The 144,179-nt window shown below is 42.0% G+C and overlaps 2 protein-coding genes and 1 long non-coding RNA gene across 10 annotated transcripts in view; all 3 read left to right on the top strand.

Annotated features, from left to right (window-relative positions):
* GEM (GTP binding protein overexpressed in skeletal muscle) overlaps positions 1-11,430 on the top strand; it is a 13,314-nt gene extending 1,884 nt beyond the window's left edge. For 3 of the 7 annotated variants that reach the window (XM_008001102.3, XM_073018209.1, XM_073018208.1), the window contains exons 2-5: positions 1-281; positions 7,252-7,328; positions 8,450-8,654; positions 10,096-11,430. The exon at positions 1-281 is cut by the window's left edge and continues 56 nt beyond it. In XM_008001102.3, coding sequence (XP_007999293.1) covers positions 1-281; positions 7,252-7,328; positions 8,450-8,654; positions 10,096-10,373 — 841 coding nt within the window. In that variant the 3' untranslated portion in view covers positions 10,374-11,430. Of the gene's footprint in view, positions 345-7,251; positions 7,329-8,449; positions 8,655-10,095 lie in introns of all 7 variants that reach the window. The other 4 variants (XM_038000282.2, XM_038000283.2, XM_038000281.2 and 1 more) reach the window with 2 other exon arrangements.
* A 14,439-nt stretch (positions 11,431-25,869) lies between these two features.
* LOC140712226 (uncharacterized) lies at positions 25,870-35,852 on the top strand. 2 transcript variants are annotated; one of them, XR_012093730.1, is made up of 3 exons: positions 25,870-26,188; positions 27,369-27,479; positions 28,980-35,852. It is a non-coding gene; the product is annotated as an uncharacterized lncRNA (long non-coding RNA). The 2 variants fall into 2 exon arrangements; XR_012093729.1 differs by having other exon boundaries at positions 27,369-28,809.
* Positions 35,853-51,644: 15,792 nt separating this feature from the next.
* Positions 51,645-129,764, top strand: CDH17 (cadherin 17). The gene is made up of 18 exons (XM_008001100.3): positions 51,645-51,774; positions 65,623-65,693; positions 71,095-71,193; positions 82,587-82,721; positions 83,629-83,767; positions 86,048-86,206; positions 86,312-86,511; positions 89,293-89,424; positions 89,733-89,883; positions 94,243-94,458; positions 98,025-98,101; positions 100,022-100,213; positions 112,139-112,383; positions 115,335-115,465; positions 118,038-118,277; positions 125,963-126,079; positions 126,216-126,329; positions 128,584-129,764. Exons 2-18 carry the CDS (start codon positions 65,643-65,645, stop codon positions 128,682-128,684), a joined length of 2,499 nt encoding a protein of 832 aa, XP_007999291.3. The 5' UTR covers positions 51,645-51,774; positions 65,623-65,642; the 3' UTR covers positions 128,685-129,764.
* Positions 129,765-144,179: the final 14,415 nt, after the last annotated feature.

The following is a 144,179-nucleotide window of genomic DNA, read 5'->3' as shown; positions in this document are numbered from 1 at the left end:
GCAGCAGCAGCGCTGGAGCATCCCAGCCGATGGCAGGCATCTGATGGTCCAGAAAGAGCCCCACCAGTACAGCCACCGCAACCGCCATTCTGCTGCCCCTGAGGACCACTGCCGCCGAAGCTGGTCCTCTGACTCCACAGACTCAGTCATCTCCTCTGAGTCAGGGAACACCTACTACCGAGTGGTGCTCATAGGGGAGCAGGGGGTGGGCAAGTCCACTCTGGCCAACATCTTTGCAGGTGTGCATGACAGCATGGACAGCGACTGCGAGGTGCTGGGAGGTAGGTGTCCCAGCCCCAGTGGGCTTCTTTCCATCAGGCGTGGCCCAGGAAGAAAGAGCGAAGGTGGGTGGCTTATTTACCTGCAGAGTTGGGAGCTAAGGTTTATGCATTTTGGACAATTGATGGGGGAGCTGAGTCTCCAGAAAAGCCCAAGCACAGGCTCTCAGGGCAATAAAATGAAAAAGCTTGTAGACAGGACCAAAATCTATTGAACCTGGGCCAGAAAGGGAATTTTTCAGATTTCAATTCTAAATGGGTGGGGGAAGGCTGATTAGAGAGGGCATAGCCAGAGGGTCAGCGCCCCACCTCTGACTTCTGCTGACTCTGACTTGAACATTCTTCCCGGAACTCAGTATAGGCACAGCCTTTTTCCATGGTTATACCTAAAACAAGCCAGTTGGAAAAGCTGTTAGGATGGCTTGATCAGTTTGCTTCTACCAATATTAGAAACTTTTGTGGGTATAAAATAGTTCAAAATCTGTATTTGAAATAGTATAATAATTTTTTAAAATGTGAAGTATAACAATGATACTTTGTATAGAGTCTGACAGCTTTTCAAGACAATTTTCCCTGTACAATTTCATTTCATCTATTTATTGATTGGAACCTGGCCTATTTCCAAAACTGTTTTGAGGTGACATTATCTCAAAATGCATGTATTCTTCAGCTAGGGGTAAAGTACAGCCCTATGTTCTGCTAAGTAATATGAAGATCCTGATAGCCAATGCCGTCCATAAAGTGTCTTTCAGCCACGGCTTTAGTCTGAGTGTATGTGACCAGGGTAGTTACGTGTCCCTATTCACCGCTACAGAAATAAAGGAAGCACTGCTCAGTGTTTCCCCAAGTCACATGGTCTGTGTTCTGTCGCGACTCACAACTGAATCACAGAGTAGGGAGGTGTCTCAGCGATGACTCAGTTCTCCCCTGCATTGATGCATATTAATACTATTCCTCACTACCCACAGCCCATCTCATCTGGAGGTTTTATTCTTCTTGACTGTCTCAGTGTCAAGGAGTTCACTGCTTCATGAGGCAGCTCAGGAACTGGGCTATAAATGATGACTCATTGATGTAACATCGATTTCTCTCCTGGCTCCTGGAATCTCACAAGAGTAAAGGGAGAAATAGGGCCAGTGTTGTACAATTGATTCCCTCTTTCTTTGTAAAGGCTGCCAGGTGACTTGCTAGGAAAGAGAAATGGGAGGAAGGGACTGACATTTAGAGTGAATGTTTGCAATGGGAGAGGCACTTTGTTAAGTGCCTTATATCTGCTCATGTTTATTTTGGTCTTCACAAAGTTCTTGTACTCATGAGCAAACTAAGTCTCAGGGACACCAAGAGCCTTATCCAGAATCACCCAATAAGGAAGGTGGATTTAGAATTGGGGATTTTATAATCTTAGTTCAGTTCACTTTACCATTTCTGGGGAACCTGCTATGTGCCAGGCACTGTGTTAAGTACTTCCCACACATGTTTTTGATAATACTTGAATCAATCTGGCATTAATATACCTATTTTATGGGTGAAGAAATGGAGGCTTACAAAGTCAAGTGACTTTCCCGGGGTGAAAAAACTAGTACATGGCATGACCAGGATTCAAATCTAGTTGTGACTGAACCCAAATCCTGTGTCTTTTCATGGCCCCCTGCAGCCCCAGGATTTAGCTTCCAAATACTAAGTATGACAGCGCACTGGGCATCAGCCACACAGCTGGCTCTGTCTTAAGCTCCGGGGTACATGGTGATGGATGAGGTATACCATGCTCCCTAATAATGAGCTAAGTGTCAGTGGCTATGTTGCAGAGCAGGGTCACATTAACTAATACTTTAAGCAGTAACAATACAGTGCTTTGGGCGTTGACATAAGGAAGAGATCGACTGGGAGGTTTTTTTTGGTTTGTTTTTAAGAGGGAAGAATTGAAAAAAGTTAGTGGATAGTAGACTTTAAAAAATGTTTGTCCATTAGAATGGAGTGGTATATAGCCAGAGGGTACTATTCCCATAGGCATAAAATGTTAAGAAGACTGACTCATCCCTGGAATTTGGAAAGGTAGGCTTCCCAGATATTTTGGGAACTTCTTTGTTGAGAGAGACAGAGATGCCCAATATGACAGCAGATTGGGCATCAGGCACATGGCTGATCCTGGGGCTTCAGGGGACCATGAAAAGACACAGCATTTGAGTTCAATCACAAGAGAGAAAGGGAATCCTTTCCCTAGCTTCTTACACAGAGAATCTGTAGGACCTGCTGGAATCACTAGTTGGCTTTGCTTCCCAAGAGGAAGGTTTTCTAAGGCACACCCTTACATTTTTTTTTAAAAATCAGCATCTACTATAAGAAAAAAATTGACATAATATTCTCATAATTATTTCTCCTAATAAAGATGGATATTGTTATAATTATACTGCAGTAATCTTATGACTCTCTGTACACACTGAATGCCATTCATTCATTCATTCCTAAGAAGTTACTGAATGTATAGCAGAGAGCTTGGCGAGGCACTCCGGGGACATGCGAAGAGTCATAGTCATGGGGCTTCTTCTGCGGAGATGCTCACAGTATGCAATGGAGCGTAATGTATACACCAAGTAGAAATTGAGATAGGATGTGGTGTCTTGAAAGTGGTGTAAGGAGAGTGCTGTGGGAATTCAGAGGTGAAAACATTACCTCTGACTGTGGATTTAAGAGCTTCGTGGTTGGCCGGGCACGGTGGCTCACACCTGTAATCCCAACACTTTGGGAGACTGAGGCAGGTGGATCACCTGAGGTCAGGAGTTCAAGACCAGCCTGGCCAACATGGTAAAACCCTATCTCTACTAAAAATACAAAAAAATTAGCCGGGCATGGTGGCAGGTGCCTGTAATCCGCAGGTGCCTGTAATCCCAGCTACTCAGGAGGCTGAGACAGGCGAGTCGCTTAAACCCAGGAGGTGGAGGTTGCAGTAAGCTGAGATCTTGCCATTGCACTCCAGCCTGGGCAACAAAAGTGAAACTCCATCTCAATAAAATAAATAAAATAAAATAAAATAAGGTTCATGGAAGAGATGGTCTCTGAGCTGAACCCTAGGAACAACTAGGATTTGGAAGCCCTGAGCTAGGTGGGAAGGCACACCACATATATACAGCAAAGTGTGGAAGTCTTATTGGGCTTGGGGTCTGATGAATGGGTTTAGACACAGCTCTGACACTGACTTAGCTGGGTGCTCTTGGAGAAGCCACTTAGCCTCCTCAAGCTGCCTCATTAGTGTAATTGGGGTAATACCTCCTTCATAGGGTGTTACGAGGATTAAAGGAGATAACATGTTGAGCGTGGAACATGGTGCCTGACACATAATAAGTACAAAATGAGCATTAGTTAGAGCTGATTCTGAATCTACCATTTCCTTTTGATGTGTTTATCTTTCAAAAGTGGCGGTTTCCTTGCTTGTGGCCCCTGTCCACTTTGGTCACTGTTGGCTGGGGCCCTTGGAGCTGTGCAGAGGGGACTAGGCCAGTAAAGGAGAAGATAGTATTTGTAGAGCAAGCATTTCTTCCGAGGTTCCTTGGGATCCCCTGAGCTATGAAAGCTGGAAGCAGTTGAAAGTTTTCAGGGAGAGGGATGCTGGAGTCTCGGAACTTTAGAGGTGCTGCAGGAGTCGGTGCTGGCAGTGAGAGAACACTTGGGCGGGTTTCACACACAGCACTAGAGCCAGTCTCGGGCAGAAGGGGCCTCACCTCCAAGCACAAGAGGCACTAACAAAAAAATTATTAACATGGTAAGGAAGACCTTATTCAGGACCATTGCAATAGGCATCCCAATAGCGGGGAGAGATGGGGCTCAACTCCAAATACAAGAAGAACAACTGGGCACTTGGCCAAGGAGCAGGTGGGAGGGGGTCAGAGGATGGAAAATTACTAAGAGGAGAAGTCAAGGTTAGGGGGGATTCTTGCTGAAGTCCGGCCAAGGACTTAGACATCAGAGGTGGTGGGTGAGGAATTTGATCAGATATTGAAGGTGGGGGATTCTCACTAAACTGACTTAGCAGGATTCTTGCTAAAGCTGGATTCTGCCAGGATGGAAATGGAAGCCCAGGGTGGAGGCCCGGTAGAGAAGAGGATTCAGAGGAGTCTGACTAAAGTTTGGTTAAGGAGAGAGTCTGTCAGGGGGATCAAATGAGGAAAGACACACTGGTTTAGAGAAAGTGGCTACTGACCACCATCACCCTTTGTAGAACCTCTGTCCGTCCCCATCAGCATGAGTTCTCTTGCTACATAGAGAGTGCACAGACACCCCAGCTTTCTTCCAGTGCACCGGAGAAGTGGGGGTGTCCCCAGACCCAGATTACTGAAGAGCCTCACAGAGGCTAATCAGTATCCAAACCTTTCTCCACACCTTTACCGGAAGCAAATTTCAAAGAGCTCTCCTAGAGCCTGGTATTCCTTTCCTTCCCTTCTCACCTGATTAGCACTTGAAAAGGATAAAAGATGAGCTGAGCAACTTAGATGAAGAAGAGAAACCTGGAGCTCTGGTTACTCCCAGGCTTGCACCTGGTTAGGGGAGAGCCTTCAGTTGGGATGCCATGTGTGCTGGAAGGGTCCTGGCACACATAGCCAGAGGCCATATCTAAACTCATGTACTGGGGTGGGGGATAAAAAGGGGAGCACACGTGCTGAGCAGGGAGGAGATGGATTGTTTTAGCCTCCCAGGCCTCCAACACAGTAATTTTCAGGCAAAGGTAAGATCCAGAGCCTGCCAGGAAACTAGAGGCTCTCAGGAAGCTTCTAGAACGGCAAAGCATCGTGTTTCTACTTTCATGGCTGTGATCCTTAGTCCACTTTTTCTCTAGACTTGTTCTGATATCTCTTAAGCCAGGAGAAAGTTGGGTTTTCTTTTCCCATCAGCAATTGGAACACAGTATGTTTCTATTTGAATGACCGGGCACTCAAGCAAGTTCCCTGTACCTGAGTGGTGAGCTGGGAAAGTTCCTCCATCATTGAAGGAGTTGTCTGAGTGCAGGGAGGGGTTTTAGAGAAAAGCTAAGAACCCTGTGGTGGGAAGGGAAGCAGCGGTCAGGCCATCCCCGCTCTGTGCTGCCCAGGCTCTGATGGTCTCCATTGCATTGTCTGATTTGCATGTTGAGGTTGTAAGGCTCTACCCCCCGTAATCCAAATAGTCCCACTGTGATCTCATTCCTTCTGTGTATTGTGAGAAGGCACACGATAGGCATGACAGAGTTTTAATTCCCCAGGGGCAAACACTTACTGATTAGAAGAATGACGCTGTGGGAGGTGGGGAAACTCACAGAAAGACAGGGACATCCCTGGTTAACTCTCTTCTTATTTGTCCAAGTTTTCCTTCCGTAAGGAAGGGAAACCTCTCTTGATTCCAGTTCTTAGATGATGAAGCATTAAACCAGGAGCAGTGTTTTTCATAAACCCCTCGCTATTGTAAAACAAGAAGTGCCCTGGTTCCAATGTAGCTCTCTTAAGCTAGGATTTATCTGTAGTGAGGAAGTGCTGAGTATGGTAAGAACCAGCTTCCTTCACCTGAAGAAGTGATAATGACTAACACTGATTGAGTTTCTACTTTGTGCCCAGACTTAATATAGGTAATTGTCACATAGCCCTAAGGTGTGAGTACTATTATCAATCCCATTGCACAGATGAGGAAAACTGAGGCTCAGAGAGCCTAAGTGGCGCAGACCCCCAGAGTTCATAAGTGATGGCACCTGGATTCCAATTCAGGTTTGCTTGTTTTTGCAGCCACAATGCTATATTTACCATTCGTTCACTGCACAGACTTTATTGTGCACCAGCGATGTACCAGTGTGCTGGGGGACACAGTAAACAGCACAAATGCAAATGTCTGCCCTAACATTACAAGGAGGGGCAGGAGGGACAGAAAATAATAGAATAAGTAAGTTAAATGTGTTGTATGTTAGGTGGCAATAGGTGAGATGGAGAAATATAAATCAGGGAAGGAATACTGTGGGAGAGAAGTGTTGCAATTTTAAATGGATGGCCAGGAAGCACCTCTCCCAGAGGGAGGTAAGGGAACAGGCCTTGTGGATATTTGAGGGAAAAAATCCTAGACAAAAAGAACCAGAAGAAAAATGATAAATCATTATGAAAGTCATAATTTTCAAAAGATGAAATTCAAAACAGGAAACCTCATTGTGAAAATAGAGTGGGGATGGGCTCAATGGTATTGGGATGAGTGAAATCCCACTTGCAGAAATCCCACTGCGCCCCTTTCTATGCCTGCTCCCCATGGATTTTCCAGGCTGGAACTGTTTTGGCCCATTGCACTGTACTGTGTTTGCCCTTCACCTACACATGATCTGGGCTCAAGTGCAGGGAGGAAAGTTTCCATTACCATGTAGAGCTGGAGGCTGCATTTCTGTTATACTCAAGATGGGAAAACAAGCCCTAGGGAACAGCATTTTTTTAAGAAAAGGAAGAAAACTACAGCCAAAACAGGGAGAGTCTCAAGATTCTTTCTTGCACTTGTCCAGAGAGGAGCAATGTCTCTGAGCTCAGAGCTCCTGAAATTGCTAGTGAGTGTTCAGTAACTACCCACTGAAAGGTACAATGGACTCAGGAAAATGCAGCTTACAGTTTCACTGGGTGGTTAATGTTTCCCCATGGCATTAACCATTGAATCTGAGTCAAAAGCTCTTAAGTAAGTTTATCCTCATAAATGATTTTCCCATACAAAAGGTCCAGGAATGATGCAAACAAATGTCTTTTACTCCATGTGGTTTAGTGATACGTGTTCGAGAGAGATGTTCTGCTGGATGAGGACTGGAGGAATTATATGTAGAATGTTGTTGAAGGTGACAAAAAATAGTAATTTGCCTTTGAAAATATTTCTATACTTACATAATTAATTGCATATTTAGTAAGTTTATGTTCTAGCATAATTTTCTACCTGACCCTCTTATGGAGAAGTGTTGCATATTCGCCTGATATCTTTGTTCTTTCTTTTCTAGAAGATACATATGAACGAACCCTGATGGTTGATGGGGAAAGTGCAACAATTATACTCCTGGATATGTGGGAAAATAAGGTATGCAGAGCCTGTAGCTCTCCAAATTCCTTCAGGGCTTTCCTTTCAACAAACTGTTTGGTGCGAGGGTGACCTTGTCCTATATAGTGGGTGTTCCAGATGAGGTGGGCTCATTATCTTGATTAAAAGCATACTTCTGAAGGATGAGACTGTTCTAAGGAACAGGTCATTAACAAATGAGTTCTGAATAACAAGCAAGTTGTAGTGACTTGCCTTTAGTTCTATTAAAAAACACACCCAAAAAGTTTGTTTGTTTTAGGGAAAATACAAACAGGCATGGACAGTTACTTTAAATAACATAAATCCATTTTATATGAAGATATTGAGATTCTCAATACTAGTCTTCAACATTGGCTTTTTAAAGATTTAAAAAACTTCAGAACCTGGCTGGGCGCGGTGGCTCAAGCCTGTAATCCCAGCACTTTGGGAGGCCGAGACGGGCGGATCACGAGGTCAGGAGATTGAGACCATCCTGGCGAACACGGTGAAACCCCGTCTCTACGAAAAAATACAAGAAAAACTAGCTGGGCGAGGTGGCGGGCGCCTGTAGTCCCAGCTACTCAGGAGGCTGAGGCAGGAGAATGGGGTAAACCCGGGAGGCGGAGCTTGCAGTGAGCTGAGATCCGGCCACTGCACTCCAGCCTGGGCGACAGAGCGAGACTCCGTCTCAAAAAACAAACAAACAAACAAAACTTCAGAACCTATGTGCTAGACTTCTGTTTATTGAAAACCCTCCTAGTCCCACAAAACTGTTCTTAATCTCATCACTTGGAAAAGGCAAAAGGGAGTTTTTGGGAAGTCAGAAAATGCTCATTATGGTAGATTAAATAGAAGTTGGAAATGCTGTTTGGCAGAGTAGTTGTGTAATTTATCAAATCAAGCTGTAGAAGATATTGAAAAGTAAAAACTTTTTGGCATAAATAGTGGACAGGCTAGCAATTTTTACAGCCACCAGACATCTTATAGGCATGGAAGACCAATGCTTTTGGGGAGTCAGAAGCGATTTTCTTCCTTTCTCCTGTCAGCAAGGGTACTTTAGGACACACATAGTGTTATTTTGCAAACTGACGCTTCATTCCCTGGTGTAACTGAACTCACAGAAGATCTTATTGTTTCATTAGGGGGAAAATGAATGGCTCCACGACCACTGCATGCAGGTTGGGGACGCATACCTGATTGTCTACTCAATCACAGACCGAGCGAGCTTCGAGAAGGCATCTGAGCTGCGAATTCAGCTTCGCAGGGCCCGGCAGACAGAGGACATTCCCATAATTTTGGTTGGCAACAAAAGTGACTTAGTGCGGTGCCGGGAAGTGTCTGTATCAGGTAAGAGGAGCAGAGCCAATACTGTAGAAACAGTCACTGGATCACATGCATTTTCCTTCAGATACAGGTTCTTCCCTCCTTCCATGAGGCTGGATCTAGGAACTCATAAAGATGCTATGTGAAATTTTAGGTGTGTTTCTCAGACTCCTACAGTCCCAGTCAGTCTCTTCCACACTAGTTACTCTCCTTTGTCCATCTGGTCTACCTGCAGGATGCTAATCTTCCCGCTTTTAAGGAGTTTCCTGGAATTCCCAAGAGTACAGGATAAACAAAGTAGCATCTTCATGCAAGAAGGATAGGGAACTCTGATTTAGGGGAACTGTGAGAAAGCGTTTCATTGAGGAAAAAGAATTCTACTCTGGCTGACTCTGGTTCCTGTAAGCCCTAGAAACACTGTCCTACTCTCCTACTCCCCATCCCTGGCTTCTGAAATTTCATTTAAGGCATCAGTCTGATGGGGTCACATATTCTTCTTCATACTTAGTTTAGGGAAAATCTCTGTCTTCTGAGTGGGCACCCAAGTGCTTTTACAACCCTTGAGATTTTACTGGCCTAATTCAGATTTGATCCCTTATACAATTATAAAACTAAAATACTGCATTGCCAGGCCCTGCTCAGGAGGAAAGACACCTGATAAAGACAATGTACATGCTGGTTTGGGAATGTCTTCCTACTAGGACACAACTGTCTACAGTAATCATTTTTTTTCCAAACCAAAACTTGATGCATGGTCATTGAACACAATGAGATACTTGCAATTGAGACTGTCGCAGAAAAACTTGTATAATTTAACTGTATTACACATTTGTACAATTCTCAATTTTTTCCCAAGATATCTCATTATTGCTTTATTTTCATTTTTATTTTTATTTTCTTTTAAAGAGAGGAAAGCTAAGTAGTAGAATTCTTATTCCCAATTCTGGAAACTGGGTCAGGAGAAAGAGTTGAGTGTGGGCTTGAGAACTGAGCAGACCTGGATTCACTACCACTTATAGGCTGTGTGAACTTCACCTGCAGAGGAGACTCCCCTCAGTTTCTTCATGTATTCGACAGGGATAACAATGTATTTTCCAAGATTGTTGTGGACATTGAAAATAGTGTTTATAAACAACTTAGCCTTGGTCTTGGCACATTGTAAGTCTGCAGTAAACTAAGGATATGGCTTTTACTGTTATAACAAATATCACTGTATTTGATGAAATGGACCTTCGGACAGTGAATATATGGTGGGCCAGGTCTAAAGCCCGTCTCCCTTACTTCCAAGGATCCTCCAGTGAGACATTTTCTATTCATGCCCTGGGAGGGCCCGTGCTGCAGCAGCATCCTCTATCCACTGCATATACAGCTGACTTAGTGTTACCTCGAAGAACCATCCAGCTTGACTGTGTGCTGTGCGGGACTGTGCTCTGCAGCCCCTCTCACCTCTTTCTTTCCTTCCCAGAAGGGAGAGCCTGTGCAGTGGTGTTTGACTGCAAGTTCATCGAGACCTCCGCAGCTGTCCAGCACAACGTGAAGGAGCTGTTTGAGGGCATTGTGCGGCAGGTGCGCCTCCGGCGGGACAGCAAGGAGAAGAATGAGCGGCGACTGGCCTATCAGAAAAGGAAGGAGAGCATGCCCAGGAAAGCCAGGCGCTTCTGGGGCAAGATCGTGGCCAAAAACAACAAGAATATGGCCTTCAAGCTCAAGTCCAAATCCTGCCATGACCTCTCTGTACTCTAGGAACCCAGAGTCACCCAGATGTCCCTTCGATGGACATTGTTGAAGGCCATTGGGACCAATAATCTATATTAGATTGGATACTTTAGTATTGTTAGATGTGGTTTCCCCCATTGTAGCAGGGAGCTGACGTATTAGCCTTGTGGGCAACATGATGCATGGGAAATGGAAGATTTTTGTAAAAAGTCAGTATCTATTTCCAGGAAGAGCCTGACCTTGCTATTTGAACACCCAAGACTTGTTAGAGGATGTGTTTGGTGTTCACATGTGTTTCTTCTCTTCTGGATAGTAGAGAAGTAAAGCTTACAAAGAATGCCTAGAACAAGAAATTTTCGCATTAAAAATTTTGCCCAGTGTTCTGATATGTGACTTTGAGGCCAATGGGTCATAAACAAATGTAAGAAAGCTGTTAATGAGTTTCTTCAAAGGAGGGAAAACTTTCTATGAATCTAAGATCGATGGAGCTAGAATTGTAGGACTAGGCTCATCAGAATCGTGACTATTATTGTTCCATCAAACTGTGAAAAGAAATAATGTGGACCTTGCTGGAAACAAAGGCTTGGCAAACAATTTTTGTTCAGTGCCCACTGAGATGTGTAGAATTGGGAACTGATACATGTATCCCTTATAGGCTCAAAAATTATATCTTACAATTTCTTATTTAAGGGAAAATTACTTGAATCAGATTCTATTTAGTCAAACCACCTTTTATGTTTTATTAGTTTTGAATTCATGGAGTCATCATAAAAATATTTTTAAAATCAAAATTATTGATACCCTGTAGTGCAAAATGTCAATTTTTAATGTATAATCAGAAGTCTGAATTTTTATAAAACATATAGCATAAAAACTTCCAGTACTTTGGTTGACCCTTGTATGTCACAGCTCTGCTCTATTTATTATTATTTTGCAAAATAACCATTTTAACATTTGATAAAGCATATTTATGAACATATTTCTTAATAAGAAAAATATCCATTTTATTACCATTTTCTATCTTTTACAAAATATGCAAGTTTTTACCTATATGTCTTATAATAAAAGAAAATATTTGAAAAAAGGCATTCTTGATTGGTTTTCCTCCCCAAGCAAGATGATTAGGATTATTTTTATACAGCCTTTAGAGCAAGCACATTCCAAAGAGACATATGCCTGTTGTTTTCTTTCTTTTTTCTCACCAGCAATAGCCCAGTCATTATCTGTTTTAAAGGGTATCCCTGACATCTCTGCTTTGGAATCACGATTCACGGTAATGCAAAGTTATTTTTGGCTGATACCGTTGGGAAGTATTTGGGGTCATCTCAATGCTGTTATAGGAAAAGCCAGATTGACATTTTTGGTCTGGCAAATGCCTGACTGAACAGATGGGCCTCGCTTTGCTCCCTGGAGGCTCATGGTCTTAAGCTTGACTAAGGCATTAGAGGAAGTTATAAAGGATTAGGGGGAAATAAAATAAAGGAAACTAGTGATTTCCAACCCGAGATCTAGCCAGGCAAAGCTTTCACCAAATTCTCCTCTCTGACATTAATACGGCTTGACATTAATCACTTGGCATCTATCCAGTGGCTGTATGCAGCCCTTTTGCTGGAATGGAACTTCCTGGTGTTCCGCCTTCACATCTTCTCTGGCCCTATATGTACCCTATTTCACTCTCTTCTCCCTAGCTTTCTGAGTTTGTAGTCAGACACACACCGATGGTGACAATCATGGGACTTCAGACATTCCGTAAAGTGACACATTTTTTTTTTTGAGATGGAGTCTTGCTCTGTCACCCAGGCTGAAGTGCAGTGGCGTGATCTTGGCTCACTGCAACCTCCGCCTTCTGGGTTCAAGCGATTCTCCTGCCATAGCCTCCCAAGTAGCTGGGACTACAGCATGCACCACCATGCCAGGCTAATTTTTGTATTTTTAGTAGAGACAGGGTTTCAGCATATTGGCCAGACTGGTCTCAAACTCTTGACCTCAGGTGATCTGCCTGCCTTGGCCTCCCAAAGTGCTGGGATTACAGCCATAAGCCATCACGCCTGGCCTTAAAGTGACACAGTTTTAAAGGGGGTCTCTGCTCTGTTTTTGTTGCCCTTTCTCCTCCTTTTTCCAAGTTGAGCACAAAGGTTCCCATCTCAATGTGCTTTGCATCTTAGAATTGCATGGGGAGATGGATGATACAAGTAAAGATTCAGGTTACATAGATGTGGGGTGAATTTTGGCTGTGGAATTTAGCATCGTGGCTTTTGGAGTAAAGGTTAAAGGTTTCTAGCTATCAGTTTTCTCATCTGCAAAATGGGATTGCTAATAATACCCACTTTGTAAGTCTATTGTGAAATTAACATCTTTTAACCCACCATACAGTAAAGAGCTCAAGAGATGTTCCTTTCCATGGTTGTACATTTTCCATTCTGTATCATTTAGAGTTAGTTTTACACATCTGTTTCCCCTAATTTGAATGGAAACTCCTTCAAATCAGGGACCACCACTCTGTTCCTCCTTACTCTTCTACTCATCAGTGCAGTGCACTGCATATACTGGGATTCTACAAACTTTCTTCTTGAACTTCATAGATCCTTCCAATGCCTTTGTGAGGTCAACAGGCCATCTCACAGCAAACTAATTCAGGTGGATAAATGACTGGTCCAGGTTTGTTCAGATGCTAAGTGTCTGAGCTAGGACTGAGGTCCACCTGTGACTCCTGGTCATTTGTATATTCTTATCTCCAAAACTTTCCTATAAACACAGCCTGTTTCATCCCCATGTATCATCATATACACAGAATACACACACACACACACACGCAATGCATATATATTCTTTACACTACTTTTCTCTTCTCTCAATCTCAAGTTTCCTCATCACTTCTTTTAGACCTTCCCAACCAAATGGCCAATAGATGCCAAGGCTCCCAGGTTTAACGGTGTGTTCAAGGTTGTCATGACCACATTCCTTTGGCTTGAAGCAGGGCAGGATATTGCCGACTGCAATCCAATCTGAGAGGATTTTTGGTTAAGAGTTTTAGTTCCGGGGTCAGAGAAACCTGGGTTTCAATCTGGTTTCATCACTTACTGGATGTGTGGCCAAGAGTCAAGTTCTTCACTATCTCACAGCCTCAGTTTTCCCATCTGTAACGTGGGAAGAATGCCCACCTCATAGGGTTGTGGTAAGGATTATGTGAGACCTGCGAAAGTTAAGTCATCATCTCAGGGACAGCTCTGACTCTGCCTGCTTTAGTGCAGCGTCCACACCTTCACACACTCGTGCAGTCTTCAAATATTATTGGACACCCAGGTGCTAATAGCTGCTAGGAATATAACGATGGCTAAGATGTTATCCTCGTCCTGAGAGATCTCAAGAGTAATAAATTTGTCCTGAAAAGCCAAAGGAGGTAGCACTGGTGATAGGAAGAAAATAAAGAAATTGTGAGAGAATTATACCAGGAAGGGACTTGATTTTTATCCATTCGATAAAATTCAAATGATGAAAAAAATTGTTAAGATGATTGAGTTAGATGTGGAAAAGAAAATGAGGCCATTAGAAAAATTCCATTTGGAGAAAGTGGGAGCACTGGGGAAAGGTGAGTTTTTTAAGCATCCTACGTTTTTGCTTACAAACACATGAACTATTCAATGCAGAGAAAGATGCAGATGATTCTAAATTCACTTGGGCAAATTTGTGGAGCTCCGGCTTCTGAAAAGTACTGTGGAGAACACATGGTGGGAGGAGGCAGTTTTGCCTTTAAGGTGCTTGTAATGTGGTTAACAGTGGCAGGAAGCAGATGTTGTCAGGAATGGAGACAACCGCACAGAAACCTACAACATGAGGTTGAAGATAATATGGGCCATCGGAGACATGTGCAGTAAGGCAGTTTAGCTCAGGTGGGAGAAAAATCCTTTGCTTGGCTGTTGTAGTAATGAATGTCTATTTATTTATTTATTTATTTATTTTTGAGACAGAATTGTGCTCTGTTGCCCAGACTGGAGTTCAGTAGCACAATCTCAGCTCACTCCAACCTCCACCTCCTGGGTTCAAGCAATTCTCCTGCCTCAGCCTCTGAGTAGTTGGGATTACAGGTGGGTTCCACCATGCCCGGCTAATTTTTGTGTTTTTTGGTAGAAATGGGGTTTCACTGTGTTGGCCAGGCTGGTCTGGAACCCCTGGCCCCAAGTGATCTGCCCGCCTTGGCCTCCCAAAGTGCTGGAATTACAGGCGTGAGCCACTGCACCAGCCCATGGATGTCTTCTTAGAGGAAGTGATGTTGAGCTTCATCTTGAAGACTACACAAGATTTCCACAGGTAGGATTGGTTGAAAGGAAGACAAAGGGAAAAATTGGCCTATGTAAAGAAAACAGCATGAGCAATGCCAGAGAGGCAGGAAAGGGAAAAATCTATATAGAAAAATGAGAGAATTCCAATTTGGCCAGGAGCTTTCTGGGGGGCGTTAAGTTAAGCTATTAATGTATGATGCTTGATAGCCTGAGAGATTCAGTTTCAAATTCTTACTTGTTGGGTATAGTGGGTTAAACAGTCTTCCTCCAAAATTTGTGTCCACTTGAACCTCAGAATATGACTTTATTGGGAAATAGGGTCTATGCAGATGTACTAGTTAAGGATCTCAGGACGAAATCATCCTGGATTAAGGGTGAACCCTAATTCCAATATGTGGTGCCTTATAAGAGAAAGAAGAGAGATTTTGACACAGAGGGGACAGAGAGGGAAGAAGGTCGTGCAGAGATTGGGGTTGCAATGCCAAGGAATGTTTACAAGCACCAGAGCTGAAGAGACAAGGAAGGATCTTTCTCTAACTCCTTCAGAGGACATGTGGCCCTGCCAACATCATGATTTTTGGATTTCTATACTCCAGAACTGGAAACGGATACATTTCTGTTATTTTAAGCCATCAAGTTTATGGTAATATCAGCAGCCCCAGGAAACTAAATACACTGGGTTACTTAGGGCAAGTTAATCTTAATATGCCTCAATTTCTTCATCTGAAAAACAGGGATAATAACATACACCTTATAGGAATATCATTAGGATGAAATGTAAAGCACTTAACTTACCAACTTATTGTTTGCCCAGGAGGTGGAGAGAGAGTGAACTGGAAAGGTAAGTTGGGAAGCAATTGTAGAATACATTGAGCTCCAAACTGAGAAATGTGGAAGGTAATGCAGATACTTGAATATTTCTAAACAGGGGTGTGACAGATCGGAGTGGTGCTGCTTCAGTACATCGCCCAGAAGAGCTGAGCCTGGCAGGAACTGAGTCATGAGACCCATCCAAGGAGACCAATGAGGAAGCCACTGCAACACTGGGACGAGAGTCGTGAGTAAGGCATTTCAGGCAGAAGGAAGGAGGTCCTTCATCAGGGGCATTTGCTGTGCTTATTGGACTTAGAGAGCACATGTGTCCGGCAGCATTCAACGTTTTCTGTGAGAAGTACACATAAAGTGTTGAGGCCTGATGCCCACAACAGCCAGACAGACAGCAGCACAAAATGACAGCAGTAGAGAAAGGGAGCCATTCTGGCCAGACACAAGCCCTGGCCAAGGCCCTGGTGACAAGATTGCGCTGGAGTAAGATGTGGAGTCCCGTCATGTGACTTGACGGGAGACAGCCACAAAACAACAGACTCTACCTAAACCATCAGTAATTCATCCAGTCCAACCCCAGGGAAATGAGGAAGTAAATATTATCCACCTGTTTTTCTTGTCATGCAGCTAGGGAAAAAATTAATCTATGCAAACCAAGGACATGAGATTTTTAGCAAAGGAACATACAGGTGATCCTGTGTCTGCATGCGTGTATGCTGGTGTGTGTGTGTGTGTGCATGCACGTGCATGTGTTGGGGAATAGGGTAGAGGTGGGAGAGAGGGGACTCACAGCTGAAGGAAGAGTACAGTACTACAATTAGTAAAACATATCAATGAGACTCTTGTCTTGCTCCACTTTTCAATACGTATATTCCAAAAATGGGGATGCTGTCAGTCTTATTTATTTATTCCAGCATCTACCAAGGAAGGTAAGTATCCCAGAGCATGCCCTTTCTGGTACTCAGGACAAGTAATTGTTATTTCAGTTTTGCTGGGATCGTGCTCAAATAAATCAAAACAAAAATGTTCTTATATCTTCTGTTGTATTAATGTTTTAAACCACTTCATTGTAAGTAGAGAAGCTATCCCCTTACTGTCAGGCTTCTAAAAAAGTCAAAATACAGGAGAATTGAGAAGTACTCTTGCTAGTATCACTCAGCGGCCCCAAGGCAGTTGCTTGATTTGGAGAAAGTACCTCATGGATAATTTGAGATAGCTTTGGAGGACACTTTCTTGAAAGGTATTGCAATTTTATTTGCATATACGTACATACCTATTGTGCATGTGTGTGTGTATGCACTCAGATATATGTATACACACATTACATACACTTCTTTTTTTTTTTTTTTTTTTTTTGAGACAGAGTCTCGCTCTGTCGCCCAGGCTGGAATGCAGTTGCGCAATCTTGGCTCACTGCAAGCTGCTCCTCCTGGCTCACACCATTCTCCTGCCTCAGACTCCCGAGTAGCTGGGACTACAGGCGCTTGCCACCATGTCCCGCTAATTTGTTTTTGTATTTTTAGTACAGACAGGGTTTCACCGTGTTAGCCAGGATGGTCTCAATGTCCTGACCTTGTGATCCGCCTGTCTCGGCCTCCCAAAGTGCTAGGATTATAGGCATGAGCCACTGCGCCCAGCCAACATACACATTTAAACCAGTCTTGATTAAAGGTAGGGAATAATTGCAGGACAGATGGCAGATATTTTATTGATTGATTAATTTTTATTTGTATAAGTTTATGAAGTACATGTGTAATTTTGTGACATGACTATATTGCAGAGTGCTATGAAGTCAGGGTTTTTAGGGTATCCCTCACCCAAATAAAGTACATTGTACCCACTAAGTAATTTCTCATTCCTCACCTTCCTCCCACTTCCTCATCCTTCCAAGTCTCCATGGTCTATAATTCCACACTCTACGTCCATGTGTACACATTATTTAGCTCCCATTTATAAGTGAGACCATGCAGTATTTGTCTCTCTGTTTCTGAGTTGTTTCACTTCAAAGAATGGCTGCTAGTTCTACCCATCTTGCTGCTAAATACATGATTGTGTTCTTTTTGTTGACTGAATAGTATTCCATTGTGCAATACACCACATTTTCTTCATCCCATCCACATGGCAGATATTCTAAAATAAGTATCTAAGGGGGAACTCCTACTTCTCAGGCTTACCCGCAGACACAGAGGAAGGGCAAATGTGTGACATCAGGAAATGGGCAAGGAACAGTGTTGGAGGTGTGCAGCTCAAGCAGTCAGGATTTATTTGACTAAAACACACATATATTTGAAAGTAGTGACCTCTCTCTTTGCAGACATCAGGCCAGACAAGACAATGAGGTAGAAGTGGAAATCTTACTTAAAAATCCAAAGGAAATGGCCCTGTGACTCATCTGTTTGCTAATAAGATGGAGCTGGTGGCCTGCCATAATGTGTTTCAAAACTTGGAAACAGCAGTGTGAGGAGCTTGGATTATTTGAGGAGTGATTGGGCAAAAGTACCTCTGAGCTGGGTAGGGGAAAAATAGGTAGAGCCAGGGCCTCCTGATGTCTTTTGGACAAGGACTGCCACGCCATAGGGCAGTAGCCCAGGGAGGCAGGCAGGCAGGCAGCCTTGACTGTGACCCCCCCACGCTCAGCTCCACGCAGGACGGTGCGAAGGGCACGGTTTACTCATCATGTGTGGATGATCTGAGTCACAGCCAAGATGGTGATGTTGATGAGGCTGGAAGGAGCTGACATATATTTAGCTCTCATTGTCACACGGAAGCACATGCAGACCTACTGACCCCCGAAGATGACTCAAGCTTATTAGAGCTTTAGAGGACCTTAGATGTCAGATCCCCCAAATCCTTTTCATACAGAGAGAAAATGATGCCCTGACAAGCGTGATGTGCTCTAGGTGACTCAGTAGCCCAGCTGGCCTGAACCCTGGCCTGAACCCTGGGGCTCCAGATCCCAGCTCAAGGGCTTTCCCACAAGCGTGTAGTGCGGCCACTTGGCTCCACATCAGGATTAGGCAAGTGACCCCTTCCCAGCTCTGCAGAGACAGGCTCTTTGGTCTCCTTGCTTGGCCCTTCCTTCTTGTCCTTATGCCACACGCCAGACGTGGCTTTTCTTAGGACACCAACCAAAATTTACTTGTCCCAGTTTCAGACTTCTGCCAGGTGAAAGAATTGTGTAAGAGATGTCGATGAGTGCTAAAATTCTACATCTGGAGAACACTGGACTTGGGTGAAAGCCTTAGATGAGTGAACTTTAACATCCTCCTATATAAAGTAAGAATAATGATACCTGCCTTGGAGGGTTTTTAAGACTGAGATAAGTACAAATGATTCGTAATCTCTAAAGAGCATTCGAATCTCTGCAGGGTTATTAAAGTGCTATGCACATGTGAGGTGGCATAAGGATTTGTTTGCACTTCAATTCATTCACCATTGTTTGAGGGAGAATGACAGGCATTGCATGTATTTGGCTGGCACAGGAAAGAGATCTTTGGGAGTAGTGGGTCTCTCAATGCCCACCCCCACACTGGGCCCTGTCTCCAGCACGCAGACAGACTCTCACCTAGTTTGCTGACCTATTGGACTGGGCTTGACTGTTGTCCCTGGGAACACATAAAGCCAGTTTAGAAACATTAGCGGTTGGGAAAACGCCAACTCTATCTCTTCTGGCAGCAAGAGAAGGAAACTCTTCATTTGATTTCCTTTAACTCTATCTCTTCTGGCAGCAAGAGAAGGAAAGTCTTCATTTGATTTCCTTTACTATGTCTTTGAGACTCTCTGCAGACTGGGCAATGAGAAATGCTATTTTACACGCTGAAGAGGAAGATGTTTGGCTCATAAAAAACTCTGGTTGAAGGTGACATGGTCCATTTCCCAGCTTAAAAGCAGAACATCACCAACAGATAAATGGGCCACCAGGGTTTCAAAGGTGCTCCCAGTTAAAATTCTGAGTACAGGAAAAAAAAAAGACAGAAGTGGACGAGAAGAATCCACCTGCTTTGCTACTAAGAAGGAAGAAGCAGACCGTAGAGGTGTGTGGAGGGTGGCTGAAAAGATGGGGTAAAGTGGCAATGAACAGGGTGGGTTCTGGAATCCAGTTGCCAAGGTTTGAATCCTGGCTCCACTGGTTCCCATCTGGGTAACTTGGGCAAGTAAATTCATCTTTCTAAAGCTCATCTTTTTCATCTGAATGGAGAATTTGAGTAAATGAATTAAAAAGTAATCCACTTCTTAGGGTTTTTTTTCAGGGAAATAAATGGAAAATGCCTACTAAGTGCTTGGCGCTTTCCCTGGCACATAATGAAAACTCAAAAACTTTTAGCTATATTGTATTATTTTCTTTATTCCAATGAAAACCAAGAGCCTTCAGAGATTCGTCCTGGGAGGAATTCTGGAAGTAGGGACTGGCTGTCTAACCAGAGACTCTCCTACTCTATTTTCCCAAATTTTCGTCCTCCCATTGGGCAGCCTTAGTACTGTTCTCATGGGTAATCCAGCCGTAATGCCCTGGTCAAAGGACGAACCAAACTCCCTGGCCAAAGGAGTTCCCCTTAGCAGCTGAGAACAGGCTAAAATTTTCAAAAAGCCTTTATTCAGTTCTGAGGTTGCTAAGCAACCTGTATTCGACATGTAAACAAAACAATCTACAGTATCAGAGGTACTTAGCCCCCTACCTCTTGGGGCATATGTTGAGAGGCATGTTATCTCAGGCCTCCTGCCTGGATTTGTTTGCAAGCTTCCAATCCTGCCTCCAATAGGGTACTCCCCTTAAGAACCCCCACTCAGAAGCTACCTCATAGATATCATATGTCAAAATGCAGAGAAGAAGATGCCTTCCCTGCCCTCTGCAATTCTAGTGCTCTTCCCCGAATGCTAATTTACCAAGTGAGATACAAGCATCTTCCTTCCCTAATGACTGGTCCAACATGTTTCTCCTCCACCTGCGGTGAGTGCCTCACCCTGCGCCACCATAGGGTTTCTATCCTTGAAGGTCCCATCATAATGCCACAGGCCAGCCTTTCCCAAGTGTGTTCTCTGGGACCCTTGCTCTCTGTTGTATTATATTAATGTGAATTCTGATGAAAACGGGGATTTCCATGGTCAAATAATTCAGGGAAAGTTCAGTTAAAGAAAGCAAAATGGTTTTCTTATTTTTATTGTGGTAAAATACACATAACATAAAATTTACCATTTTAATCATTAAACAAAATTTTTTTAGAGACAGATTTTCACCTGTCACCCAGGCTGGAGTGCAGTGGCACAGTCATAGCTCACTGTAGCTTTGAACTCATGGATCCCACCTCAGGCTTCTCTGTAGCTGGGACTTTAGGTGCACACTGCCATGCCTGGCTAATTTTAAAATTTTTCTGTAGAGACAGGGTCTCACTATGTTGCACAGGCTGGTCTCCAACTCTCGACCTTAAATGATCCTCTGCCTTGGCCTCCCAAAGTGTGGGGATTACTGGCATGAGCCACTGTGCCCAGCCCATGTTAACAATTTTTAAGTGTACAGTTTTGTGCGTTAAAGTATATTCACATTGTTGTGTAATCATCACCACCTTCCATACTCAGAAATTTTTCATCATCTCAAACTGAAACTCTATACCCATTATAAAATAACACTCCATTTTGCCCTCTCCCCAGCCCCTGGCAACCATCATTCTACTTTCTGTTTGTAAGAATCTGACTACTCCACGTACCTATACAATATTTGTCTTTTTGTGACTGGCTTCTTTCACTTAGCATAATGTATTCAAGGTTCATCCAAGTTGGAGAATGAGTCAGAATGTCCCTTATTTTAAAAACTAAATATTATTCCAGCTGGGAGCAGTGGCACAAGCCTGTAGTTTCAGCTACTGGGGAGGCTGAGGTGAGAGGATTCCTTGAGCTCTGGAGTTAGAGACCAGCCTGAACAACATAGCGAGACTCCTTCTCAATCTTAAAAAAAAAAAACTTATTCCATTGTATATGCCACATTTTGCTTATCCCATTGGCGATAGATAATTGGATTGCTTCCATCTTTTGGCTACTGTGAGTAATGCTGCTATGAACATTGTATAAGTATCTGTTTGAGTTCCTGCTTTCAATTCCTTTGGGCCCAGAAGTGGAATTCCTGGATCCTATGGTAATTCCATTTTAAATTTCTTTTAGGAACTGTCAATACTGTTTTCCACAGAGGGTGCAGCATTTTCTGCTCCTACCAGCAATGTATGTACGTTCCAATTCCTACACATCATTACCAACACTTTCTATTTTCTGTGTTTTTGTTTAAAAATACATAATAATCATTCCCATTGGATGTGAACTTGTATCTCATTGTAGTTTTGATTTGCATTTCCCTAATGATTAGCAATGTTGAACACCTCTTCATGTGCATACTGGCCATTTGCATCTCTTCTTTGGAGAAATGTCTATTCAAATCATTTGCTCATTTTTAAACTGGGTCATTTGTTTTTTGTTGCTATTGTTGAGTTGTAGGAGTTCATTATATGCTCTGAATATTAATTACTTATTAGACATGATTTGCAAATATTTTCTCCCATTCTGTGGATTTCTTTTTCAATTTGTTGATAGTGTCCTTTGAGCCACAAAAGTTTAATTTCAATGAAGTCCAATTGATCTATTTTTTCTTTTGTTGCTTGTGTCTTTGGTGTCATATTCAAGAAACCACTGCCAAAGACTTTCTTTGTGTTTTCTTCTAAGATGTTATGGCTTTAGCTCTTATGTTTAGGTCTTTGATCCATTTTGAGTTAATTCTTGCATATAGAATAAGGGTCCAATTTCATTATCTTTTGCTTGTGGGAAACTGGTTTCTTTCATCAACTAGAGTTCATTGTTGCAAGCAATAGCAATTGAGATAGACAAACTTAAGGAAAAAAGGAAAATTATTGGAATAATTTTAGATAGTTCACAGGAATTAAAGGAAATGATGAATGATCAAATCACTGGATGTACAGGATCTGGGAAAGATTTAAGAGTCTTAGTAACAGGAAGTTATGGACAGCTTCTAAGAGTGCTATGATCTGAGCGATTCAGTTCCAGTAATCATTTTGAGCATGTAATTCTGCACTGGTTACCACATTTGGCTAGGGGCCTGCAGGTGGGAGAGTGTGTGTGTGTGTGTGTGTGCTGAGGATGAGGCAGCATTGTCACTGAATGGTCTCAACAAATAGGACCACATGAAATGCAGGGTCATGGTGGCTGGGAGGGAGGGAGTTGTTCCCCAAAGGAAAACCTGAATGCTGTTACCAAAGGAGGAAGAAAGGAGTGCTGGGCAGGCCAAGCAATAGACACCCACTACTTTTCTTCGCTGAAAATGTTCTCAGAGCTATTGATACTGCTTTGTGAATTTCAGGCCGGGAGAAATAGTGTGTAGAATTTCTCATACCTATTTGTCCATAAAACCCTCAGCTGCGTCTCACAGGATTCATGTTCCACGGAACGTGTTTTGGGAAATGCTCCTCTATGCTAATAAAAAGAACAATGTTCTTGTAGAGACTTAATGGGAGATTTTGATAGAACAGGTCTTCAATGAACACTGTCCTAAACCTTGGGACAAAGGCTGATAAGGTTCCTGAAGGTAGAAAGAACTCTGTTTTTCAAAATGCAAGCCACATGCCATGGCTCATGCCTATAATCCCAACATTTGGGGAGGCTGATGCAGGAGGATCGCTTGAGCCCAGGAGTTCAAGACTAGTCTGAGCAACATAGTGAGACCTATCTCTACTAAAAATAAAAAGAACTAAAAAAAAAAAAAAACAACTAACAAAACCCAAAATGCTATAGCTGGTCTTCCAAGAATGAATAATGAACTTGTTCTGAAGGAGCATACATACAACCAACACGGTTCAGTTTCCTCATCCTGTTACACTAAATTCGCCGTGACTACCCACTTAGAGCTGTGCTTTGGAAGTCCCTGTAGACACCCAGGAGAGGGTCTGGCTATGTGGCCAGGCAGGTATCAGCATGACCTTGGCCAGGTGCCTGCTTTGCTAACTCTTGAGTGTCTGACAGCTGCTGGCTTGGGGTGACTGGGGATGGAAAGATGTGGGGGCTGCGGCTTCCTAATCCTCTGATCTCAAAGACTAACCTTGCTTTGCAGAAGGCCAGGTTTGGGGATTAATAATCTGAAAACTGAATGCAAAAAAAGCTGGGACTGATGCGATGGGTAGTGGGAGTGCTCCTGCTACCGAAGGAGGTATTTTCTAGAATGTGAACCAGGAAGCCAGAAACTGGGGATCTGGGGTGCAGCCTCAGCTCTTCCATAAATATTTTGGCCTCCTCTATCCTTCAGAATTTATTTTTCCTCTATAAAGTGAGAAGAGTTGGGCTAAATCAACTAATTTAAAAACGAACATTTACCAAGCTTTGATGGGGCTCTGTGCTAGAGGGACGTGGCATTATTATCATTATTATGATTTTTTGAGACAGGGTCTTGCTCTGTTGCCCAGGCTGGAGTGCAGTGATGCGATCTTGGCTCATGACGACCTCTGCCTCTGGTGTTCGAGTGATTCAGGGACGTGACATTAAATCAGGCATGCTACATGCCCTTGTGAAGATGTGTGCAGGGCCTCCTGCTGCTCTCACATTCTGAGTCTGTGAAACAATGCCTGATGATGGCAGCCCTTGGACACTGTGTGCTTCCACAGGCATTGTCACAACTGTGCTGAGAGACGCGTTGTTCTTCTCATTGGTTGGAGGTCAAGGGACTTGTCTAACGACACACGGCTATTAAGCAGCAGAAATGGACTTGAATTCAGATCTGCTTCTCAGTCCAGTGTGCTCTGCTCTGCAGCTGACTGTGACTCTTCTCGCTCCTCCCAGATGTCCCCACGCAATGAAATAACAGCTATCATTTGCCAACCACTTACTTTGGGTCCTGACACAGATACCATTTCATGGAAATCTCATGGGGTCTATGATTGTCATTTTACAGAGGAGGAAACAGGCTCAGAGAGACTGAGTACTTTGCCCAGAATCCCACAGCTTGTCAGCAGCCTTTGATCCTGGGTCTGCCTGCCTCTGGAATCACCAGAGGGGATGGGGAGGACAATGGACTCTGTCCCTTGCCAGAAAGCAGGAGCCTGTCCCTTTGGCAGATTCCTCCTGGAGGAAGGGGGCAACGCAGAGGAGCCCAGGGAGCTGCTGCAAAGAGACCTTGGTGGATTCCCGGCCTGAAGGCCCAAGGCTGGGGCTTGATGGGGAAACATCACAGACATTAAGGCCCCAAAGCCATCCCAGGTGCCACAGACTCAGAGGCCCCTAATAAGAGCCAGCGGAGAGGCTGGAGCACCCGGTCACTTTCCAAAAGGGATCTAGGAAAGGCACTGCTAAGGGTTGAGGCCCTCCCCTCCCCCAGTGCCTGCCATCTGGGCTCCTGCTACCCTCAGGCCCGAAAGGCCTTTCTTCTTCCTGAAGCCTGCCTTCTCTCTAGCGCTTGGGGGGTAGAGCGAGTACCACATTCACCTGGGCCACGCGGTGTCCTCACCTCAGGGCTGCTGTGTGACCTCCTGCCATTGTGGAAAGGCTGAAAAATCACGAGGTGCACCCCAACCCACAGATGGGGAGTGGAGGCTTAAAGGGGATAGAAATAGCTCACCTCACCCTCCACTGACAGAAAGGGTTGGGCTGAAGCCCTGACCTCAGTTTCTAGAGACATGGGCAGAGCTGACCTGCCACATGGTTGGATTGAGCTCACACCTACTCTCTGTGGCCCCTTTATCTTGACACAACCCCGCGAGGCAAGCAGTAGAATCTCCCTTCTACCAAGAGGCTGGGAGACGTTCAATAACTTAGCCCAGGACACTCGGTGAAAGCACAGGATTCTAACTCCAGCCCTTCTGAATTCCAAGCCAGGGCTCCCCAACTACAGCGCCTGGGCTCCTCTCCCTCCACTCCTGTGATTTTCCAGACTTGGAGGGCTGGAAGTGGGGCTGGCAGTTCACTGGATGTGAGGGAACCCAGGCGGTCCCTTAAGGTGACTGTAAGTGGGGTCCTCATTGCCTGCTGAAAGCTGGCCCCGCAGGCCCTGGTGTTTATCCTGCAAGCAGCCATGCTAAGCTCGGCCTCAGCTATTAGCAACAGGAAGTGTGTGGGAAGCGCAGAAGCTCCAAGGGGACATTTTAAGGTAGCCAGCAGCTCAGGCACAGGCCTAGGAGGAGTAAACAGAGCGCCCCGAGAGATGAAGCTGGAAGTGCCGGGTGGGGGTGGGGGGGTGACCCCAGTCCTGAGCCCCAGGAGAGTGGCTCTGACAACTGCGAGGTCACCCCCCCAGTGACAGACATCCAGTGAATGAAGGTCACGGCCTCCACAGAGATGGTGCGAGATGGTGTGAGGCAGCATTTCTGAGTCACCGCGGGAGACGCCCACGGTCATGCCCCGGAACCCAGGGACTCGGCCCGCGCTGTCTCCACACCGCCCTCCCATAAAACACAGGATTCATTGTCATAAAAGCTCCTCACCCACGGGAGGCTGCACACTGGCTTTGCCCTCAGCGCGAGGAGAAGGCGCTTCAGTTTCCTCTAATTCTCATCTGACCTGCCCGAGTCCTCAGGGATGGGCTCCCCCGCGCGGGGAGGCGAATTCTCTGCCGGGGATGAAGGGAGAGGGAGGTGCCGCTCGGGATTCCTCCAGACTCTGAAGCGCCAGCGGGCAGATACGCAAGACAAAACCCGAGCAGATGGGGAAGAAATGGGCTTCCTTGTCCGCGTTCCCACCTCCCGGCGACCTGGGGAGGTATAATCAAGCCTATTCTCTTGGAAGTTGAAAGAGAAATCAAGCGGCAGTTGTTTTTGTTTTTCTCTTTTCTCCTCAAGAAACATTTTTTTCTTTTGGACGCAGTCTTGCTCTGTCGCCCAGGCTGGAGTGCAATGACGCGATCTCGGTTCACTATTACCTCCGCCTCCCGGGTTCAAGCAATTCTCCTGCCTCAGCCTCCCAAATAGCTGGGATAACAGACATGTGCCACCACACCTGGCCAATTTTTTTTTTTTTTTTTTTTTCCAGTAGAGACGGGGTTTCACCACGTTGGTCAGGCTGGTCTCGAACTCCTGACCTCAGGTGATCCACCCGCCTCGGCCTCCCAAAGTGCTGGGATTACAGGCGTGAGCCACCTCGCCCGGCCACAGTTTTTTAGGGGGGAAATTCTCAGGGTACACACATGACTGACTGTGTCCTCAGAGAGAGAGGTGGGGGTGGGAATAGGAGCTGTCGGGCAGGCTCTTCTCGGTTCAGATGTTCCCTGTGACCCCGAGCGTGTCTTGGTTTTCCCTACCGTACCACGTGAGGAGCAGCAAACACTCGTGTGTGTACGTGTGTGTACGAGTGTATGTATGTGTGTGCGCAAGTGTGTGTGCAAGTGTGTGGTGTGTGTGGTATGTATGTGGGTGGCGTGTGTGCAAATGTGTGGTGAGTGTATGTGTGTGGTGTGTGTATGTTTGTGGTGTGTGTACGTGTGTGTGAGTGTGTGTACGTGTGTGTGAGTGTGTGCGCGCGTGGCTTGCTCTGAGCTTTGGAGCGGAGCGCAAACTCTGGGGAGGAGGAATTGGGTGACTGGAGTGAGCGGAAAGTGTTCATGCGACACCAGGCTGCTTCTCAGCTCCTGATGGAGGACCAGTCCCTCCGCGGGGGAAGGACGTTGTGAGCACAGGAGCTGACACACTGACTTCTGTGAAAACAGTGGAGGGGAAATCAAGGAAGCCAACAGGAGTGCTCATTGGAGTGAAAAGTCTCAGGCGGCTGATTGGGATGGGAGAATCTGGATCTGAGGATTTGGGATCACTTTATTCACGCTTCAGATAAGAATTTGGAGGGCTCCACATTCATGTACAACATTTATTTTTCTTTGTTGACAATTTTTTCCTTTATTTTTCCTGTTATTCCCTGCCCCGCCCCTCTGCGCTATTCACCAGTGCAGTGAGGACCTGGGAGTTTGGAGTTTCGGGAAAAGACGTTCAGAATTCTGACTTGCTCATTAGATCTACTCGGAGAGGTTGAGTCAGGCACACCTGGTTCCACCACTTCCCGGGTGAGTCATCCTGGGGAGGTTACTTAACCTCTCCAATCCTTGGATTTCTCACTGATAAAATGAGGGTGATAAATCTCTCCCTGTCAGGGTGGGTGTGAGAATTGGACGGGGGTCTGCTGCAGGTGTGTTTCCAGCTCTCCAGCCTGACAGTGTCACCCGTTTCTTTAATATTCCAACAGACTCACCCAAGGCCCATTCCACATGCTCTGGCTTGTCCAATCTCCCTTCCCTCACTGCTCTGGGGATTCTTTGGGGGATTTGCTTTTCTTCCTGATGACCTCCCACTCTGGTTTCCTACCTCTGTGGAGCTGTGAAGCCCCCTCTGCATCTTTCCTGCCACGACTTCGCTCCTGTTATTACCTTCTCCACCCCTCCCACTATGCACTAGGAAAGGCATCATTCACCAGGGTTGTGTGTTTATGGAAGATTTGGGCCTAGTTGGGGTGGTTTAAGGGGGTTTACAGCCCAGACCAGATAACAACTTAAAACTGACTGCCTCTCATGTCTCTCCCCCGTCTCACTGACTATTTAGCTAATTCAACACAACTGTCCTCAAATCATCCCCAGACTCAGTGATCATAAGCCTGTGTATTAGCAATTTAGGATCAGCTGGGTGGCTCTTCCAGCTTCTGCCGGATTTTCATATGGGTATTCGAGAAACTGCGGGTCCATTTGCTCATCTTGCTGGGACCCTCTCACATTTCTGGAGACTTGTCTGGGACACTTGGGCTCTGGTCCACGTGGTCTGTCAGCTTGAAGCAGATGAGCCTTAGGCTTGTTTGTGGACATGGTGAGTGCGTGGGATGCAAGGTTTCCGAGACCTGGGCTTGAACTGGGACTCCACTGCATTCTGCTGATCAGAGCAAGTCACAGGGTCAGCCCATATTCAAGGGGAGGAGAAGTAGATGCCACGTTTGAATGGGAGAAGCTCCAAAGCCGTATTGCAAAGGGCACGGATACAGAAGGAATGAAGTGTTGTATCCACTTTTTGCAGCCTCCCATGCCGTCTTTCCCCTCAGGGTCTCGCCTATTGTCCTGTTGTTGGATCTTCAGGGTCTCCACCTGGGCTAGAGCTCTTTCCAGCTATTCTCTTCTCCTGATTCTATGGGCCCTGACTCTTCTTTCTTTTTGAAGAAGTCTCCAAATTCTTGTATAATATTTATTTTTCTTTGTTGACATTTTTTTTTCTTTCCGATCATGTTCACAACAGAAAAATATCCTAAGTGTGTTTGAATGAAGTAAACCAGTGGTTCTCAACATGCTGGGCACAAGAGTGATCCACAAAGTTTTAAAAAATTACTGATATCTGGATTCCACACCCAGATCTGGGGTAGGTTTTAGATACTGCTATTGCTTAAAAGGTCCCCAGGTTGTTCTAAAGCATAGCTAGGGTTGAAGACTACTGGAATACATTAAAAACACCGTGAACCTCTGAGATGAATTTCTTACCTAAAATATGGACATCTACAAGCTGTTTTTATTTTTTGTTTTTCTTTACAGGAACCGTTTCCTTTTTCCTGTTCCATTGATAAAGCACCCCGTGCATTGCAGATGCTCACTACATGTAAGCTATCATCACTGTTACTCTTGTATCATAGGCAGTATAATGTGGTGGTGAAGAAGGGTACTGAAGATGGGCCACCTCACCTCTCTCTGCCTCAGTTCCCTCATCTGAAAATGAGGATAATTAAAATTCCTACTTCATAAATAGGTACCTACATCATAGGATTGTTGTGAAGATTAAATATCTACATGGTTGTACTTAGATGCACAGTAAGTGTTCGGTAAGCAGTGGCTAGTGTGTAATTACTGTTTTATTCCTTCAGCATCCTATGGTTTACTAAGCTTATCCTTGGTTTGCTTCACTCTTTGGTCCAGTTTCCAAGCAAATGTGATGACAATGGGTAGAGAGGTGCTGCTGCCGTTATTCTGGGCTGGGGCATGCTAGTGTTGGAAGAATGCTAAAGAGACACTTCCACTGCTTGGGGGAACCATTAGCTCTGCCAACTGTAGATTATTAAGAACATTAGAAAATTCTTTGGCAAACTTGGGTCTCCCCTTTCTTTTCCATGTTGAGTTTCCCTCAGCCCAACATTCGTTTTATGTACCTCACACTTGTGCAAGTGCTTGAGTAGTGTATAACGGGCACACTTAGCTCAGTGCAGACATCTTGGAGACAGTAGATGTGGGCGGAGATGTGAAAATCTGCTAATAGGAGCCTGGGCGAGGTCTGAGTACCAGCCCAGTGGGGGCAGTCAGCAGCATGCTGGGCGGCAGGGGGACAGAGGACATCATGGAATTACAGGGAGTCCCAGTCAGCAGGACCCTTTGACATTTAAATACACATACAAGGAAACCGAATCTAGAAGAGTTACAGCTGGTGACTGGTAGAGCTCTGACTAGGGAAATCGTGGAAATTGCAGCTGTTATTCTTTGCATCCTTGTGTCAGGCATTGTGTTAGGTCTTTTTTGTTTGTGATAAGGTCTCACTCTGGCACCCAGGCTGGAGTGCAATGGCGTGATCATGGCTTACTGCAGCCTCAACCTCCTGGGCTCAGGTGATCCTCCCACCTCAGCCTCCCAAGTAGCTGGACTGCAGGTGCATGCCACCACGCCTGTCTTATATTTTTTGTATTTTTTATAGAGAAGAAGTTTCACCATGTTGCCCAGGCTGGTCTTGAACTCCTGGACTCAAGTGATCTGCCTGACTTGGCCTCCCAGCATGCTGGTATTACAGGCATGAACCACCGTGCCTGGCCGTCTTTAGTATTTTAGTAATATCTTACTAAACCCAAGAAGTAGATATTACTGGCTCAATTTTGTAGTTGAGGAAACTGAGGCTTAAAGATGTTATGACAGGCTGGGTGTGGTGGCTCACACCTGTAATCCCAGCACTTTGGGAGGCCAAGGCAGGCGGTTCACCTGAGGTCAGGAGTTTGAGATCAGCCTGGCCAACATGGTGAAATCCCGTCTCTACTAAAAGTACAAAAATTATTCAAGTGTGGTGGCAGGTGCCTGTAATCCCAGCTGTTCGGGAGGCTGAGGCAGGATAATTGCTTGAACCCGGGAGGCGGAGTTTTCACTGAGCCAAGATTATGCCATTGCACTCCAGCCTGGGGGACAAGAGTGAGACTTCATCTCAAAAAAACAAAGATGTTATGATGTCACAGCAACTATGTGAAGAGTCAGGTCATAGTATTGCCTGTAACACTATCAGGACTGTTTAAGGCATTGGAATGACATCTTTTAAAACCCTATAAAATTTCTTTTCATCTTGAAACAGGTTGCTCACCTACCTACAGACCCCAAATGAGATTATCTCCATGGTATGACTTCAGGAAGACCCCGTGTTAAAAAAAAAAAAATCTCTCCCCAAAAGTGAAAACCAAAAAACTCAAATCTCACTTCAGTTTCCTTTCATCTCATTCACTGAGATGTGAAAATGAATTAGTACTTAATTCAAGGTCTTAATTTCTGATAAAATAGAAACAGTCTTGAAAGAAACTAAACCTTACTGTGACCTGAAAGAAGCAACATGGTGTAAGGAAAGGAGTACCCACTTCCCTTGTGAGTATGTGATCTCATGTTTTCAACAGCCTCCTTGGGGTAAAATTGGTTAGCCCAGTAAAAGTCATGTATTTGGAAAATTGTGGAGAAACGGCACAGATAGGATCTTATTTAGTGGGAAAAAATTTAAATTATAAAATATTTGGAAAACTTTTTTTTTTTTTTTAAGAAATGGGGTCTTTCTCTGTTGCCCAGGCTGGAGTACAGTGGCACGATCCTAGTTCACTGCAGCCTCAAACTCCTGGGCTCCAGCAATCTTCCCACCTCGGCCTCCCATGTAGCTGGGACTACAGGTGTGCACCACCATGCCCAGCTTTTTAAAAAAATTTTTAGTGGAGACGGGGTCTTGCTTTGTTGCCCAGGCTAGACTGCAGGTGCACACCACTGTGCCCAGCTTTTTTTTTTTTTTTTTTTTTAAATTTTTAGTAGAGATGGATCTTGCCTTGTTGCCCAGGCTGGACTTGAACTCCTTGCTTCAAGTGATTCTCCTACCTCAGCCTCCCAAAGCGCTGAGATTACAGGTGTGAGCCACTATGCCTGGCCAGAAAACATACAATTTTATTATAGTCTTTATTATAAACCAATAGATGTGATACTATTATGCAAAATAAGATGGAGGAATTTAAAAAAATGATAAATCTCAACAGACAACAGGCCTGACAACGCCTCATAAGCACAAAAATGTTATACAATCAGTATACAAACATTATACAGCAGTATAATAGAGTGGTTACGTTTTTAGACTTGGGAATCAGACTTCCTGGCTTCCAATCCTGGTGGTACCAATTCACTAGCTGAGTTACTTTGTGCAAGTTTACTTAAGCTCCATGAATCAGAGTTTCCTCACTAGAAAATAGTGATAATAATAGTAAGTACATCATAGCTAGTGTTTTCAGATACGAATGAGTGAATGTTGTCTTTTTCCTGGTGCAGGACCCTCTGCACAGGAATCCTGTCATGGTTATCACTTTATTGCTAGCAATGTGGCTTTTGAATTAAAGCAACCATTTTCCTGGTTTCTGATTGTTATCTTTGTCCTAAACAGCCTGAGATTACCCCTCTGCAACTATAATTTGGACATGCCCATAGCTGCCTTGTCTTAGATAGATGGATCTTGCATTGGTTTTCAGCTTGGCTCTGACATTCAGAGCTTTGGCAAATGTGCACTGGCCAAGTGTTTGCAGCAAGAGGCACTGCAGAGGGGAAGGCAGGCCCTCCTGTGTCGCTTTCACTAGGAGACGGCCGTGGCGGAACTAGCTTCCTCCGAAGTCCCAGGTGGGTGGCATGCCATGGACTGGGGTGTGATTCTCAGGCATGCCTGCATCTGGAATGCCTGTGGTTCTACCACACACTCGGCTTCTCCCCCATTTTCCAGGCCTCTGGTCCTACTGTAGGTCAGATAATGAACTAAGGCAGGAATAGGATACTTTTTGCCATTTGATGTACAAAGTTGTGCGGAGGGTCGAAAGAGGGCACAGGAGGAAGAAAGAAGGTAAACCATGTTCCCAGAACTAATCCGAACCCAAACTTTAAAAGCACACAGCACAAGTGCTTCTATAACAACCACCTTCTCCATGTTTCCACCCTCTGAACATCCAGCCATGAATAAGGGCAGTTCTTTTTTTTCCGTTTTTTCGAGATGGAGTCTCACTCTTTTGCCCAGGCTGGAGTGCAGTGGTGCGATCTCAGCTCACTGCATCCTCTACCTCCCGGGTTCAAGTGATTCTCCTGCCTCAGCCTCCTGAGTAGCTGGAATTACAGTGGCGTGCCACCACGCCCGGCTAGAAGAAGGGCAGTGCTAAGCATGATCCAAGGACGTGGTTTCTCAAGAGGAGCCCTGGAGTGGGTTGCTCAGGGTGCTGTGTGGGGCCAGCTAGAGACAAAAGAGCAGCCTTGTCATCAGCTGCCTATATCTCAGTAGTTCTCTGGAACAGCTCTGCCACCAACTACAAGCAACCGTTAGCCTAAGCTTGGCAGTTGGCCGACATCAGAGGCCTGGCAGATGGCCCATGTGGGAGCCTTTCCAGGGCCTCAGTCGGAATCTCCAACAGATGATGTTTGCCTAGAGAGTGTGGTAGGTTGGGCAATTCTTGCTCCCATAAGCATCTACAAATCTCTTTAGAAGGAGAGGTTCTGGTTTGCAGGCCATGGGCTTGGATGTATATCTATCTGTGAGTGCTCCTTCCCACACATCCCCTAAACGGAGATGGAATCCTGGAACAAAGTGTACTACTCCACACTCAACATTGCAGGTTTCTTCTGTTAGAGACGTTTGCTGACATTGTTGTTTTCCTTATCTGTGGGGCAGCATGGAGAGATATTTGAGGACCTGGGTTGAAATTTAGATTCTTCCATCTTTTAACAATGGATGCTGGGGCCTGTCACCTAACTGAAAAGAGTTTCTTTATCTGTGAGATGGGGATAGAAAAATATTTACCTGAGAAGTTTCAAAAATGGCATCGTAGGTAGATAATGAATGCTGTTTTTCAGAATCAATGAATTATTTTTCTCATGAAAGAAGAGATTTGGAATTGATGCAATAATGCTCGGTGCTCTTGTCCTCAGGTATGGCCTTCGCAGAGGGTCTCAAGATAGCTTTGGTGGTTGGCATCACACCTTGATGCTTCCTTCCTCACTTTGTTTTTTTGTTTGTTTTTTGAGATGGAGTCTCACTCTGTTGCCCAGGCTGGAGTGCAACGGCGCGATCTCGGCTCACTGCAACCTCCGCCTCCTGGGTTCAAGTGATTCTCCTGCCTCAGCTCCCAAGTAGCTGAGACTACAGGCATGTGCCACCATGCCTGGCTAATTTTTGTATTTTTAGTAGAGATGGGGTTTTGATATGTTGGCCAGGCTGGTCTCAAACTCCTGACCTCAGGTCATCTGCCCACCTTGGCCTCCCAAAGTGCTGGGATTACAGGCGTGAGCAACTGCACCCAGCATTTCTTCCTTACTTTGTGATAAACTTTGCTCGCGTGTGTGTGTGTGTGTGAGAGAGAGAGAGACAGAGAGAGAGAGAGACAGAGAGAGAGAGAGAGAGAGAGAGAGAGATGGAGACAGAGACAGAGGGAAAGAGGGAGAGATTAGAGATTATGATGGTTAATTTTCTGTATCAACTTGGCTGGGCCATGGTGTCCAGGTAGGTAGTCAAACACAATTCTAGATATTTCTGTGAGGGTGTTTTGGATATAATTACCATTTTAATCTGTGCACCTTGAGTAAAGCAGGTTGCCCTCCCTAGTACCGGTGGGCCTCATCTGATCTGTCAAAGGCCTGAAAAGAACAGAAGACTGACCTCCCTCAACAAGATGGAATTCTGCGGCAGACAGCTGGCCTTCGGGGTCCAGCCACAACGCTGGCTTTTCCTGGGTCTTCAGTCAACCAGCCCACCCTGTGGATTTTAGATTTGCCAACCTTTAATTGCATGGGCCAATTCCTTAAAAGAAATCTTTCTGTACAGAGATACATATCCTATTGGCTCTGTTTCTCTGGAGAGCACTGACTCAGAGAGAGACAGAGAGACAATGACGACATTGGCATTCTCTCTCTTTTTTTCCTGAGACAGGGTCTCACTCTGTCACCCGGGCTGGCATGCAGTGGCACGATCTCGACTCCACTTCTCAGGCTCAAATGATTCTCCAACCTCAGCCTCCTGAGTAGCTGGGACTACAGGCACATGGTGGCCACGCCCCACTAATTTTTTGTATTTTTTGTAGAGATGCAGTTTTGCCATGTTGCCCAAAGTGGTCTTGAACTCCTAAGCTGAAAGCAATTTGCCCACCTTGGCCTTCCAAGCTGGAATGACAGGCGTGAGCCACTGCACCCCGCCAACACTGGCCTTCTGTGCTGCCTTCTCTGGACTGAGGAACTTTACACAACAACTGGGCTCACAGCCCTTTTTCCACAGAGATTTTGTGGAAAATAGCCTTTTTGTCTCATGCCTGCTTTTCATTTATTTGCTTGTTTGAGATAAATTAAAAGCAGAAAATGAAGGAATAGTTTGGTGATTATTAGATTGCACTATGTTTAAGTAAATCTTAACTCAAAGTAAGACCAAAGACACACACCTATTCATCTTTTGAAGATAAAAGACAACACAAGCCAGTTTCTACCAACCTAGTTCTATTATAAATACCTATAAGACAAGCATCATGATTTAATAATTATCATATGATCATAAGAACAATAGCTGCCACTTAGGAGCCCTTGCCAGTTATTGGGCATACACAGGCCCTCTACACATGGTATTTCTTAAACAAAATTGATGCCAGAGACCTCACTCAATGCGCCGAGGCATCACTGCAGGCTCCCAAATTATAGTGCTTAATTTCTTCTTAGAAATGATATATTATGAAATAACTGTCTCCACACATTTTTCTGTCATATACTTTCCAGTTCAGCTCTAAGTCTATCCTCTCCACAATCTTCAAGTGATGCGGTAAATATGTATGCTGCAGAGGGTCATGTCTGTCTAGATCCAATAGTAGAAAAGCCAGTGTGGTCTGAGAATGTGTTATTCTGGCTAATCAGGTATTCTGGTTCTATGGATTTCACATGACCATTTGTGGCTGAACAGTGTCAGATAAACTTAATTCAATAAAATATATTTAATACTTGGCCTCTCTGGAATATAATTGTGTTTTGATGATGAGTCATAAACTTCTTTAGGATATCTGGCCGCGTTTGAGTCATGTTTATGGTCATCAATTCTCATTGTATTGTATCGCTGCTTTCTAATCAATAGGATGCTAAATAAATTAGCTTTTATTGCATTAATTGCCACAGGGGAAAAGGGGCTGCATTTGTATAAAATATCCTTCATGATCTATTTAAAAGTGATATAAGATAATGGGAAAAAGGAGCTGGGAAATACACATTCTTATTTTTTGTTTTTCACCAGCACCTGCCAGACTCTGAATGCTTTTACATTTGCTGCCTAGATAAATGACCGAGGCACGATCCGTCTTCAGAACTCACTGACTTTCCCAAATGTGCTGTTGTCTTTCTTGCAAGGATTAGAATTTTTATCCAGGAAATGCTCTGTGTATGACCCCTGCAGCGACAACAACCACTGGTGTCCATAAAGTGCTGCTCCATGGCAAGTGAAACACAGACCGTGGGGAAAGAGTTTTGCAGGCAGACCGCCCTAGGTTAGAGGACAAGTTACCTCACTCACCGGCTGTGTGACCTTGAGTAACTTACTCAATTTCCCTGGACCTTCTTCTTCTTCTCTGTCAAAATGTGGTGATAATATCTATGTCATGGTGGTTGGGGCAAGAGAGTTATAAAGGCTCAACAAGGCAATTAATGTAAACTGCTTAGTACATCATCTGGAATGATAATTTACAAATGGCATGTAGTATAATTGTAACCTTGTCATCAGCTCAGATTTCCCTGACCACTGGAGATTTAGACAAAACTCTATAGAACTTTAAATTATGCTGCAGTGGTCCCCACAATGCCTGCAAATTCCGGAGGCTTAGTCTCAAGTGGACCATCTTCCCATTCTCCCTCCATCCCCCCTCGCTCCCAGGCCACTGGCTTTGTGCCTGCATGCACTATTTCTGTTTCACTTTGCACCCACCTGGATGTGAATCCCAGTTCAGGGGAGAGATTTTACACTACTTAGATGCTGAGAAGGTAGAACAGTTCTCATGTTTCAATACTCATTTTAGTACTTCGACTTCCAAATTTTTCCTTTTAATTCAGAAATCTTCACTCAAATTTTCTGTAAGGCCAGATCAAGAATGAGAAATAAAGAGAATTCAGCACATGATACTATGGTTGAGTAGTCTCTTCTTGGGCAGCTTTCCAATGAGAACATGTTCATTATTATCCTCAAGGAGGTAAACGACTTGATTATTTTATAAAAATCACCATTCACCCAATTATTGACCCAGATCCTCTGTTCAAAAACAAGAGCAGGATGTGTGTTTGTGTGTGTGTGATTTTTCACATTCTGATGTTTTTTAATAGAAAATTTAAAACATAAGGAAAAGTAGAGAGAATAACGTAATGAGTTAATAAACCCCCGTATGCCATCACCCAGCATGGGGAAGAGTAAGCTCATGCCCAATCTTGTTTCCTCTCTGCTTCCCCGCACCACACTAGCCACCCTGTTCAACCCAAATGGATTCTTTTGAGGCAGATCCAAGGCAGCAACGCATTTCATCCATAACGATGTCCATATGTATTGGTAAATGATAAGAACTCTTTTAAAAAACTAAAACCACATAACTATTATCATACTTAAAAATGGACGACATTCAAATTTCTCTAATTGTATTATTTTTTTCCTTTTTTATATTTTAAGAGTTGGTTTGTTTCAACATTCTTTAAACACTTTTTTTAATGTGCAGGTTTCTTCTCTCCTTTTTTTTTCAGTTTATATAGGAAGAAACAGAGGCATTGTCCTGCAGTTTCTCACATTTTGTGTTTTGCTGATTGCAACCCTGAAGTGCATTTCATCTGCAACCATTTTTTCTGACCAGCGTTTCCTATAAATGCTAGACTCTAGAACTGGAAGTTTGATCTGATTCAAGTCCAACTTATTTGCCAAGAATCCTCCACTAGAAATATTGCATACTTCTCTTAGGAGACGCATACAGACCAGTTGTCTCTGTGATGCAGCAGCCACTGATGATCTGTTTACATCCATTATTTCAGCAGGGGTTGCAAAATGGTAATATTTCAATTCCATCATTCCTTCATTTATGAAAGACTTACATAAAGAGAAACTTTACCTTGAAAAATGACCCTGATATACTGTTTATACAGCAAGGACAGGCAAAACCCTTGATTCCTGCCCTGTATTTTCGTGTTTTCAGGTGGATAATGTGGTTCCCCGGCATCCACTAAACGTGGTCAGTGAGTATTTGCTGTCAAATGTAATAATGATCTCACAGATTTTAACACATCTGATTTGTTTAAATTCATCAAAGTCATTGTTCTTACTTGTTCTAAAGTTTTCCGTAGTTTCCTAGTGATAACCACTTCTTTTTGGCTTCTAAATGCTTTGAAACAATCAGTTTTTAGTAAATTCCTTGCTGTCTGGTATGATAAATGTGCTAGGCACATACATGTACTTTTCCTGCCCCAGAACTATGGTCAGCGATTTCTCCAAGGAGGGTTGGTTCATTTAAATATCATTTGCCAATGATTTTTAAAAATTATAGGGTCGGGCCCAGCATTTTGGGAGGCTGAGGCAGGCAGATCACGAGGTCAGGAGTTTGAGACTAGCCTGACCAACACGGCGAAACCCCGTCTTTACTAAAAATACAAAAATTAGCTGGGCATGGTGGCACATGCCTGTAATCCCAGCTACTTGGGAGGCTGAGGCAGGAGAATTGCTTAAACCTGGGAGGCGGAGGTTGTGGTGAGCCGAGATTGTGCCCCTGCACCCTAGCCTGGGCAATAAGAGTGAAACCCCGTCTCAAAAAAAACAAGAAAAAATAAATTATAAGTTGGCTTTAGGGCTGCCCATTGCTTAAGAGTTGGTCATTGTTCCCAGCCTTTTTCAGTGGACAGAATTGAAAACACTACTTTGAAGAAAATGCATCATGGGTTCATACTAATATTTTGAGTTTGAATTTAGTATCACAGGGTTTTTTAAAATTTAGCTCCTTTGATTTTATATTTATATATCTTCTTTCTTCTACCTAAAATCTTGGTTGTAGACAATATTAACATAATTACTTACCTGCCTTACTATATATATTTTAGAATAATTAATCTTGATATAATTGCTAAAAGTATGATTTCTGAAAACAGTATAAGATTTCTTTTTGTTTTTGTTTTGTTTTTTAAGACAGAGTCTTGCTCTGTGGTCAAGCTGGAGTGCAGTGGCACAATCTCAGCTCACTGCAACCTCTGCCTCCCGGGTTCAAGTGATCCTCCTGCCTCAGCCTCCCAAGTAGCTGGGACTACAGGCGTATGCCACCACACCCAGCTAATTTTTTGTATTTTTAGTAGAGATGAGGTTTCACCGTGTTGGCCAGAATGGTCTCAATCTCTTGAACTCATGACCTGCTCACCTCAGCCTCCCAAAGTTCTGGGATTATAGGCATGAGCCACCATGCTTGGGCAACAGTCTAAGATTTTTCAAGGTGAATTTTGGTATCTGACTATGTGTACTCTTCTGGGTCTCTTACACTATTCTGAGATCAAATTGATTACTGGAAAGCTATATCCTGGATGGACCTCATTAACCAATATTGCTGTGGAAAGTCTTGACTCAGTTGCCCTTTAACATTCCATCCTTTGCTTTCATCAAGGGTGGACATAGAAAAATGCCAATACAGAGAATGTCTCCACATCGTCTATACAATCACAGCAAAGAGATTTCCTCTTACATTGTCAACCTGAACGACAGAGAAATGCTTTCTAAAAGAAAATATTTATTTGGAAATAGATCATTGCAATAGGAATATGCCTGCCATAGTAAACTATGCATGGATTCAGGGAGGTAAAGACAGACAAAGGTTTTTAAAGGAAAAAATAAGGAGGATTACATAATTGTTCTGAAGTGATTATACTTGGCCATAAAGATTAATAACAAAGGTGATCCCGATGCAGTTGGACAGGCAGTTGCTGGTCTGATGTCCTCGTAGAAGTATTTTTTGTGTAAGGTTGCAGTGGCCATTGTGCAAGATTGTGGTTTTTGAGGCTTTTGTGATAGTTTTGTTATTAGGCATACAAGCATGACAACCTGTCTTCATGGTCTTCCATGGGTCTATTTGTCAGCGTTTGTTTTGATTTTTAACATTGGCAACTCCATTTTGATTCTGGCAATTTCACAATTGTTAGGTGAATCTAAAATCAGTTTGATCTGATCCAGACACAATACTTTTGTCAAGAATCCTTCCTAAGTAGCATTTCATATCTACGAGGAGGCACATAATGACCAGCTGTCTCTCTTTCTGTGAGGTAGCAGCCATGGATGACCCTTGCCTAGACTGACTTCGATAGGGGTTTGTAAAATGGTAATATTCTAATTCTATCGCCCTCTCTTCATTTATTAACTGGAGGATTTCTAGAAGAGAAACTTTTCCTCATGATCCACAGCCCATGGCAAACTTGATTGAAGCCTGGAAAAGCTAAGGAAAGTGATCACCAGTTGCCTTCCCCAATCTCAGGAGAAACTTAGTGACTCCAGGCAGCATCTGAAATGGAGACCAATGTATTTAGACAGCGCCGTCTGGGGGAATTTATGTAAATATATTGCAGAGGGATAAGAGCATAAGAGTTAATAGGGCCTGTTTAACATTACCTACTTGAACATTAGAGTTTACCCGAAGCAACGATTTTAGTTTTGGCATAAATTCTTCCGATTCTCTTTTAGAGTGTTGTAAAACAGAGTCAGTTACCTACGAAGGCCTCTTCTGGTTGGTAGCAGTAAAGCCACCACAAGGGCAAGTGATGAGAGAAGGGCATGGCCAGGGTATTGGGGTAGAGGTGGTGACTAGGACATCGCATAGATTAGGAACAGCTTTCACAGTGGCAACGGTCGTGAGTCAGCACGCCTGATTCAAATCCAGGCTTTGTCACCTGCCAGCTATGTGAACTTGAGCAAGATATTTGAGTTCCCTGAGCCTCAGATTCCTCAACTGTAAATGGGGATTGGCAATTTGACCTGCCTTTCAGATTTGTGCACATTAGAGATAACATAAGCCAAGCACTTTGCCCAGTGCCTGGCACAGAACAGACATTAGCTAACTAAAGGTCAGCAAAGTAACTGTTTAATTAAATTGTTAATTTAACAAAGTTAATTAAATTAACAAAGTGGAAATTGAGCCCACCCCTAAATCCAATATATGAACATTTCTGGTGGCAAAACAACCCGTGAATCTTTAACTTTAGATGGACTTTTTGCAATTCGGCTATAAGTGTGCAAGTTTCCCGCTGCGAACGGTTCTAGACTTCACAAAATATGAAGACATTGCTGTGGGATTATAAAGTCAGGGCAACGATTTAGTGGGTACCGACAGAAATCAGGGTTCCCACCATGCTTCCCAAAGCCATTTGCTAAGAAATATTAATAGTACGACAAAATCGTGTTCACTGTGATGTCTAGTGACCCATTTTAAGGTCTCTCACTGAAGCTTGCTGTATTTTATTTTTTAAAATAGAAACTTATAAGAGGATCTGAACTGGACTTTCTGTGGCTTTCTCTGTATTTGGTCTGGTATGTTAATGACACCAGGTTTTAATTTTAGCTTCCTAACGACCTAGGTAATAGCATGAGATAGGGTGATCGGCCACCAGTTGCTTAGGCTTGTGACAGATAAGGAGGCTAACTGCTATCAGTTTCTGGTCTGAGTGTGGCTGGAAGATGAATGAAAAATACTTTTTAAGTCAGGGCAAGTAGAGCTGAAAGGCTCTTTAGAAAAGTAATTTATAGAAAATGTTGGGATGTCCTCTTTACACCTTCAACATGTACTGAAATAACTTGATACCATTTTTAGACAAACAGGGTTCCGATCTCCCTAACAAAGACCTGTAATCCACTTTAGTTTTACTTCCTTGGTTGGGCCATAATATTTATGAGCCCAAACAGACAGAGGAGGGGTGTGATATCGAGGGTCCACATTAGAATTTCCAAACCCATATTGGTGAAGAATATCAAGGCTAAACAATAGCCTTGGAATTGGGATTCAGTCCTAATTTGCCCGTCTCTAAATTTTTGGTCTTAAACAGTGTTATGCCCAACCCCTATCAACTCTTTCAGGGATTCAGGGTTCGAAGACCTCTGGCACAAGACTCAAGAGGCTGAAGAAGAGCCCCAGAGCCAGCAAATGAGACATGGGATTTTACTGGGGGCTCACATGCAGGGGGACAGGGTCCAGCAGCAGTGGGCTGTACAGGAGAAGTGTAACTATTTGCAAAGAGCATCAGTTTATACAGCATTTTCATGTAACACCCTCCCTCTAACAACCTCCATCTGGCAACCTTCATTAAACCCAAAACAAAGGTCCCCAGTATGGCCCATGTTCCATAGGATGGAGGCCGAGGGTGGAAGGTGCCATGGGAGATGCTCAGATGTTCCTCATAGACAAGGAAACAATCTCCGCGTTGGCCACTCCCGGATTCCCGAGCTCAGAACACACATTCAGGTGCATCTGCCCTACAGGAGCATGCTCAGATTATGCTTAAGTTATTGCTGTCAGGTGTGTCTACCATAAAACGAATCTGCCTTAAATAATACCAGACTAATTATTAGGGAGCTGAATCAAGATTGGGAGAAATAAGTTCTCATTGCCCATGTCAAGCTCAGGACATATGCCATTGACACTGAGTCCCATGAGACTGGGTCCCTGGTAATTCTTTGTCTTTATTTATTTTTATTTTTTTACTTTTACTTTTGGTAATCCTTTCTTCTTTGCTTTGTGGCCAAAAAAGAAAAGGAACCTGTATTCCAGCGATATAAAAAAAATAATTTCAGAAAGTCCAAGGTCCTTGCAGACCGTGTTAAATTCCAGAACATTGTATTTAACATTCCAATATTAAATTAAGCATTGCTGTATTGGGAACCACTTTCTACCCTGGTCCTGAAGAGGATTTTCAATATTGAGGGGAGGGTACATTTTAGAAAGTCCGCTGAATCAAGACAATTCAGTTATTGCTGGGGGCAAGTTGCTCCTGGCGTTACACATAACTCTGAACAGTATTGGCTGGCTATGCCTGGCTTGTCTGAGTTGAGCTGATCTACAGTAAAGTTAACCACTTCCTTATTAGCTGTGGGAGAGGATGCCTGCCTCCTGGCCAGCTGAAAGAGAGAGGCTGCATTCGAAGGGGTCAGGTGATGCTATTGCTCTGTAACAAGGGAGATGGGGAGGAAGTATAAGGGGACATCAGTCGGAGCGGAGCTGTGGGAGGAAACGCTGTAGAGGGTAAAGTGGTGGGTATTACTGGTTCTTGAAAATGCTACTTAAGCAGGCTTCTCAGCTAAGGCAGGATTCCCAAAAATATAATGCTCAGAAAGATCGAGTGGGAGGGGCGACTGGTGAGAATGTAATCAGGGTGGAAGTATGATATTTTGGCTGTGGATCTGAGTTAATCAATCTGCTTAGTGGATGTGAGTCCCCCCACCCACCCTTGTCTGATTGCGGCTCCTGGGAGGTAAGTAGAGCTGGGCAGGAGGCTCATTCAGCGGCTGCTATGGGAGCTTCGCCGAGGGTAGCAGCTCAGGCTTTAATTATGATTATTTTTTGAATCAGATCTGCATTCAAATCTTAAAGAATCAATTTGTATCTTCTTTGTTCCTTTATTTCTTTATTTGTAAAGTAGTAAAAATACCTTTCAGTGTTGCTGTGAAGATTAAATGAGATAATATATGCAGAGCAAAAGTGCTTGGTAGAGGGTAGAAGCAAGCCAGTAGTTCTCAGCCTTGGCTGCACGTTGGAACCAAGGGAAACGTTAAGAATGACTGCTGCCAGGCTTCACCAACGACCAATCAAATCAGAATCCCTGTGGCTCCACGCAGCCGGAGTTAAGAACCCCTCTACTAAAAACTTATTTGTACTGAGAAAAATCTCTCTTTATAAAGAAGAGGGATGGAGTTCGGATAACTTCTAGTCAAGTCGTGTGTAGTTAACTACCACTGATTTTCTTTTGTATAAAGTGATAACTTAGAAAAAGTACAGCTACTTCTGTCTTGTAAATCCCTTTAGATACAGTCCTAGTTCTAGGCAATTCCCTTTGTTTCTCAAGCTTAGGAGAGCAGACTTGGGAAGATCTGGGAATTAAAAAACAACCCTCTGGAGCCCTCCCTTTTTGAGAAGCTGGTCTGTCTAATCAGGTTTAAAGCAGGAGCATGTGGGCTAAGTGGGACTCCAGCAAGGAAGTGAGGGTCCTCCGCCAGCCTCTTCCCAGGCCTCCTTAGAAGTGATCTGGCGCTGGCTGAGGCTCATTGGTAGAGCCAGATGGTCTCTCCCCAGCAGGGCTTCTGTTCTCCCCTCCTCCTCCCCTGCACCGTGGGCTGCTCCTGTGGACCACCCAAGGCAGGCGAATTACGCAGATTGCCGATGTGAGCTTTCATTTCCTCTGTTTCCTCCTGTAGCTATTGGAAAATCCTAGTTTGAAGATAACATGGCTTTTCCAGAAACTCCTGGATTGTTCCTGAGACCAGGCCGAATGTAATCCTGAGTGGGAAACCAAAGGGAGGAGAATTTGGCCTCCTTGTCTCCTGAGTTACTAGGTGTAATCACATAGAAGAAAGAAAATAGTCCTCGTTCAGGCAGGCAGTCGAGTCAGGTTTATCTAGGGCTGAACTGCTTGAGCTGAGACACTATCAGAGGGGCTGAAGGGCCATTGTGCCCACATTGTCATTTTCTACTTTATCCAGGCAAAGATAAAATCTTTGTGTACTAAAATGTTCTTATTCACATTTAAAAACATAAAAAACAAAAGAGGTCAAATAATAGGTAAAATTAGTTAAATTAAAAAAAAAAACCTCATACTTAAAGGAAAATAAATGATTTTGAAAACCCTAAGACATTTCCAGTAATAAAGCAAAATGATCTGAAGGGCTTAGACCAAGGTGACTGAAAATATTTAGCCTATGTTCTGTATATTTATGTCAGTTCGAAGAACAGCTTTGTTGGGATATAACTGACATACCATACAGCTTACCAACTTAAAGTGCACAATTCAGTAGTTTTTAGTCTATTCTCAGAGTTGTGCAACCACCACCACAACAAATCTTAGAAAACGTTCATCACTCTCAAAAGAAGCCCCATATCTTTTAGCTCTCAGCTTCAAATTCCCCCTCGGCCCCCCAACTGCAGGCAACTCTGAAATCTACTTTCTGTGTCTATGGACTTGCCTATTCCGGACATTTCATGTGAATGGAATCATATAATATTAGGCCTTTTTTATCTGACTTTTTTCACTAAGCATAATGTTTTCAAGGTTTAGTCTTGTCATATCAGTATTTCATATCTTTTTATGGCTGACTCATATTCTGTCATATGGATATACTACATTTTATCCATCAGTTGAACATTTGGGTTGTTTCTATCTCTTGGCTATTATGAATAATGCTGCTGTGAATATTCGTGTACAAATTTTTGTGTGATGTTTTTATTTCTCTTGGCTGTATACCTAGGAGTGAAATTGCTAAGTCAAATGGTGACTCTATATTTAAGTTTTTGATAAAACTCTCAGACTCTTTTCCAAAGTGGTTGCATGATTTTACATTTCCCACCAGAAGTGTATGAGGATTCTAGTTTCTCCACATCTTCAACACTTGGTATTATTTCTTTTTTATTATAACTGTCCTGGTGGGTATGAAACACCCCGGTGGGTATGAAATGGCATCTTATTGTGGTTTTGATTTGCATTTTGCTTATGCCTAAGGATGAGCATCTTTTCATGTGCTTTTTGGCTATTTGTGTATCTTTTAAAAAATTTCTATTCAGATCCTTTGTCTATTTTTTGATTGGGTTGTTTATTGAGTTTTAAGAGTTGTTTATATCTTCTAGATACAGTTCATTTGTCAGATACGTGATTTACAAATATTTTCTTTTTATAAATTGGTTTTCACTTTCTTAATAGTGTTTTTTGAATTGCAAAAGTTCTTAATTTTGATGAAGTCCAGTCCAATTTATATTTTCTTTTCTATTGTTATTTGTGCTTTGAGAGTCATAGCTAAGACACCATTTCCAAATCCAAGGTCGTAAAGATTTACCCCTGCTTTCTTCTTAGAATTTTATAGTTTCAGCCCTTATAATTTATGTATTTGATATATTTTAATTTTTCTGAATGGTGTGAGGTCAGGGTCCAGTTCCATTATTTTGCATGTGAAGATCAATTTCACCATTTACTAAAAAGAGTATTCTTTCTCAGGAAATACTTCTCTTAAGGGCAGAATTTCCACAGGCAATCCTCTTTTGGTGCCTAATGAGAGACCCACAGGCAGAGAAGGGAGACCATTTAATAAGCCTTAGTGTCCAAGTCTGAGTCCTTCCAAGCAAAGCTCACATGCATGCTGGTCTCCTACTTGACCCCATGACAGGACTTCCTAGACAGTCACCGCACACTGTCTGGCTAAGCAGTGATGACTGCCAGGGCTAACATGAAGGGGTAGTGTTCTAGGAGACATATGTTTTGGAGAATTAAAACAGTACAGTTCATTATGGCTGTGTGGAGTTTTTTGTGCACTTGGGACACCTTGGGGAAGTTGTGGAATAGTCAGTTGGATATAGAAAACCAGAGCTTTGACCAGAGGAGAGATCTGGTCTAGAGAGACTTGAGATGTTGGCAAATAGATGGGAGCAGAGTTGACCTCCACAGAGTGAGTGACAAGACAAGATAACCTGGGATTGGGCCCAAGGAGTTGGATGAGCCACAGGTAGGACTGCAAGGGACTGGCTCAAGAGGTGGAAGGAAAATCAGAGTATTAGCAAGGAAGCTGGGGTAAAGGGAAATTTGAGGTGAGCTTGCCATGGTGTTGAAAGTTGTGAGAGGTCAGATGAGGTGCAGACTGAAGAGTGTCCATCTGATTATCATGAGCAGATTGTTGGCAACCTTGGTGAGGATGGTTTCAGTGGAGCAGTGAAGATGGAAGCCAGATGCTGTGATCTGAGCATGAGCTGGATAGGTGCAAAAGCTTGTTAGGTGAAATCTGATAAGAGACAGAGATAGGTCTCAGAAAACCAATAATATTGTCATTTCTTAGAATTTAAAGAAAATCCAAGATCAAATAAAAAAGCTTAGCTGTCTGAAGAAAAAAATGTCTGAGGGAAGATGAGCATGCTCATGTCTACCAAATCCAGCTTGCATGTTCAACATCAGACTGCATCATTATCTCAGACATTCCTGCAGAAATGGGTTCTACATGGTGGGGTAATTAATCTCAATTCAGAATAGGCTTTGTTAAATAATATTTACTGGAGGATAAAGCAATGACTCCTTAAGCTAGTGTTTCTCATAAGGGCCCATATAATCACCTGCATCAGAAATCCAGAGTGCCAGCCAGGCACTGTGGCTCACATCTGTAATACCAGCACTTTGGGAGACCGAGGCAGGAGAATCACTTGAGCTCAGGAGTTCAAGACCAGCCTGAGCAACACAGAACCTATCTCTACAAAAAATTTTAAAATTAGCTGGTGTGGTGGCACTTGCCTGTAGTCCTAGCTACTTCGGAGGCTGAGGCAGGATGACTACTTATGCCCAGGAAATCAAGGCTGCAGTGAGCCATGATTGCATACTGCAGTCTAGCTTGAGCAACAGAGTAAGGGATGCAGGAACATACCCTGAACCAGGATTTCATAGTGTAAGCCCCAGTTTTGTGAACTCTAGTTTGGAAAGACCTGGAAGGCATTTGTCCAATGTACAACTGATGATGCGAATACTTATTAGCCATCTCATTCACGAGATTCTCCAGCAATTTCATGGCATGGGTAGCTGGAGCCAGATTAAGGGCCCTGCCTACTGGGCAGTTGATTGGAGCCAGCATCTATAGATGAAGTGAAAAATCTTCCTGGAATAAACAAAGTACAAAGTGGGTCCACTTCTGTCAGAGTAGATAGTGGGGAAGAAAATCTTTACTAGCCTCAAACTATCTTCCTTAAATATTTTTCAGAATATCACAAGGTGGCTGTCAGCTGAGATTTTTAAACAGCATTATGTATGATTCAGTGTTTCTTGCTTCGAAATAGTGATTCATTTTGTTATCTAAGTTTTAAATCTTGTCATAATTCTCTCAAGTGTTCTGGTTTGGAAAACTGCTAAAAACAAAACTCAACAACAGAAAATCCTCAAAACAAAAACCCCAAACCCAAACTCAGAAGTAAGTATAGGCTGGGCACGGTGCCTCATGCTTGTATCCCCAGCACTTTGAGAGGCTGAGGTGGCCAGATCACTAGACCCCAGGAGTTGGAGGCCAGCCTGGATGGATGAAACCCCATCTCTACAAAAAAAAAGGGACATGATGGTGTGTCCCTGTAGTCCGAGCTACTTGGGAGGCTTACGTGGGAGGATGGCTTGAGCCTGAGGGGCCAAGGCTGCTGTGAGCCGAGATCGCACCATTGCACTCCAGCCTATCAGCCTGTGACAGAGTGAGACCCTGTCTCCAAAAAAGTATGAGCTACATGAAACTAAGAGCTGTTTTGCTTAAATTTATCAGAAAATGGACTCTGTCCTGGCCAGAGAAAGTAGTTAAGGAAGATTCTGCTTCAACCTAAAACAATGACTAGCAGAAAATTAGTTTCACTTCATTCCACTAAATAAATGTGGAACAAAAACGGTGAACTCTGAGTTTCAGGGGGTTCAAAACTATTTGCTTTTCTGGGTTCCTGTTGGCCTTGGTTGAGTCTGCAGGTAGTCATGACTATTTAGAATTACTGAATTAAATAACTGAATGGCGTTGAGTTCTAAGAAGTACTTACTGAGTACGAATTGAAGACAAAGTTTCTGCCATCATCAAGTTAACAGAGCAAGACAGATATTAAGTAATTACAATATTATTTTGCACTTCTATTAGGTGAGAGTTATGTGTTGATGGACTCATGATAAAATATTCTGAATGTATGATATGTAACACATAAAGAACATAAAATGCAAGTACCTAAAAAATTGAGAAATTTAACACTCATAGATTCCATTTTGAATTTTAAAGAATAAAAATAGGCAGGGCACGGTGGCTCATGCCTGTAATCCCAGCACTTTGGGAGGCCAAGGCAGGCAGATCACTTGAGGTCAGGAGTTCAAGACCAGCCTGGCCAACATGGTGAAACCCCCGTCTCTACTAAAAATATAAAAAATTAGCCAGGTGTGGTGGTGGGCACCTGTAATCCCAGCTATTTGGGAGGCTGAGGCAGGAGAATCACTTGAAACTGGGGGGCGGAGGTTGCAGTGAGCCGAGATTGTGCCATTGCACTCCAGCCTTAGGGACAGCAAGATTCCATCTCAAAAAAATAAAATAAAAAAGAATATAAATTTTAGAAATGTAACATGCTTTGACTTTTAGGAATAATTCCAAGTTTTCATAACTTTTTTGTCTGGGAGGCTATCTAGACTTTCTTACTAGCAAATGTCCATAAATTAATTACTTATATATTTTCTAGGGACAATATTGGAGGAATGCTTAGAACATTATAGACAAAAGTGTTGAAATGTTTTCACCATCATGAAACTGTGAGTTGAAAGCATTAGCCCAAGTCCTTTCACTTGTTCAGTTTTGTTTCCTTTTTCTTTTTTGGAGATGCAGTCTTGCTTTGTCGCCTAGGCTGGAGTGCAGTGGCACAATCTCAACTCACTGCAACTGTTCAAGTGATTCTCCTGAATCAGCCTCCTGAGTAGATGGGATTATAGGCACCTGCCACCACACCCAGCTAATTTTTGCATTTTTAGTAGAGATGGGGTTTCACCATGTTGGCCAGGTTGGTCTCAAACTCTTGACCTCAGATAATCTGCCTGCCTCAGCCTCCCAAAGTGCTGGGAATACAGGTGTGAGCCACTGCGCCTGGCCTTCAGTTGTTTTCATTGTATAAATCATACCTCCTTTGCTTTGAAAAATTAAATCAATAATATTTATCAATTACGTTTTCCTTATTCCTATTATTATTAGCAAGTCTACTGAACTACCAATGTCTCACTTTTCATGAAAATGAGTTCCTAAAATGCAGTGGTGGTTACCCTGAAACATGCACATTCTTAATATTTGGATTTAATCTGGAAGGATGTATAAACCATGTAAGGAATATATGAACAGCTCTCAGAATCTTGTTAACCTGGTATCCCAGAGGACAGAAATAGCCTCTGTAATTCAGAAATGCAATCACCTGTTAATTTCTCTGATGGGTGGTTTTGACGTTTTCAGTGTTTAATCAACCTAATTCTTTGAGCTGGAAGCTGGGTGCTAGAGATAGCATGTGATGTACAGGGGAACCCCATGTTGGAACTTGGCCATCTTCCAATAGGAATGGGCTCATGCAAGGATTTCTGCCCTTGGGTTTTGTTTTTGTTTTTGTTTTTTTTAACTCACATAAAGCTGGAAGGAAAAAAATCTGGCATAGTCTATAGATGTAGTGAATAGGATGGAATTTGAATCAGACAGACCAGGGTTGGAGTCCTGATTCTGTAGTCAAAGGCTGTATGACTTAGACAAGAAATAAAACCCCTCTGTGCCCCCATTTTCTATCTATAAACTGGAATCTACTTTGCAGACATGCTAAATGAGAAAACAAAATTTTAACTGATATACTAACATGTCATAAACATTGTTACTGTTGCTGAAAAACAATGACTATAAATTATATATATGTACTTTATTTTTGAAGAAAACTCATACATTTAAAAGCGCTTTATTATTTTAAAATTTTCAAAGAAGACTCAGACTTCTTTCTGAACAATGCCCGTGATGAGATGCTTGCCCTTGATTCCAGGAACTGAAGCATGTGGCGAGTGGAAGCGATTTGATTTTGTAGAACAAGCACACTTTATTCAGCTAATGGGAGGGCAGAGGTATGAAGAATGTGGGAAGTGCTTAGCCTCAATAACCTCATTCTTCTAAATGAGTGACAGTCATGTGGGACAAAACAAGAAGGGCACTTGCTGAACTTACCAGTCCACCAAGGATGCTAACCGCTGGCATGCAACTAGATGGTTTCACTTGCAGGGTCCTGGGGATAAATGAGGTCTATTCCCGCAGTGGCTTACAGCAGTGGCTTAGAGCACTCACGAAACCTTCTCATGAAATCTGGAAAGGAGGGAGCCCTGCTAGAGAGTGGGCTGGGCTCTCGTGCTTTCCCTCTGTCAGATGCACACCCGGAAAGGAATGGAAAACACAACCCCAGACCAGGAGAAGCCAAGAAACGAACATGAGAAGGTCCACAGAAACAGGGCCAAGTGTGACATACCAGACACAGACATGACATTGATGCTTACCTTCAGTGGGGATTCCCAGAGTGACCAAAGTGTGGAAATCAGGAATTGGTCTAAAAGAAGCCTTGACTTGAGAAATCTGGGGGCATTGGCTTCTATTGGTTAATCAAAAATCTCATTTTGATTGGGGAAAAATAAGTTGTTCCTAGGTAAATCCATTCCCTGAATTGGGAGGGGGAGTGGGAAAGGACTTGGTTTGTGTTTGGGGAAAATTTGCTATCGGTTGTTTCTTGCAGACTTTGGAAGGGACCCTTGGATTTCAAAAGCAGGCACAGCCAGATTGTGTCTTTCCTCACGTCTTCTGAGTCATTTACGATGTCTCATGTGGCCAGTTATCAATGAACTGTGTCATTGCTCAGACATGCTCTGTCTTTTGTGTTTGAGATGGAATCTACACAAATATTTGCGGATTGAGTCTCCTGTGCTGAGTGTTGGGGGTGCAAAATATGAACAAAAGTCTTTGATGTCATGAACCTCACACTCTAGAGATAGTTGGATACACAAAACTTTTCCACTCTAACTTCTTGTCTTTTCATTGACTCATCTACATTGAAAAATGTAGCAACCTGTTTTGAGATGGATTAGATGTAAATTAAACTTCTTTTGGTACAAAGTCATTTCTCTCCTGGAGTAAGCATAATGACACTTTTTATGATACCCAGTGGCTCTCGAAAAGCAATAAAAAATGTTAATGGTTAATGTTTGACTGAAGCTGAAGGGAGAGGCTGGGAGGCAAAGCAGGGAAGAGGAAGTGTTCCCCGGGGAGATAACTCCAGTCGTAGCAAGAGTCTCAACCACTGAATGGAAGAAAAGGACTTTTAACCACCATTTTGTGACTTACAGAAAGGTAAGGGCTGACATGTCTTAACTGTGTCAGTAACATATTTATTCCAGAAGGACAAAGTAGATGGAGGGGAAGGACCCTTAAAAAGTTGCTTGATAAATTTTTTCCTTGAGGTGGGCTATGTAGATGCAGAGAAGGGAAATTTGTTGCTGGTGTGACAAGTTTAGCTTGTGGAGCACATTTTTTTTTTTTTTTTTTGGTAGTTTCTTTTCATTGGTCTATATTTTATAAATTCATTTGATGAAGTGGCTGCAGTGAAATCAAGCTTGGCAGTGGAATTAAAGGGGAGATTGAGTTCTCTGATGTTGAAATAAGTATCACACCCATTCTTCATGATAAGCGTATAAAAGCCCCTGGTCTTAAGGTGCTCTAGGGCTCTTGTATTCTAGAAATTGGGGTTGGAATCACATTCTCAAAAAGCATGTCATTCTGTCTACTCAGAGAATGAGATTCAATTTGGGATTCTTAGAATTGTCTGGGACACAGCAAGGGAGGGAACATGCAAAGAAGAAAAGAAGCCTCTTTGTAAAAGTACTAGAGTAAGAATTGAAGACAGACAGACAGACCTGCCTTCACAAGTGGGAGAAGAGGCTGATGTGCGTGTTACTCAGCTTCCTGGACTGCTTTTGGCCTTGGTGGTGGAGGTACCACCTGCTTATGTGTGGTTATTTTTATGGTAAGTCATGCACAGCTTATTGGTATCTTCAATGGTCCGATCTTTGCCTCTGTCTTGGTCTTTTGTTTATGACAGGTGACTTTATGCGGACGGATGCCCTCTGTGGTAGGGGATGCCGAGCAGCAGATTGGAAGGACAGTTCCTTCTCTAATATTTTCTTGTCTTTATTTTTCTTCAAAAACTTAAATAGTGAATGAGGTATTATCTGAAAGAAGAAAACACATGTTTAGATGAAAGGAAGATGGATGCTATTCAGCTCTTACCAGGAAACAAAGCGAGTCCTTTACTGAGAGAGGGTTTCTAGTGAGTTACAGTGCCATATGAGTCTTCAGGGTTGGCCAGATGGGTTAGGCCAGTTTCATCATTTTCCAGCCTGTGGGCACAGAACAGAGAGCTGTCACTCTCGGAGCCTTAATTTTTTTCATCTATAAAATGGAGAGACTTGCCTAACCAGGTAGTTGTGAGAAGTAAGTTAGGTAAGTAGGTAAAGAGCTTACTATGTTGCTTGGTGCATGGTACACATCCGGTGAATGTTAGCTCTCTGTTCCATGAGAAAGTTCAAGTAGGTGACTCAGGATGAATTGAGAAATTGCTGTTTCATTCTTTAGAAAAATAAGAAAAAAAGTCAGTAATGCCATAAAAATAGCATCTACCATTATGCAAGAGAGGAGCTAATTTCTATGTTCAGGAAGTGGGATTCAAAAATATGAGAATAATAAAACTTGGTTTTGCATATATATACACACACACACACACAGAGACATATATATATATGAAGCATTTTTTTAAAGCCCCTCTCATGGTTCCCATATAAGTCTTTGGGTGAGGTGCAGGTGTGGCATCCTTTGAAACTCATCCAGATGACCCCTGAAAAAAGTCATCACTGTTCAAGGTGAAGGTTACATTTCCGGTACCTCTTCCTTTCTCATTCAAAAGGTAAAATATGGCTGGGTGTGGTGGCTCATTCCTATAATTCCAGTTCTTTGAGAAGTTGAGGAGGGAGAAGCACTTATGCTGGAGTTCAAGACCAGCCTGGGAGGTCTGAACATAGGGAGACCCTGCCTGTACAAGAAAATTAAAAATTAGACAGGCATGATGGCACTTACCTGTAGTCCTAGCAACTTGGGAGGCTGAAGTGAGAGGGTTCCTTAAGCCCAGGAGTTTGAGACTGCAGTGAGCCATGGTTGCACCACTGCACTCCAGCCTGGGTGACAGAGTGAGAACCTGTCTCAAAAAACAAAAAACAAAAACAAAAAAAGCTGGATGATGTGCAAAATATATCCTGGCAGAAACTACCTTTTGTTCCATTGTAAAAAAAAAAAGTCTAGAAGGATGTGTCCCTCATTTTTCTTTCACATTAACAGTGACACCTCTGAGGAGGAAAGCTGGGCATTGTCATGCTCCTTGCTCTGGAGGCCGACAAACAGTGCTTGCACAGAAGCTGGTTCACGTGGGTAGAGATGTATAGATTTGACATAAAATTGCATTGATTCAGAAATCGCTGGTATCAGATTTAGAATGGGGCTAGTTGTTCTGTAACTGCTCGTTGATTATCCAAAGAAAGACACGCTGAATTTTAAGGGAATATCTATTTACTTATTTGTTACTTGTGAGAAGACAGGAATGTTTACTTAGGTGCAAGAAATATTAACTTAATAAAAGCAAATATTCCCCTCGTGGTTGAGGTATTAATTACACTAAAGTTGAATTTTTTTTTCCACTTAAGCAATACGTAACAAACTAAGCTATACTTGATTGTTGTGTATGTGGTACAAAGAAAATTTCTCTTCAAATATTCTGTAAGACTGACATGGAATTCTCTCATTCATGATATTTCTGAGTTATTCATATCTGACCATATACTTATTACTTAAAAATATTAGGACTTGTTCTTAAGTGAGGGACAAAGAGAATGGAAATGGTAGATTTGTTCCCTTAACATCTAAGCTAAAGATGAGCTCTCTTCCTCACCGAGAGGCCATCTAGCAGAGTGGCTTGGTGCTTGGCCCCTGCATTCACACCACTTCCTCAAGTGCTCTAAGCTCAGTTTCCTGCTCTGTGGCATAACAACAAGACCCACACTATATGATTGTGTGGTTCAAGTAAGTTGCCCAAAGTGCTTAACTTAGCTTGCATTTGTTGAGCATTTGCTATTTTTTAAAACAGTTCCAATGATTTTTAAGAAAACAATTCATGAATGAGATTTCATTGTGGTCTGGTACCTTTTATTAAGCAGAATTAAATTTATTTTCCCTTCCTCTCCTACCCATCCCAGTTGTCAGTTATGATTTAATTACAGAAATCGGAAAGTGAACCTGTCCTACTTAAGCATGACTGCACAATCTTGGCATTAAAATTCCTGCCTTGGGTCACCTTGCAAATGAACTAGGGAGTAAGTTAGTTCCTTCCTTCCTTCCTTCCTTCCTTCCTTCCTTCCTTCCTTCCTTCCTTCCTTCCCTCCTTCCCTCCTTCCTTCATTCCTTCCTTCCTTCTCTCCTTCCTTCATTCCTTCCTTCCCTCCTTCCTTCTTTCCTTCTGATCCTTCCTTTTGATCCTTCCTTTCAATCCTTCAGTGTCTAAACCCTATGGGATGGAACCTAATTTAGATTTACTTCCTACTGAATTTCTAAGGCCAGGATGTGTTGCTTTATTATCTTGACAAAATGCTCATCCGTAAACTTTATATTACATAAAGAAATGTTGTGTAATACATAAACACTTCGTCAAAAAAAAAGTCAAGCCACCTTTTATGAGAAATAGTGATTCCAGTCCTCCTCTTTAGTCCAGGGAAGATGCTTATGATACAGTTCTGCTAGATCTGGGGGAGAAAGGGTCTCCCCCTGCCACCTTCCTAGGGTTTTTGTGGGTATATAGTTGCACACGTCAGGGAAGTCAATGCGGAAATCCTTCCTGACTGCCTGCTTAAATCCCATTTATGCCTAGTGTTCCATTATTGGAACACTAAGCATGTGGGAGTTAGTTATATCCTACTGCTCAAAGTCATCGCCAAGGTCTGATTGCAAAAATTCAAAAAACTGCAACCTCAGGCATAAATGAGTTATGACATCAGGCAAGCACCCTGGCGGGACAGTCACTATTGTCCCTAGGTCAGTGGCTCCCTTTCTTGTGACTGCTCTGGCTCCCCTTCCATTCAATGTTGGGATGTTTTGGGAGACTTGGAGGAGAGGCCTCTTCTCCCCAGCTGACCCTTCCCTTGCTCTGTCTTGGGGAGTACTGGGGGAACAAAAGCCAACCAGGAACAAGCATGACACCTCTCTCAAATATTCCTTGGAACTTGTCATTCTTTTCTTTAATAAGAAAAATTATGCTAGTAATCCCATTACTGAGTATATACCCAAAGGATTATAAATCATTTTACTATAAAGACACACACACATGTATGTTTATTGCAGCACTATTTACAATAGCAAAGACTTGGGACCAACCCAAATGCCCATCAATGATAGACTGGATAAAGAAAATGTGGCACATATACACCATGGAATACTATGCAGACATAAAAAGGAATGATTTCATGTCATTTGTGGGGACATGGATGAAGTTGGGAACCATCATTCTCAGCAAACTATCACAGGAACAGAAAACCAAACACTGCATGTTCTCACTCATAAGGCGGAGTTAACAATGAGAACACATGGACACACGGGAACATCACACATCCGGGCCTGTCCTGGGGTGGGACGCAAGGGGAGGGAGAGTATTAGGACAAATCCCTAATGCATGCGGGGCTAAAACCTAAATGACGGGTTGATGGGTGCAGCAAACCACCATGGCACATGTACACCTATGTAACAAACCTGCACATTCTGCACATGTATCCCAGAACTTAAAGTAAATTTTTTTTTTTTAAAAAGACAAACAATTTTTAAAAAAGAATAATTATGCTAGTAATGTGTATTATAATTGATTATATCAATCTAAACCATTTTAAGTTCTCCAGGGGACCATTTAGCCTCCTGTGAGCCCATCTTCCCCATCATGAACCTCTTGGTAGAACAAATAATCACCTCTAATTTTGCATATGTGTAAATCCAGATTGTCATATACTGAAAGATTGGTATATCTATATTACAGAGTTTAGTGACAGAAAGCTGGGCTTATGTTGATGTGTGTATGTTCATCCCTCCCTCCCTCCTTTCCTTCCTTCTTCCCTGTCTTACTCTCTGCTCTAAAAACAAATCATCTAGCTGCCCATTCCCTCCCCATGTGGAGTAACCTGCTTGAAGTGTGAGGCAGAAGCCCAGATTTATACCTGTCTGCTTGTTTCTAGTTTATTAACGGCCACTTTAATTGGGTCCTTAATTCGTCAAAAGTGCAAATTGGTCAGATGCTTCTGCGGTTCTTTAAACCTTGAGTGATGCAATTGGTGCCAGAGATCTGTGAGCCAGACCAAAAAGATGGGCGTGACAGATCTGAACATTAATCGATGAATAATGGTTTGAGCGAGATTTTCATCTGATCTTTATATTTATCTGGCCTTGCCTTATAATTTATGCTGCTCTTAGCAATATACAGTGAGAAAGAAAAATAAATGGCTCACAGGATATTTGGCACTGTTTGGTCCTGGTGGCGCTATGAATTCCAGTCACATCCCTTCTTGCCCACACTACCTTAGGATACTTGAAAACAAATTCTGTAGCTCTCTCCTTCTGCAACTTCTTTGTTCTTTGAAGCTTCAGGCACTGTCTTAGCGCTAGGTGAATTATTTTAATTCAAAGCCCTTCACGCTTTTTTTTTTTTTTTTTTTTTTTTTTTTTTAATAATAGATGACTGACTCTAAGATTTGTCTATCACTTAGCTTTTTACACGGGGGACAAAAATCAATGCTTATGTGTTGACTTGTAAATTTGGATATCTGGGACCTAGAAACTCCCTGTCCTTACTCAAATAAATGGCTAAATGAGAAGAGTGTCTAAACATCACCTTCCCATCTTGAAAGATGGTGGGTGAAAAAGCTGAGAAGCTGGATACTAAGGAGAAGAAACCTGAAGCTAAGAAGGTTTTGCCAGTGGCAAGGTGAAAAGGGGGAACCTCAGAGCTAAAAAGCCAAAGAAGGAGAAGCGTTGCTGCAGCCCAAATCCTGTCTTCATTGGAGGAATTAGCAGATATTCCTCATCTTCTATGTATTCCAGAAAGGCCATGTATGAGAGGAAATACTTAGCTACTAAACCCAAGATTGAAAAGAAGAATCTTGCAACTGTTACAAACCCAGATGAGGTGACAAGAATGATGATGCCCAGGTGGTCAAACTTCACACAATGCCTTGATATTATTCCTACTAGTGATGTGCCTCAAAAGCTGTCCAACCATGACAAGAAACTCTGCAGTCAGCATGTGAGAAAACTTCGAGCCAGCACGGCCCTTGGGACCATCTGCTCATCCTCCCTGGGTGCCCCCAAGGCAGGAGGGTGGTTTTCCTGGAGAAGCTGGGCAGGAGCTTGTTACTTGTGGCTGGACCTCTGGTCCTCCATGGAGTTCCTCTGTGAGGGACACACCAGAAATTTGTCATCACCACCTCCATAAAAATTGATATCAGGACTGGGCGTGGTGGCTCGCACCTATAATCCCAGCACTTTGGGAGGCCAAGGTGGGTGGATCACTTGAGGCCAGGAGTTTGAGACCAGCCTGGCCAACATGGCAAAACCCTGTCTCCATTAAAAATACAAAAATTAGCCGGGTGTGGTGGCACACACCTGTAATCCCAGCTACTTGGGAGGCTGAGGCATGAGAATTGCTTGAACCTGGGAGGTGGAGGTTGCAGTGAGCTGAGATGGTGTCATTACACTCTAGCCTGGGCGTCAGAGCAAGACTGTCTCAAAAAAAAAAAAAAAAAAAAAAAAAAAAAAAAAAAAAAAAAAAAAAACGATATCAGCAGTGTGAGAACCCCAAAACATCTTACTGATGCCTACTTTAAGAAGCAGCTGCGGAAGCCTAGTCAGTAAGAGGGTGAGATCTTCGACACAGAAGAAGAGAAATATAAGACTATAGAGCAGTGCAAGGCTGATCAGAAAGCCATGGACTGGCAAATTTTACCAAAACGCAAAGCTATTTCTCAGCTCCAGGGCTACCTGCGATCTGTGTGTGTCCTGATGAATGGAATGTATCCTCACAAATTTGTGTTCTAAATTTCTTAAGAAGAACCTAATTATGTAACTGAAAAAAAAAAAAAAAAAAAAAAAAGAATGCCGTTAATCCTCTTGGGAGCTTGGAGCCCGGTGGGAGAATAACGAAGTCTTGGGTGGGCTGCTGGGATGCAGGGGGCCCTGGGTGTCTAATGACTGAGCAGAGCCCCCTGTGAGGCCACCCCTGTCCGGGGATGGCAGCACAGGCTAAACCAGAGTTCCATAGGGTCTTCATTTGCTAGGGCTGCCTTCACAAAATACCACAGAAAGGGAGGCTTAAACAGCAGGTATTTATTGTCTCAGTTCTGGTGACCAGAAGTCCAAAATCAAGATGGCGGTAGGGTTGGTTCCTCCTGAGAGCTGTGAAGGAAGGATCTTCTCCGCACCTCTCTCCTTGGCTTGTAGATGGCCGTCTGTACATTCATACACTGTTCTTTCTTTGTGGATGAGCCTGTCTCCAAATCTCTTCTTAGAAGGAGATCAGTTATTGTGGATTAGAGCCCACTCTAACAACCTCATTTTAACTTCATTATCTCCGTAAAGACTCCAAATAAAGTCACATTCTGAGGTGCTTGGAAGTGAGGACTCCAACATATGCTTTTTGAGGGGAAGGAGACACAATTCTACCCATAGCATTTGGATTGATTTTGAAAAGGGAAGATTCCTAAGGTGAAGCACAGAGATGAGGAGAAATAGTGAGACATAGAAATACATTTGCAGTAAACACAAAACTTCCCAGACCAAAGTAGTGTTTTCCTCCAGGCAGGTCGGGGCAGGTCATGTCAGCATCCGAAAAAAAGAGCAGCTACAAAGTAGGGGAAAAAAACCTTTTCAATGTTTTGGAAAGATCTGTAATGGATTAAATGATACTTGGTGTCTCATGATCAGGATATTTGTGTTTCAGAGGGAATGAAAATTAGCCTGGCAGTGTGACCTTGGGCAAGTCTCTTAATTTCTGTGGTCTTCACCGTTTGATTTTCCATCTTTAAGAGATAGATCATAATAGCATCTGCTCCATAGAGTTGTTCTGAGAAATCAGCAAGATAATTATTCACCACCAAGTCTTATCGATGCATGCAGCAGATTGGACAAAATCCAGCCTTTGTCGTTATTTGGACTGGATGCAGATTCAGGCTGTGGCAGGATTCCCATGTCTTCTATTGTATGGTGGATTCAATGAGGCACCACTCCTTCAGAGCAAGCCCAGCAGCCCTGGTTCCCCTCTGCAAGCAGGTGCCCTGGTCTACTGTTGAGCAAGTGGTGGTGGTGGTGGTGCCCACTGGGTGAGGGGGAGCCACAGTTTGGGAACCGAGGCCTTCTTTTCAAAACTCCTTTTTTTGGAAAAAACAAACAAACAAACAAACAAAAACACACACACACACACAAAACCCTCTGATCTATGTTGCAAAGGGTGTGCTTGGTCGCTCAGATAATTGCCATAGAAACTGTCTGAATTTAGTCCTTGTATCTGAGAGAAATCCTGACAAATGGCAAAAATTCCACGCAGATGGTTGAACCAGCTATTACAGGTAGTTCAGATAAAATGCCACAGAATCCTCTGGAAATGTATTTCAATTCTTTTCCAAGTAGTGTTTGTGAGGAAACCTATGTGTCTGGCGTGGTGGTTTCAGGCAATTTCAGTGATGAAGGATGGCTTCCCATCAGCACCATCGCAACCCATGGTACGCCATTCATGAGTGGTATTGTATCCATGGAAGGAGGAAGTGTAGGTGGGACCTGTTTGAGAGACCAAAGTCCTCTTTTGACATAATCCTAGCATTCGTGTAGTTTGCCTTGAATCATTCGGGTAACGGCTTTGCCTTGCTGCCTCATTTGTCCATGAGGACGTTCCTGTGTAGGCTGTTTCTAGAATATTTTCATTAGTGGACCACCAAAAGTTGGGAATTTTGAAGAGAAATGTCTGTTGGACAATGTTTACAGTTTTGACTAAGCAAACGTGGGTGTCAAAATGAATTTTTGACCAACAGTGTTCCAAATATTAACTCGCTGAATCTCTTAACTCTCAAAGGTAGGTGGTATTATTATCCCTACCTTACAATGAGTAGACAGAGCCACAAGTCAGCCAATGGAGGAGTTAAGACCCAGGCCAGCCAGTCTAACTCCCGGGTCTACGCTCCTAACAACCGCATGGTGTGGTAGATTTGTCTTCAAATAAATCATGGCACCCTACGTATGGCAATGGAAAGCAATGACTTCTGCTTCCCACTGGAAACCCTTGGTGAGGGGCAGGCCTAAATATAAATGACAAAATAAAAGATAAGTATATTTCTTCTTGTACTTCCTAGGTTCCATTCAAACATCCCAGACAGTGGTCTCTGAGCATCTGGACCAAAATAAGGCATTCCTTTTATTTTTATTTGCTTTTCTATCATTCAACTTGTGTTTTTTTTTTTTTTTTTTTTTTTTTTTTTGAAGACTAAAAGTGTTAAAAAAAAAAAAAAAAAAAAACTCAGTTCAAGAAGAGATGATCTGGTTCGATCAGTTCTGGGTTATTTACTGAGCAGAAATCTGTTAGTGTATTCAAAGGAGAAACAACTCTTTTCATCAGCAATAAAAATGTATTACAAAATAAAGCTTTGAATGTTGAATGAGTTTCCTTTAATATATCATGTTTATTGAAAGCTCTTACAGGTAAGAACAAATTATTAAGATATCCATGTTAGGTCATCATAAATGCTTTAGAATTTACCCAACATCTGATGAGGGCTTGATATGCAAGGGATAGTATGAAGAGCCCTGTACCCCTTTTTTTGGTATCCCAATTCTTAGCACGGTATCTGGGACATACTAGAAGTGGTGTAGTTCAATGCTATTTAAATAATTAAGTTGAACTTAGATGGTAAGATATGAGAAGCAGAAATGAGGAAACGTCTCCATCCAACCTCATTAAGCAAATATCCATTGTCCATTTTCTCCAGGCCAGGCCTTGTGCCAGGCGAGGAGAACAGCAGGGGTGAGAGTTTGGCTGCCAGAGAGCTCAGGGTACTAAGTCCATTTGGGTGGGGGCATGACTGGGTGTGGGAAGGGAGTGGCAGATAAGGCTGGAAGAGTTGGGAGCAGCATTTGAAAGATCTTGAATGCTGAGGAGTTTAAGGAGAAAGATCTCCCAATGTATCATTATTGCCTGTATTTTTATTCATATTAAGCAAATACAGATTGATAGCTGACCACGTGCATTTTGCTAATACAGAAAACCAGTTTGTTAGATATCAATTTATTCATTTATAATTGATAATATTATCTTGCAATATGCTAGAACCTGAGGTTGTTACTTGTTTGTATGTGTTTCCAAACCAAATACGTAGTCTAAAGCAGTAATGTCTCATTTGTTTATGAGTTAATTCTAAAATGATGTTTGGATGTGGCAACCAAATTAACTATGTTGCAAAGCTAATTTTTAAACATTCAAGGAATTTATGAATCTAGGAGTCCTGAAGGGTTTTAATCCTATTTTAAGGCTTTTCCTTAAAATAGTTGTGGAATTTCAGGGCAAGTTGCTTAATTTATATAGCATGTATAAATATATATACATATATGATATTTATATATCTCTACGGCTCTATCTCTGTCCATGCTCCATGTCATACATCTTCATCTAGGTAGCTATCACACTGTGTAAGGCACAGTAGCAAGAGTTGAAATTCCAGAGTTTAAACTTTGGAATTGATAATCTGGTTGGAGGCAAGGTAATGTCACTTCCTAGCTGTATGTCTTTAGGCAAATTGCTTGACTTTGAACCTCGATTTTCTCACCTACAAAATGAGAAGAACAATTCCCCAGCTCATTATATCTGAGAAAATCATAAGAGCACAAACCTTTTTTTTTTTTTTTGAGAGACAGAGTCTCATTCCATCACCCAGGCTGGAGTACAATGGTGTGGTCTCGGCTCACTGCAACCTCTGCCTTCTGGGTTCAAGCAATTCTCCTGCCTCAGCCTCCCAAGTAGCTGGGACTACAAGTGCCCGCCACCACCCCCGGCTAATTTTTGTATTTTTAGTAGAGACGGGGTTTCACCATGTTGGCCAGGCTTGTCTCAAACTGCTGACCTCGTGATCTGCCTGCCTCAGCCTCCCAAAGTGCTGGGATTACAGGCCTGAACCACACTGCACCCAGCCAAGAGGACAAACTTATTATTGAACAATTGCTATGTGTTTTCCATGTGAAGAGACTAAGGCACCAAAAGATGAAGTAGTATATCCATAGCTATAGAGAGCAGTGCTGGGTTGCTAGGCCAGCTTTCTGACTCCAAGCCTACCTGCTGTACTACTCTGTTACTGTTTTTATTTTTAATTTTTATTATTTATTTTTGTTTTTTGAGACACGGCCTCACTTTGTCACCCAGGTTGCAGTGCAGTGGTGCAATCACAACTGGCTGCAACCTCTGCCTCCTGGGCTCAAGTGATCCTCCCACCTCAGCCTCCCAAGTGAAGTGACATCATTGTCTGGGCTAAATACCCCAGGTCATCAGGGCAGGGAAATAGAAAACCCGGGCAAACAAGAAGTGAGTTTAAGAGCAGAGGTTTAATAGGCAAAAGAAAGAGAAAGGAGATTAGCTCTGTCTCCTGCAGAGACAGGGGTGCCACCCGAGTGGGTCTTCCAGTTTTCGTGGTGAAATGGCACGGGGTTTTAAATATGAGCTTGAGGAGGTGGTATCTGATTTACACAGGGCTGGAGAGATTGGTTGGACCAGGTGTGATGTTTGCATAGTGCGTGAAGAAGCTGGCCATCTCACCCTAATCTTTTATTATGCAGATGGGTTCTCTACCTGGCTAGCGCCATATTGTCTGTTCCTTACTGTACACGTGGTTTACAAAGTAAAGGAAAGATGGAGCCGCCACGTTGAACATGCCTGGCCCCCAGGTGGCATTTTCCTATTGGCAGAGCTGCTGGCATTCACCTGTGCAAACTTCCAGCTTGCTTATCTATGTCTGCAGCTCGATTCTACAGGCTGCTCTTTGTTAGAAAAGAAATGATTTGGGGGCTGCTTTTTGTTAAAAGGAAACCTTACTGAGTACTCTTACCCTCACTATCTGCCTAAATAATTTCTTTCCACCTGCTGTATCACAAGTAGCTGGGACTACAGGCAATGCGTCACCACACCTGGCTAATTTTTGTGTTTTTAGTAGAGATGGGGGTCTCGCCATGTTGGCCAGGTTGGTCTCCAACTCCTGAGCTCAAGCGACCCACCTGCCTCAGCCTCCCAAACTGCTAGGCTTATAGGTGTGAACCACCGTTTCCAGCCTGTTACTGTTTTTAAAGACCTCTCTGCAAATCTACTTCCTGGGTGATGCTTAATAAAGGATTGTTTCTTTATCTCCCAGAACATTGGTGAGGCTAAAATGAAATAGCATTTTTACCCTTTAAAGTTCAAATATAAATTATGCAAATATAGGGCATGTAAATTTTTCAGGATCTAAATTTTTAGAGTGGTTAAAATGTTAGTGAAATATTTTCCATGCTGGTGATATTAATGATATGTGCTCAATGTAGAAAAACTTTAAAGAATAAGATAAACCAAGATTATTCCTAATCTTTAGATATAGTAAAGTGATTGGAATTTTAGTGAAATAAATACATTGAAAACATTTCCTTGACTCAACCGGGCGCGGTGGCTCACGCCTGTAGTCCCAGCACTTTGGAAGGTCAAGGCAGGCGGAGCACGAGGTCAGGAGATCGAGACCATCCTGGCTAACACGGCAAAACCCCATCTCTACTAAAAATACAAAAAATTAGCTGGGTGTGGTGGCAGGCCCCTATAGTCCCAGCTACTCAGGAGGCTGAGCTGGGAGAACGGCGTGAACCCAGGAGTGGAGCTTGCAATGAGCCAAGATCGCGCCACTGCACTCCAGCCTAGGCGACAGAGTGAGACTCCATAACAACGGAAGTATATATATATATGTGTGTGTGTGTATATATGTATATATATGTATATATATATTTCCTTGACTCTCTTTTGGGGAGAGGGCAGTCCAAACTCATGACAGGTAACAACACTGTTTCTCAGGCCATGTGGAAAATTTATCTCACATCTTAAAATCAATTAGTCATGACATGTTTCATAGTGAAAGTTATAATCTCTGAAATGGGAAGCCTTAAGGAGGAAGGGAAAAACAATATCGGACAGGAGAAAGTAAGGACAGAGTTCAGATTTTTGTTTGATCTCTTTTGGAATAGTAACAAGTAAATTTTTTCTTAGGTTTATTGCATAGGTAATGATAATATCTAGAAGACCAAAGAGGCAGTTGGTGACACCTTTGAATGAAGAATTGTGAGCATTCTTGAGTTCTTGCCACTTGCGGGATCTCATACGTTTGTGGCTTTGAATCAAAGTGTTTAGTTATCCTGGCACTTGCCAAAATACATCTTCTCCATCTGTATAATAGGATTGAAAAGAATAAGCATTGCTGGCTGGGCACAGTGGCTCACACCTGTAATCCCAGCACTTTGGGATGCCAAGGCAGGCAGATCACCTGAAGTCAGGAGTTCGAGACTAGCCTGGCCAACATGGTGAAATCCTGTCTCTACTGAAAATACAAAAATTAGCCAGGCATGGTGACGTGCACTTGTAATCCCAGCTACTTGGGAGGCTAAGGGGGAGAATTGCTTGAACCCAGGAGGTGGAGGTTGCAGTGAGATGAGACTGCACCATTGCACTCCAGCCTGGATGACAAAGTGAGACTCCGCTCCAAAAAAAAAACAAAAACAAAAACAAACACTAATTCCCTATCATTTAAGACACTGAAATGAAGAAGATCATAACAGAGTGAAACAGTTAGAGAAAAATGGAATTACTGTGAGCATGTTTTGAGATGTTGGCTTGCATATTGCCATGGATTATGTATATGAAGTTTCTGGAAGACTGGGCTGCTCCATACACTGGAGAGGCTGGCCTTTTGGGATACCATTTTACTAGGTTTATAACTGGATATCATCCATTGATTATTACTGATGGGAAAGACATGATTTTAACAGACTGGTAACTAACCATTTTTATTTCTGGTTTCTTCACAGGAATTTGAATAAAGAAAATTATGGTACTTCAGGCCCATCTTCACTCCCTGTGTCTTCTTATGCTTTATTTGGTAAGAGAAGAGGGTGTTCTTCTGTATTTATTTACTAGAATATTTTCTGCTATCTTTCTACCCCACACCAGGGAAAGAATGGCTATTATTACTTAAAAAAAGATGACCTATCAAAATTAAGTTGTTGTATAGAATGGAAACATAGCTTTTCCCACGGTGATATTTTTGATGAAATGACTACAAATCACATGTCTGCCCTCAACTAGGGGATGCATTTTCTTTCCAGCTCTTAAAAGCCAATACCAGTTATGGGTAATGTTGAAAACAAATCTGTCTATGTATAGCTCAGGGAATCTGGAATGACATTGCACTGATACATGAATTAGTCTGTGTCCCTTAATCTTGACTTTCTTTTTTAAACTTTGTGCATGAAAACTTACCACCAAAACATCAAGAAAAGCATTTTTTCTATTTTCAGCCCTGCTCTGCTCTATACTTTCAGGCCTGTTCTGCTGTATACTTTTCTTTTCATCAATGGTTTGGAATTTTCTGGTTGTCTTTAACCATTTGTTGGGTTAACCCTATTGACTGACAGGCTTCTAGAGCTTGGAGCTGAATAGGAACTGGGGAATCCTCACCCTTGACCTTGGGGTAAACAGTAGGTGCCTTTTTTTTTTTAATCTACATGACTCCTGAGGTTCATAAATGTTGCCCCCAAAATTGCTGTATTATGAAACAAGATTGTAAGATTTAGGGGAAGCATTTGCTTTTTTTTTTTTAAAAGAAGGAATCTTCTAGATCCTCATACCTCAAACCTTATTTCCTTTCTTCTGGGATCCATAAATAATACATCAAATTGCAAGTCCCAAAAAATACCCTAGAGCTCACATAGTGACAGCGTGAAATGGAATGAAACTTGAAAACTATCAGAGCCTTCCTCCTGGGGGAAATCTTCAGTTCAAATTTTATGAGAGGCCTGAGTCCTCACAGCCTGCAGGCTCGAAGCCTGTCCCCAGGACTGTGGAAGGGCTGGATCAAACATTCCCACTTGACCCTCTCCTCATCCCACCCCCTCAAATGCCCTTTGTTACCTATGTTATCCCAGGGTAGTGGTAAAGTCAGACATGGTTTCAAACTCGGTGCCTCCACTACCAGTGATAGGGATTTGGTGAGTTACCTGAGATTCGAACCTCAGTTTTCTGCCCTGTGAAATGGATCTAATAATAGTACTTGTCTTATGGGGTTTTGTGGCAATTCAATGAAATACTGCATTTACAAAGCTCTTGGATCAGTGACTGGCAGTTAAACACACAATAAACATTAGCTACTATAATTACTACAGCATTTTAAGTGTCGTGTCTACGTCCATATGGACCCTGACCTCCATGAAGAACGGACTGTGTTTTTACCATCTTTGCAAATTCAGCACTGAGCACACTGCTAAATTATTTAATAATAATATCAAATTATTAGGTCTCATTTGCTTCTTGTCTGGGACGGGAACATGCATTTTTATTCCTGGATGAAAGGTGAAAATAAGGTTTCCTTCTCTACTCTCACCCCAGTGGGATTTCTATCTAGAGTGAAAATACTGCCCAACCACTGCTGGTAGCAGTGTCTTGCCCAGGTGAGAGCCACAAGCACAGCTGTCTCTGGGTGAAGTCAGGGAGTGGGATTTCAGGGGTATTGACAGGGAGCCACTTCTTTCTCCTACCTCCTTCCAACACCTCTTCTTTGAAGACTGGAAATTTGCTTGAAGAATCTTGTCTTCTGCATAGGGCTTTATTCAACAGAGGCACTAATTTACTTCAGACTGCGAGTAGATCTTTTCTTTTCCAAGAGATAGATTTATCAGAGGGTTGGAAACACAAACATGGCATGGATGTACTTCAGGGGCACAAAGGAGAGAGTGAATAAGTGATCCAGGGTTTAGAAACGGTACTGACTAGGGAGTCGGAGGAAACCAAGGCAGAGCCATCTGTTTTGGAGTTATGCCTGGGACTTCCAGAAGGAAGATGAGTTTGGTACAAAACTACATAGTCACTGCACTGAGCTCCTGATGGAGCTACCAGGTAGGTGAACCTGGCAATTGCACATGTCCTTTGGCCTGGAAGGCAGTATAACAATGTGGTTAAGAGTTGGGGCTTGGTGGTCCAATGGCGCTGGCTCCAGTCTGGAGGTAGCTCTATCTCTGAATGCTTTGCCTCTACTGTTGGACTTCTCTGGAGATACTTTCTTGAAAGGATTTGTCAGAAGAAATGGTGTTATGTGGTGATCTAGTCTCATTACTGCCACATAAAAGATGCTAAAAATGACTTTAAGATGGCAGTTCCATTCTCTTCCTTTCGCCTCTTTGTGCAAGATGGAAAATGCTATTACCTCCAACTTCTGCATAAAACCGCCCTCTTGTCCTTTCACAAGTTTCCACCACACTGTCCTTCCCACTTCTGGAGAATACGGCTTGATGATTCACAGTGTGCACATGCACTTTGAAATCTTTATAGCCCCAATAGCCATGTTAATTGGCAGGAAGAGAGATTTGTTGCCCTGATACGAGCACGCAACTTTGAACCCTGGAACCAAGACTTGATTCTCATTTTCTGATGGGTGAGTCAGCTTGTTCTTGTTGGAAAAGTGCAGGCTTGTTTGTGTGTGGCTGATGTAGTTTTCACTGGTGTGACTAACTGAAAGACTGACTGCTTGCTGACATGAGTGCAAAGCTGATGAAGATAGTTGGTTGCTAAGCAGCAGCTCCACAGAAAGCACTGACCTCACTTAACCAACCATGGTGGTACCTGGACATCTGGCTTGCACACCACCCAGTTCTTATGCCCTACCATCTAGAGGAGTTGAAGGAACAGGAAAAGATGTGGAAAAGGAGTGAAAGGGAAGAAGAGCTCCCAAAGGAAGATAATCTTAGAAAGGAGGAGATGGGCTAGAAGTCTGGCAAAATTACTTTGTGAGTTAAGAATGCATTTTCTTGGCCAGGCACGGCAGCTCATGCCTGTAATCCCAGCACTTTGGGAGGCTGAGGCGGGCAGATCACGAGGTCAGGAGTTCGAGACCAGCCTAGACAACATGGTGAAACCCCATCTCTACTAAAAATATAAAAAATTAGCCAGGCATGGTGGTGGGCTCCTATAATCCCAGCTACTCGGGAGGCTGAGGCAGGAGAATCGCTTGAACCTGGGAGGTAGATGTTGCAGGGAACCGAGATCATGCAACCATACTCCAGCCTGGGCAACAAAAGCAAAACTCTGTCTCAAAAAAAAAAAAAAAAAAAAAAAAAAAAAAGCATTTCCTTGCAAGTAACAGGAAATTTGACTTATTTGACTTTAGAGCATTTTAAATAAATAGGGGTTTATTTTCCTCAGATAACAAGAAGTCTGAAGTAGGCAATCCAGGGCAGGTTTAGCAATTCCATGATGTTGCAGAGACTTGGGCTACTTTCTCTTTGCTACACCATTATTTGAGCTGGTTTGTCCTCTCAGGGTTCATCATGGCTGCCCCAACTGCAGACACAAGGTCCATTGTCTCAGTAAGAGCCACAGGAAAGGGCAATGGCAGCCACAACTATCCTTGTTTTAAAATCAGGAAAATGGAAGCTTGACCACCCCCAATGGACGTCCCCTCTCATTTCATGAACCAGAACTGGGCCACTTGGCCACCTTCCTAGTTGCAAGTAAGCCTGGGAAAGGGAACACTTGGTTTAGCAGCCTGTGTGGTGGGAGGCAGCAAGGGAGAGGGTTTGGCAGTGGCCCAGGGGCAGCAAATCTAAGGCCCTACCACAACTCTGAGAACAGACCAGACTTCAAAGCCCCTGTGTTCTCATTCATTATTGCTCTTTTGCCAGACATCCAGCACCCAACTTAGTCAAGATTCCCCAAACTGAGGGATCCAGCAAAGACCTTTCTCTGATCACTGGCATATTGATGGCTTTTGGGTACTCTCAGCAGGGAGCAGTTTCCTTGGCAAGCGTGTGCTTGCTTTCCCTAAATAACTGGAAAGAAAATGGTTTTCCCCCAACCTAGTGGCACCTGGAAATCTGTCCTGCATGCCCAGTTCAGGGAGTGAGAAGACTTTTTACTCTTTTATTTTTATGGTCTAGCTCCAAAAACCATTGACTTGCCACATCATGCTTCTGATTTCAATCTGTTTCACCCCTGATTTCCACCACAAATGGAGACCCAAAGACCTGCCAAGGAAGGAGAGAAGGCCAGCATGGGGATGTGACACTAAATCCCTGGTCCTAGAGGGTGCCCCAACATGGGTGCATGACTGGCTGTCCCTTCCTGTCGGCACCCACTCCATCCGCCTTCACAGGTGCTGTTGTGGTGAGGGCTACAGTGATGCCCCCCATGTTCTGAGACTGGGAATGGTGGGAGTCACACTCTCATGCACATCTTCAGTGCAGCTCGCCAGCTTTCCCTCCAGGTTGTCTTGGCTATTTCACCTGCTCTGGTGGGTGCTGGTGCGTAGAGGCTGAGAGGGCCGGTTCCAGAGTTGCAGGTTCAAATCTTGCTTCCAGCCACTACCTAGGCAAATAGTCTAACCTCTTTGGGTCTTAGTGTCATCACCTGTAAAACAAGGGTAACAATAGTAACTTCCTCCCAGAGGGTTGTTGTCAGGATTAAATGTGCTTAGGACAGAGCTCCACATGTACTAACTTAGCATGTGTGTGTCACTCTTCTTACCATCCCAGCCACACTCACTCCTACTCCAGTCTTGACTTGGGTGTCTGTAGAGCCTGCTTAGCTTTCAGGTTTAGGGTCTTTGGATTTTTAGAACATTGTGGGGCTACTGCTTAAAGTAAACATTTTGTGCTTTTATTGGTTTTTTTTCTAAATGAATGTAAAGAGCTAATCAAATGTTATAATAGTAAGCTTTGCTTAAAGTTATCATTCAAATTCAGATTCAAATTTGGCTAAAACTCACTGTGTAACTGTGCCAAGCAAACTTTGTACCAAATACATCTATATTTTCTTCCTCCCCCTTATAAATTCAAAACTCTAGAGTGCTGGCCATCTGCTATAAATGTCCTTATAAAATAAAAAAAGTGGAGGGAGGTGTTTTATGAAGCTGGAGTAAAAACATATGGAATTTAGAAGACAGTGTGGGATTGTGGAAGGCCATGGGCTCTAGTTCAGTTAGGCCTGAGCTTGTGTGCTGTGTTAACCTTTTTAAGCTTCATTTGTAACATGGGGATGTTAACATTCTTCTCATAGAGTGATTCTTGTCATCTCACATTCTTCTCAGATGTTTAAGAAAAGCAACGCAAAGGTTTGTAACAAGCTACTTTGACGTGGTAGAGCTTCAACAGCTATTATACTCTTTTCTGTTTTGATCAGATTTCGGCCATGATAGAATCCTATGTTTCATGTATTGGTGCTGGAAACCCTAATAAAATCACAAGTGACACAGACACATTCATACAAGATGCTAATTTTCTTTTTTTTAACAGGCAACTGGATATGGCCAAGAGGGGAAGTTTAGTGGACCTCTGAAACCCATGACATTTTCTATTTATGAAGGCCAAGAACCGAGTCAAGTTATATTCCAGGTAAAAGCTACTCTTGATCACTGTCCTCTTGATTTTGTATGCTCTCTTGATGGACTTTTACTCCCTTATCTATTGTACAGCAGGAAATAAAATAAAGGCATGGCATTCTCATTATCAAGAATGGTTTCAGAAGCTAAGTTAAACAGAGAGATGAGTGGCCTCAGTATCATAAGAATTGTACCGACATTCTATTTGGACTTCCTCAATCATCTCTGGGACGAGTGCTCCCAGCCCTCCACAGGGAGTTTGGTGCCTGCAGGCTCTGCCTCTCCCCTAGAGTAGAAAGGAAGCCTGTCTCGGGAGAGGGGAATGACCATTCACCCTCGAGGCTGTCTGATCAATGAGCTTACTGCTTCAAGTACTGGAAGATACAGCTTCTCTGGACTCAGTGCTAGAATGAGATTTCTGGCCAGAGGCCTGCCTTTTCCTCACCACCTTCTCTGAGCCCCCACCTGGGCCATTGCCAAGGTGTGCTGGGAGGTGGATGTTTTGTTTAGTTAGATAACCATGAACAGTATCAGATGGAGTGGCAGTCTGCAGGTGGGAGTAAGGGAAGGGACCTAAGTCCCATCTGAAGTGCTATTAAAGACACAGAAATAATCCTGGAAATGTAGTGGAGAAGGGGAAAACACTACTGTATTTACCACACATCCCCCGAGAAAGTCACTTGGCCCTGAAATGATTGGAGGATGCTGATGAATCTCTTGGTTGGTGCCAGTGACCCCTCCCCGTCCCATGAACCAGGGAAGTGGCAGAGGTTGCTGAGCTACCTTCTAAGGCAAGTGCCCTCCATTAACTGCCAAAAATTTACAGATGGCTCTCTGTATCTGTGGGTTCACGCATCAGCAAATTCAACCAACAGAGAATCCAAAATATTTGGGAAAAACAATAAAAATAATACAAATGTAAAAATACAGTATAACAATCATCTATGTAGCATTTACATTGTATTGGGTATTATACATAATCTAGAGATGGTTTAATGTACGTGGGAGAATGCGCGTAGGTTCCATGACCATAATACACCACTTTAAATAAGGGTCTTCAGCATCTGTGGATTTTGGTATCTGCATGGGTCCAGGAATGATCTCCCACCAATGCCAAGGGACAACTGTATTGTGCTGGACATTTCCCCTCCACAGAGGAGAGGCTGAAAGCTGTCTCTCCTTCCCTTTCTTTCACTGGTACCAGCTTAGGGCAAAGGGCCCCTGAGTAAGAGCTGGCAGGGGCATGCTTGCATGTGTATGCAGCCTGGTGAGGTAGGGTGTTATAAGGGGCCTCCGCCCCTCCAGTCAGGGAAGTCAGGGCCTGAGGAAGCAGTGAATGTGTTGAGAGGAATTAACTTGGTAAGGAACGGAGGGAAGAGAGCTTAGAAAAGGCCCGGCATGGATGGCTGCCCTCTGCCAGGAGAGGGCAGGGGACATATCGAGGACTGGCAGAAGGCCATGCAGCTAGGGAGGATGGAGCCAGGAGGAGCAGGTGGGAGAGGAGGCCACAGAGACAGGGAGGATGCTGACTCCTAAGGATCTTGAGTTTTTCTCAAAAGCAATGGATCTGAATCAAGACTCCATTGAGAAAATGTCACTCTGGCTACAAACTAGAGGAGGAAAGAGAGGATTCAGGGAACTGGCTAGGAGACTCTGGCAGGGGCTCACACAGAGTTGAGTTACTTACTTTCTCTCACAGACTTTCTTTTATTAATCATGTATGGAGTGACTACTGTATATACCAGGTGCTCTGCTGGGTACTGGGGATATGGGATGACCCCGACTCCATCCCTGCCCCAGTGAGCTTACCAGCTAGTAAGAGAAAACTAACAAGGAAACAGACACATGCACTGAAGGTTCTCATGGGAGGCTGGTGGGATGTGGAAGGGGCAGAGGGTAAGTGAAGAAAGAGTGACTGATTTTTATTTATGTTTATTTTTTAATTGACAAAATTGCATATATTGTGTACAACGTGTTTTGAAGTATATAGACAGAGAAATGACTAAATCAAGCTAATTAACATATGCATTATCTCACTTCTCTTTTTTGTGGTGAGAACACTTAAAATCTAAGAATGATCAGTTTCAAGTGAAGATGGTAGTGAGTGAACAGAAGAGGTTTCATTGACCCCTAAACTGAGTATTCAAAGATGAGCAGGTGCTCACAGTCAGGAAGCAGGTACTGAGTACAGGATGGGAAAAAGCCTGGGGGTGTGCACTTGTCAAGACAATGACAGCTGGCCTGTGGGCCAGAGTCTAGGGTGGGAGACAGGATGCAGTCAAAGGTCTGCGTGCCTGCTGAGGTCAGCATGGGCTGGACTGGCCCTTCGTCCTATAGCAGGCTGCAGGGTGCTGCTGGAGTGCTTCAACAAGGAAAAGCATAACCAGATTTGTGCTGTAGAAGCTTACTGTGTGATCACGCTGAGTGTAAGCTGAAAGGCGGTGAGCCTAGAGGTTAAAAGGATCTTAGAAAACTATTTTCAATAGTTCAACGGGAAGTGATGGAGGCCTGGTTTGAGTAACTATAGAGGTCTGAATGTTGGTGTCCCCACGAAGTTCATAAGTAGAAGCCTAATCTCCAATGTAATAATATGAAGAGTTACAGTCTTTAGTAGGTGATTAGATCATGAGGGCTCTGCCTCTATGAATAGGATTAGTGTCGTTATAAAAGAGACTTGGGGGAGCCTATTTGCCTCTTCTGCCATGTAAGGACACATGGAAGGTGCAATCTGTGAGGAGTGGGCCCTCACCAGACATTGAATCTGCTAGTGCCTTGATCTTGGATTTCTCAGCCTTCAGAACTATGAGCGATAAACTTCTGTTGTTTATATGTTACTGAATGAGCACAGGAGGTGAAGGAACAGAAAGAAGGATAACTCTTAGGTCTCTGGCTTGCTTGACTGGGTAGTTAGTGGTGTCACTGAGTGAGAAACAGAGAGAGTTTAGAGATTTAGAGAAAAGTGAATGAGTTTTAGGCTTGTTGATTTTAAGGTTATCTGTGGGGCAGCCAGATGGAGAGGTCTAAGAGACAGTGTTAATATGGGTCTGGAGATACAGATTGGGGAGCCTTCCTCATGTAGGTGCCAACTGAGTGCTTGGGTGTGGCATAGACGCCTATCTGTGGTGAGTTATCTCAACTGCCCTTAGGGGCTAGCTGAGTGATAAATGAAGCCATCTGGAGAAAAGAAAAACAACAGCCAAACAACAACAATAACAACAAACAGATATGATTAAAAAAAAAAAAAAAGAAACCCAACTGCACAAATATGAAATCAAAAGTTTTCTGATACTTGTCTTTAGTATTTGGGACAAGAGGAAGGAGTGGGGACTGTGGCAAACTAAGAGTAAGTCAAAAGAGGATAGGCTCAATGTAGCTCTAGACAATTTTCACAAATTAGAATTTGGGTACTACTGTACTAGATTGTATAATTTTTCTAGAAAAGCCATAAAATTTTATATTTATATAAAATTCACTGATATTAAAAATTGGCATAGTTTTTTTTTTTAAATTACAAGCTAAATAAAACATATTTGTGAAACAAAGTTTGTGGCTACTTCTGAGATATCTGTATGAAAAGACTCAAGGTCAAAATAGAGTAGGTGTTCTGTGAGCACGGGTCCACACTCCATTGAAGGGAATCAGGATTGTACATAGATGCAACCTTCAACTTACAAGCTTTACAACTGACAAACATCCAGACCTAGAAACTGTTCAGTAGGATCATTCCAGAGTCTCTGAGGATACTAGCCAGTAAAAATCATTCCTTGGGCTGCTCCATGTTTTTTTGTTTTTCTATTAGCAATGCTGCAAAATTATCCCTTCTTGGCAGGAAATGATAGCCTGGTTATCATGCTTGAATGTTTCTTCTTTATAGGTGTGTGTGTGTGTGTATGTTGGGTTAGGGCGTGGGGTTGGGATGATGGAGTAGTGAGTAGAAGATGAAGGGGATTTTCTTTTTAGAATCACAGAAGCTTCATGCTAGAAAAGACACTGGAGACTTTTGGTAACGACCACTTGTCTTAAAAATGGGGAAAATGAGGCTTAAGTTAGTTAATGGCAGAGCCAACAATAGAACACAGGTCTCCTGACTTCTAGTCAAGCACATTCTGCTCTCTCCATCTTTTTATGTGAAAAGAATGCAGTAAACCCAGCCTTGGTAAGATGTGCCCGGAGCTCTTTGTTTCAGTGGTGGGGAGGAGGTAGGTGTACAGATCCTCTCATCCAGCACCTGGACCTACAGAGGCATGAAGAACACTCATTGCCCCATGAGGTTGGTTCTTGGGTTATTAATATATCCTCAAAAATAAAATGAACGGAACTACCACAGACTTATTTCACTGAGGATTTTTCAACTAGTGCCAGCTGTGTACTCACCATGGGCTTCCAGATCATCAGACAGTGGGATATAAATCTGAGAGAGGTCTTTTTTTTCTCATTTTTAATGAGATGTAGCCCTCAAAATTCATGCCTCTAAAATTCAGTAGTTTTTAGTATCTCAAAAGATGTGCAAATATCACTGCTATCTAATTCCAGAACATTTCCATCAGCCTCCAAAGAAATCCTATGCCTATTAACAGTCACTCTTCAGCCTCCACTCCCCTCAGCCCTGGGCAACCACTAATCTACTCTTGGTCTCTATAGATTTGCCTGTTCTAGACATTTCATGTAAATGGAATTCTACAACATGTGACCTTTTATGTGTGACTTCTTTTATGTACCGTAGTGTTTTAAGCATTCATCCATGTTGGTAACATGTACCAGAACTCCATTCCTTTTTATGACTGAGTGATATTCCATCTTATGGATATATCACATTTTGGATATCCATGTGTCACTTGATGGACATTTGTTTTTTTTTTCATTTATGGCTATAATGAATAATGCTGCTATGGCCATTCATGTACAACTTCTTATGAGTACATGTTTTCGATTCTCTTGGACGCACACACACTCAGTAGTGGGACTGGTGGGTCAAAGTTAATTCTGTTTTAACTTTTGAGAAACCACAAACTGTTCTTCAAAGCAGCTGAACCATTTTACATTTTCACCAGCAATGTATGAGTTCCTATTTCTCCATATCCTTAGCACTTGTTACTATCTGTCTTTTTTTTTTTTTTTTTTTATCATAGCTATCCTAGTGGTTGTGAAGTGGTATTTCTTTGTGGTTTTGGTTTATATTTCCTTAATGACTGATGTTGAGTATCTTTTCATGTGGCAATTGACTATTCATATATCTTCTTTGGAGAAATATCTATTCAAATCCTTTGCCTATTTTTAATCAGGTTGTCTTTTTATTGTTGTAAGAATTCTTTACATATTCCATATACAAGTTCTCCCTTATCAGATATGATTTGCTGCAAGTATTTTCTTACATTCTGTAAGTTATCTTTTCACTTTCTTGGTAGTGTCCTTTGAAGCACAAATGCTTTGAATTTTGATGAAGTTCAATTTATTTTGTTATTGTTATTTGTACTTTTGACATTATATATAAGAAACCATTGCCTCATTCAGGGTCATAAAGATTTATGTCTATGCTTTCTTCTCAGAGTTTTATAGTTTTAGTTTTTCTATTTAGGTCTTTGATCTATTTTGAGTTAGTTTTGTGTATGGTATGGGGTAACGGTCCAACTTCATTCTTTTGCATGTGGATATCCAGTTGTTCTAGCACCATTTATTGAAAACATGATTCTTGCCCCCACTGAATTATTTCAGCATCCTCGTCAGAAATCAATTGAATTGTTTCTGGACTCCCACTTTGATTCCATTGATCTATATATGTTTATGCGAGTACTGCATTATCTGGAACTATACCTTTGTAGTTAATTTGGAAATTAGAGAATGTTAAGTCTTCTTACTTTGTTGTTGGCTATTCTGAGTCCCCTGTATTTCTGTACGAATTTTAGGATCGGCCTGTAAATTCTACAAACAAGGCAGCTGTAATTTTGATGGGGATTGTATTGAATCAGTAGATAAACTTGGGAAGTATTGCCATCTTAACAGCATTAGATTTTTAAATCTGTAAATATGACGTGTCTTTCCATTTATTTAGAACTTGTTTAATTTCTTTCAACAGTGTTTTGTAGTTTCCATTTTATAAGCCTCGTATTTCTTTGCTTAAGTTTATTCTGAGATATGTTATTCTTTTTGTTGTGATTGTAAATGGAATTTTAAAAATATCATTTTTGAACTGGGCGACCTGGCTCTCGCCTCTAATCCCAGCACTTTGGGAGGCCTAGGCGGGCCGATCACGAGGTTAGGAGATCAAGACCATCCCGGCTAATACGGTGAAACCCTGACTCTACTAAAAATACAAAAAATCAACCGGGCATGGTGGCGGGCACCTGTAGTCCCAGGTAGTCGAGAGGCTGAGGCAGGAGAATGGCGTGAACCCGGGAGGCGGAGCTTGCAGTGAGCCGAGATAGCGCCACTGCACTCCAGCCTGGGCGACAGAGCAGAACTCCGTTTCAAAAAAAAATAATAATAATTTTTGGGTTGCTCTTTGCTAATGGATAGAAAAATTGATTTTTGTTTATTGACCTTTTATCGTGAAACCTTATAATACTTGTTTATTAGCTGTAACAGTGTTTTTAGGTTCCTTAGAATTTTCCCTATATAAAATCATGGCATCTGTGAACAGTGATAGTTTTACTTTTTTATTTCCAATCTTTATGCCTTTTATTTCTTGTTCTTGCCTAATTTCCCTTGCTGCAATCTCTAGTATAATGTTAAATAGAAGTGGCAAGATTGAGTATCCTTGTCTTGTTTCTGATCTTATGGGGAAAGCTTTCAGTCTTTCACCATTAAGTACAGTGTTAGCTGTGGGGCTTACTTAGGTGTCCTTTTATTAGACTGAGAAGTCACCTTCTATTCCTGGTGTGTTGAGTGTTTTTATCATGAAAGTATGATGGATTTTGTCAAATGATTTTCTGCCTCTATTGAAATATGTGGTTTTTCTCCTTGATTCTATCAATATGGGGTATTACATTAATTGACCCTCATATATTGAACCAGCTTTGTATTCTGGGATAATTTCCACTTGGTAATAATATATAATACTTTTCATATGTTGCTGGATTCAGTTTGCTAGTATTTCATTGAAAAATTTTGTGTCTATATTCAAAAGAGATACTGGTCTGAAGTTTTCTTGCATCGACTTTCTTCTGGTTTGGGTATCAGGATATTGGCCTCATAGAATGAATTGAATAAGTGTTCCTTACTCTTCTAGTTTTGGAAGAATTTCTGAAGGTTTGGTGTTAATTCTTCTTTACATATTAGGTACATATTCACTAGTGAAGCCATCTGGTTCTGGGCATTTTTGTGTGTGGAAGGTTTTTGATTACTAATGCAGTCTCTTGTTATAGTTCTATTCAGATTTTCTATGTGTTCTTGAATCAGTTTTAGTAGTTTTTGTCTAGAAATTTGTCCATTTCATCTAGGTTGTCTAATTTGTGGGAAAATAATTGCTCACAATATTCTCTTTAATACTTTCTATTTCTATAAGGTTAGTAGTGGTGTGTCCTGTTATATTCCTGATTCTAGTTATTTTCACCTTACCTCATTTTTCTTGGTCAGTCCAGCCAAAAATTTTTCACTTTTGTGGATCTTTTCAAATAATCAACTCTGGTTTTGTTGACTTTTCTCCTGTGCTCTTATATTCTCCATTTCATTAACATCCACTCTGATCTTTATTATTTTCTTCTGCTTGCTTCGCTATTCTTCTTTTTCTTGTTTTTTTAAAGTAGAAGATTAGGTTATTTTGGGATTTCATCTTTTTTAAGTATAAACATTTACAGCAATAGATTTCCTCTAAGTACTGCTTTATCCGCATCCCATAAGATTTGGCATGCTGTGTTTCTTTTTGTTTTCATTTATATCGAAGTATTTTCTAATTTCTCTTTTGATTTCTTCTTTGACCTTTGGTTTTTAGAGTATATTGTTATTTCCACATATTTGTGATTTTCCCAAATTTCCTTATATTATTTTTAATTTTATTCAAGTGTCAAATACTTTGTATAACTTCAATCCCTTTAAATTTGTTGAGACTTGCTTATGGTCTAACATATAACCTATCCTGGAGAATGTTCCATGTGATTGGCTTTTGTTGGGTGGAGTGTTGGGTGTCTGTTAGCTTCTAATTGGTTTACAGTATTGTTCAAGTCTTCTGTTTCCTTATTGATTTTCTATTCTATTATTTAAAGTGAAGTCTTGAAATCTTCAATTATTACTGTTGAGTTATTTAATTTCCTTTCCATTCTGTCAGCTTTTCTTTCATGTGTTTTGAGGTTCATTGATAGGTGCATCATATATGTTTATAATTGCTATGGTTTCTTGATAGATTGACCCTTATATCATTATAGAATATCCTTTTTTGTCTCTGAAAATTTTGTCTTAAAGTAGGTTTTGTCTGATAGTAGTATAGGTTAATTCTATTCTCATCTTGAAGGATAGTTTTGTTGAATTTACAATTCTTTCTTGGCTACTCTTTTTCTTTCAGCACTTTGAATGTATCATTCCACTGTCTTTTGATCTCCATGGAAAGTCAGCTGTTAATTTTATCACTTTGCATGTGATGAGTCTATGCACTTTTAAGATTCTCTGTCTTTCAAATGTATATGATGTGACTAGGTTTGGATTTCTTTGAATTTATTCTATTTGGCGTTCATTGTGATTGTTGGATATAGAGATTCATGTTTTTCTTAAATTCGTGAAGTTTTGGGTCATTCTGTCTTCAAATAATCTTTCTTCCCCCTTTTTCCTTTCCTTCTGGAACTTTTATTATGTATGTGTTTGTCTGCTTGATGGTGTTCCCACATGAATAAAAATGGGAATCTATTCATTTTTATTCATTTTCTTCTTTCTCTAATCTCTATTAATCTATTTTCAAGTTTACAAATTCTTCCTTCTGCTAGCTCAAATCTGCTTTTGAACACCCTCTTATGAATTTTTCCTTTCAGTTATCATCCTTGTCAACTGTAGAATTTCTATTTTAAAAATTTCTATTTTTAATATTCTTTATCTGATGAGACATTGTTTTTGAGCTTTAATTCTTTAGAGATGATTTCTTTTAGTTTTTGAATCTATCTAAAATAGATTTTTAAAAATATTTAGTAAATCCAACATCTGGGCTTCCTCAGGGACAGTTTCTGTTGACTTAACTTTTTAATATTTTTGTACATTTCATAATTTGAAAACTGAACATTTTAAATAATGTGACATGGCAACTCTAGAAATCATATATCTTTCTTTTCCTGGAGTTGGTTGTTGATGCTGTTTGTTTGCTTAGTGACTTTCCTTAATGAATTCTGTAAAGTCTGTATTCTTTGTCATGTCTGGCCACTGAAGTCTCTGCTCAGTTAGCTTAGTGTTCAGCTAATGACTAGATAGAGATTTCCTTAAATGTCTTAAGCCAGTAAGTCTCCTGGCGTTTACCAAGGGGCACTGTGTGCATGTTGGGACACAACCTTCAACTATGTGACAAGCAGTTTACAACTCTGCCTTCACCTTTACTTTCTGCTTATGCAGAGCCTCCAAGTCAGCCAGAGGTGAGGGATAGGTCCTTCTCAGGCCTTTCCCAGGCATGCATGCAGCCCTGCTCATGATAGTGGCCTTGTAGATTGCCAGGAATATATTAGAGATTTTCAAAGCCCCATATGGACATCTCATTTCCCAGCTTTCCCTTTTAAGTGTTTTGGTCAGCTGCTGCTTTGCTTCAACTGTTATCACAGCCTCAGGCTGCTGCAATGTTGAACAATTGCTGATGGTTGTTTTCAACAAATGCCCCAGGGGAAAAATTGTGTGTAGTGTGTGAATTCTGAGTCAAGTCAAATGAAGATAAGCCTTATAAGTAGGTGTTTCCAGGGAAATGCCAACAGGATAGCTAATGATAATTCTCTGGTGATGGAGCTTTTGGGAGGCTACAAATGCTACTCACCCTCTCCATGGTACTGTGGTGTGAGGCTGTTGCTTTCAAGGCTACTTCAGGTCTTAGGAAAGGACCATGGGATTAGGGTGCATTAAAACACCACAAAGCTTGGTTCTCAATGATATTTAGTAGGTTTTTTTGGTTTTGTTTTGTTTTTTTTGTTTTTTGTTTTTAATAAACATTCCTTGGATTTTGCAAGCATCTGGTTAATTTCACATATTCTGAAAAAATGATATTTACAATTTTTGCCAGTGTTCTCGTTGCTTTTATGGAGGAGCAGTTTTCTGCGGGCCCTTACTCCACCTTTCTCACTGATGTCCAGGTCTTTTTCTTAAAGCACAAAATAGCAACATGTTCATTTATTATATAAACAATATAATATCGACAAACAAACATGCACAAAAACTTTTTAACTTATAATCTTGCCCGTTTAACACATCAACTGTTCTTGTATTTTAAATTCCATTTCTTACCTACCAACATGAATTCTTTTGGTACTGTTACAGTCTAGATTTACTCTCAAATTTACTTATGTTACTTTACATCACTGTTTCTTATGTTTCTTCATAATTTGTAGTATGAACATTTTAATGATTAATATTCTGTCAAAGTCATGTGCCATAATAATTTCACTGTCATTTTTATGACCCTTTAGGAGTTTTCAACCTATTGGTGTTATAAATAAAGTTACTTACACTACAAGCGTGTACTTGTTTGAAAAAATATTTCCTTAGGGTAAATTCTGTATAGTAATGTTTGCTATCAAAGGCTATAAACATTTTATGCCTCAAGTTATTTCTAAAAGGATTATAGGAATTTATATTTCCATCAACAATGTTTCTTTATATTGATACTAACATTGATATTGTTTTTAATTTAATAAAATATATAAAAGTATATTAAAACTTAAGGTTGAACAACTTTTATGTTTTCTTAGTTTTATGTGAATTTTCTGTTGTGGTCTTAAAAGTGGTATAGCCATATCTATAAATATGGTGGTCAGTATTTTCTTCACTTCTGAAAAATAGATTATCATATAGCATTTGCATTAAGTTGAAGCCACTTATAAATTGTTTTCCTTAACATTGTCTATTAATCTTTGTGATAATTTTTAGAAGTGCTAAATGACATATTTTATCCTAGCAAGAAGCCTACCCTTTTAATGCTTCTTAGAAGCTAGTAATGTCATAGATTTCAGATATTACCAAAAAGTCCCTTTTAACCTCAGCTACAATTTAAAGCATCAGTGACTTTTGTCAATGTATTGAATAATAGTATACAGTTTCTTGAGGAAAATGTATGTTGAATGTTACACAGTTATTGTGTAAACAAACTTTTAGAAGGTACCACTTTAAAAGTTGAGGATTTCTTATTTGGTAATTGAACCAATGAAAATTTTACCTGAAACTGGTGACTTTCTACAAATTCCACAACATTGTTTTTTCCCTTACAACCTAATCTGTTGTTTTTGCTTTTTTCCCCAGTTTAAGGCCAATCCTCCTGCTGTGACTTTTGAATTAACTGGAGAGACAGATGACATATTCAAGATAGAACGGGAGGGACTTCTGTATTACACCAAAACCTTGGACAGGGAAACAAGATCCACACACAATCTCCAGGTAAACTGAGACCAGGTGAAGGGATCTAACTCCAACCTCTGCGAGCACCCTTCGTTCTGAAAGTATCGCTGGCATCTTCCTCCCTTGCATAGAATCCAGTTACAACTTTCCTTACATTAATGGCACACTTTGCAATCCTTATATGTCAATTTCTTACCAACTACAGAGAGGTGTGGCAAACATATCCTTTTCCTTAGGCTTTTTAACCAGAGTAACCCCACTTACATTGCCAGGACCCTCTGATGGCATTACTTATCCAAGTAAGACCATGCTTAGGTACTTGGATCAAAAGTCAGCACATCTGTGATACTTCACTGGTATCTGCCTGCGGCTCTTGCATTGGCTTGGGACCCATGAAGAAGGCTGCATCGGCACTAGGATGGGGCTACTTTGGGCATTGGAAGAAGCAGAAGGAACCAATAGCTAGAAGCTGACTAAAAAGATCCTTCTCCCTCTCTTTCTCCTTTAGTTTTCACTGTTGGTATCTGAATACCTACAAAAGGCAGAGAGCTAACTATGGAAAAAAGAGTGAGATAAAAGCTTTCTGTCTGGTACTTCTGCTGCAGGCCTTGCAGGCGGACCACCATCATGGCTCTGGAAGAGAACCCGACACTTTCATAGTCTCAGGGGTCACAGTGCTCTTGTTTCATGGACTCCAGCCATCCAGAATAGACACATGTTCAGTGTCCAGAACACCCTGCTGATAGAAAGTCACCGTCATTATTAGCCAGGCTTGACTGATACAACCCCTATTTTAGCAGCTCCCAATATGGGCTTTTGTGAGTTCTTTCTGTCCTACAGTCACCAGGCCATTGGTTCTTTGAGTTCTAATTTCCTTCAAATGATTTTTGGGCATGTGACATGAAGTTCAGTCTCACCAACATGGTTTCCTTTTCCTCAACATCAGGTTGCAGCCCTGGATGCTAATGGAACTGTAGTGGAGGGTCCAGTCCCCATCACCATAGAAGTGAAGGACGTCAATGACAATCGACCCACGTTTCTCCAGTCAAAGTACGAAGGCTCAGTAAGGCAGAACTCTCGCCCAGGTAACAGGCAGGGGCCAGAGATATCTATGGAAAGATGGAAGGGTGTCAGGTGGAAAGGGCAGACTTGTGTGGCTGACGGCTGCAGCTGTCACTCAATAAGCACTATCTTACCCACATTTCATACTGATCTGGGAGTTGTTTGACTATCTCTATTGCTCCAGAGCACGGTCTCTCAAGGTCTCAACACAGCACTACGTATTGACATCTTGGGTCTGATCATTCTATTTTTGGTCAGAGGCTATTCTGTGCCTTGTAGGATGATTGGCAGCATCCCCCTGACCTCTATCCACTATGTGCCCCCTGCCAAGTTGTGACAATAAAAATGTCTCAAGGCATTGCCAAATGTCCTCTGGTGGGTGGAGGGCACAAAATCCCAGCACTTTGGGAGGCCAAGGCGGGACGATCACTTAAGCCAGGAGTTTGAGACCAGCCTGGGCAACAAAGTGAGATCCTGTCTCTACAAAAAATAAGAAAGTCTGCTAGGTGTGGTGGTGCATGCCTGTAGTCCCAGCTACTTGGGAGGCTGAGGTGGCACAATCACTTGAGCCCAGGAGATTGAGGCTGTAGTAAGTCATGATCACACTATTGCACTTGGTCTGTGCAACAGAGTGAGATTCTGTCTCAAAAATTACCCCAGTTGAAAAACACTTTTCTAGGGTGATCTTAAAGATACTTCAGAGCTCTAGAACACTCTAGAAAGCTGAGCTTACTCCCCTGTATCTTCTCAGGAACCTCCATTGATATTGTCACTGGTGGTTTCCAGCTCTTTTTTTCTCTTACATCCCATCTATGGCTCAGCCGTTTTCTATGCTACATTGACCTTCTACCTTTCACTTCCACAAGAGCTCTCCATTAAGGAGTGAGTGTGTCCAGCAGGCACCTAGAAAGAAGCATCACCTCCTAAGAGTTGCACAAAACATAAGTGAATATTAGACTTCAGAGTTCTCAGAAATATGGTTATACCTATCAACATTTACTGTATTAGAAATTTTAAAGATATTCATTTAAAATAATACTAATCAAGACTTGGGGCCATTTGCATAATCCCACCATCAAGCTTTGCTTCAAGTTACTTAATCTCTTCCTTCTCTTTCTTCAATGCCTGCCTCTGAGAATTCTGGGAAAAAATTCACTTCACTTTAGTATGTGGAGTGATGTCCCTGTCCCTGAGGCTGCATACCAAAGACTCATACAGACTCTGCTAAATGTGAAGCCTCCAGGCCATACCTTTTCTGTCTTCACTAATAGAATCTGCTAGAGAAGTGGCTCTCAAACTTTTTGGTTTCAGGACTTGTATATTCTCTTAAAATTTACTGAGGACTCCAAAGAACTTTTAGATACGTGGGTTATATCCAGTGGTGTCCTGGTAAAGGTGTAACAGCTACTTTTCTGGGGGGACAAAGCTCTGATTTGTAGAATTTTCCAATTTCCATGTTACAAATACTCCTACCATGGCCTATTTCAAGTACCATGGCCTATTTCAAGTGACCATTGGTATTAATAATTGACATACAACATTTCTGAAAATTCAACAACTGAGTCTCATGAGGCGTCTCTACTACCTCACTGGTTATATCTATCAACATTTACTGTATTAGAAATTTTAAAAAATTATTAATTCATTTAAAATAACACTAAACATGTTTTAATGAAAAATAATTGATTTTAAAGACAAAAATAGTGAGAAAAATGGCATTGCTTTAATCTTTGCAAATCTCTTTAATGTCTGGATTAATAGAAAACACTTGGATTCTCATGTCTTGTTTCTACATTCATTCTCTTGCCATGTGCTAGTTTAGTTGAAGTATACGAAGGAAAATTAGCCTCACATAGATGTGCAGTTGGACAAGAAAGGAATATTTTAATAGTATTTTCAGGTAACTGGACATTCTTTAGTACTATACCCAAACTCAATAAATTGTGGTTTCTTAAAGATTAGTTGCAAAGTGAAATCAATATCAATGCCATATTTTCCATTCTTTTACACTAAAAGTCATTAAATTATCTTGTACTTTAAATGGATCTTTTACACATACATGACCTTTAGCTTTACAGAGCGCTTTAACAGTTTCAGGGACCCTTAGAGGTTCTTGGACCAGACCATGAGAAACCTTATTTTAGGGAAGGGGAGTGGGATAAATATTTATTTCCACACTGGTGTGAATTGTCCTACCTTTCCCTATTATATATCCACTTTTTACATGGAACAAGTAGCTATGGTTGGTTTGGGTTTCAATTAATATCTTGTTTTTTTTTTTCTGGTTATGTTTTGTTAAACAGGAAAGCCCTTCTTGTACGTCAATGCCACAGACCTGGATGATCCGGCCACTCCCAATGGCCAGCTTTTTTACCAGATTGTCATCCAGCTTCCTATGATCAACAGTGTCATGTATTTCCAGATCAACAACAAAACGGGAGCCATCTCTCTTACCCGAGAAGGTATGTTCAGGGGTGCCCTGGTAGGACTGTCTCAGTCAGAAAAAGGGAGTTGGGTCTGTCCCTTCCAGAGATGCTTCCTATTCCCTTCTCCCCTACTTCTCATAGGATCTCAGGAATTGAATCCTGCTAAGAATCCTTCCTATAATCTGGTGATCTCAGTGAAGGACATGGGAGGCCAGAGTGAGAATTCCTTCAGTGATACCACATCTGTGGATATCATAGTGACAGAGAATATTTGGAAAGCACCAGAACCTGTGGAGATGGTGGAAAACTCGACTGATCCTCACCCCATCAAAATCACTCAGGTAGTACCCAAGCCCAAGTAACACTGACAGCCAACTAGAGAAATGGCTTCACTTTGTAGAGACTCACCATAAAGGTCTTCACTGATATACTTATTAGATACATTTTTGCCTAGCATGATTATAAAGCAAATTATATAGCCTCTGACCCCGAGTCACTGGACTTGACCATGCCTCATGGGCAGGAAACTTGGATGCAGATACTGTGTTAGGCCATTTTTGCATTGCTATAAAGAAATACCTGAGGTAGGTAATTCATAAAGAAAAGTTTAATTGGCTCATGGTTTTGCAGGTTGTTCAAGCATGGCTCTGTCATTGGCTTCAGTTGAGGGCCTTGGGAAAATTACGATCACAGCAGAAAGCAAAGGGGGAGCAGGAGCATCACATGATGACAGTGGGAGCAAGAGAGTTAGGCGGGAGGTGCCACACACATTTAAGCGCCAGGTCTCATGTGAACTCAGAGTGAGAACTCACTTTATCACCTAGGGCATGGCTCTAAGCCATTCACGGGGGATCCGCCCCCATGATCCAATCACCTCCCACTGGGCCTCACCTCCAACACTGGGGATTACATTTCAACATGAGATTTGGAGGGGAAAACATCCAAACTACATCAGATATATACTTTTGCTTTCAGAGAGAACTTCACTCACCCTCACCTTAAAAGTAGACAGCAGTGACGTTTGTTGTTCCCTGTTAGCAGTGTGGGGTATGGTTGCCCTGCAGTGGGTCATATATGGTGCACACATTGTATGTATGAACATGGTTTGATTTGGGGGTTGCAAATAGTTTTGAAAGGCTGCTCATTCTTATTGTGGGAAAAATCTTGACCCAATAGACTTGTCCTATCATAGGCTGAGGACAGAGATAGGACTGGCTAGGGGTAAAAGGATCATAGTAGGGAACCTTTCCCCTTGGAAACTCCCCACACCTGGCATTCTGTCTCCTGCGTGTGCCTCTCCCCTCTGTTCAGATGCTCCTACTTCCCCACCTCTGTGGCATGTGCTCTCACCCTGGGCCCCTTCCTACCTTAGCTCCTGGAAATTCACTCTGGATTCCACCCAGATTTGATATTTTCTGGAAGCCCAGGAAATTTCTCCACATGAAAGCTGTGGGTTAGTGGGACATCCCTGGATTTGGAAGCAGATTAACAAAATCATATTCCTGTTCTATTACTTAAATGACTGATCATAAACAAGTCATTTAACTATTCTGAGCCCCAGTGTCTCATCAATAAAATAGGGATAATGATTCGGTGTTTTGTGAAGATTAACTGCGATAGTATCTGTAAAAGTAGATAAAATTATTAGATATTAAAAGATAAGAAGAAGTACTAGTCTGTAGTTCCCCTAAATTTTTTTAATGCTACTATTGTTAAGGGGCCCTGGAATGGCCTATTCCATCATATTTATTGAGATGGGCCCAGGGACATTTATTTATTGAATGTTGAATTAATGTTGAACTTCAACTTCAGGAGGGAAAAGGAAGAACAGCAGAAAGAATTCTGATTTCCCAGTTAGAAAGAAAGCATGTCAACACTCATTACCATGAGAATTTCTGATTGGTGGCCTAGACTAAAGTCTTCGTAGCTGTTATTCAAGTTACTCCCATAGGGATTTGTAAATGCTGCAAAGAACTCATGCTTAGTTGACTTGAGGCTGCCAAGAAAACATTCTAGAGTGTCTACCCAATTTTCAGGCCTGGAAAAAATGCTCTGGGTGTTCTGAAACCCAAAAGGAGAGAGGGAGAGAAGGAGGGAGGGAGGGAGGGTGGGTGGAAGGAAGGAGGGAGGAGAGGGAGGATGGGGGAAGGGGGGTAGGGGAGAGGAACTCAGGCTGAATTTTTAGAACACAAGAGGAGCCCACTTTATAACCAAGCAGGTAGGCTTTGCGTGGACAATGCATGATGCTTAAATAATTAGCAAGGGACAAAGTTGCTTCTGTGATACCTTCCCAGGCTGCTCTGAGAATAGTTTATTGTGAAAATTTCAACTAGCAGTAGGACGTTGGTCAAATCACTTAAATTTTTTGTACCCTAGTTTCTTCATTGTAAAATGGAGATAACAGTAGTCTGTACTTCAGAGGACTGTTTGGAGATTAAATGAGATAACACATAAATATGTTTAGAATTGTGTCTGGCATGTGGCAAACTCAGTAAACATTATTGATATATCAGACCAGGCTCTGTCTATATAGCAAGTAGATTGGTCTTACTTGTGTTATTTTTTATTTTTGCCAGGTTGTTTACAAACAACCCTAGGAATTGGCAGTTATTCTCATCCCTGAAGTCTCTGAGGCTAAAAATTTAGGAAAGGAATGTCCTTATTTTTGTATCATTTGTCTTACTTAATGGCATGGAGAAGATTTCAGAGTGGCCTCTATTGCCCCTGTTCATCTTCATTGTTGAGTGTTAGATGCTCACCATACATCACGGCTTGGTCCTCAGACACTGCCAACTACAAAGTACATTTTGTTTCTTAACTTGATGGTTCATGGATAGAAAGTTTTCACAGTCAGACTTCCAAAAGAAACCCTGTAGAGGGTTTGCGAGGAATTGCTTTAGAGAAGAAACATCTCCTGGTGTGCTTTTTTCGAGCAATATAACTTGGTGGGGGGAAACAGGCTTATTTTAGATTAAAAGTGAAAAATATAATTCAGTTGTTATAAGAAACCACAGACATACAAGGTTGTCAGAGATTTCAAATTGAGAACCGGAAAATTATTTCCTTTCCAGTTCTCTCAGTCCAAATGTAGCTTTCCTCACAACTGACTTTGGGTCCTGTAGGTGCAGTGGAATGATCCCGGTGCACAATATTCCTTAGTTGACAAAGAGAAGCTGCCAAGATTCCCATTTTCAATTGACCAGGAAGGAGTTATTTACGTGACTCAGCCCTTGGACCGGGAAGAAAAGGATGCAGTGAGTAAAAGAGAATAATTTCACAGGTGACAAGACAAAGTCCTATGCCCATCTACAGTTGAGAGCAAAATGGATTTTACTTTAAAAACACACACACACACACACATTTCAGACTCCAGCATATTATTGGTTTTCAAAGACATGATAATTTTCACATAATTCTGACCCATCTCATTTTTTTTATCTCCCAGTTCTAAGTGAATTAAAAATAAGGGAGTAAATGACATAGAAATGAAACAGCGATTTTCTCTGCTTTTGGCAGAGGGTGGTGGCTGAGTCTTGTCTTAACTCTGACTTTCCTGTTGTAGTATGTTTTTTATGCAGTTGCAAAGGATGAGTATGGAAAACCACTTTCATATCCACTGGAAATTCATGTAAAAGTTCAAGACATTAATGATAATCCACCTACATGTCCATCACCAGTAACTGTATTTGAGGTCCAGGAGAATGAACGACTGGGTAAGAAATGAGAGCTGCCTAATGCTGTTTAACTTCCCTGCATTTCACTCCTCTGCTGGGTAAAATGTGAGCAGGAGACCTTACTGGGAGTCAATAATCCATGCCTTCTACAGCATAGAGGTTGACTGTACCTTGGGAGTCATGTAGGGACCGTATTTGGGATCAAACGGTATCTGGATAGTATTCTTAAATTGGGGCTTTTATAACTACCACTACCACTACTACCATTATCACTATTATTATCACCCTTGCCACTATCATTAGTATCACAGCCACCTACACTAGTCTCTTATATACATGTATATAGGGATATCTCATTTGCAGGATTTCCCCATACATTATTTGACCTCTAATAATCTCATTAAAGAGACAATCTCATCACATTTGCCAAAGAATTTAAACATTTACACCCAAAGTCAGACAGACACCCTGCAAGAAGTAAGCAACACCAGTGGAAGTTGACTTTTGACCCTTGGGCGCCCCTCTCTAAGAAGCTGATAATATAATTCAAGAGGCTGCTAGATGAAGTCAAGTCCCATCTATTTTTATCATTTTTGCTTTGTCTTGCTATGTTTTCTTTTACTGTGTCCTGTGATAGCTTTTTAGTTTTTCTATAGGAACAACTACTGTCAGAACATTATAATTTCTGGGAGTTTTATGGCTTCTCTGGGTTTGGGACAAGGCTTGTCTATTTCCCCCTTGGCAGTGAGCCCCTTGACTGAGCAGACTGGCATTTCTTGAAATGTTTTGTTCTGTTGTGCTGTGTACATTTCAGAGGCTTTACAAGTGTAGCAGCCTCATGACTATCATTTCTAGAGCTTTGCTGCCCTTGTGGGCAGATCCTCCTATGCTTTGTGGACGGGCTTATATTTTCTTTTGGTTCCCCCGCTCCTCACCAGACACCTCTGACAGAGTGGGTGCCTTCCCGGAGGCTTGGTGGGTGCTGCTGGAGTGGCTTGCTCACACTGCTCATTATTTTTCTTCTTGCTGTCAGGTGTCATGTGGCTACCTTTTGTCAGTGTGTTCTGTGCAGGTCCTCTCTTTGATTGTTTTCAACTCCTGCCACAACAGGGAGAGTTAGTGCCAGCTTGAAGGATTTCAGTTCATTATAAGGAAGAATCTTCTCACAGTCACAATTGTGTAACAATGGAATGTGTAACAATAGCCAACAAACACGTGTGCCATCACCTTCTTGGGAAATCTGGGATGTTCTGTGACACTGAATAAAGGTGGAAAATCTTGACAACCTTTCTTGACCTGGGCATGACACTTCAAGCCTCTTTTACATTGGGCCAAACATGTACTGCATTTGTTACCTATTTCTGCAAAACAGATTGCCCTAAAGCTTGGCAGCTTAAAACAACAAACATGTATTATGTCACCGTTTCTGTGAGTTCGGAATCTGGGTGAAGTTCAGCTGGGTACCTCTAATTCAGAGAGTTCTGAGGGAGAGGGAAAGAGTACAGCAGAGCAGGAAAGGACAGGCAAGATGGAAGTAAATCTTTCTATGACCTAATCTTGGAAGCGATCCCATCACTTTTGCCATTAGAAACAAGTTGCTAGGCCCAGCCTGCACTCAACAGGATGGGGTTATGAAACAGTACTAATATCAGGAGATGGGGGTTGCAGGGAGCCCTTTTAGAGGCGCCTACCTCATCTGGGAAGAGGACAATGCTGGTTTTCTTAAGACTGAAGAAGTCATTGTTGGTAGAATAAATTTTGAAGGGGCTCAGCATGCTATTTGCCTCTCTAAAGGTGAGAATTTATTTCGTAAAAATATTTCAGAGTCTTTAGTGGACCAAGAGTTCTTATAAATCAACTGAGCATATTCTATATGTGTAACCTGAAAGAGGTACAAGACAATGCTCCTACCTTGTGGGGACTTACTGTCTAGCTGAGCTGACAGGACATGAGTAGGTGAAAATATTCACAAATTAAACCTTGATAAAATACTGAATTAGGCCAGGTGCAGTGGCTCATGCTTGTAATCCCACCCAGCACTTTGGGAGGCCAAGATGAGCAGATCACTTGAGAAGAGTTCAAGACCAGCCTGGCCAACATGGCAAAACCCTGTCTCTACTAAAAAAAAAAAAAAAAAAAAAAAAAACCTACAAAAATTATCCAGGTGTGGTGGTGCACGCCTGTAATCCCAACTACTTGGGAGGCTTAGGCATGAGAATTGCTTGGGCCTGGGAGGTGGAGATTGCAGTGAGCTGAGATCATGCCACCGCGCTCCAGCCCGGATAACAGAGTGAGACTCCGTCTCAAAAAAAAAAAAAAAAAAAGAAAAGGATTCTTCAGTGTATTTACATTCTCTGGTTTGGTATCTTGTGGGACTCGTGTCCCCAAGTCTTAGCAACACTAACATTTATTCTTGAATCCCACTTGCCACCAAGTCTTATGTATTCACACAGAAAATTTAGACTCTCATAAAAGCCCCACCTCCCTAAATATTTCTCATATTTCCAAGATATGCTACATATACTCCTGTATCAGTTTGAGCTGCCACTTGTTCCTGGCCTCAGTCACTCAGAGACATGGTTCCTTTCACTTCCAACTGATCCACAAGTCCTCATGGTGCCTCTGGCAGCACGGAGGTTTCCTGTGAGTGAGAGGAGGACAGTGTCCTCAGTTTCTTGCTCACTTGCTGAGGGGATAGAGCTATGGCAGGGCTGCTGAGACACCAAAGGACCACAGAATTTAGTAAGACACTCTTTCATCCCAGCGCACAGATACTTTTCTTGCAAGGGCATATGCATGCCATATGCACTAGATACATATTCTCTTCTGTCCTATTTCTTCTGATGGTCCCTGCATGCAGCCCATGAGACATATCTGCATGTGTCCAGCTCTACTGTAGCTATAACATAGGTACTTTCTTTTTCCTCCCCCAACCCAAAACCAAAAAACCTCTAAATTTCCATATGTGTCAGTGGATGCAAACTGTGTCAGTGGATGGGTGAGAGGGTGTAACTACACACACGGGATGAATTCAAGTTTGAGCTCCTACGTGGGATTCTTGCTGCATATAAAAAGACCCACAATTCTCACCTCCCAGAGTAGGATGGTCTGGAACCTGTCGGAACTCGCCCAGAGCTGGGTGCAGAACCAAGTCATAGCCACTGGCTTGTAGAACTCCCTGGACTGAAACCCCGACAGGAATGAAATACTTAGGACCACAAACTACAGCATGGCAGAGAGGATCCTGCCTGGTCTCTGCCCTGTGTTATCTTTGGTGTAGAGTCAGTCTCTGCAATTGTTCCACAAAGTTGCTTAGAGGCAATCTAGGGTTGGCTTCTCTTTGTTTAGTGATACCATTTGCCATGTGTATTAGTGTCCTAGGGCTATAGCAACAAATCACCACTGACTTGGTGGTTTAAAACAGAAATCTGCTCTCTCCTAGTCCTGGAGGCTGGAAGTCTGAAGTCAAGGTGCTTGCAGGGCCGCGTTCCCTCGAGTCTCAAGGGGAGAATCTTTCCTTGCCTCTTCTGGCTTCTGTTGGCATCTGGTGTTCCCTGGCTACTTGTGGCAGCCTATCTCCAACTTCCGGCTTCCTCCTCCAGATCATTTCCTCCTGTGTGTGCATCTCTGTGTTTCCCTTCTTACAGGTACACCTGTCATTGGATTTAGGGCTGCCTCTAAATCCAGGATGATTTCATCTCCAGAGCCTTAACTAGTGATATCTGTGAAGGCCCTATTTGCAAATGAGTCCCATGCTCAGGTTCTGGTAAACATGTTTGGGAGGGAGCACTAGGTGTTACAGGCTGAATGTGTCCCCTATGCCCACAAAATTATATGTTGAGGTCATAACCTTCTGTTCTAGGCTACATGTTCCCCCTCCCCCAGATTCATAGGGTGAAATTTTAACCCCTAGTACCTCAGAATGTGACTATATTTGGAGATAAGGTTTTTAAAGAGGTCATGAAGGTAAAATGTCCTCACGGTGGGCCCTAATCCAGTATGACTGGTATCATTATAAGAGGAAATGTGGACATAGGGAGGTTCAGGAGGAAGGTGCTGTGAAGGCACCGGAAGGAAAAGACAGCCACCCACAAGCCCAGGGAAGCCTCGGAAGAAACCAACCCCTGCAACACCTTGATCGCAGACTTCTGTCCTCCAGAACTGTGAGAAAATAAGTCTCTGTTGTTTTATCCGTGATACTTAATGACAGCCCTGGCTGACTAGTACACTATTCAACCCATTACATGATAGGATGAGAAGAATCAAAATAAATCTAAGAACGTTTGTCTGCTATCCCGAGTTATTCATGGTGTTTTCTAGGAATGTGCTTATTCAGTGAAACTATTTTAATTACATGGAGCCTGTAATGGTTGGATTTCCTTCTTTCCTTCCTCATAGGTAACAGTATTGGGACCCTTACTGCACATGACAGCGATGAAGAAAATACTGCCAACAGTTTGTTAAACTACAGAATTGTGGAGCAAACTCCCAAACTTCCCATGGATGGACTCTTCCTAATCCAAACCTATGCTGGAATGTTACAGTTAGCTAAACAGTCGTTGAAGAAGCAAGATACTCCTCAGTACAACCTAACGATAGAGGTGTCTGACAAAGGTTAGTATCGCTCCACTGTCTTGAGTACAAATCATTGTTTTCCTTCTAGCTATGACTTACTTGCCTGCTCTAATGTCTGGTATGTTATAGAAGGATGCCATTTAAACCTTCTTTGCTTCCTTTGTGAAACACACATAACACAGAGATAGCTGGTTGAACACTGTAAAGGCCAGAGCTGCAGCTCAGGCACCATTGTTGTGTTGGTTTGGGTCCTATGAGAAGCAGATGCCAAAAGGAGATTAAATATACAAGGATTTTATTGGTGGGGAGCCTGTGAGAAAAAATTGCAGAAGGGCACAGAGAAGGCTGGGAGAGTCATCAGACCAAAATGCAAGCCTGATGCCTGACCCTGAGTGAAGGGGAGATGGAGAAGGAAGGCTGGTGGGAATGTCCTAGACTAGAACAGTCTGAGGAAAGCTCGGCACAGCTGTTGGGGAGTCTAAAGGTGGCTGTCAAAGGAATTCATTGTCTTTGAAAATGAGCCTTACCATTACTGCTTTTCTCAGTCACTGGCTGTGGACAGTCCAGAGGAGGCGAGGTCTCAGTGCGAATGTGGTAATAGATTCCAGAGCACACGGTGGGGCCGTCGTCAGTTAACATCCTGTTGTTGGAGGTCTGCCAGGCACATTCTGCAGACCATGATCACAAACAGGAAAACTAATTGTATTTCCCAATTCTTGCTTTCAGACTGAAAGGGCTCTACTGTAGGAAAGTGGAGGGGAAGCGCATCTTTCGGGAAGTTCTGTCTTATCCTATCAGCTTCTAGTTGGCCATTTGACAGTATCAGGAGACATTCTTCCCTATACTCCTTACACAATTGCAGAGCAAGTGATTCTTAATCTCTGTTGGGTCACAAAAGCCTTTGAGAATCTGATAAAAACTATGCATTCTCAATCAGTTGCACACATTGTTAAACAAATAAGCACAGACACACAAAATACATGGATTCAAAGAGAGACTCATTTCAAGGACACTCACACTCCTAGAAGGTCTTTTGAGTTAACTCATACTGAATCTTCGATTACCATGTAATTCAGTAATTGTTCTGTTGGCTGACACAGGTATGGAGAACAAATAAGAAACGTTTCACACTGTGCTTCATGTTCCTCTCCTTGGCAGGGATATTGAGATACTAGGCAGAAGCCAGGTTTAGTAGGGCCCCAATGCAGAATGTTTGAAACCTAGTAATTTGACAAATATTAAGGCCCTGATATTTGTCTAGCATTATTGTAAGAGATAGAACAGATGTAAGTATAATAAATCTTCCCTATCCACAACAAGCTAACAATTTCACACTCTCAGCAGTCCATTCTTTCAGCAGTTATTCCACATTTACCTATTTGAGGCACCATGCAAGGTGTTGGGGAGACATAGATGATTCTATCCTCAGGGAGCACTCATTCTGGTAGAGGAGATGGACATGTGAGTCAGTAAATTGCAAGGAACCGCACAAGGTAGCCCATGAAGGAAATAAGTGACTCAGTGGAGGGAGAGAACAGGTACAGCTTTCTGGAAGAGGTGTCTCTGAGCTGGCCTTTGAAGGATGAATATGACAAGTTACAAAATCATGTAGGGCTTATGGGAGAGTGGGAATCCATGTGGAAATGCATGGGGACCTGGAGCAATTTGAAGATAAAGTTTAAAGTGGGAATCAGATTACAATTGTTTATTTGCATGAGTAAATCTACAGAAAATATGGACCAGAGATAAAATATATTCAAATATGTGTGTGTGTTGATACAACTAAACATTCAACTGTGCACTACAGAAAACTAGAGACTAGGTTATAATTAACACAGTTTTACATAAAACCAAGGAGGGCCTTTTACCCAGAAAGGCCCACTGCTGGCCAAACGAGGTGTGTGCAGAGCAGTGAGCCAGTGGATTCTGGGTTTGGGACCACTCCAGTCTTCAGCCATTCTTGTTGCCTACAAACGTTCTGAGGACCAGCCTCAACTTCAGTCAATATCCACTTGGTCGTAATTGGATTGTTAATAGATTCTGTCCCTGGGATCATCTCCAGTGCATTGAGTACCTGCTCTAAACTACCTGGGAATATTAATCAGGATCCCAGCAGGAAATGGAGGCTCCCCTCAAAGAGTTTAAAGAAGGGATTGTTTGCAAAGGTTGTGGGCAGGGTTAAGGGAAATCAACAGGACTGTGAAGCACAGTGAGCAGCATTTTCTGCCCTAAAACCCGAAGAAGTCAGGGAGGCGAGCATCCCCCAAAGGAGCAAGGCCTGTGCCTGTCACTAGAAGAGGGCTGTTGGCAACAGGGGTGTGACACCCCCAGCCACGTTCTTCCTATTCTCCCTCCAGTCTTTTGCCAGGCCTCCCATTGGCAGAACCCAACTGTTACCCTCAGGGTGAGGATGTGCATTGATGCAGTTCATAAGATCAGCCCCTTGGGCTACAGAGCACAGACAGAGGAATGGATGGTGGCTGCAGAGGGCAAAGGGAGCCTCTGGGTTTGAATCGTGGCTCCATCACTAGTTAGTTTGTGTGATCCTGGTCAGGTTACCTGAACTTCTCTATTCCCTGGCTTCCTCATCTGTTAATTAAATGGGAATGACAGTAGCACTATATCATGAAGTTATCATGAAGACGAATGAGTAACTCAGGTAAAGCAATACTGTTGCTGGTATCTAGAGGCCACTAACAATTGTATTATGATGAAAACATCAGTTCTGTTATTCACATTTTACAGATAAATGGAGTGAGGCACCCAAGCTCTCACATATATGCTAAGTGGCAGAGCCAGAGTCCAAACAGTGAATTCCAAGCCCAGAGTCTTAACCATTATGTCTAACCATGGTTAGAACAACAGCAACCCAACAAAGAACCTGTCATTTTATTTCTTGTTCTGTCTCCCCCAGGCATCCTGTCCCCACCCGCACTCCACACGTATCTGGAATCTAGCTGAAGCTGCTATCTGCCTAGGTCTTGGAATTGTGAAACCCATCCCTGAAAGCCTGGGTGATTTCTCCAGGGATCCAGGAGCTACCTCTGTCCCCACCTTGCTTCCTGCAGGCTGGGTAGCCAGACTCTTGTGAATAGCTAATTGTGCCAGTTCCTCCCTTACTTAGAAGATAGCAGGCCCTTGAACCTCCCCATCATAGTAGGCAGAGCAGATGTAGGATGGATGTGTTCAGACAAGGAGAGACAGCCACTGGGATGCTCAGAGAAGGCTTTCTGGAAGGATAGTTTTGCTCTGGACTTTGAAGATTACATAAGTTTCACTAGTCAGAAAAAGACTGCTTCACAAAAAAGTCATCCTGCTCAGGAATAGCCCGTACGTATCTTTACTTAGGAGGACAGCAGGTGGACAGCAATGAAAAACCCAGAAAAATCTCTCTTAGATCTGTCTTTAGCCACCCTGCCCCACACATGGTGACCACTTGGGTACAGGTGGGAAGCAGAGAACCCACTCTCGGCATAAATTGCATGTCAATTGCAAAATTGTGGCTATGGCTGTCACTTCACTTGCCAAGTATTTTCTTGTGGATTTCTGATTTTAATGCATGATTTTCAGTGAAAATTTTTATGACATATGACTTTGGTTTTCAGATTTCAAGACCCTTTGTTTTGTGCAAATCAACGTTATTGATATCAATGATCAGATCCCTATCTTTGAAAAATCAGATGTGAGTAGTTGTCATTATTTGTTTTTTCTTTACTTTGTTCATTTTACTTGACCCTTTCTTCTGGGATAAAGACACAGACAGTAGCTAGGAAAAGTGCCAGACTTAACAGGTAAACTTGATCAGTGCACCAATAACCCAGAGGCCATCTTCAGTGAAAATCTCTGGGGGAACAATAACACTATTATAGGTGTCTGGGAACATTTGTTTATAAACTCCTGCCAATAGCTCATTTATTCCAAGGGCTTCTTAAAAACAACAACCACAGTCTTTGTCAAATTGAAAAAAGTTGAATGGCAGCTTGCAGTTTGTCATTATATATTTTTGTGTATAAGACAATAAATAGATTTACTGCTACGTCTCAAGCATTTTTAGTCAAAAATTTAATATTTGGAATATTAGCAATTTAATTTGTAATAATTGGGTAAGAGAAAGGAAGAAGAAAAAATTAATCTATGACTTAAGCCAAAGAAAAATGTGTCCAAGACATTTGAGAGAATTCTAACTGGACAGAAAGAAAAAAGTCAATTTAGAACCTCAAGAAAAATGCAAATTACTATTTTCTTATCATTGATAGGGCGTTCAGACTTGGTGATGACTTTATCATTGTTTCCCTTAGGAGGGAAGTCTCTATTTATTTTGAAGGAGCAAGAAGCCCATTTGACTAGATTGTTATGTTATTTTTGAAGTCAGTTATGAGGCAGCCCAGAGCCCTGTGATGATGTTCATAAATCAAAATAGGGACAAGGCTGTGACAAAGAAAGGAATTGATTTATGACAGGGATAGGGGTGGGGAGAGGTGTGAGTGGATATGTCTTGTATAACAGGCACTGAGGTTCAGCAGGCATCAAATAACTCATTTCTTCTCAGCCTCCATACTTTTGGGCATTTGATCCTTTGCTAACTTTGTGACCTCCTTGCCTTTTATTGAGACAGTGTTTTTTAGATTGAGGGTAAGAATCCTGCACTTGAGGTCTCAGAGCTTAAATACTTACCTGGCGACAGAGAGAGTGAACCTGCTTCTTTCAGTGCCGTGGTCCTCTCTCCTGATCCCTACTTAGAACCCTCTTTAGAATCATAATGCCAAGAGAGACGATCTGGGGGATTTTTAGCAGAGTGGGAGATGGTCTAAGCCAGTGTTCAAGAGCACAGGCTTTGGAGTTGCACAAACATGGCTTTGAATCCCAGTCCTGTGACCCACTAGCTGTGTGACCCTTGGTGGGTTTAACTTCTCCAAGCCTTTGCTCCTCGTAAGTGGAGATGGTAACATAACTACTCCATACGATGTTTTGTTGCTTTTCTTTACTGAGCACTTACTATGTGCCAAGAATTTAGGAGCTTTACATGCATTGTCTCCCTTAATGCCCGCAGCAAACATGAAGTAGTTTCCATTACTATTGTCTTCATTGGACAGATGATGAAACTGACACTTAAAGAAGTGAAGTAACTTGCTTCAAGGCACCCAACTAATAAAAAGCAAGCCTATGGTTCATATTCAGGCTGTTTAACCCTAAAGTTCAAGCTTTTAATCAACCTACATGCATTGGTTGATTTAAGAATTGATTAAATAATGTATATAAAGTGCCTACCACCTGATAGAGACTCAATACATGGTGGCTATTTATATCATTACTACTACAATAATTAAGTTATTTAACAAATTTGATATAGAAGGGGGAATTTGTTTTAGAATCCTACCAGTAGCTCTCTGAGATATTGTGTTCTTTGGTACAGTGGATATCGGCTCATGAGTATGACTGATGTTAAAATCAACTGCAATATATTCATCAATAGGAAAAAACATGCCCCATGAAGATTGATGCAAACTATGACTTGTGTCTATTCTGAAACCAGAGAGATAAGTTTGTCCTTTGGCTTTGATGACAACAGACCTCATTGCTTCCTTCTCCATTTTCTCCTTAGTATGGAAACCTGACTCTTGCTGAAGACACAAACGTTGGGTCCACCATCTTAACCATCCAGGCCACTGATGCTGATGAGCCATTTACTGGGAGTTCTAAAATTCTGTATCATGTCATAAAGGGAGACAGTGAGGGACGCCTAGGGGTTGACACAGATCCCCACACCAACACTGGATATGTAATAATTAAAAAGGTAAATAGCCCATACATTTAATATAATTTGTCTTTGTTTGTGGGTTAATTTACTAATGACAGTGTGAGGATCTATAAGCAGAGGTGACGTATTAGCAGCCACCTCTCAGGCATGGTGATGGGTTCCTGGATGCCTGGATTCCTCTTAGTCATTCCTGTCTTCCTGACAGACGGAAAGTCAGGGTTCTAGACCTGGCTCTGTCGCTAGTTAGCCAAGTAAATTTTACAGGGAGGTAATGTCACATAAAATATATAAAATGCAGGATGAACAACTTTTTAGTATAAGTGTGTTCCATGCAATATTTGGGACACACTTACACTAAAAAGTTGTTTGTTATTTATCTGAACTTCAAATTGAACTTAGTGTTTTATGTTTTTATTTATTTTTTATTTTTATTTTTTTATTATTATACTTTAAGTTCTAGGGTACATGTGCACAACGTGCAGATTTGTTACATATGTATACACATGCCATGTTGGTGTGCTGCACACATTAACTCATCATTTACATTAGGTATATCTCCTAATGCTATCCTTTCCCTCTTCCCCCAATAGGCCCCAGTGTGTTATGTTCCCCTTCCTGTGCCCAAGTGATCTCATTGTTCAATTCCCACCTGTGAGTGAGAACATGCAGTGTTTGGTTTTCTGTTCTTGCAATAGTTTGCTGAGAATGATGGTTTCCAGCTGCATCCATGTCCCTACAAAGGACATAAACTCATCCTTTTTTATGGCTGCGTAGTATTCCATGGTATATATGTGCTACATTTTCTTAATCCAGTCTGTCACTGATGGACATTTGGGTTGATTCCAAGTCTTTGCTATTTTGAATACTGCTGCAATAAACATACGTTTGCATGTGTCTTTATAGCAGCACGATTTATAATCCTTTGGGTATATCCCCAGTAATGGGATGGCTTGGTTAAATGGTATTTCTAGTTCTAGATCCTTGAGGAATCGCCACACTGTCTTCCACAGTGGTTGAACTAGTTTACAGTCCCACCAACAGTGTAAGAGTGTTGCTATTTCTCCACATCCTCTCCAGCACCTGTTGTTTCCTGACTTTTTAATGATTGCCATTCTAACTGGTGTGAGATGGTATCTCATTGTGGTTTTGATTTGCATTTCTCTGATGTCGAGTGATGATGAGCATTTTTTCATGTGTCTGTTGGCAGTATGAATGTCGTCTTTTGAGAAGTGTCTGTTCATATCCTTTGCCCACTGTTTGATGGGGTTGTTTGTTTTTTTTCTTGTAAATTTGTTTGAGTTCTTTGTAGGTTCTGGATATTAGCCCTTTTTCAGATGAGTAGATTGCAAAAACTTTCTCCCATTCTGTAGGTTGCCTGTTCACTCTGATGGTAGTTTCTTTTGCTGTGCAGAAGCTCTTTAGTTTAATTAGATCCTATTTGTCAATTTTGGCTTTGTTACTGTTGCTTTTGGTGTTTTAGACATGAAGTCCTTGCCCATGCCTATGTCCTGAATGGTATTACCTAGGTTTTCTTCTAGGGTTTTTATGGTTTTAGGTCTAACATTTACGTCTCTAATCCATCTTGAATTAATTTTCGTATAAGGAGTAAGGAAAGGATCCAGTATCAGCTTTCTACTTATGACTAGCCAATTTTCCCATCATCATTTATTAAATAGGGAATCCTTTCCCCATTTCTTGTTTTTGTCAGGTTTGTCAAAGATCAGATGACTGTAAATGTGTGGTATTATTTCTGAGGGCTCTGTTCTGTTCCGTTGGTCTATATCTCTGTTTGGTACCAGTACCATGCTGTTTTGGTTACTGTAGACTTGTAGTATAGTTTGAAATCAGGTAGCGTGATGCCTCCAGTTTTGTTCTTTGGGCTTAGGATTGTCTTGGCAATGCGGGTTCTTTTTTGGTTCCATATGAACTTTAAAGCAGTTTTTTCCAATTCTGTGAAGAAAGTCATTGGTAGCTTAATGGGGATGGCATTGAATCTATAAATTACCTTGGGCAGTATGGCCATTTTCACAATATTGATTCTTCCTATCCATGAGCATGGTATGTTCTTCCATTTGTTTGTGTCCTCTTTTATTTCACTGAGCAGTGGTTTGTAGTTCTCCTTGAAGAGGTCCTTTATATCCCTTGTAAGTTGGATTCCTAGGTATTTTATTCTCTTTGAAGCTATTGTGAATGGGAGTTCATTCATGATTTGGCTCTCTGTTTGTCTGTTACTGGTGTATGAGAATGCTTGTGATTTTTGCACATTGATTTTGTATCCTGAGATTTTGCTGAAGTTGCTTATCAGCTTAAGGAGATTTTGGGCTGAGACAATGGGGTTTTCTAAATATACAATCATGTCATCTGCAAACAGGGACAATTTGACTTCTTCTTTTCCTAATTGAATACCCTTTACTTCTTTCTCTTGCCTGATTGCCCTAACCAGAACTTCCAACACTATATTGAATAGGAGTGGTGAGAGAGGGCATCCCTGTCTTCTGCCAGTTTTCAAAGGGAATGCTTCAAGTTTTTGGCCATTCAGTATGATATTGGCTGTGGGTTTGTCATAAATAGCTCTTATTATTTTGAGGTATGTTCCATCAATACTGAATTTATTGAGAATTTTTAGCATGAAGGGCTGTTGAATTTTCTCAAAGGCCTTTTCTGCATCTATTGAGATAATCATGTGGTTTTTGTCTTTGGTTCTGTTTATATGCTGGATTATGTTTATTGATTTGTGTATGTTGAACTAGCCTTGCATCCCAGGGATGAAGCCCACTTGATCATGGTGGATAAGCTTTTTGATGTGCTGCTGGATTCGGTTTGCCAGTATTTTACTGAGGATTTTTACATTGATGTTCATCAGGGATATTGGTCTAAAATTCTCTTTTTTTGTTGTGTCTCTGCCAGGCTTTGGTATCAGGATGATGTTGGCCTCATAAAATGAGATAGGGAGGATTCTCTCCTTATCTATTGATTGGAATAGTTTCAGAAAGAATGGTACCATCTCATCCTTGTACCTCTGATAGAATTTGGCTGTGAATCTGTCTGGTCCTGGACTTTTTTTGGTTGGTAGGCTATTAATTATTGCCTCAATTTCAGAGTCTGTTATTTGTCTATTCAGGGATTCAACTTCTTCCTGGTTTAGTCTTGGGAGAGTGTATGTGTCCAGGAATTTAATCATTTCTTCTAGATTTTCTAGTTTATTTGCATAGAGGTGTTTATAGTATTCTCTGATGGTAGTTTGTATTTCTGTGGGATCAGTGGTGATATCCCCTTTATCATTTTTTATTGTGTCTTTTGATTCTTCTCTCTTCTTTATTAGTCTTGCTAGCAGTCTATCAATTTTGTTGATCTTTTCCAAAAACAAGCTCCTGGATTCATTGATTTTTTGGAGGGTTTTTTATGTCTCTATCTCCGTCAGTTCTGCTCTGATCTTAGTTATTTCTTGCCTTCTGCTAGCTTTTGAATGTGTTTGCTCTTGCTTCTCTAGTTCTTTTAATTGTGATGTTAAGGTGTCAATTTTAGATCTTTCCTGCTTTCTCTTGTGGGTAGTTAGTGCTATAAATTTTCCTCTACACACTGCTTTAAATGTGTCCCAGAGATTCTGGTATGTTGTATCTTTGTTCTCATTGGTTTCAAAGAACATGTTTATTTCTGCCTTCATTTCGTTATGTACCCAGTAGTCATTCAGGAGCAGGTTGTTTCAGTTTCCATGTAGTTGAGCGGTTTTGATTGAGTTTCTTAGTCCTGAGTTCTAGTTTGATTGCACTGTGGTCTGAGAGACAGTTTGTTACAATTTCTGTTGTTTTACATTTGCTGAGGAGTGCTTTACCTCCAACTATGTGGTCAGTTTTGGAATAACTGTGATGTGGTGCTGAGTAGAATGTATATTCTGTTGATTTGGGGTGTTCTGTAGATGTCTATTAGGTCCGCTTGGTGCAGAGCTGAGTTCAATTCCTGGATATCCTTGCTAACTTTCTGTCTCATTGATCTCTCTAGTGTTGACAGTGGGGTGTTAAAGTCTCCCATTATTATTGTATGGGAGTCTAAGTCTCTTTGTAAGTCTCCAAGGTCTTGCTTTATGAATCTGGGTGCTCCTGTATTGGGTGCATATATATTTAGGATAGTTAGCTCTTCCTGATGAATTGATCCCTTTACCATTATGTAATGGCCTTCTTTGTCCCTTTTGATCTTTGGTGGTTTAAAGTCTGTTTTTTCAGATACTAGGATTGCAACCTGTGCTTTTTTTTGTTTTCCATTTGCTTGGTAGATCTTCCTTCATCCCTTTATTTTGAGCCTATGTGTGTCTCTGCATGTGAGATGGGTCTCCTGAGTATAGCAAACTGATGGGTCTTGACTCTTTATCCAATTTACCAGTCTGTGCCTTTTAATTGGACCATTTAGTCCATTTACATTTAAGGTTAATATTGTTATGTGTGAACTTGATCCTGCCATTATGATATTAGCTGGTTATTTTGCTTGTTAGTTGATGCAGTTTCTTCCTAGCATCGATGGTCTTTACATTTTGGCATGTTTTTGCGATGGCTGGTACCTGTTGTTCCTTTCCATGTTTAGTGCTTCCTTCAGGATCTCTTGTAGGGCAGGCCTGGTGGTGACAAAATCTCTAAGCATTTGCTTGTCTGTAAAGGATTTTATTTATCCTTCACTTATGAAACTTAGTTTGGCTGGATATGAAATTCTGGGTTGAAAATTCTTTTCTTTAAGAATGTTGAATATTGGCCCCTACTCTCTTCTGGCTTCTAGAGTTTCTGTCGAGAGATCTGCTGTTAGTCTGATGGGCTTCCCTTTGTGTGTAACCTGACCTTTCTCTCTGGCTGCCCTTAACATTTTTTCCTTCATTTCAACTTTGGTGAATCTGACAATTATGTGTCTTTGAGTTGCTCTTCTCGAGGAGTATCTTTGTGGCATTCTCTGTATTTCCTGAATTTGAATGTTGGCCTGCCTTACTAGGTTGGGGAAGTTCTCCTGGATGATATCCTGCAGAGTGTTTTCCAACTTGGTTCCATTTTCCCTGTCACTTTCAGGCACAGCAATCAGACGTAGATTTGGTCTTTTCACATAATCCCATATTTATTGGAGGCTTTGTTCATTTCTTTTTACTCTTTTTTCTCTACACTCCTCTTCTTGCTTCATTTCATTCATTTGATCTTCAGTCACCGATACTCTTTCTTCCAGTTGATCGAATCGGTTACTGAAGCTTGTGCATTTGTCATGTAGTTCTCGTGTCATGGTTTTCATCTCTATCAGTTCTTTTATGGTCTTCTCTGCGTTGATTATTCTTGTTATCCATTCATCCATTCTTTTTTCAATGTTTTTAGTTTCTTTGCGCTGGGTACATAGTTACTCCTTTAGCTCTGAGAAGTTTGATCGACTGAAGCCTTCTTCTCTCAACTCATCAAAGTCATTCTCCATCCAGCTTTGTTCCATTGCTGGTGATAGCTGTGTTCCTTTGGAGGGGCAGATGCGCTCTGATTTTTTAAATTTCCAGCTTTTCTGCACTGTTTTTTCCCCATCTTTGTGGTTTTATCTGCCTTTGGTCTTTGATGATGGTGATGTACTGATGGGATTTTGCTGTGGGTATCCTTTCTGTTTGTTTGTTTTCCTTCTAACAGTCAGGACCCTCAGCTGCAGGTCTGTTGGAGTTTGCTTGAGATCCACTCTAGACCCTCTTTGCCTGGATATCAGCAGTGGAGGCTGCACAAGATAGAATATTGTTGAACAGCGAGTGTTACTGATTCTTGTTCTGGAAGCTTCGTCTCAGGTGTACCCAGCCGTGTGAGGTGTCAGTCTGCACCTAGTTGGGGATGTCTCCCAGTTAGGCTACTCAGGGGTCAGGGACCCACTTGAGCAGGCAGTCTGTCCGTTCTCAGATCTCAACCTCTGTGCTGGGAGAACCACTGCTCTCTTTAAAGCTGTCAGACAGGGACATTTACATCTGCAGAGGTTTCTGTTGCTTTTTGTTTAGCTATGGCCTGTCCCCAGAGGTGGAGTCTACAGAGGCAGGCTGGCCTCCTTGAGCTGTGGTGGGCTCCACCCAATTAGATCTTCCTGGAGGCTTTGTTTACCTACTAAGCCTCAGCAACGGTGGACACCCCTCCCCCAGCCTCCCTGCCACCTTGCAGTTAGATGTCAGACTGCTGTGCTAGCAATGAGGGAGGCTCCGTGGGCATGGGACCCTCCAGGCCAGGTGTGGGATATAATCTCTTGGTGTGCTGTTTGCTAAGACCCTTGGTAAAGCACAGTATTAGGGTGGGAGTTACCTGATTTTCCAGGTGTTGTGTGTCTCAGTTTCCCTTGGCTAGGGAAAGGAATTCCCTTCGCCCTTGTGCTTCCCAGGTGAGGTGATGCCTTGCCCTGATTCAGCTCTCACTGGTCGGGCTGCACCTGCTGACCAGCACTGACTGTCCGACATGCCCCAGTGAGATGAACCCAGTACCTCAGTTGAAAATGCAGAAATCACCCGTCTTCTGTGTCGCTCATGCTGGGAGCTGCAGGCTGGAGCTGTTCCTATTCAGCCATCTTGGGCGCCCCCTGTGTTCTATGTTTTTATTTGCTAAATCTGGCAACGCTGTTAGGGGCCAGGAGTGGCACTCAGGGCCTCGCTTTCACTTCCCCCTTTGCAAATGTGAGGAGTTGGGTTGGATGACCCCATGGGCCTTTTAGGCTATAAACCCTTTATTCTAATGTGCCAGGCAGAGATACCTCTTGATTAACAAAACTGCTGGGTCTCCTTTCAAGGTTCAATAGACAAGTTTCTTTTCAATCCCCCTCCCCGCTGCTTTACTTTCATCTTTTACTGTATTGATAAGCCCATGGGCTCTCATTCTGTCTCTCCCTCTGTAAGGACTGGGTAATCTGGAGTCAGAGTCTTAATTACCTTGGTTCCTGTCTGTTTGTACAGGATTCTCCCAACCCTCCCTCAATCTACTCCTGTCCCGTGCCATGTACACCTGAATCTTGACTTTTCTCTGTGGCTGCCTCATCTGTGTTTAGAGCATGTCATGGGTTCACCAGATGACTCAATTGGAAGCAGCACTCAATGCCGTCCAATGTACTTACAGTTAAGATACTTTCCTAGGGGAGAAAGTGAAACCTCACTGTTAAAAAGGGCCAGAGAGAATTTGCAAGGGTGGCTAATTGTTTAAGGTTTGCAGTGCAGTGTGCTGGAAACTGCAAAAGAAAGCTCTGGAATACAGTTTTGAGCTAGAATAAAAGAAAACTGAAAGAGGCTAAAAATGAAGACAAAATAGAATAATTTCACAGAAAATGGACAGAAGCACAGAGGAAAAAGCACTAGTGCTAAAGCAAGCCCTGGGACAGAGTCTTGGAATTCTGATCCCACTGTTACCAAACATTCCAGCTCGAACCAAGGGCCCTGCTGCATTTCAGCAGAGAGGTTGCTGTGGACCAGCTCAAAGCCTTAGCCTTGTGTGTGAATCCGACATTTGGAAAAGGTACCATGCCAACCTCCTCTTGTGCTCACAGCAGTCTACACGGAGAGAGAAAATCACAGAAAGAAAGGATAAAGGGAAGGGCACTTTTCAGAGCTTGCAGTGGGTTGGAGTGTTCCTTTGCAGGTGATGGGGGCAGCTTTCTTTTATCCTTTTGCAGGACCAGAGCTCTCTAGGAATCTAAGGGAAGATAGAGGCCTATCCATCCCAGAATGAACAAGGCCCATATGTCATCTTTTTTTAAACAGTGGTTTAACTTGGCCATTTGTGGTTAATGGGCCTTTTAGGGAGATATTGGCACCTACCTCAATGACTAGCGGTGGGTGAGAGCTATAAGTATCCTCCCTCACAACCTAACACGAGAGGTACGCTACAGTAGAGTGGGCCTCTGACCAAAGTCTTTGTCACATCCTTACTTTATATGTGATTCTATTTCAAGTGTCTATTATATCTCCTAGCATATATTAGAGGTTCAATAAATATTGCTTGACTTAATGAATAAATGAATTCTGTCCCATATACAATTATGAACAAGCAGACACATAGGTGATCATCCAACCTGTGCTTTATGCCTATGACATCCCAGCTGTCTGTCCCTTGGGCACTGTGATAACAATCCTTAAGCAAGTGGGTTTGTTCGACCATCCAGAGGCAGGAGATAACTGGCAGAACAGAACTGAGCCCTGGAACTCTGCAGGGTATAATCTGCTGGCCAGGCCAGATATCTATACTCCTGTTCACAATGACTAAGGGATACACTAACCAAACAGCATATCTTTTTTTCTGAGACAGGTGCAGTGCCACAGTCATAGCTCATTGCAGCCTCAACCTCCTAGGCTTGAGTAATCCTCCCACCTCAGCCTCCTGAGTAGCTGGGACCACAGGCATGTGCCACCACACCCAGCTAATTTTTTATTTTTGTAGAGATGGGGTCCCCTTATGTTGCCCAGGCTGGTCTTGAACTCCTGGGCGCAAGTGATCCACCTGCCTTAGCCTCCCAAAGTGCTGGGATTACAGGTGTTTGAGCCACTGCGCCTGGCCCAAAGTGCATATCTCAGACACCACTCATATCACCAAGAAAATTTATTTGTAAGATCACTTTGCTAATTAACAAACCTTCTAGTTCTGATTGAGATAGTGTTGGCTATCATAGCTACCTCTGGGATACAGATCTTGGATTAGGTTCTTTCAGATGCTAAGCAACAACCAACCCTGGACTGTGGATTCTTGATTAGGATACACTAAATATTAGCCAATTCCCCACTAGGATATAGAATAAAAATATAACAAAGGTATGTAGCCATACTATTTGTTATTGAAGTGTTTTATAGACTATATAATTTGGTTTTTTATGTTTGGCTTTGTCTTCTAAGTCCTTGCCTATTAAGCCATCAAGGGACTACCACTGTTCTGAACTACTGTGTTAATAATTTTAAAACATTTAAATTAAGTTTGTTAATCACAATTATATCATTAACAGTTCATCTGAATTACAAATGTGCTAATCACAGGTAAAATTCACCAAGGGACTCATACGTGGCAACTATAGTTTGTTTGCATAAACTCTCTTGCTTCTCCTACTGATTCTGAGGGAGGCAGAAATTCAGGCCCACAGCAAGGTACAGTCAGGCCTTCTGGTGATGGCAGAGCTGGGAACTTGACTCCACGTCTCCAGCTCCTCTCAGGATGTAATTTCTGTGAGTCCTGGTGTTGCCACTTACTAGCTTGTGGCCTTGACCAAATGATGTAACCTCTCAGGCCCCAGTTTTCCAATCTGTAAAAATGGGTAAAATGGTAGCACCTTTCTAGTAAGGATGTTGAAGAATTAAATGCAAAAGTACGTATATAGTTCCTAACACAGCATCCAGCAGGTTGCAAACTTAAACATGTGTCACACTTGATTCTAATTAATTAGAGCTAGGATTCTACCTGTGGACAGGTATGCTTTCCCCTAAGGCGGCCAAACTTGCCTAATTCAAGAGTCAAATGGTGCATACTGAGGACTGCAGCCTCAGTCTCTCAAGGGGAAAGCCTGGAAATGAATAATTTTGGCAAGTGCCCAAAGCGATCCTTCAGATTAAACAACTGTCAGAAATGCTCCCTGCTCTGTATTTACTGCTGCCCAAGCTCCAGCCTCTCATGTGGTTGGTTATCATGCTCTTGGGGCCAAATGTGTGTCATGAGCAGGAAAGCTATTTCTTTGAACCCTGCCTGGCTCAACAATAACTCTCCTGGGATCCTGTTTCTTGAAATTCAGGGTTCTGCCTTTTTTTAACTGGCAAATTTTGTCACTTCTCCACTATGGCTGATCCTTTTGAATTCTCAATTCACTAGCTATTTTTAACTAGCCCAAATGTCATCTGGAAAACTAATGTGCACACTTTGATCTCATCAGTGATCGCTAGTGAAAATGGTAAATATCCGAGTCTCAGCCCCTCTCCTTCAGCATTTTCTTTGCCTCCAAGTTGAATCTAAATCACTAGGTTTGACCTTTCAGGCAGTTGTGTGCACAAAAGGAATTGTGGTGTGAGCAGGTTTTTTCAGTTAACTTGAATATGTCTTGCCAGATGGGACTGAGGCCATTCCAAGAGGCAGTGCAGGTCTCTTGACTTGGTCTTGCAGTCATATCCCCATGTCATGAAAAACAATGCACATGGCCGGACAAGGCTTGTTCTTGGCTCAGCTCTGCTGATTACCATTTGCTAATGTAGCATCTTCCATTTATAATTTCTCCAGAAGAGTTGATGTTTCTCCAGGTGTGGAAGTTATGTGAATAGAATTCTCAATGGTAGGCTGCTGCTTTTCATTCGTTCTTCCATCCAGTGTTTAGGGAACACTGACACTGTCTTCTAGCTAGTCTTCCTGCCCCAGTGTGGATCACCTCGAATCCATTCCCCATGCAGCTGCTCCTGGAGTTATCTTTCTAAGACACAGATCTGACTTTGTTAGTCAAGGATGAAGTTCCAACACCTCAGCTCGCCATACAGTCTTCTCTTTCCACTTTCAGCCTTGCACGTTCTCTTCTGGTAATACAGGCTGCTTCTCATTTGCACATACAGTGTCTCATTTCTTTAAACCATTGCCTCTGGGACCAGTGATGGAATGAGGAAAAGCCAGGGAGGGTGCTTAGGACCTGCTTCGTGGTGAGGATGGATGCACGTGCTCTGCCTAAGCATAGGGACAGCTGTGCTGCCTGCCTGGGCCCGGACTTTGCTGAACTGGACAGGAACTGAGAACTGTGTCCTTTGTCCCCATCACAGGATTATTCTGGGAGCTGCTGCCTTCCTGCTTGGCCTACTAAGCTTTCATCTCAACTGGACAGTTCTGTCATCCCCTGAGACTGGGAGTGGGTCCTGTGAGTCAGAAACTCCAGCTTGCTCTGCCCACCTCCACTTCAGGGGGAGAAGCCCAAACTGAACCGTAGACCACATGTAGCAATCACGAGGCCGACGAGGGCCAGGCCCTGCAGACAGTGGGTGCTTATCACTATGAACAACCTCTTTTTTCACACTTAGTTGGCTTACATGATTTTCTCTTACATATTTGGACAAATTTCAATTGCTTTTTTCTATCTCAAATGACCCTGAGTCTTCACACACAGTTCCTACCCTTCCACGTGAAAAATCATGCCACAGCACTTAGGAACTAGAGAGTGAGTTGTGATGGTGTGTGTTGGTGCATGCATGGGGGAAAGGCTGAGGTGGGCGGGTCACTTGAGGTCAGGAATTTGAGACCAGCCTGGCCAACATGGCAGAACCCCCATCTCTACTAAAAATAAAAGGGTGAGTTTCCTCTATCTCGTGAGATGGTTTGCCCTTCTGTCATAGGATAACACAGCACAAAGTCCTCAACAGATACTGGTGCCATGTTCGTGGGCTTTCTAGCCTCTAGAACTGAGAGTCAGATAAACTTCTATTCCAGCCAGGCATGGTGGCTCATACCTGTAATCCTAGCACTTTGGGAGGCCAAGGCGGGCAGATCACTTGAGGTAAGGAATTTGAGACCAGCCTGGCCAACATGGTGAAACCTTGTCTCTATTAAAAATACAAAAATTAGCCGGTCATGGTGGTGGATGCCTGTAATCCCAGCCACTTGGGAGTCTGAGGCAGGAGAATCAATCACTTGAACAAACCCGGGAGGCGGAGCTTGCAGTGAGCCAAGATCGCACCACTGCACTAAAGGCTGGGTGACAGAGCATGAGGCTGCATCTCAAAAATAAAAAATAATTTTAAAAAATCATTGCCAAGACCAATGTCAGAGTTTTCTTCTATGTTTTCTTCTAGTGGTGCTACAGTTTTAGGTCTTATGTTTTGTCTATAATCTATTTTGAACTGATTTTCATACATGGTATAAGATAGTCTAATTTCATTCTCCTGCATGTGGATATCCAGTTTTCCCAATATCATATATTGAATATATGAGAGTTTAAGAAGCATAGGGAATGAATCTAATCACCCCAAAATTAATTTTCTCTCTTTCTCCTACACAGCCTCTTGATTTTGAAACAGCAGCTATTTCCAACATTGTGTTCAAAGCAGAAAATCCTGAGCCTCTAGTGTTTGGTGTGACGTACAATGCAAGTTCTTTTGCCAAGTTCACGCTTTTTGTGACAGATGTGAATGAAGCACCTGAATTTTCCCAATACGTATTCCAAGCGAAAGTCAGTGAGGATGTAGCTATAGGCACTAAAGTGGGCAATGTGACTGCCAAGGATCCAGAAGGTCTGGACATAAGGTAAAGGGCAACAGTGCTGGGCAGGCCTGGCTGCGTGGTCACCAAAGTCAGTGGGGAGGAGGAGGAGGAGCTGGCCTGCACTGACTCTAGGGTTGACCCTCACAGCACACCCAGCAATGATGAACTTGGCCTTGGTTTAGGAAGGTGTCAACACCTGGGGGCATTCCGAGGGATGGTGGTTCATCAATAAGCATCTAGTCTCAGACAAGTGGGAAGCAGTGTGAGGTTCCATTCCAGCCCATGAGCTTCAGGTCTCAGCTGAGAGCTGGATGGTTCAGGTGAGGTTTACCTCTGAGAGAGACAAGATGAACCAGGCCCTGTGTCTGAGCCAGTTATCTAGGCTGGGTTTAAGAAAGGGTTCCAGCCTTAAAGGTGTATTGGAGATGTAGAGAGACCAAAGCCCAACTGGACAGACCATGCTAACTTACAGGGCTGAGGGAGTCTTCTGGATGTAGGATACACAGGTTCCTTGGCTCCAAAGAGCACCCCTGGAGAAGCTGGTGCTCTGGCTGAGGTGGCTGAACAAAATGTATAAACATTTCCATCTTAGCAATTCCTTTTTTTCAGTTCAATAAGACCCACACAGATTTCCTTAAAAAGTACAAAGATGATTAATTTGCTTAAGAAATATGTTTGTATATATCTGTATAATATCTATAAAATCTTTAAGATCATGTAGTTAATAAGACTTGAACTCAGATCTTTCGCTGCTGTTGTACATTACACCTCCTGTCTATGGCATAATAAATATTTCAGCATGACTTAAATCATGCATGTGGCTATGAATGACAGACAATTCCTTAACTTTCTCTAAACATCTGGAGGGAGTCTTGCCTCCCGTTGAGCTGTCCTTCAGGCACTTGGATTCACTTCTAAGACCTTTATCTGATCATTGAGAAGCAAGGTTACCACCTACAGTTTTACTCTAACTACTTCTGTAGTTTTATAGAGAAGAAAGAACAGTAGGGGATATACTCTATGGTTTAGTGTAGATACTACTGAGTCAAAAATTATGAGGAGACACTATGTTTTTAATCTTTATACCATTTATTTCACAAAAGTTCCTACCTTCTTCACGAAAATACTATAAAAATCATTGGTCAAAGATGAGAATAAAAAGTTTATCAGTGGGAAAAATAAAGGCACGTAAGAAAATTACCGTGACGAAACAAGGAAAGGATACATATACAATTAAGTTGAGGTCAGGAAGAGGAGGTTAGCAAGGGAGACTGAGAAGAGGTGTTCTGTAAGGTACAGTTCCAGAAGACAAATGAAGGGAGTGTTTCAGGAGTAAGGAATAATCAATAGTTCAGACATGAGTAATAAGTCTGTTAAGAATTAAGGATGACTCCAGTGTTGCTCTGAGTAATTTAATTCTCCAGCTCCACAAACTTAAAATCAATTAGCACCCAGTGGATCTGAATCCAATCCTTCAGCAAATATTATAGATTCTTCTGTTGAAATATATTCAGAATCCACCTGCTTCTCCCTGCTTCCAGCCTACTCAAAGGCACCACTGTGTCTGTTCTGGATTCATCCTTACCCCTGCCATCCCCCACCCCACCCTGAATCCACTCACTGAATTGCAGTCAGTGACCTTTTAAAAGAGTAAATCAGATCATCTGACTCCTCTTTCAAAATGCTCCAAAGCATTCCATCTCTTTCAGGATGAAATCCGAAGTATAAAGGGTTTCATATTCATTACCCATATTTATAACCTAACACAGTGTTTGGCATATGGAATATACTTAAAAAAATACATTGTGGGAAATTAACACATCATAATTTTTAATCATTCTGTTATTCTTTGACATGTAGGTTGCTTCTAGTATTTTTGATTATAGAAAATGTTTTCAATAGATATATGCATGTAATTCTTTTTAAACTTTGATTGGTTTTTTTTTAGGTAGGATTTCCAGGAGTGGAATTATTTGCTCTAAAGACATGGACATCCTCATGACTATGATGTGTTGCTTTTTAAAGGACTGTACCATTGGTTTTCCTGTGGTTCTAGTCTTGTCTTGTCTCTCTCAACTTCCACACACCTACCAATGAGCTCTGTTGAAAACACAAATATGGCCAGGTCACCTTCTTGCTTAAATCATTGGCTGGCTGCCCCTTGCTTCTTATAATCTAGCTCTTCAAATCTCTGTGGCTTCTGCTTCCCATGTGTGCCCCAGCGCTGCTGAAATGCCTGACCCCACACTCACCATGCTGTTCCTTGGCCCTTGGTGCTTTAGCTCACACTTTTCCTTCTGCTTGAAGCGTCCTCTTCTTGCCTTTAACATCTTCAGAAAGACTTTGTTGATTCCTGTAAACTTGTCTTGGATTCCACAGGGCCCCCTCTGTTGTGTGAACCACATTTTATTGGAATTATCTGTTCATCTGTCTATCTTTTTCACTTGCCTAAGAGCCCTTTTTGTGACCTCCTCCCTTGGTCCACTGCCTGATCTTCCTCAGCACTCAATATATGTTTGTTGGATGAGGAATTCACTGCGTTACCAGGGTCTATGAGTATCCACCTATCTTGCCCAACGTTTCCACCACTGGGTGTTCAAATTTTCTAGATGGGTGGTTTGCTAAGATGTTTTAAAAGATACTTCTGGGTTACTTTAATTTGAATTCTTTGATTGCCAGAAAAGTTTAGCTACTTTCCCCAGAAGTTTTGAACTATACCCTTCCTAACACAAGCACAAACACCACGTTGTAAGGAAGAACAAATCGTTTTAAAGACAGATGAAATGCAAATAAAGCATTAATAATTTGAGATAATAGATCCTTTAAATGTTGTAAATAATATACAAATGCTGAGATTATCGTTATCAACATTATTTGTATATTATTTACAACATATTTAAAGGATGCAGAAACATTTAGTTGATGCACGAACTAGCTTCACATTTTCATGCAAAGTAATGCGGGCTTTCTTTTGCTCTTGTCATTTGATGAAGCTATTCACTGAGAGGAGACACAAGAGGTTGGCTTAAAATTGACCACGTGACTGGTGAGATCTTTAGTGTGGCTCCATTGGACAGAGAAGCTGGAAGTCCATATCGGGTACAAGTGGTGGCCACTGAAGTAGGTAAGCACAAAAAAAAAAAAAAAAAAAAAAAAAAAAAAATGGAACATAGATTATCAGAAGATATTTGGGTTGAAATGGGAGGGAGGATAAGAAAACTGACAGAGCCAAAGCACCAGAATATCACATTAAAGTGGAAGGATGAGAAGGGTACAAAAGTATAAGGGAGTGCTCATATCTTCTTTTTTTTTTTTTTTTTGAGATGGAATCTTTCTCTGTCATCCAGGCTGGAGTGCAGTAGTGCAATCTCCACTCATTGCAACCTCCGCCTCCTGGGTTCAAGCAATTCTCCTGCCTCAGCCTTCCGAGTAGCTGGGGTTACAGGTGCCTGCCACTACGCCTGGCTAATTTTTGTATTTTTAGAAGAGACAGGGTTTCACTATGTTGGCCAGCCTGGTCTCAAACTTCTGACCTCAGTTGATCTGCCTGCCTCCGCCTCCCAAAGTTCTGGGATTACAGGCGTGAGCCACCATGCTGGGCCCCTTCATGGTTTTGTTAAAGGTGAAAAACACCTGTGCCCCCAGCAGGGCTGCTGCTCACTCTGTGGTTTCCTATAGGGGCTACGGCCTCTTCTAGAGGGTTCTGTGTCCCTGGCTGAACTACCTCCCTTCTTCCAATGTGGTTGGGCGTTTCTCCCAGGAGCTCTGAGTGGAGTCAAACCACTTACCTGTTCACCTAGACCACCACTTGCTCCTTCAACCTTAAATCGTAACTCTCATCCTTTTTGAAGCAGAAAATGTTTTATGAAATATTCTCTACTTTGATATGTGTCAGAATCCCCAGGGAGTTTGTTGAATATGGTCACTAGGAGTCCACCCCTGGAGATTCTGATTCTATAGGTTTGGGTGAACCAGGGTATCTGTGTTTTGACGAAATCAGGTGAACTTTTGAAAGGAAAGACTATTATACAGAAAAGCCCAGGATGTTTGAGCCATTTCTGTATAATCTTTGCATCCTATTTATTTCAGCTGTGGTGATATATATTGCCTGCTGGCTCCAGATGTGGAGTTCCAGAGAACTTTTTTAAATAAAAATAAACTCATAGGAATAGTATGTTTACCCAATAATAAGTCTGGCCACTAACACAGAGTTTCTTTGCATTTTAATGGAATTTTCAGACATACGAGTAGGAAATCTGTTGATCCAATGTTGATCAGGCTCTAATTAGCTAGTAAATGTATCTGCCAGGTTTGCCAAAAGAGAATTAAACAAATTACTCAATAAATATTTTTAGACCCCCCCCCACCCACCACAGCCCTGGAAAAAAAAAAAAAAAAAAAAAAAAAAAAACTTTCAAAATGTGAGGCCCAGGGTTGAGAGCTAAATGGAGAACAGACAGGAATCGTAAAAATGGCCCCTGCATGCAGAAAGATGAAGAAAAACAAAATTACTTCAGTCAAGGCAAACCAAAAAGGGTAGAATGCAGAACCGCGTGCCAGCTTGGGAAGGGTGTGTGTGAGCGGACAGGCCCTCTGCTTCTGTCTCTTGCTTGAGTGAAGCACATTCCACTATCGCATTGTATACATTGAACTCTTGATTTAAAAGCTCCCAGTGAAGCAGCAGGCAGGTTCTGGCTGAGCCTTTATGCTGTGCACACCCCTTTCTCATAGCATGGGGATCAGAACTTCACTCTGGATGTGTCCCAAGAGTTTCTCACATTCTAGAAGTTTCAGAAATCAAAACCAGGGTCCAAAACCCTGTTCCGTTTTTAGTTTTTGGCACTGACATGATATAAATAGATACAATGACTTCAAGAACACAGCGGCCTTTTCTCCTTTGGTTAAGTGTAGTCATGGACATAGACGATGTTGAGACGAAAAGCAAGAAAACAGGGTTTACTGGAAATGAAGCAGGAGCAAGAAAACATTACTGGAATCAAACAAGGTCAGAGTCAGAAGTTGTAGAAACAATGTCTGTGATTGGTGTCGGGGAGGACACGATAACAGTCAGTGTTTATGTTGCACTGACAGCCCCATAATGAGCACTTAGTGTAATAACTTACTCCTCATGCAACACTATAAGGTAGGTGCTATTCTTGACCACATATTATGAACGAGGAAACCAAAGCACTGAGAAATTAAGTAACTGCCCAAGATTACATAGCTACCTACCGGTTATGCTGCAGATCAAGTTTTTCACTCCTGTCATATACTACATAATGTCTGTGGAGACTTTTACTATTTTCCAGAACATTTACTCATATTTGGGATTCTCGCAAAGCTACACAGCTGAAGAAAATAAGCTTAGAAAACTCAAATAACATGCCTAAGACCTGGTGAGGAGCAAGTGAAGGTGTGAGTGCTGGAGTTAGACCTCTTGGATTGAAAACCTCTCTGCCTTGGGCAAGTTACACAACTTCTGAGCTCAGTTTTCAGAATTATTGTGAAGTAATAGATGTAAAATATTAGCACATAGATCTTAGTTATTATGATGATGGCCAATAAGACTTTTTCACCAGTAACAAAAGTAGCATCTCAGTGTACCTAACTGCTTGACTTTTAAAGAAAGGGAAACCTTTCTATTTAAGAGGAAAATGAGTGAGCTGATCCCATGTTTCAATCATTCAATTCCTTAGGGGGGTCTTCCTTGAGCTCTGTGTCACAGTTCCACCTGATCCTTACGGATGTGAATGACAACCCTCCCAGGCTGGCCAAGGACTACACGGACTTGTTCTTCTGCCATCCCCTCAGTGCACCTGGAAGTCTCATTTTCGAGGCTACTGATGATGATCAGCAGTTCTTTCGGGGTCCCCACTTTACATTTTCCATCGCCAGTGAAAGCCTACAGAACGACTGGCAAGTTTCCAAAATCAATGGTGAGTTATCAGAAATACATGGAAAAAAATACAGATGGATGATGAAAGTAGGTTTTATTTAACTTGGTGGGTTTGCAGTACTCAGCACAGAGCTTTCTCTCATGCTCCAGGAAGGAAGTTCATGCTTTGGAAGCTTGCCCAGGGAAGGACTCCAGAGGGGACAAAGCCCCAGGCTTTCAAGGGAGGAAAGATTATGACCACAAAGCATTCCCTTGGTGTAGATGAACAGTTGGATGACCTAAGCATCATTTGCAAAATTTTCAATGACAGATGGAAAGCAGATTTTATAGAAATTTTTAAAAACTTTGAGATTGAATATTATATATATATATTCAAAGTATACAATTTTATGAGAATTGATTTTGTGTACCACTGACGCCATCAACACGTTCAAGACAATGAACATTTCTATCACCCCCAGAACATTTCTATCACTGCTTCCCACCCATCCCCTCTCCCCAGGCAACCATCAATATGCTTTCCATTACTGTAGTTTTCATTTTCAATAAGTTTATCTGAATAGAATAGTATAGTATAGTATGTATACCTTTTTTGGTCTGGTTTCTTTCATCTCATTATTTTGAGATGTATCTGTGTTGTTACATGTAACAATACTTCATTCCTTTTTATTGAGGGGTAGTATTCCATTGAATGACTATACCTGTTCACCGGTTGATTGTAACTCCAACTTTTGCTATTACAAAGCTGCTGTGAGGATTTGTGAACAAATATTTTGTGTAGGGACATACATTTGCAGTTTTCTTGGTTAAATACTGAGGAGTAGAATGGCTGGGTCATATGGGAGGTATATGATTAAGTTGTGGAGCTCCATGTCTCTCCTTCTCCTTGCGCCTGAGAAGGACCTGTTGCCTGAGACACAATATTGAAATTAGGCCAATTAATAACCTTAGAATGGCATATAAGTGTTCAGGTGAAAGGAAGAGTCACACATCTGTCACTTTAAATCAAAAGCTAGACGTGGTTTAGCTTAGTGAGAAAGTTATGTTCATAGCCAAGAATGGCCAAAAACTAGGCCTCTTGCATGAAACGCTTAGCCAAGTTGTGAATGCAAAAGAAAAGTTATTGAAGGAAATTAAAAGTGAACCTACAGTGAACACACAACTAAAAATAATAATAATAAAAAAGCAAAATAGCCTTATTGCCATTAAGGCAGAAAGTTTGAGTAGTCTGGATAGAAGATTAAAACAGCAGCAACATTCCCTTAAACCAAAATCTAACCCAGAGCAAGGCCTTAACTCCTCACTTCTGTAAGGACTGAGAGAGGTGAGGAAACTGCAAAATAAAAGTTTGAAGCTAGCAGAGGTTGATTTATGATGTTTAAGGAAAAAAGCTATTTCCATAACAAAGTGCAAAGTGATGCAGCAAATTGAAGTGGAAGCAAGTAATCCAGAAGATCTGAGATCATTAATGAAACTGGCTACACTAAACAAGCCTTTCAATGTTGATGAAACAGCCTTCTTTTGGAAGACAATGCCATCTTTATCTTGGACATCCATAGCTAGAGAAGTAAATGCCTGGCTTCAAAGCCTCAAAGGACAGGCTGACTTTTATTAGGACTAATGCAACTGGTGACTTTAAGTTAAAGCCAACCCTAATTTAGCATTCCTAAAATACTAGGGCCCTTAAGAATTATGCTAAATCTACTTTGTCTGTGCTCTGTCAATGGAACAACAAAGCCCAGATGACAGCACATCTGTTTACAGCATAGTTTACTGAATATTTTAAGCACGCTGTTGAGACCTACTCTCTCCCAAAAAAGATTCCTCTCAACATATTACTGCTCATTGACAATGCACCTGGTTACTCAAGAGCTCTGGTGGAGATGTACAAGGAAATGAATGTTGTTTTCATGCCGCTAACACATCCATTCTGCAGGCCCCAGATCAAGGAGTAACTCTGATTTTCAAATTATTTAAGATATACATTTCATAAGGTTATAGCTGCTATTAGATAGTAATTCCTCTGATGGATCTGGGCAAAGTAAATTGAAAGCCTTCTGAAAGGCTTTTTTTCACCAGTCTAGATGTCATCAAGAACATTTGATTCTTGATGACATCTTAAAAAAGGTGATTCATGGGAAGAGGTTGAAATATACACATTAGTAGGAGTTTGGAAGAAATTGATTCCAGCCCTCATGGATGACTTTGAGGGGTTCAAGATTTCAGCAGAGGAGTCGCTGAAAATGTGGTGAAAAAAACAATAGAGCTAGAATTAGAAGCAGAACCTTGATGATGTGACTGAATTGCTGCAATCTCATGATCAAACTGGAATGAATGACAGTTGCTTCTTACAACTGAACAATGTGGGTTTTGTTTGCTTGTTTGAACAATGGAATCTGCTTCTGGTGAAGATGCCATGCACATTGTTGAAATAACAAGCAAGGATTTAGAATATTCCATAAACATAGTTGATAAAACAGTGGCAGTGTTTGAGAAGATTTACTCCAATTTTTGAGAGATGTTCTCTTGTGGGTAAAATGCCATCAGCCAGCATCACATGCTACAGAGAACTCTCTCATGAAAGGAAGTCAATAAGTGCAACAAACTTCATTGTTGTCTTATTTTCAGAAATTGCCACAGCCACCCCAGCCTTTAGCAACCACCAACATTGAGACAGGAAATGATTAGCAGCAAAAAGATTGACTCATTGAAGGGTCAGATAATCATTAGCATTTTTTGGCAACAAAGTACTTTTAAATTAAGGTATGGACATTAGGTTTTTTTTTTTTTTTTTTTTTTGGTATGATGCTATTAACAGTCCAGAGTATAATATAAGCTGTTATTTCAGTAGAAAAACAAAAAATTTGTGTGACTCGCTTCACTGAGCTATTTGCTTTATTGCAGTGATCTGGAACCAAACCCATAATATCGCTGAGATATTCTTGCATAGGGGGTGTGGTAAAGACCAAAGTTTATTGTTTTTAACATAGCTATCTAACTGTTCTAACACCATTTGTTAAAAACATCCTTTTTACATTGAATTATCTTAACAACTTTGGCAAAAATCAAGTGACCACCTATACATAAATCTAGTTCTGGATTTTTTTGTTTCATCAATCTGTTTCTATTTTTATACCAATAAAACATTGTCTCGATTACTGTAGCTGTATAAGGCTTGAAATCAGGTAGATTAATTTTTCTGATGTTCTTTTTCAAAATTCCTTCATTCTGTCTTGTTCATTTCTATATAAATTTTAGAATGTAGCCTGTTCCTTCCTGTTGAGATTGTGTTGAATCTATTGGCGAATCTGGAGGAGAACTGACATATTAACAAAATTAAGTCTTCCAACTCATGAACGTGGTATATGTCTCCATTTATTTAGCTCTTTAATTTCTTTCAGCAATGTGTTTGTTTTCAGTGTATAGTTCTTGCAAAATTTTCCCTAAGCATTTCAGATTTTTGATATTTTAAATATTTCTAGATATAGGAATATAATGATTTCTGTATACTGATCTGTATTCTACAGCCTTGCTGACCTTATTTTTTTAGATTTCATAGATTTTCTACACAGACAATCATGTTGTCTGTGAATACTGACTTTTTCCTTTTCAATCTGTATGCCTTTTATTACTGGCTGAAACCTTCAGTGAAATGTCAAATAGAGGTAGTAAGAGCAGAAATACTTGACTTGCTCATGATCTTAGGAAGAAAGCATTTAGCCTTTCACCATTAAGTAGACGTTAGCTGTAGGGTTTATTTTTGTAGGTGATCTTTATTAGGTTGAGGACTTTGACTTTTATTCCTATTTGGAGGTGGTTTTTTTTTTTTCTAAATTGGAAATGGATATTAAATTGTTCAAGTGCTTTTGCTCCATGTATTGACTATGTGGCTGATTTGATTTTTTGGGCCTATTAATTGATGAATTACATCAACTTTTGAATCTAAAATCACCTTCCTGGGATAACACCTACTTAGTGATGAAATATTACCATGTTTATGTATTGTTGGATTTGCTAAAACTTAATTTTTGCATCTATATTCATGAAGGATGTTGGTCTCTATATATATTTTGCCTTGTAGAATGAGGAAGCATTCCACCTGTTTATCTTCAATTATCTGGTCAAGTTTGCATAAAAGTGGTATTTCTTCTTAAAGCTTGAAATAATTTACCAGTAAGGCTATCTGAGCCTGGTATATTTTTAAGAAGTTTTAACTACAAATTCAATTTTATTTTATAGATGTACCTTTCAAATAATTCATCTATTTCATTAATCTAATTTATTGATATAGTTCATGATATTAATATCTGTAGAATACATAGTGATATCACCTCATTTTGATATTGGCAAATTATCTTTTTTTCCTGATAATCTGGCTAGAAGTTTATTTTATTGATATTTTCAAAGAACCAGCTTTTGGTTTCATTTTTTTCTGCTTTTGTTTTATATTTCACTGGCCAGATCTTTATTATTTCCTTTATTCTTCTTACATCATGTTTTTGTTCTGTTTTCATTAAGGTGGAAGCTGATGCCATTACTTTGAGATCTTTTTGTTAAATAGATAGGGCCTCGGTCACCTGGGCTGCAATGCAGTGGTGTGATCATGGCTTGCTGCAGCCTTGAACTCCTGGGCTCAGACGAGCTTCCTCCTTCAGCCTCCCGTGTAGGTGGGACTACAAGTATGAGCCACCACACTTGGCTAATTTTTTATTTTTAAATTTTTTGTAGAGATGGGGGTCACGGTATGTTGCTCAGGCTTGTCTCAAACTCCTGGGTTCAAGTGAGCCTCCCACCTCAGTCTCCCAAAATGCTGGGATTACAGGAGTGAACCACTATGCCTGGCCCACAAAATTTGATACATTGTGTTTTCCCTTTAGATTTTTTTTGTGATCATGTGTTATTTAGAAGTGTGCTATTTAGTTTCCAAATATCCTGGGAATATATCCTTTCTAACTTCAAAGGTATTTCACCACCTTTTTTTTTTTTTTTTTTTTTTTTTTTTTGAGACAGTCTTACTCTGTCACCCAGGCTGGAGTGCAGTGGCGCAATCTCAGCCTCCCAGGTTCAAGCGATTCTCGTGACTCAGTCTCCCTAGTAGCTGGGATTACAGGTTCACAGAGACAGGGTTTTTCCATGTTGGCCAGACTGGTCTCAAACCCCTGGCCTCAAGTAATCCACCTGCCCAGGCCTCCCAAAGTGTTGGGATTATAGGCATGAGCCACCAGGGGTGCCCTGCCCACTATGGTTCTTCCTTGTCCCATTGAATGTTTGTATTCTTTTTTCTCTGGGTGTTTTTAAGATATTCTCTTATTAGTTTTAAGTAATTTGATGCTTATATTGCCTTGGTGGTGTTTTATTCATTTTTCTTGTTCCTGAAGTTTGGTGATCATCTTGGATCTGAGGATTTGGAGTTTTCATCAAACATGGAAAAAATATTAGCCGTTGTCTTATCAAAAATGTTTTTCTCTGCACTATCTATTTTTCTTGGCTTTCAGGAATTTGATTACACATGTATTAGGCCACCTGAAGTTGTCTCAAAGCTTACTTTTTTTTCTGTTTCTTTTTGGATAGCTTTATTTCTGTATCTTCAAGTTTACTGTCCTTTTCTGCTACATTCAATGGCTATATTATAGCCATTAATCCAACCTAGTCTATTTTTATATCAAACTTTGTAGTTTTCTTCTATAAATTAACTCGTGTTTTTAAAATGTTCTGTATCTATCTACACTTCTTAGTCTTGTAGCTTCTTGAACATATAGAATATAATAACTGTTTCATTCATGTCTTTTCCCACAATTTATGTAATATGTGTAATTTCTGGATAGGTTCTGAAACTGGATCCTTTCCTTACTCCTTATACAAAAAGTAATTCAAGATGTATTAAAGACTTAAATGTTAGACTTAAAACCATAAAATCCCTAGAAAAAAACCTAGGCAATACCATTCAGAACATAGGCATGGGCAAGGACTTCATGATTAAAACACCAAAAGCAATTGCAACAAAAACCAAAATTGACAAATGGGATGTAATTAAAGAGCTTCTGCACAGCAAAAGAAACTACCATCAGAGTGAACAGGCAACATACAGAATGGAAAAACATTTTTGCAGTCTACTGTTCTGACAAAGGGCTAATACCCACAATCTACAAAGAACTCAAATTTACAAGAAAAAAATAACCCCATCAAAAAGTGGGCAAAGGATATGAACAGACACTTCTCAAAAGATGTTTATGCAGCCAGCAGACACATGAACATGATCATCACTGGTCATAGAGAAATGCAAATCAAAACCACAATGAGATACCATTTTGTGCCAGTTAGAATGGCGATCATTAAAAAGTCAGGAAATAACAGATGCAGGAGAGGATATGGAGAAATAGGAATGCTTTTACACGGTTGGTGGGAGTATAAATTAGTTCAAGCATTGTGGAAGACAGTGTGGTGATTCCTGAAGGATCTAGAACCAGAAATACCATTTGACCCAGCCATCCCATTACTGGGTATATACCCAAAGTATTATAAACCATGCTACTATAAAGACACATGCACACGTATGTTTTTTGCAGCACTATTCATAATAGTAAAGACTTGGAACCAACCCAAATGCCCCTCAATGATAGACTGGATTAAGAAAATATGGCATATATACACCACGGAATACTACGCAGCCATAAAAAAGGATGATCATGTCCTTTGCAGGGACATGGATGACGCTGGAAACCATCATTCTCAACAAACTATCACAAAGACTGAAAACCAAACACTGCATGTTCTCACTCATAGGTGGGAATTGAACAATGAGAACACTTGGTCAAAGGGTGGGGAACATCACATACTGGAGCCTGTCGGGGGGTGGGAAGCTGGGGGAGGGACAGCATTAGGAGAAATACCTAATGTAAATGACGAGTTGATGAGTACAGTAAATCAACATGACACGTGTATGCCTATGTATCAAACCTGCACACTGTGCACATGTACCCTAGAACTTAAAGTATTTAAACACACACACACACACACACACACACACAGGGTCAAACCTAAAAGATGACCCATGAATTTTTTTAAAAAATGGCTCTGAACTATAGTGCTGAAGTGCTATCTAGAGTTCCTAAGCACAGGAAGGCTGTGATGTGTGCCTTACAGAGAAAAATGGTGGTTTGGGTCACAGATTAAAAGTAATGACCAAAACTGCAATTATTTTTCACCAACCTAAACATGTGTGTTTGATAAGCTTTGTTCAGGAAGTTTTAGTGCTGTTAGATGTGAGTTAAATGTTAGAATGAACAATATATGTTAAATAAGATATCTTTAAACAGAAACACACAAAAAACCAAGGTTATATATTGATCAGTTAGGGAAAATGTGACTAGAAGCTCACAGGAAACTAACTCTGTCTTTCCTCTAGGAGCAATGGTTCAGCATTCATTAATTCAGTGTTTGGGGCAACTATAGAACATAAGTGCTACAAATGATAATTGACTGTATTTAGTATAAATTTCTACAGAGAAATCATGAATTAAGAACTTAAAGGATGCTTTAACTCTTTCTTACCTTATGGGAAGATACATGTGGAATGATGTGGATGATACTTTGGGCAGTTTAACTCGTATCCAGCCATGTTCCAGTCAACCTTAGTATGTGATACAAAATGAGCTCTATTCCTGCTAATCCAGGGTCTGAAGTTGTATTTTCACGTGTTTTTGTGTTTTTTTCCTGTCCTGGCAGGTACTCATGCCCGACTGTCTACCAGGCACACAGACTTTGAGGAGAGGGAATATGTTGTCTTGATCCGCATCAATGATGGGGGTCGGCCACCCTTGGAAAGCATTGTTTCTTTGCCAGGTAGATATTCTGCTATAGGCAACTCAGGCTAGTATCTGTCACCACGGGCCGTTTGAAGAGATTCTTGTCTTTGATATGGGATTCTGCAACTATTCACTTGAGAATTTATCCTACTAAATACTGTCCTGTTTTTCAGTTACATTCTGCAGTTGTGGGGAAGATGGTTGTTTCCGGCCAGCAGGTCACCAGTCTGGGATGCCCACTGTGGGCATGGCAGTTGGTATACTGCTGACCACTCTTCTGGTCATTGGTGAGTGTAATTTCTTAATTCAAAGAGTCATATCCTGGGCCTCAGAAATGTGAGCTTATCTCAGGGCCTGTCTTCCTGGATTGGTCTGGTGGCTGCTCAAATGGCAACCCAGGCAATAGCCGAGAAGGTAGATCACCAGCAAATTACATCAGACTTTCTTGGAGTTACAGCGTTAGTACCACCCTCTGTCTCTATTGCCTTATTAATTTAGAAATATAAGGGGATTTATGGTCATCAATTGTTATATATTATGCCTAGTTACAAAGCTTTTGTGATAAAGAGGGAAGAAATGCAGTAGTGGTACCATGTGTCAAGCACTGTGTTGATGTAGGGGAAACAGTGACATACACAGATCCTACACCAGAGTTTATGGTCTCACCTGCCATTATTGCTACAGGCTGAAGTTAGCCTTCCAGTGATGATGCTGAGATACCTGAAATGTATAGTGCAGAACTTCCCTATGCATAGAAACCTGATTCTTTATTACCCAGAATAACCCATTGCATCATGACCACAGCCTCTGCCATAGCCCCTGGCTTGGCTAGACAGTAGAATCCCCTGATCTAGCTGCTTTTTTCTTTTTTGCAAACAACTCAGTGCCTATTCCAAGTGTTTCCTTACCCAAAATGCTTGAGAGCATAAGTGTTTCAGATTTTGGATTTTTTCCAGATTTTTGAACATTTGCAAATACATGATGAGATATCTTGGGGATGGGACCCAAGTCTCAACACAAAATTCACATGATTCATAAACATTTTATACATATAGTCTGAAGGTATTTCATACAATATTTTACATAATACTGTGTATGAAACCAAGTTTTGCTTGCAACCTGTCACATGAGGTCAGGTATAGAATTTTCTGCTTGTGGCATCAAGTTGGTCCCCCAAAAGTTTCAGATTAGAGATTTTCAAATTAGGGATACTCAACCTATATATAGTAATTGCCCTCTTTCAACTGTTGTCCCCACCACAAGTTAAGCATTAGAAATAGATACTTCATTATTTCATGGGTACCTGAGTGAAGGGGTTTATGGTTTCATATCCTTTTTCTTTTAAAAGAAGGACTAGGATTATTCTAAGTATTATTGATTGTTCTCTTAGCATCTGGTCTTTTCTCCCATGATTGTGTCACACTGGACTCTGATTCATGCATCTAAAGGGGGTCTCACTTCTTTATGCCCTTCAGTCCAGACTCCCTATGGCATGGGAGGTCCTTCACATCATGGCCACTGCCCATCCTAATGTGTGCATGGTGATCATCATTCCTCCCTGAGAACCACCATCTGCTGCACACTTTTCATGGTAATTGCACTGGCTTTTTGAGGTCCCACTCACTTACATAAGGTCCCTTCTGCCTCTGTGCCTTTTCTTATTCTATTTGCCCTCCCACCTTGAAAGGGTTTTTGAATTTACACATCAGATAGCAATTTTCTTAACATATCAACTTAATTCCATAATCTTACCACAAGTTAAAGACTGCTTGAGTTTGGAAACATCCAGAAATAGAATAGGATTTTAAAGTTTCATTCCCTTATTCTTTTCAAGATAGGGTTGCAATTATAAGTTTCTGAGCATCCAGTCTTTTCTGCCATGATTCCTCCTATAAACTTACTAGCAGGTTAATTTCCTTAAAACAACTCCCTTCTTCATAGTGGACTCTGTTTGACAGTACACAATCAGTGCTGAGCTGCAAGTGTAATTTTGATGTATCAGGTAAGAGAAACCAAGAAGCTTGAGTAGTCTACCCAGGGTCCCACAACAACAGAGGCCGGATCCAAGAGGAAGGTGCCCAAAGAAATGCGATAGTTGGTATGGACACGATGAAAATCAGCTTCAGGGAGGTGAGCAGGTCAGAGAACAGCTCTCTGGTTGTGCTAATTGTATTGTTTTCTCTAGTAAAGGGGAAGAATAATCAATATTAAGTATATATAAAGTTCAGGAACTTTGTCAGGTGCTTATACACTCCATAGTGTGGGACATTATGTCCTATGTTCTTAGGGCAAGATCCAGCAAGTGCCAAGTCAGCTATGATTTGGAACTTGATACATACAACAGGATAAATGATAAGCTCATTTCTCTACAAAGGCCAATGACTAGAGTCCTTTATTCACTAGGACAGTGAAACTTTGTTGAACCACATACAAAAATGAAGTTGAGTCATTTTTTTCCTACCATGATACTACTTTATAACTGAATGTGACAGTACATTTTAAAAGATCTCATTTATTTGACCCTGGGTTTTTTTCTTTTAGGTATAATTTTAGCAGTTGTGTTTATCCGCATGAAGACAGATAAAGGCAAAGATAATGTTGAAAGTGCTCAAGCATCTGAAGTCAAACCTCTGAGAAGCTGAATTTGAAAAGGAATGTTTGAATTTATACAGCAAGTGCTATTTCAATAACGACCATCTCATCCTATTACTTTTCATCTAACATATGCATTATGCTTTTTTAAACAGATATTCCCTCTTGTCCTTTAATATTTACTAAATATTTCTTTTTTGAGATGGAGTCTTGCTCTGTCACCCAGACTGGAGTACAGTGGTGCGATCCTGGCTCACTGCAACCTCTGCCTCCTGGGTTCAAGTGATTCTCCTGCCTCAGCTTCCTGACTAGCTGGGATTAGAGGCACCTGCCACCACTCCCAGCTAATTTTTGTATTTTTAGTAGAGATGGGGTTTCACCATCTTGGCCAGGCTGGTCTTGAACTCCTGACCTCAAGTGATCTGCCTGCCTTGGTCTCCCAATACAGGTGTGAACCACTGTACTCACCTACTTAGATATTGTATGTGCTACATAGACATTAGAGATATTTTTCATTTTCCCATGACATTTTTTCCTCTCTGCAAATAGCTACTTGTGTTTTTCCCTTTTGGGGCAAGACAGACTCATTAAATATTCTGTACAATTTTTCTTTATCAAGGAGATATATCAGTTGTCTCCCATAGAACTTCCTGGATTCCATTTGTGTTTTTTTCTGATTCCATCCTATGTCCCCTTCATCCTTGTCTCCTTTGGTATTTCACTGAATTTCAAACATCTGTCAGAGAAGAAAAAAGTGAAGACTCAGGAAAAAGAAATAAATAAAAGAACAGCCTTTTCCCTTAGTATGAACAGAAATGCTTCTGTGTCATTAACTGTCTTTAACCAATGTGACATGTTGCTCTTTGGTTGAAATTCTTCAACTTGGAAATGACACAGACCCACAGAAGATGTTCAAACACAACCTACTCTGCAAACCTTGGTGCAGGAACCAGTCAGCTGGCCAGGTTTCCCCACTACCTGCCATGCATACATGCTGCGCATGTTTTCTTTATTTGTATGTTAATAAAGTTTTGGTTTTTATATATTTAACATGTGGAAGAAAACAAGCCATGAAAAGAGTGGTGACAAATCAAGAATAAACATTGGTTGTGGTCAGTTTTATTTGTTGATCTGCTGCTTCCTGTTTCCTTTTTATTTGTGGAGGGGAAGGACAGAATAACAATTGTTACTTTTTGTGTATAAAAATTGCCTCCCCAGCAGCCCCAGTCAGGGGCTTATAGATAAAACTCCCATCTCCCTGGACAGAGCACCTGGGGGAAGGGGCAGCTGTGGGCGCAGCTTCAGCAGACTTAAACATTCCTGTCTGCTGGCTCTGAAGAGCGCAGCTAATCTTGATAAGGAAGATTCTCCCAGCACAGCATTCGAGCTCTGCTAAGGGACAGACTGCCTCCTCAAGTGGGTCCCTGACCCCGCATGCCTCCAGCCTGGGAGACACCTCATACAAGAGAGCTCTGGCTGGCATCAGGCTAGTGCCCCTCTGGGACAAACCTTCCAGAGAAAGGAGCTGCAGCAATCTCTGCTGTTCTGCAGCCTATGCTGGTGGTACCCAGGCAAACAGGGTCTGGAGTGGACCTCCAGCAAAGTCCAGAAGACAGGCCTGACTGTTAGAAGAAAAACTAACAAATAGAAAGCAATAACATCAACAAAAAGGAGCCCCACACAAAAACCCCATCCAAAGGTCATCAGCCTCAAAGACCAAAGGTAGATAAATCTATGAAGATGACGAAAAACCAGCGCAAAAATGCTGAAAATTCCAAAAACCAGAATGCCTCTTCTCCTCCAAAGGATCACAACTCCTCTTCAGCAAGGGAACAAAACTGGATGGAGAATGAGTTTGACAAATTGAAAGACATCAGCTTCAGAAGGTGAGTAATAACAATGTCCTGTGACCTAAAGGAGCATGTTCTAACCCAGCGCAGGGAAGCTAAGAACCTTAATACAAGGTTACAGAAACTGCTAACTAGAATAACCAGTTTAGAGAAGAACATAAACGTCCTGATGCAGTTGAAAAACCCAACACGAAAACTTCATGCATACACAAGTATCAATAGCCAAATCAATCAAGTGGTATAAAGAGTATCAGAGATTGAAGATCCACTTACTGAAATAAGGCAAAAAGAGACAAGATTACAGAAAAATGAATGAAAAGGAATAAAGCCTCCAAGATATATGGGATGATGTGAAAAGACTAAACCCTAAACCTACGATTGATTGGTGTACCTGAAAGTGACAGGGAGAATGGAACCAAGTTGGAAAACACACTTCAGGATATCACGGAGAACTTCCCCAACCTAGCAAGACCTATCCTAAAGACAACATTCAAATTCAGGAATACTACTAAGATACTACTCAAGAGCAATCTCAAGACACATAATCATCAGATTCTCCAAGGTTGTAATGAAGGAAAAAATGTTTAAGGCAGCCAGCGAGAAAGTTCAGGTTACCTACAAAGGGAAGCACATCAGACTAACAGTGGATCTCTCTACAGAAACCCTACAAGCTAGAAGAAAGTGGGGCCAATATTCAACATTCTTAAATAATTTTCATTGCAGAATTTCATATCCAGCCAAACTAAACTTCATAAGTGAAGGAGAAATAAAATCCCTTCCAGACAAGCAAATGCTAAGCGATTTTGTCAACACCAGGCTTGTCTTACAAGAGCTCCTGAAAGAAGCACTAAATATGGGAAGGAAAAACTGACACCAGCCACTGCAAAAACACACCAAAATATGAAGACCAATGACACTATGAAGAAACTGCATCAACTAATGTGCAAAATAACCAGCTAGCATCATGGTGACAGGATCAAATGCACATATGATAATATTAAGCATAAATGTAAATGGGTTAAATGCTCCATTAAAAGACACAGCATGGCAAATTGGATAGAGTCAAGACCCATCAGTGTGCTGTATTCAGGAGACCCATCTCACATGCAAAGACACAAATAGGCTCAAAAGAAAAAAAAAAGGATAGAGGAAAATTAACCAAGCAAATGGAAAGAAAAAAAAAAAAAAAAAACAGGGGTTACAATCCTAGTCTCTGATAAAACAGACTTTAACAAAGATCAAAAAAGACAAAGAAGGGCATTACATAATGGTAAAGGGATCAATGCAACGACAAGAGCTAACTATCCTAAATATACGTACACCCAATATGGGAGCACCAGATTCATAAAATAAGTTCTTAGAGACCTACAAAGAGACAGTGGGAGACTTTAACACCCCACTGTTAATATTAGATCAATGAGACAGAAAATTAACAAGGATATTCAAGACTTGAACTCAGCTCTGGAACAAGCAGACCTAATAGACAACTACAGATAACTCTCCACCCCAAATCAACAGAATATACATTCTTCTCAGCACCACATAGCACTTATTCTAAAATTGACCACAAAGTTGGGAATAAAGCACTCCTCAGCAAATGCAAAAGAATGGAAATCATAACAAAGTCTGTCTGACCACAGTGCGATCAAATTAGAACTCAGGATTAAGAAACTCACTCAAAACTGCACAACTACATGGAAACTGAACAAGCTGCTCCTGAATGACTACTGGGTAAATAACGAAATGAAGGCAGAAATAAAGATGTTCTTTGAAACCAATGAGAACAAAGACACAACATACCAGAATCTCTGGGACACATTTAAAGCAGTGTGTAGAGGGAACTTTACAGCACTAAATGCCCACATGAGAAAGCAGGGAAGATCTAAAACTGACACTCTAACATCATGATTAAAAGAACTAGACAAGCAAGAGCAAACACACTCAAAAGCTAGCAGAAAGCAAGAAATAAATAAGATCAGAGCAGAACTGAAGGAGACAGAGACATGAAAAACCCTTCAAAAAAATCAGTGAATCCAGGAGCTGGTTTTTTTTTTTTTTTTTTTTTGAACAGATTAACAAAATAGACCACTAGCCAGACTAATAAAGAAGAAGAATCAAATAGACACAACAAAAAATGAGAAAGGGTGTATCACCACTGATCCCACAGAAATACAAACTACCATCAGAGAATACTATAAACATCTCTTCACAAATAAACTAGAAAATCTAGAATAGATAGATAAATTCCTGGACACATACACCCTCCCATGACTAAAGCAGAAAGAAGTTGAATCCCTGAATAGACCAATAACAGGCTCTGAAATTGAGGCAGTAATTAATAGCCTACCAACCAAAAAAAGTCCAGGATCAGACGGATTCACAGCCAAATTCTACCAGAGGTACAAAGAGGAGCTGGTACCATTCCTTCTGAAACTATTCCAAACAAGAGAAAAAGGAGGACTCTTCCCTAACTCATTTTATGAGGCCAGCATCATCCTGATACCAAAACCTGGCAGAGACAACAAAAGAAAATTTCAGACCAATACCCTAATGAACATTGATGCAAAAATTCTCAATAAAATACTGGCAAAATCCAGAAGCACATAAAAAAGCTTATCTACCACGATCAATTTGGCTTCATCCATGGAATGTAAGTCTGGCTCAACAAACATAAATCAATAAACATAATCCATCACATAAACAGAACCCATGACGAAAACCACATGATTATCTCAATAGATGCAGAAAAGGCCTTCAATAAAGTTCAATATCCCTTCATGCTAAAAACTCTCAATAAACTAGGGATTGGTGGAACATCTCAAAATAATAAGAGCTATTTATGATAAACCCATAGCCAGTAGCATACTGAATGGGCAAAAACTGGAAGCATTCTCTTTGAAAACTGGCACAAGACAAGGCTGCCCTCTCTGACCACTCCATTTCAACATAGTATTGGAAGTTTTGGCCAGGGCAATCAGGCAAGAGAAAGAAAGGGTATTCAAATAGGAAGAAAGGAAGTCAAATTATTCCTGTTTACAGATGATATGATTGTATATTTAGAAACCCCACTGTGTCAGCCCAAAAACTCCTTAAGCCAATAAACAACTTCAGCAAAGTCTCAGGATACAAAATCAGTGGGCAAAAATCACAAGCATTCCTCTACACCAATAATAGACAAGCAGAGAGCCAAAATATGAGTAAACTCCTATTCACAACTGCTGCAAAGAATAAAATACCTAGGAATACAGCTTACAAGGGACATGAAGGACCTCTTCAAGGAGAACTACAAACCACTGCTCGAGGAAATAAGAGGACACAAATAAATGGAAAACTATTCCATGCTCATGGATAGGAAGAAACAATATCGTGAAAATGGCCATACTGACCAAAGTAACTTACAGATTCAATGCTATTCCCATCAAGCTACCATTAACTTTCTTCACAGAATTAGAAAAAAGTACTTTAAATTTCATATGGAACCAAAAAAGAGCCCGTGTACCTAAGACAATACTAAGCAAAAAGAACAAAGCTGGAGGCATCCTGCTACCTGACTTCAAACTGTACTACAAGGATACAGTAACCAAAGCAACATGGTACTGGCACCCAAATAGAGATATATACTAATGGAACAGAACAGAGGCCTCAGAAATAACACCACACATATACAACCATCTGATTGTTCACAAACCTGACAAAAACAAGCCATGGGGAAACGATTCCCTATTTAATAAATGGTGCTGGGAAAACTGGCTAGTCAAATGCAGAAAACAGAAACTGGACCCCTTCCTTACACTTTATATGAAAATCAACTCAAGGTGGATTAAAGCCTTAAATGTGTAATCTAAAACCATAAAATCTCTGAGAAAACTTAAGCAATACAATTCAGGACACAGGCATGGGCAAAGACTTCATGACTAAAACACCGAAAGCAATTGCAACAAAAGCCAAAATTGACGAATGGGATCTAATTAAACTAAAGAGCTTCTGCACAGGAAAAAAAAACACAAACAAACAACAACAACAACAACAAGAACTATCAGAGTAAGCAGGCAACCTACAGAATGTGAGAATATTTTTGCAAGCTACCCATCTGACAAAGGCCTAATATCCAGAATCTACAAGGAACTTAAACAAGTTTACAAGAAAAAAACAACTCCATAAAAAAGTGGGCAAATGATATGAACAGACACTTCACAAAAGAAGACAGTTATGTGGCCAAACAAACATATGAAAAAGAGCTCATCATTACTGGTCATTAGAGAAATGCAAATCAAAACCACAATGAGATACCATCTAATGGCAGTTAGAATGGCAATCATTAAAAAGTCAGGAAACAACAGATGCTGGAGAGGATGTGGAGAAATAGGAACATTTTACACTGTTGGTGGGAGTGTAAATTAGTTCAACCATTATGGAAGACAGTGTGGCAATTCCTCAAGGATCTAGAACCAGAAATACCATTTGACCCAGCAATCCCATTACTGGGTATAAACCCAAAGGATTATAAATCATTCTACTATAAAGACACATGCACACGTATGTTTACTGCAGCACTATTTACAATAGCAAAGACTTGGAACCAACCCAAATGCCCATCAATGATAGACTGGATAAAGAAAATGTGGCACATATACACCATGGAACACTATGCAGCCATAAAAAAGAATGAGTTCATGTCCTTTGCAAGGACATGGATGAAGCTGGAAGCCATCATTCTCAGCAGACTAGCACAGGAACAGGAAACCAAACACCGCATGTTCTCACTCATAAGTGGGAGTTGAACAATGAGAACACATGGACAAGCGGGGGGAACATCACACACCAGGGCCTGTTGGGGTGGGAGGCAAAGGGAGGGAGAGTATTAGGACCAATACCTAATGCATGTGGGGTTTAAAACCTAGATAACGGGGTTGATGGGTGCAGTCAACCACCATGGCACATGTATACCTATGTAACGAACCTGCACATTCTGCATGTGTATCCCAGATCTTAAAGTAAAATTTAAAAGTTCATTTAAAAATTGCCTCCCATGGAGAATTACCCCAAGAGAAGGAGTCTATGAAAAAATAAATTCACCCCTCACATGATCATGGATTGCACTGTTTCAGGTAGGTATATCAGGAATTTTTAAATTTTAAATAAGAGAAGCTTGGTGATTTGAAAGCATTTCTAGGCATGGAACTGTTGTCTGCCTCCTGATTTGAGCCTTGGGAGCGTTCAACATTAGAGGACCTCTCAGAAATTTTAACCAGGAAGAACTCAACTGTGGAAGGTTGCTCATAGAACGGCTGTTGAAGCAGGCCATGGGGTTGGGTTTTTCATAAATAATCTTTGTGATCATCTATTATATTTTTTAAAAGCAAAAAGACAAAATAGCCAAACTGTTTTTAAGACCTCAGTATTGCTTTCTTATATAAGTCACAGGATCCTTAGGGTGTCACTTCACCAGCCGGAAACCTCTGTGGCTGGCAGCACCTCTGCTTGGGTTTTGCTTGCACCTTTGGGCTTATTCCAACTCACTCGGCCTAGCAGGCTGCACTTGGCTTGTGCTATGGGCCCAGATCCCACACCTGCCAAGAACGAGCCAGGCAGAGAGAGGCGAGGGGTGTGTAAGTGAGCGAGCATGGGGTCTGGCCACTGTGCACAGCCAGGCATACCGGCACAGACACCGGCTCTATGCAAGGCTGCAACTGGACCAGATGTACCACAAGTGGCTTATGCTGTGGATATCAGCGTCTGGACAGGGGGAATGAGATGGTGCCTGAAAGCTCGGAGATGCCAGGTACTGCAGAGCCCCAAAGAGGGTGTTACAGTGTGCCACAGCCCTGGCTCAGCCCCAAAGTCTGGCCTCCCAGAAGGGCCACAGCTCTTCTCTCCTCGTCCTCACACACAAAGTGGCAAACAGGGGGCGTGTTTCAGCCCTGTCTGTGTTATAGCTTTTTCAGTCCTGTCATCTGGTGGGTCCCGAGTTCTTGTCCTGCATCCAGGAAGAATGAGGTATGCAGACAACTAGAGGCTGAGCAAGGCAAGAGAGAAGCGTCACTGAGGGACAGAACAGCTCTCAGGAGACCTGAAGTGCGTAGCTACTTTCTGCTGGCAGGTCTTCCCGGTGAGGGTGTGAGTCTGACTGAGTGTGAGGGTTTTCATGTATGCAGAATGGAGGACCGATGCTGATTGGTCCATGGGTAGCCATGGGCGGGCCTGGAAAAAGCACCATCCGATTGGTCGAATCGTCATCAAGGAAGCTCTCACTCCAGGCAGTGGACTTCATCTGGAACTGACAGCCCGCCCCCCAGGCTTCAGGCTGTCCGCTACCTGAAGGTGGGAGTTTCACTGAGGAACTGACCTACCTTGCCTAGGAACTCCTCTGCCTTTAACATGTCCACACGCCTAGGCTGTCTGTACTGAGAGGCACCTGCTGGCCTGTGCCAAGCCACCCTCAGCACCCTCCCCATTCAGCAGACTCCCTCTGGCGCTTGTTGGTGCCCAAGTCCGGAGGGGGCCGAGGCAGCAGGGGGCTGGTGTGTCAGCACTCCCCCGAGAGCATGCACACCCGGTTGGGTTGCAACAGTGCCCAGGCTTGGCCACAACTTTGCTCCACCCTGGGGCAGGCCTTGGGAGTGGGGAGAGGCCAAGGAGCAAGAGCAGGCACTTTCAAGCCTGTGGAGGCAGAGGGCTTTTGGGGCCCCCAGGAACGTGCAGGAACCACAGCAGCTGTGCCCAGGAGCGCAGGGTTCCCACCCAGCCAACTCGGTATGCGGGGGGACTCCCACTTGTGCAGCCCTGGCTGTGCCTCCCCAACTACAGCTGGCCTCCCTGCAGGCTGCTCCAGAAGGGCCGCCACCGCTGTCAATATGATACTGTGCCTCAAACGATTTGACCTCTGTCCACCTGGAAATGGGTACGGTTCTCTCCTGTCTGACCTCAAAAGACAAAACCAAACAAAATCAAACCAAACCAAACAAAAAAACCCACAAGAGCACCAAAAGCAAATTCACTTCACAAATTATACTCCAAGCACTGAGGAATAGTACAACTTTTTAAGCAGCTCTGTAGGTATTTTACTTGTAGGTTTTTAGCTGATGAGTGATGTGACGTTCAGGTCACTTAAAATTGCATTATTGCTTGCCCTGCTTATTTTCAGGAAATCGTATCATTACTAAAAGATACCATTATTCTCCCACTTCAGCACCATATTATTCTCTGGACCAACTGGTGTCATGCGATAACAGACTGATCACACAGAACTTTTTCATCAAATCATTAATTAGTATTCATATTGCTTGTGCTATTTCTTTCCTGGGTGGGTGCTTTCCCTCAACCCTCTCATCCTTCCATGACCAGCTCCTACCCATTCTTAAAGAGCAGTTTAAATACTGGTCCCTCTGGGAAGCCTTCTGACTTCTTACAGGAGACCAGGCCACATCTAAACTTCCACAGTGTAGTGAGACCAGTGGTCTCCCTGGCCTGACTCTATTCCCTCTTCTAGTAAGAATAGTTGGATCTCACAATGAGAAATGGCTTCCCCAGTTCCCATACAGTCTATGTCGTTTGAATAGAGCCAACTCCCCATTTTTCTGCATCCCCTCAGCTCTAGGGTTAGGCACTTTATCTCAACAAGATTCACTTTGAGAATTTTAGTTGGAACTCTTAGAAGATTAAAGTATTCCAGTTACCATAGGAGGTGAGTCTTCCCCAGAATGAGGACTACAGAAAATCAAGAAAGGAGAATATCTTGAAACTGTTGAATACCTGGATCCAGCTGTGTCTGAAGCACAGCCTTGCCCTAGACTTTTCCAACCCATGAGCAAAACATTCCTTTATTTTATTATTATTTAAAACACGATTTTTTGCCTCTTGCAACCAAAAAGGTGGAGATTTACACTTTGCATATGGCCCTTCTCATAGTCTACCATTAGTGCCTGTCTGATTTCCCCACATAGGCTGGGACTTCTTAGAATCTCTCTCAATGCCACTGTGTGAGTCCAAGTCCTGGCTCCATAATTTTTTACTTGTGGTTCCTCCATAATTTTTTGAAGAAGGAGTAAATGAAATAGCTGATTCACTTTGGCCACTTAAATGACAACAGCTTAAGTGCCACCCATTTGACAAAGTCTGAACTAAAGAAAACAACTGTCATCCTTTGTGTTCACCTACAGTATACTCAAAGATCCCTTCATCCCCCACCTCACCACACTCGCTTTCTCTACCTGCAAACCCTGATGCTCCATTCAGATATCCTCAGAGCCGGCCGTAGTGGTGAATGAGGCCTGTGAATGACAAAGCTCTTGGTAATTTCTAGATGATTAAGCAATGATTGTGAGACCGAGAGGGTCTCAGGGTAGGTGGGGATAGAGTTGGGGGGTCTTGTGAGCAGTTATGTAGAAAGTCTTGGGGGCTTCTATGGAGCAGTAAATTTAAGAGTGGAGATATCAAGGTATTGATCCATGGTATAGCTAATTCACAAGCAGAAAGCAGAGATTACCTCAAGTATCTCATGCCCACAGGGATTGATTCACTTCCAGGATTCTCTACAATGCCATATTCATCATGAGAGCTTCGTAAACTTGGAAAAAATACAATAGCTTACAGGATCAAGTTTAAAAACCATTGTAACCATTTCAAGTATACAGTTGAGTGGCATTAAGTACATTCACAGTGTTATGCAACCATCACCACTATCCGGCTCCAGAACTTCTTCATCCTTCCAAATGAAACTGCACCTATTAAACAATAACTCCACCCAGTAACACTATTCTAACTTTCTGTCTCTATAAATTGGACTATTCTGAGTATTTCATGTAAACGGAATCATATTTGTCCACAATGGCAACATTTGAAAACAAGTTTTAAAATAGTAATCAAGAGAGAAAGAGAAAGTAGCATTCAAACCTAGAAAAAGTTGCCTCATGAGACTGTCTGAAGATTAATGCTATTAATGTGTCATATTGTATACACATAAATGCACATTTTGTACCTGTGAAGATATACCCACATAATATAGACACAATGCACTTGTCCTCCCTAAACACCACACACACACTCAGTGCTCCCAGGTTTCTCCTTACAGAAGTCTGTCTTATTTGGGCTGAGCCCCAAGGAGCAGTCAGCTGTTGGATGACCCGTTGTCTAGTATAGGGGTTCTTGATGAATGTATGTTAGAATCACCTGGAGGAGCTTTTAAAAAATATGCATTCCAGTGTTCCACCCTCAAATCAACAGCTCCAGGCATGGGGCCTTAGCCTTAGTATTTTTTAAAACTCCCCTGGTAGTTGCACTATGCAACCACAGCTGAGAACCCTTGTTCCAGACAATTCTTGGAAGACCAAGCTACTACCAGGCTGGTGTGGAATATGATTTTTTAGTGTCTAAGGACTGAATTGTGTCCCCTGCAAAATTCATATGTTGAAGCCCTAACCCCCAAGGTGACTGTATTTGGAAATAGGAGGTAAGGTTAAATGAGGTCCTCAGGGTGGGGCCCTAATCTGATAGGACTTGTATCCTTAGAAGTAAAAACAGGCCAGGTGCAGTGGTTCACACCTCTAATCCTAGCATTTTGGGAGGCCTGGATAGGCAGATTGGTTATTTCGAGACCAGGCTGGGCAACATGGCAAAACCCTATCTCTACAAAAAAAAAAAAAAAAAAAAAAAAAAAAAAAAAAATTAGCTGGGATGGTGGTACATGCCTGTGATCCCAGCTACTTGGGAGGCTGAGGTGGGAGGATTGCCTGAGCCCTCAAAGTTGAGGCTGCAGTGAGCTGTGATCTTGCCACTGCACTCCAGCCTGGGCAACAGAGTTAGATCCTGCCTCAAAAAAAAGTAGACTGACATGAGAGCTTACTCGCTCTCTTTCCACACATGCACAGAGGAGCAGCCACACAGGTACACAGTGAAGAAACCACCTGCAAGCCAGGAAGAGGGGCCTTCCAGAAAGGCCTTTTCAGATCAAGGCCTGACGGACCTTGATCTAGGACTCCTAGCTTTGGAATTGAGATAAACATCTTGTTTAAGCCACCCAGTCTATGGTATTGTGTTTTGGTGGCCTGAGCTGACTGATACAGAATCTGAATCAGGATCCTCCTTCAGAACAACATCAGCTTCCCAATGTCCTCAACCTCTTGGGCACTTGTAACCCTGACCAGTCCTGCCCAGGCCTTTCTCTGATGCCCACTTGGACTGTGACCTGGAACTCAGGGAAGATTCCTCAGCCCATAGAGATCCTTCAACTAAGAGCAGCCTGGGTCACTCTGCCACCACGGGGGAACCTGTGAACCCCAACCCTGAAGCATGAAGAAGCTGGTTCTTGCCTGCAGGAGAGCAGCCCTCCTTTGCAGACCAGAGCTGAGCAATGAGCAGCAATGCTTCACTTTCACCATAGATGCAGCTTTCAAAAATACACATTAGTGTCAAGTGATTCCTTTGAGTATGTGCTTGGAAAGATGACATAGATAACATTGACAATGAAAAAACAGTATTTTTATAATGTAATTAACTCTCATTTTATTGACTTTCTTTTTCCTTTTTTTTTTTTTTTTTGGTCTGCCTTGAATGTAAACCATTTTACTGACTTTCCATGTTTGTATGTTTACTTACCAGCATGATGCAAGCTCCATTCAACATCTCAAAACTGTTTCCTGTATCTGCTATGCATGAGTCATTTACAAGCCATCTGGGTCCATGAAACAAGGAGGATGGGCTACTGAGATGGTGGGCTACTGAGACGGTAAGCAATTCTAAAGGGCAAGGGGCTGCCCTGGAATCCAGGGATAGTTATGTTCATGGCAAAAACAAAGTCATGCTCGAGGCTTCCATGTGTTGTCTCCAAATTGTCCTTGGTTTCTTTGGACAGAAATCAAAGCATCTTTTTTCACATGTTCCTCATCTTGGGCAGGGAGGCAGGAAGGCTGAAGGAAGGAGGAGTGGGCTACAGAAGCAAAAGTTCATCTGACTGAGGGAAAGCACATCCATTTCTTCCATTGCAACATTTGGGCAAGTCTGGGATTTGAAGGCTACATTAGGAAAAGGAGGAGGGTGTGCACGTGGGAGGTGGGAATAAAAATAGCACGTGTTTATCCAGCAATTCTAGTTCCTCTTTTGAATTAAACACAGGACTGAAAGGAAATAGAATATATTTTTGGTAGCAGAAGACAAATTGGACCTCTCTCTGGCCCCTGGCCAAGGAAAAATCCCAAAGGCAGAATTTCCCAGGGCTCTGTTCAGTCACAACCAAAGTCAGTCACGGCCTTGGGTCATGAAGAACACAAAACGAGGGAAAGGGTCTTGATGCGGCCAGGTCAGCTGTGAGGCATGGGGGGAAAGGCCCCAGCTGAGAGTTTCCCACTGAGGCCTCTCTCAGTGGGATCTCAGGCAGCCTTCCCGGGGCCTACGAGGAGGAGGGCAAGGATTTCCGTGTAAGCAAACGTGGCCTGGTGGGTACTCGCTAAAGTCCTGGCACAGTTTGGGCCAAACGCTGTCACTGAAGTGGGGCTTCCGTGGCGTGTCAGTTCTTCCTAAGCTATTCCTGTATCTCTCTGTTCAGATTCTCCTCTGGCAGCACCACATGTGTCCAAGCAAGAAACTGAAAATATGTGGGTCCTGGTGGGCACTAGCATGTTCTCTCGGAGGCTTACTAATAGGTCAGCTTGGCCTGCCCAGAAGAAGAGGCCATGACAGAATTAGAAAGGCAGGAGATTTAGGGGGCAAAGACCCGTGAAGAATAAATGGGAGGGAACAGGAGTAGGTGGGGAGAACCCTCAACCTCGAGAGGCGTTTGATAGCTGTTTAAGAATGGAGGGAAGGAAAGAGGATGGATAGCAAGAGTCTCAGGCCACAGTGCTGCTCTGAGAAGTCAGAGCCGGGCTAACGTGAAGCCCCAGAACCAAGATCATCTGTTGGAGGACCCAGCAGTGGGAAGAAACCACTTGGCTCTAGGACCCCACCATGGGTGGCCACTGACTGGGAGTGTGACCCTGTGATCCCAAAGGTCTGCGAGCTCCCTGCAGTACAGTCCTCTTCAGGAAGAGCTGAGCATGCGCTCCCGTGGTGTCACAGTTGCCCTTTTGTTCTTTTATTTATTCTGGTATTTCTTGAGCCCCACTATGGCCAGAAACTGAGTTGGTTGCTGGGAATAACAATAGATAACAATAGATAATACGCAGCATGAACAATGTGCCAGGCACTATTCTAAATGCTTTACAATGTATTTTGTCACCGAATCCTTGCAACAACTATGAGACAATTGTCGTGTCTATTGTTCACATGAGAAGCTGCCACGCAGAAAGGTTATGTAACTTGCTCAAGGCCACATGCCAAATAAGTGACCCCAGAAATCTGACTCCAAAGCCCATACCCAAAGTTAATGGCATTTCATCTAACCTAAGGTGCCATCTATTGTAAGATGTATCATTACTTTATGTGACACTGAGACAAAAAAGAACACTGTCAATTAACTTCAACATGCCATTATTGGTAAGATCATCCTCAATTTTAGAGAGATTAAAATGTAAAAAAAAAAATGTGAATTGACAGTTATTACAAAAAGGTACCATGCCTGTTCTCAAAGACTTGGCAGTTGAGTAGGAGAGACAGGCCTATGGCATTGCCATGTTATGTGGTAAGCATAACGTGTCTCCCAAGAGAAGTGTACAAATTGCTGCAGGGACAGAGAGGAGCAAATCACTGCTGCCTGAGGTTACCTGAGAACCCTCAGGGAGGAAGTGGCACCCAGCTGAGCCTTAGAGTTTCTCCAAAGAGAGAAGGGAGGGTTGGAATTGGGACATTTTGAGTATTTTAGGGGCCTTGGTTGATTAAGCTAATGTTAATAATGCAACAGTAGCTAACAACTTATTGAGTGTTAACCATATGTTGGGCACTGTGTTAAGGGGCTTTTTGTGTATCAACCCATTTAATACTCATAGAAGCCCCCGAGAAGACCCCCTCATGAGATCCATTTTACAGGAAAGAGGCCTGAGGCTCAGAAGATTAGTGGATTTACCCCAGCACACAGCTAGCAGATAATGGGGCCAGGATGAGAATCTCCAGTGGCATGGCTCTCCAGTCTCAGCTGTCAACCATGTGGCTGGGCCACCTCTCAGAAAGGAGGTTGGGGACAAGTCATGCTCTCCAAAGTCATTCTTGTCCACTGAGCACTTCGTTTTCTGGGAGAATGCTGAGAGAAGGTATATATGGCTAAAAACAAGGATTGAGAGAGACCTTTGGGAGTCCCAAGTTATGCTGAAGTCAGGTTGGGGAGGACTGATGGGCAGGGAGGTTCTGGAAGTGTTGGTGCAAGACTGGGGCCTCTGAGTAATTTCACCTGCCAAGTATTTGCTGAAAATTCACTCTGAGCAAAGGTCTGTGCTGGGCACCAAGGGGGCTATTGATGGAAGTTATGGGCTAAGCACCAAGTGCTGAATGAAGTATAACACTGAGTTCTTTGCAGGCCTTACAGATCTGGCCCCCTCTCTTCCTGCTGGGCCTCATCTCCTGCCTTCTTCCCCTGACAAGCTCTTGGCCTGGCCATCTGTTGCTTCCTTGAGATGGTCAAGCTCCTTCCATTTCTGTTCCTTTACCTGTGCCTCTGCTTGGAATGTTCTCCTACCCTCAGCTCCTTTTGCATGGCTGGCTTCTTCTCTTGCTTTGGGTCTCAGTGTAACTGCTGCCTCCTCTGAGAAGCTCTGCCTGTTATTTTCCATC

Source organism: Chlorocebus sabaeus, chromosome 8 (genome assembly GCF_047675955.1).
Source record: "Chlorocebus sabaeus isolate Y175 chromosome 8, mChlSab1.0.hap1, whole genome shotgun sequence".
Classification (NCBI taxonomy): domain Eukaryota; kingdom Metazoa; phylum Chordata; class Mammalia; order Primates; family Cercopithecidae; genus Chlorocebus; species Chlorocebus sabaeus.
The sequence above is the reverse complement of the archived record's forward strand: the minus strand, read 5'-3'. Positions and strand labels throughout refer to the sequence as shown.

Excerpts from the sequence above, each read along its gene's own strand:
- CDH17 (XM_008001100.3), top strand. The coding sequence starts at position 65,643 with ATGGTACTTCAGGCCCATCTTCACTCCCTGTGTCTTCTTATGCTTTAT. Across the intron at positions 98,102-100,021 it reads CTATCTTTGAAAAATCAGAT|TATGGAAACCTGACTCTTGC; the intron begins GTGAGTAGTTGT and ends TTTTCTCCTTAG. Across the intron at positions 115,466-118,037 it reads AGTGGTGGCCACTGAAGTAG|GGGGGTCTTCCTTGAGCTCT; the intron begins GTAAGCACAAAA and ends TCAATTCCTTAG.